Source organism: Rousettus aegyptiacus, unplaced genomic scaffold (assembly GCF_014176215.1).
Source record: "Rousettus aegyptiacus isolate mRouAeg1 unplaced genomic scaffold, mRouAeg1.p scaffold_m13_p_8, whole genome shotgun sequence".
Taxonomy (NCBI): Eukaryota; Metazoa; Chordata; class Mammalia; order Chiroptera; family Pteropodidae; genus Rousettus; species Rousettus aegyptiacus.
Window position 1 is genome coordinate 14598520 of NW_023416311.1, and position 121896 is coordinate 14720415.

General features: G+C 48.2%; 9 protein-coding genes, 3 long non-coding RNA genes, 1 other non-coding gene and 2 pseudogenes across 29 annotated transcripts in view; 7 read left to right on the top strand and 8 right to left on the bottom strand.

Annotated features, from left to right (window-relative positions):
• FLYWCH2 (FLYWCH family member 2) overlaps nucleotides 1-3097 on the bottom strand; it is a 10380-nt gene extending 7283 nt beyond the window's left edge. For 2 of the 4 annotated variants that reach the window (XM_016122291.2, XM_016122288.2), the window contains exon 1: nucleotides 1300-1503. The gene's annotated coding sequence lies outside the window, so the exon portion shown is untranslated. Of the gene's footprint in view, nucleotides 1-1299; nucleotides 1504-2963 lie in introns of those variants that run through there. The other 2 variants (XM_016122287.2, XM_016122290.2) reach the window with 2 other exon arrangements.
• Nucleotides 575-693, bottom strand: LOC118606996 (annotated as a pseudogene).
• Nucleotides 3098-13011: 9914 nt separating the features above from the next.
• On the bottom strand, nucleotides 13012-15914 carry LOC107498784. Its single transcript, XR_001594132.2, has 4 exons — nucleotides 15767-15914; nucleotides 14208-14271; nucleotides 13418-13537; nucleotides 13012-13186 (listed from the first exon to the last, which is right to left on the bottom strand). It is a non-coding gene; the product is annotated as an uncharacterized LOC107498784 (long non-coding RNA).
• A 6999-nt stretch (nucleotides 15915-22913) lies between these two features.
• LOC107498748 lies at nucleotides 22914-23550 on the top strand (annotated as a pseudogene).
• A 1279-nt stretch (nucleotides 23551-24829) lies between these two features.
• Nucleotides 24830-27135, bottom strand: LOC118606935. The gene is made up of 2 exons (XR_004952692.1): nucleotides 26593-27135; nucleotides 24830-26482 (listed from the first exon to the last, which is right to left on the bottom strand). It is a non-coding gene; the product is annotated as an uncharacterized LOC118606935 (long non-coding RNA).
• A 100-nt stretch (nucleotides 27136-27235) lies between these two features.
• On the top strand, nucleotides 27236-45887 carry SRRM2 (serine/arginine repetitive matrix 2). 13 transcript variants are annotated; one of them, XM_036226338.1, is made up of 15 exons: nucleotides 27236-27502; nucleotides 31244-31520; nucleotides 32402-32509; nucleotides 32696-32860; nucleotides 33040-33117; nucleotides 33596-33658; nucleotides 33751-33783; nucleotides 33983-34033; nucleotides 34208-34300; nucleotides 34935-35130; nucleotides 36108-42787; nucleotides 43529-43816; nucleotides 44400-45018; nucleotides 45154-45267; nucleotides 45352-45887. In XM_036226338.1, exons 2-13 carry the CDS (start codon nucleotides 31279-31281, stop codon nucleotides 44422-44424), a joined length of 8022 nt encoding a protein of 2673 aa, XP_036082231.1. In that variant the 5' UTR covers nucleotides 27236-27502; nucleotides 31244-31278; the 3' UTR covers nucleotides 44425-45018; nucleotides 45154-45267; nucleotides 45352-45887. The 13 variants fall into 13 exon arrangements, with proteins under 13 accessions (XP_036082231.1, XP_015977727.2, XP_036082226.1 ...); XM_016122241.2 differs by having other exon boundaries at nucleotides 44905-45018; XM_036226333.1 differs by having other exon boundaries at nucleotides 44905-45018; nucleotides 45157-45267.
• A 418-nt stretch (nucleotides 45888-46305) lies between these two features.
• Nucleotides 46306-57087, bottom strand: ELOB (elongin B). Its single transcript, XM_016122242.2, has 4 exons — nucleotides 56999-57087; nucleotides 56755-56889; nucleotides 55396-55501; nucleotides 46306-46482 (listed from the first exon to the last, which is right to left on the bottom strand). Exons 1-4 carry the CDS (start codon nucleotides 56999-57001, stop codon nucleotides 46370-46372), a joined length of 357 nt encoding a protein of 118 aa, XP_015977728.1. The 5' UTR covers nucleotides 57002-57087; the 3' UTR covers nucleotides 46306-46369.
• Nucleotides 53195-53313, top strand: LOC118607214. Its single transcript, XR_004952741.1, has one exon. It is a non-coding gene; the product is annotated as a 5S ribosomal RNA (ribosomal RNA).
• A 112-nt stretch (nucleotides 57088-57199) lies between the features above and the next one.
• On the top strand, nucleotides 57200-59035 carry LOC118606934. Its single transcript, XR_004952691.1, has 2 exons — nucleotides 57200-58743; nucleotides 58912-59035. It is a non-coding gene; the product is annotated as an uncharacterized LOC118606934 (long non-coding RNA).
• A 2178-nt stretch (nucleotides 59036-61213) lies between these two features.
• On the bottom strand, nucleotides 61214-63168 carry PRSS33 (serine protease 33). Its single transcript, XM_036225886.1, has 6 exons — nucleotides 63123-63168; nucleotides 62717-62743; nucleotides 62415-62577; nucleotides 61954-62225; nucleotides 61572-61741; nucleotides 61214-61372 (listed from the first exon to the last, which is right to left on the bottom strand). Exons 1-6 carry the CDS (start codon nucleotides 63166-63168, stop codon nucleotides 61214-61216), a joined length of 837 nt encoding a protein of 278 aa, XP_036081779.1.
• A 2075-nt stretch (nucleotides 63169-65243) lies between these two features.
• On the bottom strand, nucleotides 65244-74102 carry LOC107498746 (serine protease 41). Its single transcript, XM_016122221.2, has 6 exons — nucleotides 74036-74102; nucleotides 73908-73937; nucleotides 73424-73631; nucleotides 72378-72661; nucleotides 65869-66014; nucleotides 65244-65480 (listed from the first exon to the last, which is right to left on the bottom strand). The coding sequence occupies exons 1-6, from the start codon at nucleotides 74100-74102 to the stop codon at nucleotides 65244-65246; spliced, it is 972 nt and encodes a 323-aa protein (XP_015977707.2).
• Nucleotides 74103-78729: 4627 nt separating this feature from the next.
• Nucleotides 78730-85057, top strand: LOC107498754 (serine protease 33-like). 2 transcript variants are annotated; one of them, XR_001594130.2, is made up of 7 exons: nucleotides 78730-78855; nucleotides 79346-79508; nucleotides 80045-80322; nucleotides 81766-81932; nucleotides 82654-83390; nucleotides 83516-83626; nucleotides 84871-85057. XR_001594130.2 is itself a non-coding variant. In XM_016122226.2 (5 exons), the coding sequence occupies exons 1-5, from the start codon at nucleotides 78735-78737 to the stop codon at nucleotides 82921-82923; spliced, it is 999 nt and encodes a 332-aa protein (XP_015977712.2). In that variant the 5' UTR covers nucleotides 78730-78734; the 3' UTR covers nucleotides 82924-83458. The 2 variants fall into 2 exon arrangements, 1 of the variants encoding a protein (XP_015977712.2); XM_016122226.2 differs by lacking the exons at nucleotides 83516-83626; nucleotides 84871-85057 and having other exon boundaries at nucleotides 82654-83458.
• LOC107498745 (testisin-like) lies at nucleotides 84939-88857 on the top strand. Its single transcript, XM_016122219.2, has 7 exons — nucleotides 84939-85005; nucleotides 85104-85133; nucleotides 85223-85249; nucleotides 85457-85622; nucleotides 86432-86715; nucleotides 88161-88315; nucleotides 88618-88857. The coding sequence occupies exons 1-7, from the start codon at nucleotides 84939-84941 to the stop codon at nucleotides 88855-88857; spliced, it is 969 nt and encodes a 322-aa protein (XP_015977705.2).
• An 8900-nt stretch (nucleotides 88858-97757) lies between these two features.
• Nucleotides 97758-100264, top strand: ZG16B (zymogen granule protein 16B). The gene is made up of 4 exons (XM_016122234.2): nucleotides 97758-97787; nucleotides 97879-97961; nucleotides 98158-98263; nucleotides 99438-100264. The coding sequence occupies exons 2-4, from the start codon at nucleotides 97907-97909 to the stop codon at nucleotides 99769-99771; spliced, it is 495 nt and encodes a 164-aa protein (XP_015977720.1). The 5' UTR covers nucleotides 97758-97787; nucleotides 97879-97906; the 3' UTR covers nucleotides 99772-100264.
• Nucleotides 100265-117153: 16889 nt separating this feature from the next.
• On the bottom strand, nucleotides 117154-121581 carry LOC107498756 (brain-specific serine protease 4). The gene is made up of 6 exons (XM_016122232.2): nucleotides 121464-121581; nucleotides 120693-120719; nucleotides 120077-120239; nucleotides 119545-119822; nucleotides 118286-118443; nucleotides 117154-117644 (listed from the first exon to the last, which is right to left on the bottom strand). The coding sequence occupies exons 1-6, from the start codon at nucleotides 121543-121545 to the stop codon at nucleotides 117399-117401; spliced, it is 954 nt and encodes a 317-aa protein (XP_015977718.1). The 5' UTR covers nucleotides 121546-121581; the 3' UTR covers nucleotides 117154-117398.
• Between the last annotated feature and the right edge of the window lie 315 nt (nucleotides 121582-121896).

Below are 121896 nucleotides of genomic sequence, written 5' to 3' on the forward strand. Positions count from 1 at the left end.
ATCCATTGCTGGTGGGGATGTAAATAGTGCAGCCACTTTGGAAAACGGTCTGGGGTCTGGCAGTTCTTCAAAAGTTTAAACAGAGTTATCATATAATCCAGCAATTCCACCCTTAGGTATATGACCAAGAGAAAAGGAAACGTATGTCCATGTAAAAACTTGTGCATGAATGTTCATAGCAGCATTAATTACAGTTGCCAATAAGTGGAAACAGCCCAGATATCCATCAATGGATGAATGAATAAATAATGGAATATCTACACAATGGAATATCAGTTGGTAATCAAAAAATCCATGCTACGACATGGATGAACCTTGAAAAGATTATGTAAAGTGAAGAAAGCAATTCACAGAAGACTACATAGCATACAATTCTATTTATATGAAATTACCTGGAGTCAAGAAAAGCTATAGAATAGAAAAATCCATAAAGACATTAAACAGATTTGTAGTTGTATAGGGCTGGGGGTGGAAGGGATGGGGAAGAGGAGAAAGGAGTGATTGTTGATGGATATGGGTTTTCTGGGGTGACGAAAAGGTTTTATTTATTTACTTACTTACTTACTTATTTTTACGCCTACAGCACCTGGTATTCCTAGGTGGTCTCCCATCCAAGTACTAACCAGGCCCAAGCCTGTTTAGCTTCCAAGATCAGACAAGATTGGGCATATTCAGGGTGGCATGGCCATAGACTGAAAATGTTTTAAAACTGATTGTGGTGATAGTTGCATAAGTATGTGAATATATGAAAAGCCATTGATTTGTATAATGTGAGTGAATTTCAGGTATGTGAATTTACTCAATAAAACTGTTATAGTAAGAAAAAGGCAAATTAAGTCTACAACCAGTGATTCAACTTCAGCATACCTGGGATTCTTGTTAAAAACACACTGTCCCACACTATTCCACCCCTAGGCTTCTTAGAAGGTCAGGTGAGGGATCCCCAAATCTACATTTTTTTCCTAGTATCCCATGTGATTCTGATAATTTGAGAAACTGTGACCATGTCTTAGGCCCTCTACTCGATAAGTTTGTAATTTCTAGTTCATAGGTTAAATGTTCTTCACTCACTCCATGAACAGGAACAGGTCCTGGATCAATCTCTTTTCTGGATTCATCCTTAGCCTTCTAGCAATTTATTTTTTAGGTGTAAAGGGAAGAGTTAAAAGGCAGCTACTTTAAGCCAAATGTATATATTTTAAAAATTAAATTTTCACTCAATAAAAGTTCATTAAATGAACAGAATCTTTAAAAGTGAAGCAGAAATGAATTAAAAAGTTCACAAGACTTAACAGTTACCTTCGATCAGCTTACACCCTCCTTCTAACTCTGCAGTCTGGTGGTTTGATATTGCTATGGCCTCCAGTCACCCACTTATCTCAACCAGCTGTCATAACATTGCACAAAAGAGACTCAGAATGTAAAGATGGCTCACTGTAAGCCCCAAATCACACAATGTTAAGAACCGGCAGGAGCCTCTCAGACATCATCAGGTCTTTGAGAATAATGCAACCCCCTACCCCGCCCCACCCCACCCCCACGTTCCCCATGTACAGGTCCTAATCCCTGGAACCTGTGAATAGGTTACCTTACACCGCAAAGGGGAACTAAGGTTGCAGATGGAACAAAGTTACTAGATTAGTTTGGATTATCCAGGTGGGGCCAATCACAATCACGAGGGTCCTAAAAAGCAGAAGAGGGAGGCAGAAAAGAAAGAAAGATGTACTGATGGAAACAGGGTCAGAGAGATGCGATGCTGCTTACTGTAAAGATGGAGGTGGGGGGCCATGAGTCAAGGAATGCTGGAGGCCTCTAAAAGCTGGAAGACAGAGAGATTGCCTCTCCTAAAGCCCCCAGGAAGAAATATATTCAGTCCCTGCCCACACTTTGATTTTAACCTAGTGAGACCTATATTAGTGTCTGACCTCCAAAATTGTAAGATTGTTACAAATCTGTGTTGTTTTCAGTCCAGAGCTCTGCCTGGTGGCTGATGATGGGATCAGCAGAATTACCTTCATACTTATGAAAGAGAAATACCATCAACCTTCACCAACACCTGCGTCCTCAGCCCTGAGGGCAAACCCTGTACCCTATCTGGGTCCATTTGACCTGTGTAATGGGAATGGTGAATTTAGCAGGAGTTCTTAATAGCAGGTAGGTGAAGGGTAAAGTGGGTGATTTTAAAAGGTCACAGTGATACTGACAGCTGTCCCCACCCGCCAAAATCACTGTCCTATACGGTCAATGGAGGGCTATGATTAGCTCGCTAGTGAGATGTTAGGCCCACTTAGCTGTGCAGGTAGGTACACATCCTTACAGGGAGACTGTCAAAGCAACGGTGATCCAATGCTACTCTAAACTATGCATGGAAGAGCTTCTCCGAAGTGGGAATTTCATGCAATGGCACCTCGTTTCCCCTAATCACCATGGCTCATAATCTTAGTTACTTTTATTCTTCCTTACCTACTGCAATTTGTCATCAGACCTGTCTATGCTGCGCACAAATGGACACAGCTTCCCCGTCCCTATCCTCTCCCGTCATTACCATCGCTTCCTGACCAAGCCTCTCAGCCTCCCTCACCCCAGTATCTCACACTTCTCACCCAGCAATTCCCGCGAGGATCTCTAGATCCACAAGGGTGGGATGGGGCTGGGGATAGGTGTAAGGAAGGAGGCAGTACTGGGTGGGGTCAAGGAAAGGCAGGCCAGTGAGGGGATCCCTGATTCGGGGTGTCTTTCAGGGCTCAGTCCTGGGGTCTGATGGATTGGGGAAAGGAGGGGCGAAGATAAAGGAGGCGAATCTCTGATGAAGGACAAGGAGGCGGCCTGAGAGCCAGGGACGCAGAGCCGGAGAGAACCCCCAGCATCAGCAGCCCTTGGAACCCTTGGGAAAGCCCAGCCGGGGGGTGCGTCCACGCCATGGAACCTGGGACCCTCCCCGACCCGCTGGGGCCCGTCCTCACCGGGCACCAGCCGGGCGGCGACGGCAGCGGGGCCCTCCCTCTCCGGCGACCGAGGCGCGAAAGGTCCCTCGGCTTCTTTGCCTGGGGCCCCCGCCTCAGTTCCGGCCGTCACCTCAAGCTAGGGTCACGGAGCAAGCATGCGCAGTAGTGCCGCGAACGCCCATTCCTTGGGAATACTCCTTTCTCCAGGTCTTCCGCGCGCAGCCCGACCAATCGGCGCGCGGGGGCGGGGCGTCCGCGATTCTGAGGCCCGGAGTCCGTTCCCCCGCCGGGCTCTCGCAGCACAAGCGGGCGGGTTTTACTGCGGCCCCTGGGCCTCCCGCAGGGTCTGACCCCGACTCCTCGCGGAGGAAACCGAGGCATTTGTTTAAAGGTCTCGTTGGCCCGCAGTCTGTTCCCTGAGCGAGCGGAAGATCTCGCTTTCCACTCATTGAAGCCATTGGTCCAGCATTTTGACTGCGCAGTATCTTCACCATCGGCCCCGCCCTCGCCGTAGGTCCAGCCGTCGTCCATTAGTTCAGCCGTTGCCCGTCGATCCGGTCCGTATTTACAGAGCACCGCTACGGGACCCTTTTTATTCTCCGACCATTCTGTGCGGTGGTCAGGGAGCTGCGAGGCCTTGGCGCAGCTTTCCTGGACACTTGGGAGGTCGCGGCCGGAATGACCCCAGCATTATCTGAGCTGACGCCCGCGTCGCCCCTCAGGGGCCCCTCCGCTCACCATTCCTCCCCAGCCTGCAGGACTCCTTCATCCACATGCCCCCCTTTGCCCCGCTGAGCCCCGGGTCTTCTGGGTGCGCGTCCTTGGCGTTTGCAGAGTAAAGACACTGCTCTTCTGTAGGAGCACCATGTTCTCCTGACACCCCACCCCTCCTCCTCCGTCTGGTCTCTCTAAAGCTGCTGCTGGAAGAGTCCCCTGGCTCCCGACAGGTGCAGGTCCAACTCCTATGGGGCCCACCTATCTGGACCTCCGGCATTTCCCACGTTTTCCTCTGTATCCTCTGTGTCCTTAAGTTCTCACACGTCCTCTCACATTTTCCTCCTCATGTTCATATATCAACAGGGCTCGCACACACTTCCAGAAAGGCTCCCTGCTTCCTCCCGGCCCTTTCTCAGCTTATGTTCCTTACTACCCTAGATTCAGCTTCCATGTCCTCGATTGTCCCTGAGTATTTTCTCCTAAGGTCATGTCATTTCCCGGACATTCTCCAGTGTCTTTCAAAGGCCTTCATGAATGTATTTGCCATTATATCTATTCATCATCCACTGAGTACAGGTTGTTTCTAATTTTATTACGTTGTAAATATCTTTGTACTTATATTTCTGACATCTCTGTTCTCTTTTAAAAAAATTACTAAAAGTTTAAAGAAGGCGAATATTTTAAAGGCTTTTAAAACATGTTACCAAAAGAAATGCATGAGCTTGGGTTCAGATGCCTGGGCTCAAATCCCAGCTCTGGCATTTGCTAGCTGTATGACAAGCAATTACTTCCCCTCTCTTTTTTCATCTGGTAAATTAGGATAATAATAGCCCCCACCTACCAGAATCATTGTGAAAATTCAGAGTATTATCATGTGGATTTTGGGTTTTAACGTTATATTCCTCCATCCAGCAGTTCTCAAACTTTTTGGCCTCAGAACCCTTTACACTCTAAATTATTAAGCAGTTCAGGAGCTTTTGGTTCTGCGGGTTACATCTATCAGTATTTACCATTTTATAAATTTGAGAATTTAAAATAGCAATAATAAATTCACTGTATAACTATATCTTCAAACCAAAAAGTGAGTGAGGAGAGTGGCAGTGTTCTATATTTTTGAAAATCTCATTAATATGTGGTTTATGACAGCTGTATTCTCATATATGCCTCTGCCTTTGCTCCAATGCAATATGTTGTTTTGGTTGAAGTGTGTGAAGAAAATCCAGCCCCACATAGATAAGTAATTGGAAAAGAAGTATTTTAATATCCTTTAATTGTGAATATTCTTCTTTTATACTACACCAACACTCAACTAGTGGTACTTGCAATGTGAAGTTTGAAATGACATCAGTGCTCTTTTTATATTCTATTTCATTACAATCCATTGGTTTATTTGGACTTCGAAAGGATCTTGTACCCACATGTACTTTTGTAACATCATGTGTTGGTCTTCTGGAAAATATTGGTTCATTGACTTAAGCAGATCTTGAAAATGTTGATCCATTTTATTATACAATATAAAAATATAACATATTAGAATTGTTCCATCACAAAAGTCTTACAATATTGGGAAGCTGTGAAACTAAAGGCGGCAGATAGAAGTTTTCCAAATTTTTAGTTTTTGCTGGAAGGCGAGATAGAATTTTTATCATTGGCAACAAATCCTGCCAGTCGTTTTCCTTGCAGTAACATTTTGTTCATTTTTAAGAAAATGTTTGCCAATTACTACAGTCTGAATAACTACAGTTTGTCTATTGGTTATTTTTTCAAGTAAAAATAGTGTTCCATGAAAAAAGCAGCTAGTTCATCTTGCAACTCAAATAATTGCACACACCCTTTTCCTTGAGTAAACAATGGTATGCAGTGGAAGCACTTGATGAGTATGTCTCACCCCCACTTCGACTAACAGAATATTAAAAAGACGTATGCCGAAGGACAAACATTTAATAAAATTAATAATTTTTTACTGCTCATCAAGGATTTCTTAAGTGAGAATTGTTTTTCCTTCGGCTAGTGTGGGGTGGTGAAGAATACAATGACAACTAGTGAATTTGGTGTCACTGCCTTTATTCATACTAAGAAAGAGCCACCATTCCTTTTGCATCATAAGTTCAGTCAACACAGTTAAAGAAGCAAACTGGTGTTTTCTCAGCATTACTATGAAAATAATCACAGACCTCCTGAAAGGTGTTCGGGAACCCCCAAGGGTCACCAGGCCACATCCTGAGAACTGCTGTGCTATCCATTTTTCTATTGGGTTGTTGATCTTTTTCTTACCAATTTAAAAAATATTTTTTATTAACCTTAGATTAATTCTAGCATTCCACATATGATGGAAATAGCATTTGCATTTGTGGAGGGGCAGGGAAATAGGTATATTGTTGATAGAGTTGAATCTAATGGTATTTTCCAGTTCGAGTTTCCTCATTTTGAAAAAAAAAATTATTCTTAGGAAATTCTTCCCATACTGACTTGAATAAATACTTGATATTTTCTGTATTAGTTTTTCAGAGATGCCAAACAAGTTCCACAAACAGGGGGGCTTAAACAGTGGAAATGCATTGTCTTGCAGTGCTGGAGGCCAGAAGTCTGAGATCAAGGTGTCAACGGAGTTGGTTCCTTCTGAGAGCTCCATGCCTCTCTCATTGGCTTATATGCATCACCTCAATCTCTGCTTTTATGGTCACATGGCATTCTCCCTCTGTGAGTGCGTGCGTGTGTGTCCAAAGTTCACCTTTTAATAAGGATACCTGTCCTATTGGATTAGGATCTGCCCTGATGACCTCATCTTAACTTGATCATCTGCATAGATTTTGTTTCCAAGTAAGATCCCATTCGCAAGCACTGAGGAATCAAGACTTCATCTTTTGAGGGAAACACAATTAAACCCATAACATTTGTTTTTGCTTTTTTCTAGTGGTTTGATGATATCTCGTTTTCCATTTGATTGTCTCATGTTTTGGAATTTATTTAACAAGTGTATATCCAGTAGGTACTCAGCACCGTGAACTTAGGAACTTCAGCAAACAAAACAAAGATTCTGCCCTCTAGGTGTTTACATTCCAGGGCAGTTGTGGAAACCTAATAAAATAGATATAATAAGTAATTAAGTTGTATAGTTTGTTTAAAGGTGCTGAGAGAACTTCTTATATGATGGAAATATTCCTCATCTTGATTGCTGTGGTGGTTACATATGGCAAAACACATCCATCAAAATGTACACTTCAAAAGGGCAAATTTTATTCTATGTGAAATATATTTCAAGAAAGTTGATTTTGTGAAAAGTGTTATTTGAAAAAGAAAAGAAACAGGAAAGGAAATTGAATGGGAGCCTGCAATTAATATTGCAATTTACATCGGAAGTTGGGGTGGAGTAAAGATCTCACACCCTCCCAGTAGCGGGCCATCTGCCGGTCAATCGCTCCCTACCCTCCACAACGACAGAGGGCACCCTAGAGCTGGTGCGCGGCCCTCTAATGTCCTGGGTCTGCAGAGCAGGACAGACTGAGACAGAACCGCACTCCTGGCCGCCTTCACTGTGCGGTTATTGGGGAGGAGCCAAGGTCGCCGCTGAGTCCGCTCGCGCCCCCTCCCGGCTTCCAGGAGCATCAACAGAACATCAGTCACAAAGTCTCCGCTGGAGGGAGATATGAGTGAGACTACGACCTGCAATCCACCTTCACAAGGAAAAGCACAAAGGTCGCATGCACAAGGGTAAAACTTTGTTTTGTTTGCCTACTCCTCACCGTCCCCGTTTCCGAATAATTAAACCTCCTGTTTATCCTTCGACTTCGTTGTTTCATCACAATTTCACTCCTTGGCCTATCCTGAAGTGACAGAGATTTAGCCACAGGGCCTTTGGAATTATTTATAACAGTGAAACAAATAAGAAGGGACTCAAATAGCCATCTAATGATAAACAAATGTGGTCTATCTCTACAATGCAATATTATTCAGCCCTAATAAGGAACAAAGTACAGATACATGAATAAACCTGAGTTCATATAACATGCTTAATGGAAGAAGCTAGATATACAAAAAGGCCACATTTTATCTGAGTGCACTTATTTGAAATGTCCAGATTAGTCAAATTCATAGAGATAGAAAGGAGGTTGGTGGTTGCCAGGGGCCAGGGAGTCTGGGGGGAAATGGAGAGTGATTGTTGATGGGTGCAGGATTTCTGTTTGGGGTGATGAAAATATTGTGGAATTAGATAATGATAATGGTTGCATCACTTTGTAGATAATGGTAATGGTTGCATAACCTTGTAAGTATATTAAGAGCCACAGAATTGTACACTCTAAAATGTTGAATTTTATAGCATGTGAATTAAATCTCAATTCAAAAAAATGAAGGATCAAGTGACAGGTGTATTAGAACTGTTCCATCATAAATTGTATATCTATAATTTCATTTAAATACCCAAAGCAAAGCAAAAATATCTTTTGTTCCTTGATTCTAGACATGCATTTTCTGCATATTTCCGTAACCTCTTTCACACTAAAATCGCTAATTGTTTAAATAATACTTGTAAAGATCACTGAGATATATTTTGTGTTGATCCTGACCTCATTGGATTCAGGCTCCACTGTGTGCTCATTTTTCAATCAGATGGTGTAAGTGTTGAAAAGTTGTGACCTTTACATAGGTGAAGAAGGAATGCGCACTCCAGTGGGTGTGCCGTCAGAATCAGGTTACAAATATGCCTTTATTTCAGGCATATATATCCACATGAGATGGTTCTCATTCCTAAAGTACTCAGTTTCAGCCCTGAGTTAAAAATAGCTTGAATCTTTTTTTTTAATAGCTTGAAATTTAAGCCAAACTGTTGTTGATATGCAAGCTGGCAGATGAGGCCACACATCATCCAATTCCCTGGTTCATATTTTTAAAATAAAGTAGGACTGATGAAAATTTGGATCATACATACATTTTAAATTAGTAATGGTTAAAAATATTCTAGTTGGTTGTCACTGACTGGAGGAGGTTAAGGAGCCATTACAAATAAACACAATTGAGATTTTGGATTAGAAGAAGACATTAGAAAAATCTGGTGAGATTTGAACAAGTTTGGTATTTTAGGAGTATAGTTAATGGGATTATATTAATGTTCATTTCTGTGGTGAGTTATTACAGTTATATAAGGTGGTAACATTAGGGAAAGCTGGATGAAGAATATATTGGAAATCTCTACTTTTTAGGCAAATTTTCTGTAAATTTAAAATGATTTCAAAATAAAAAGTTTTAAAAATTCTAGTTTGTGGTTAGAGATTTCTTTTCTATACTTTGTCAGATAAATATACACATTTATAGTATGATTTCCTTTGTAGATAAGAAAATGTACCATTGTGTACATTTCCAGATGTATCTCAAGGAGATACATTTAAGTCCTAACCCCCAGTAGCTGTGAATGTGATCTTATTTGGAAGCAGAGTCTTTGTAGATGTAATTAGTTAGGGATCTCAAGATGAAATCATCATAGATTGAGGGTGGGCCCTCAATCCAATGACAGTTGTCTTTATAAGGAAGGAGAGATGGGGACTCAGACACAGAGACAGAGAAGAGGCCATGTGATGATAGAAGCAGAGATTGGAGTAATATGTAAGCTAAGGAACTCCAGGAGCCACCCAAAACTGGAAGACACAGGAAAAGATCCTCCCCAGATAGAGGCTTCTAGGGGAAAGACACCTTGATTTGGGACTTTTGAACTGCAGAACAGAGAGAATTTAAAATTCTGTTGTTTTGAACCACACAGTTGTGGTGATTTCTTACAAGAGCCCCAAGGGACTGATATACTTATTTGAATTGTCTTTGTACTGAAAACATCTGGAGGGACAAGGTCCAGTCCATAAGAAGTAAGGACTATAACTGGGGTGATGAGATAGATTGTGCTTTTACTTTACAGTTTACTTTGTAATTTTCTCTTCTGTGTGAAATGTTTACAGGATCTACTTTTCTGGCAAAAAGATGATTTCCTCTATTAAACTGCTAAGACCTACACACACAAAATTAAAGGGAGTCTTTTTGCTATTTTAACTATATTTAAGTGTATGATTCAGTGGCACTAATTACATTCACAAATGTTGTTCAGTTATCTCCAATGTCTCTCCAAAACTTTTTCACCACCCCAAACAGAAACTCTACCAAATAAGCAACCATTCCCATTCCTCCCGCCCCTCACCCATAGAACTGCAGGATAATAAATTTATATTGTCTCAAGCCACTAAGTTTTGTTGATTTGTTATGGCAGCAATAGGTAGCTAATTTAACCTCATTGATTCATCCACTGATTCATTCATTCCTAATATTTATGAAACTCCTGTCTTGGGAATAAACACAAATCCCTCCCCTCCTGGACAGTGAGATAGTGCCTCTGTAGTGTGATGGTAACAAGATTGTGGGGGTCAAGTTGCAAGGGAAGTCAGGGAAGGGTACAAGCAGTACTGTAGGATCTCATTACATTACCCCAACAGCCCATGAGAGAGCTGGATTGTGATTTTCACTATACAGACAGGCCCAGGGAGGTAGTAACTTGCCCAAGGTCATACAGTAAGTTGCAGAACTGGAACTTGAACCGGTGCTGTAATGCCTTCCTATGGCTGCCAGGCATCTACCTGCTTGTTTCTGCCCAGCCTGAGCAGTGGATGGCAAGGTGCCACCGCAGAGCTCTCATAGTTGTGGTCCCATTGCTATGTTTATGTAGATTCTTCTGTTGTCCTTGGGTGCCCAGCAGGCCTAGAGTTGCCATGACTGATAATCTGTTGTGGATTCACCTCTGGGAGTGGAGAGAAGAGGGTCATTGGGGGAGCTGGCAGGGCAGTGCCTGAGAGCCGGTGGGGTGAGCAGTGAGAGGTAGGGGACCTGGGCAGGTTGACCATTCTCACAGGTGCCCAGGTAGTATGCCCACCTTGGAGTGATGTCCCCAGGCGGCTCAGGGTCAGTCTTTGCTTAGGCAGAACGAGCCCCTCAGCTTCCTCAGGGACCCAGAGGGATGTGAGCTGTGAAGTAGCATAATCAGCAAACAGCGATAGAAAGATAAGTTCAAGGAGATACATGCTACAGAGCAGCTGGATGTTTAGCCTCTGTCCTCCAGGAACACCCAGCCTTGTCTCTCAGGCCTAGGTCTCCTCCTGCCTTCAACCCAGCCTTGGTCTCCATCTCCTCTCTCTTCCCCTACCCACCACAGGGTTCCATGTCCCCTTTTGGCTGCAGACTCCACTTCATGTCCCTTTCCTTGGTTGACCCTGGCCTAATCTTAGGCCGTTTTTATATTTTTGCTTTGTACTTTGAGTGCAATTCTTTATCAGTCTTATGGGCGATTGCTGCTGGGAGAGTTGAATGTTCTAGAAAATGACATAGCACAGCTGTTAGGGCCAGAACCTAGAGGTGACTTGGAAGCCTTGTGTTCAGAATTTTGGACCCTGGTGGACTCCCCTGGTCCCTGTGAGCCCCTACTACATGCTCAGGCCTGACCTGTCCCCTGGGAGGACAGCAGCAGGCCAGGGGAAGGGACTTCGGACATCCACATGCTAGGTTCACTATTGGCTGTTATGACTGGGATGGGGTGGCAACATGGGAAGGGAAAGTAGCTAGAACATATGGCAAGAGAATGCTGACCCCAATCCTTGCAAACGCTGTCCTAGGAAACCAGACCACAGCCTCTGCAGCAATGGCTCAGTTGGTCAGGTCTCTGCCAGTAACCACAGCTTCTCTATTTTTCTAACCCTGCTTCCAATTCAGGACCAACAGAGAAATTCCAAAGGGCTCCCCAAACCAATGACATAGAATGTACACTCGCTTCTAGTCAGCCTTTCAGCCTCCAGTCAGGGCAGACCCAAGCCAGCCCTGTTTTTCCACCGTAAAGTTTTCTCACTCTCCCAGATCCAAGTGATATGGCTGACCCTTTTTCTATAGCCCATCTGGGCAGAGGGGACAGAACTGTGGAGAGTACCACCAACCTAGGGCTGGAGCACTACCTGGCAGGCACAGAGAGCTAGAGACCACTGGATTAGCTGTGTCAGCATGTGGAAGGGCAGGTTTTATCCTGAGGACAGTGTGTTGGCGGGGGAGGGGAAGTGTCATAGGACTGAAAATAATGAAAGCTGTGACAACTGGAAAAGAGATCACCATGTAAAGGTGATGGTGGCCTTGACCATGCTGGAGGTCCCACTTCCCCCTTTCAGTTCAAGGGCTCTAGGAAGGGGAAACCTCAGGGACCCCATCTAGTCGTTATGCTAGTGGCTGTTTTTCCAGGCTGAGGGGGCCTGAGCTATGGGGCCCTATGACATAATAAGAAATATACATTTGGTTTCTGCTTGTGGTTGTTGACACAGAGCTCCTAAAATTCCTGTAATTTTCTGAGTGATAGGGGTGCTAGGAGCATCTTTTGTTCTAATACTTGGTCTTTGGCCCCAGATCTTGATCAGAGTTTCTAATTGTCTTGGAATTTCTTGAGTGACGGGAGTATCTTTTGTTCTAATGTGACAACGCTGGGCCAGCTCCTGAATGGAGGCTGGTCACCAGAAAAACCGTGGCTTGATTAGAAACTTGGAACTTTCAATCCTATCCTCTAGGGAGGGGAGAGGGGCTAGAGATTGAGTTAATGATTGATAGAGCCCATGTGACAAATCCTCCATAAAAATTCTTGAATTCATTTCTGTTGGTGAGCGCACCTGGAAAGGGCATGGGCGCTCCTTGCCCCTTCCCCCATACTTTGCCGTATGCATCTCTTCCTTCTGGTTGTTTCTGAGTAGTATCCTTTATAGTAAACTGGTGACTTAGTAAGTGAACTATTTTCCTAGGTTCTGTGAGCCCTTCCAGCAAACTACTGAACCCAAGGAGAGGTTATGGGAACCTCTGATCTGTAGCCAAGTTGGACAGAAGTTTGTGGGTAATCTGGGACCCACACCTGTGATTGGTGTCTGAATCACAATGGGGGCAGTCTTGTGGGACTGAGCTCTTAACCTGTGGGGTCTGTGATAACTCCTGTTAGTGTTAGAATTGAGTTAAATCAGAGGAAACCCAGTTGTTGTCCACAGAGAACTGGAGAATTGTTTGGTGTGGAAAATCCCACACGCCTGGTGTCAAAAGTGTTGGTGTGTGATTGCGAGTGTTGCAGAGGAGAACCAGAGTTGATTTTCTCTTTTTAGGCCTGGAGGAGGGTCCAGAAGAGCCACTCTGATCTGAGAGATAGACCAGGCCAAGCAGCCCTGGGGAAGAGCTGGGTGTGGGCTGGTTGGGGGTGGGGATGTCCCAAGGCTGGAGGCACTGGCACTAAGTCTCAAAGGACCCAGAATCCTGGGATTCAGAGTCCAGTTATTGAAAATTAGGCACACATTGTGCACTCGATAAATGTGTATTCGATTCATTTTTATTTTACCCAAAAGTTGACTTTGTTTACAAAATGTGAACACAGTGTGGCATGTTGCTTCACAACATTCCCTAGGAAGGTGGAGCCTCCCCTGTCTGCTAGGGGGACTAGAAAGGATTTCTGTCAATCCAATTTATCATTCTCAGTTCATTTTCCTCTGCAAGAGAAGGAGGGCAGGGTTAGGCAGTGTCCACAGCAGACATGACCATGACAGGAGGGTATGGGTGGCTGGTTGGGAGGGGCTGCCAGGCCTCCAGGCCAGTGGAGGGCCCCACTATCTTCTCCAACCATTCCCAGGCCTCCCTCTTACTCATGCATACTCCCTATCCCCCATCCAATCCCACCCAGCCCAGACCTCCCCAGGTACTAATCCCGGGTCTGCTCTGACCTTATTCAAGGCATATAACGTGATCCCTGAGACGGCAATGATGCCCATGCCCAAGAGCACAGCAGCAGGCAACACTGCAGACCCTGTGGCCAGTAAGTTCAGAGAATATTTAGCCGCTGTCTGTATAGAAGAAAAATGGGGCAGGGCGACCTCAGTGAATCCAGGCTTACACCACAGGATCGAGAGGGGCTCAAGATCCCAGGATGATGGGGGTGGCGACGGGGCAGGAACCAGAACAAATACAGGGACACTAGAGATGAGCTTAGCGGAAAGAATGGGCCCCAAGGCAGATGCTGGCCCCGCTCCAGCCTCAGGGTAGCCCCTTGGCTCTTCTAGGCCCTGCCTCCTCACAAGTCATGGGCACCTTCCACCCCGTGGGCTGGCGAGAGAAAGCAGATGGACATGTGGAGGCACCCGGAGCAGGATTGGCCAGTGGACCTGTTCACAGAGTGAGCTGGGCATGCTGCAGAGGGGCCTCCGGGCTCTGAGGGATGGGGTCTCTCTGCGTCCCCCAGCATGTCTCTGGCCAGGTCTCAGACCCCCAGGAGGGGATGAAGGCTGAGGGGTCCCTTGGGTTCCCGGAGGATTCCTGGCTTATAGCTTGTGATGTCCTGGGATTTCAGCTTGAGGGAAGCAGTGGGCCCCCCTCATAGACCTCTGAGGCCGTTAGCCGTGCTGGGTGTACCCTGTCAATGGGAGGAAATGACCAGGATCCTGTTCCTGTGCCAGTAGCCGGTGATTAGACATGGCCAGGCCTGGCTAATCGCAAGGGGGACAGATCTTGACTTACCGCAGTGAACAAGAGCACAGATGCTTTTTTTTCCACCATCTTCTCAAGGAATCAGAACTCAGCCCTGTGGAGGAAACATCCCGAGTCATCTTCCTTCACACTGCAATTCCCCTGGGGCCTCTGGGATCTGCTCTCCAAAGGCTGAGACCGGGTCTCAGCCTCACAGGGACCCTGCCTGGAGGGGTCGCCTGGACAAGAGACCTGAGTGTTGAATCCTCTGGGACCTGAATATATAGGTGACAGGTGGTGAGGTTGAGTGGCATTTTGTATGTATCAAGAACCCTGGCCTCTCCGGACCCTCCCCTGCCAGACCTGTTCCCAGGAGCCTTCAGGCCCCCTCCTGTTGGCCTTCCCCAGACTGCTCCTTGGTCACTGCCTTCCCAGGCTCAAGTGTCACTTGGCCCAGGAAGTCCCCCGGAACCTGCAAGGTTGCCTGATCCCATCCTCTGGGGGTCTGTAGAGTTCCCAGGACCCCACTCTGCCTGCGGCTAAGGATTTGTCTAGAGAAAGAGCTTGCTGTTCCCTTAGGACTCTGGGCTGAGGGCCCATTGACTCCAGGCTCCCTAGCCCTGCAGGCCACCTTCCCCAGCTCCTTGCCCACAGGGCCCCTTGCTGCCCTCAGGCCTGAAAACACCAGGGATCCTCACAGAGGCTGCTTTCCACCCACCCGCCCTGACATCCTTGCTCTGCCTGGCCTGGAGGGAAGGCGGCAGAAGATGGATAGGGTTGAGAGGAGGGAGCTCAGTCTGACCCACTTCATCCTGCTCAGCCAGTGGCTGTCCAGCTCCTGTCTTTGCCTCTTTTAGAATATAGCTGTGGCTAGACTCATCCCAGGGTCCCTTTGGGCCCATGGATGGAGACCACTTTCCATGGGGTCAGCCCTCATGGCTTACCCTGACCTACCTTGGGAAACTGTCCTCTGAGGGAGCTCCAGCTCAGCCCTCTCCCCTTTGGCCCTTCCTTCTGCCGATCCTCCTCAGCCCCCTCCAGCTGCCCCCCATACCTTGCATCCCCAAGCTTGACCCCTCTCCTCTGCATCCTGGGTCATATGGGGGCACTCACCAGCAGGCCCCTGCCTCCACTTCCTTGTCCACCAGGCTGTTTCATCTGGCTGTTCGGAATCCTGACATCCTACCCACCTACTCATCCAACTCACTGCTTTTAACAGAATCCTTGGGTCCCGAGAACCTGCTGTGGGACAAGCCTGGGGAGGACCTAAGGGGGATGGCCCTCTGGTCCTCTGGCAGGTGACAGTGGGGTGGCGGGATTGGGGCACCAAGGGATTTCTGGGTGCAGAGAAAGGGGTAACTGGGGCCCGCAACCCACTGACACTTCCTGCCCAATTCCCCCATCCCTCGGCCAATTCAAAGACACACATTCCAAGGCCAGAATGTCCTGACTGACCCTGGCCTTCAGCCTTTGTCTCCTGTTGCCCTTCTAGAAGGAAGGTCTGATTTCTGTATGTGAATCATTTCCCTATTCCACCTAGGCCCCCCTTGGCTGAGGACCCCATTATATAAGGCTAAGCCAGCTGTGCCTGCGATCCCAGATAAACGAACCTGTTATAATCCCGTATCTTGGAGCAGCTCTCCCACCCTGGTCTCCTGCTAGTCACCTTGGAAAAGAGGCCAAACTCTCTCCTCAATGCTTTCTTAGACTCTGGCTGTCCCAGATTTGGAAACAGACTTCGAGAGTTTGTTTCCTTGCTCCTCCCCAACACCACACCCAAAAATGGCTTCTTAGAAAGGAGCAGTTTCACTGAAATCACATGACATTTTTCTGATGTTATGGTGGTTTCATTTTCACTTTCTTGGAGGGCAAAACAAGTTTTGTGAGATGACTAAAGACAATGGGATGAGGGAGAGAGGGAGAAAAAGTGTTTGGGTCGGCTTCCCACATGGCTAGTAGAGAAAGAACATAGGTGAAGCCCCAGATAGCAGGGACAGTGCCAGGGCAGCAGCAAGTGGGGCACAAGACCCTGTAATTTCTGATCCATCTGTGTAAACATAGCTTCAGGTCTAGCCCCTGTGTCCAGTCCTTACCCCATAGTCTGCATAATCCCTTGAGCTAACATTTTTGGCAGAAGACTCATCGCCTGGGAGCTCGCAGCTAGAGACTTCAGTCTTGGGAGACTTCCTGGGCCAAGTGACACTTGAGCCTGGGAAGGCAGTGACCAAGGAGCAGTCTGGGGAAGGCCAACAGGAGGGGGCCTGAAGGCTCCTGGGAACAGGTCTGGCAGGGGAGGGTCCGGAGAGGCCAGGGTTCTTGATACATACAAAATGCCACTCAACCTCACCACCTGTCACCTATATATTCAGGTCCCAGAGGATTCAACACTCAGGTCTCTTGTCCAGGCGACCCCTCCAGGCAGGGTCCCTGTGAGGCTGAGACCCGGTCTCAGCCTTTGGAGAGCAGATCCCAGAGGCCCCAGGGGAATTGCAGTGTGAAGGAAGATGACTCGGGATGTTTCCTCCACAGGGCTGAGTTCTGATTCCTTGAGAAGATGGTGGAAAAAAAAGCATCTGTGCTCTTGTTCACTGCGGTAAGTCAAGATCTGTCCCCCTTGCGATTAGCCAGGCCTGGCCATGTCTAATCACCGGCTACTGGCACAGGAACAGGATCCTGGTCATTTCCTCCCATTGACAGGGTACACCCAGCACGGCTAACGGCCTCAGAGGTCTATGAGGGGGGCCCACTGCTTCCCTCAAGCTGAAATCCCAGGACATCACAAGCTATAAGCCAGGAATCCTCCGGGAACCCAAGGGACCCCTCAGCCTTCATCCCCTCCTGGGGGTCTGAGACCTGGCCAGAGACATGCTGGGGGACGCAGAGAGACCCCATTCCTCAGAGCCCGGAGGCCCCTCTGCAGCATGCCCAGCTCACTCTGTGAACAGGTCCACTGGCCAATCCTGCTCCGGGTGCCTCCACATGTCCATCTGCTTTCTCTCGCCAGCCCAGGGGGTGGAAGGTGCCCATGACCTGTGAGGAGGCAGGGCCTAGAAGAGCCAAGGGGCTACCCTGAGGCTGGAGCGGGGCCAGCATCTGCCTTGGGGCCCATTCTTTCCGCTAAGCTCATCTCTAGTGTCCCTGTATTTGTTCTGATTCCTGCCCCGTCGCCACCCCCATCATCCTGGGATCCTGAGCCCCTCTCGATCCTGTGGTGTAAGCCTGGATTCACTGAGGTCGCCCTGCCCCATTTTTCTTCTATACAGACAGCGGCTAAATATTCTCTGAACTTACTGGCCACAGGGTCTGCAGTGTTGCCTGCTGCTGTGCTCTTGGGCATGGGCATCATTGCCGTCTCAAGGATCACCTTATACGCCTTGAATGAAGTCAGAGCAGACCTGGGATTCGTACCTGGGGAGGTCTGGGCTGGCTGGGGATGGATGGGGATAGGGAGTATGCATGAGTAAGAGGGAGGCCTGGGAATGGTTGGAGAAGATAGTGGGGCCCTCCACTGGCCTGGAGGCCTGGCAGCTCCTCCCAACCAGCCACCCATACCCTCCTGTCATGGTCATGTCTGCTGTGGACACTGCCTGACCCTGCCCCCCTTCTCTTGCAGAGGAAAATGAACTGAGAATGATAAATTGGATTGACAGAAATCCTCCCCCTTGCAGCTCCAGAGGAATCTGCAGTGCAGGGCTGAAGGGTCCAGCTGTTTGGGAGAGTGCCGCTTCATATTTTATAATTTTATAATTTTTTAAGTGATGAGCCTTTGTTGATTGACCTTTTACTTTTCAGCAGCCTCCTCCTCCCTCTACCAGTATTTTTAAATAAAAGTGTCAAGCTTGGCAAACATAATTCATCTGAAACAAAACTTCAACTGCTAACCTCTCCAGAGACTAAGTAAATAATCCTAAGAAAATAAAGGTAGTGCTTTAAAAGCTTTAAAAGCCCTTCAATTACAGAGAGCATCCATACTGAGAAAGAAGGAGTTGGGAGGACAGTGCCAACCTTGGCCAGGGCTGCACAAAAGTCGCTGAGTGTGGCAAAGGAGACAATGCCCGCAAAGGCACAGACTGGGGACAGTCTGTTGCTTGGGCGAAGGCCTTTCCTTATTGGGCTCTTTCCTAGGCACAGGAACAGGGGCCACCTCCAGGAGCTCAATCTGAGGCTTCTTTGGGGGCAAATGCTCTGCTTTCCAGGTACCCTACTCCATCTGTACTGAGGCTGTCTGGTCCTGGCCAGGCCACTGAGGCCACAAAGGCCTGCCCAGGACTGTGTCTACAGGCCTGTGGGTGGAGGCAGGCTAGGGCTAGGCCTCCACATAAAAAGGTGACATTGGAAACCTTCGCAGGTGGTCAAGGGCACTACATCATCAGCCCTGGGAGCTGCCCTTCCACTGGGGTCTGGTCTTCTTCTAGGGGGCGGTGGGATCCTTTTCCAGACACCCCTTCTCCCCTTACAGTCCCCCTAGCTGCTTCCATGATTGGTAATTGCCTTTTGATTTTTATTTATTTTTATTTTTTTCTGGTCTGTCTTGCCTCAGTGGAATGGCAGCTTCAGGATTCCCAGGTCCAGGAATCAAAGGATGGAAATGAGAACAGCTGCACTTACCCCTACCCCAGGGGTCACTAGCACTAGTTCAGCTTTGCAGGCTCTGTTGGTCCAGAGGCTTCAGTTCCAGAGGAGAAGTGCTTCCACTGGAACAAGGCCACAGAACCCAAGTTTGAAGGCAGAGGCCAGGCCTGTATTTTTAAAAAACAAACAGTGGCAGGTGTGCACTTATATATTGAGTGTGGAAGGAAAAGTGACAACAAAAAAGCCATTTTCTAGGAGACCCAATTAAGGAGTTTTAGATTTTGAAGGATCTTGAAAGCATTTGGAAGAGTTTTAAACATTTAGGAGGTTCCATTTTAGAAATATTACACTAATGAGATAGACACTAAAATGTTAACAGTGGTTGTCTCTGGAATATAGAATTGCCTGTGTACATTTTTTTCAACCATTTTTTCCTTTTCTATCCACTTATCTGCATTTTCTCATGTTTTCCACAATGGACGTGGCTTACCTGAATGTATTAGTCTCCTGGGGCTGCCATAACAAAGGACCGCAAACTGGGTGATTCAAAACAACAGGAATTTATTCTCACCCAGTTCTGGAGGCCTGTGGTCCAAAATCAAGGTGTCTCAGGTTCATGCTCCCTCCCGAGGCTTGAGGAGAGGATCCTTCCTGCCTCTTCCAGTTTCTGGTAGCTCCTGGTGTTCCTTGGCTTGTGGCCAAATCACTCGTCTCTGCCTCCATCTTCACATGGTCATCTTCCCTGTGTGTTTCTGTGTCTCCTCTTCTTCTTTTTAAAAAAATTTTAATTAGTTTCAAGTATATAGTATATTGGCTAGACAACTATATAGTTAGTAAAATGATCCCCCCAATTGCTCCCACCTTCCCCTGACCCTCTACCTAGCCAACGTATTAATGCTAATTGCATTCCCTATGCCCTACTACCCATCCCCGTAACCATTCATCAGCTACTAATTTGTACTTCTTTAATCCTTCACCCCATTCTCCCAGCCCCCCAAACCCTTCTCCCCTCTGTCCATCATCAAATTTTCCACTATATTTGTGTCTGTTTTTGATTAGTTTGTTCTTTGTATTCCTTAGATTCCACATATAAGTGAAATCATATGTTTATCTTTCTCTGTCTGACTTAAATACCTTCTCGGTCCATCAAAGCAATATTTTTTTTCCATCCCCTTCCTTTTCATATGTAGGGGTCTTGTTTTTTCATCCTTTCAGCCATTCTATCTTTTGGTTGGAGCACTTAATTCTTTTACATTTAAGGTATTTATTGATAGGAATGTAGTTGTTACTATCTTTATTCCTGTTTTTGATATATGTTTTCTTCATAAAGAAGTTCCTCCAACATTTCCTGTAATACTGGCTTAGTGTTGATAAATTCCTTTAGCTTATTTTTGTTTGGGAAGCTCTTTATCTGTCCTTCCACTCTAAATGATAGCTTTGCTGGATAAAATATTCTTGGTTGTATATCCTGGGTCTTCATCCTGTTGAATATATATATACTTTTTGGCCAAGTCCTGCATAGTTTCTTTTAAGAAATCGACTGCCAGTCTTATGGGTATTCCCTTATATGTAATTATTTGTTTTTCTTTTGCTGCTTTTAAAATTCTTTCTTTGTATTTAACCTTTGGCATTTTAATTATGATGTGTCTTGGTGTGGGTCTCTTTGGATCCCTGATTTTTGGAATTCTCTGAGTTTCCTGGGGTTTTATGTCCATTTACTTCACCAAGTTAGGGAAGTTTTCCATCATTATTTCTTTGAACAGCTGTTCAACATCTTGATTTTCTTCTGTTACACTGAGCAGATGAATATTTGAAGCCTTAGTAGTGTCCCATGTCCTCCTTAAATTACTTTTATAGTCTTGGCATCTTTTTTTTCTTGACATTCTGATTGAGTGTCCTGATTGGCTTTCTTGTCCTCTAGATAGGGCATTTGATCCTCTTCTTTATTCACTTTGTTTATTCCTTTGTTTATTCCATTTAATACAGTTCTCATCTCAGATAATGTGTTCTCCATTTCAGACTGGTTCCCTTTTATAATTTCCAGTTCCATTTTTATTTATTTTTTTATCTCTTTGTTGAAGTTCTCATTGAATTTATCTACACTTCCCAAAAAGCCATTGAGCATCTTTATAACCAGTGTTTTGAACTCTGCATCTGTCAGATTACTCGACTCCTTTATATCTGGATCTCTGTTCCCGTTCTATCATATGGTTTCTGCTTCTTTATCTTCCCACTTTGGCTGCCTTTCTATGTCTGTTTCTATGTGCGTAGCAAAGTTCCTACGTCTCCCGGTCTTATTAGTGAGGATTTGTGAAGTAGGTGTCCAGTGACACTGTCCTGAGAGGGGTTCAGCTGCAGGCTAAATTTAGCCCAAGCCTCTACCCCTCGGGGCCACCTATTAAGATTCAGCAAGCAATCCACAGCTGCTGTGCTTACAGTTGCCTCAAAAGGCCACACCAGAAACCAAGGCCAGCTGCCTTCACCAGTATGAGTGTCAGCAAGGAGCACCAGACTCACCGAGGACACACCTGGATGTGGCTTGGGTGGGGCCCAAGTTGGGGTAGGTGGGTTTTCAGGGAATCCTCTGGGCGGAGCGACCTCTGTTATCCAATTGTCGTCACAGCTATGGCGGCGCTGTGTCCAGCACACTAGTAGGGGGAAGGGCTCAGCAGGGAATAATGGATACCACTGGCACTTCTGTACTGAGTGAGTCATGTCTTGTTCCTCACTCTGAAGATGTCTCCCTAGTAAGTCCCTGGTGACCCCTGTGCACAGCTGAATCAGTACTGGTGCTCAGAGTGAGTAGGTCTGACACCGTGAAAATTGGCTCGCAGATGCGGCCCCTTTAAGAAGCTTCTCTCTCTGCCACAGCCTCGGTCTCACTCAGCTGCTTGGGACCGGGCAGCCCCATGTCCTCGCCCAGTGCTACCTTCTGCCATTTGCAGGGTGCTTTCTTGGATTTCTCTGCCGTTGTATGGTTTGTTTATCTAGATTCCGGGCGATTTTTCCTTGCTGCTGCTCCTTGTTTCCCTCACAACTTTGATTTCGTTGCCAGAGGAATGAACAGAGCCCCTATCATCTACCTCATTTTTTTCTCCGTGTCTCCTCTTCTTTTAAGGGCACCAGTCATTGGATTTAGGGTCTACCCTAAATTCATGATGATCTCATCTCAGGATCCTTAACTAATCACATCTACAAAGTCCTTTGTTACAAATAAGGTCACATTCTGATGTTCTGAGTGGACAAGAAGTTTTGGGAAGCTACTGTTCAACCCACTACATTGTGGGATACAAATAAAGCATCAAAGGAAATTTTAGAAATTATTCTAGAGGTCCTATGAAGACTGAAAGGGAAGCCCAGAGGCCAGGAGCCTGGAGAGGAGGTTATTACTGGGGTCCAGGCCTGGGTTTGTACAGAAGAAGCTGGGAGGACAGAGAGCAGGGTGAGGGAGAGGCTCTGAAGGCCATGCCAGTAAGACTGCAGGGCTTAATTGGTTGTGGAAGCCAAGTAGAGCCAGCTGCCTCCTTTCTGGCTTGGACAACGGTACTACTTATCCAGAAGAGAATGACAGAACTTTTGAGAGGGCATCTGCTTGAGCCATGAGAAAACTCTCCACAAGCTAGTGGTATAGCCTCCAATAGTGACCAATATACGCTCTCTGAAGGAGGAGTCCTAAGACTAAAGAATCTAATGGAAAAGGTGTTCATGGTTTCCTATTAATGCCAAGGATAATTTTCTATTTATAATAGTCATGTGTGTCTAACTGCTCCACTTATCAGATAAAGAAACTGAAACCTAGCATATACCATTTAGAGTGCATGATTTTATCCATTCTGCTTAGTTTAACCAACTGTAAATTTTTGTAAATTGTAAGGGAAAATATATACCCCTTGTCCGACCTTACTGTGATAACCGAAATGCAAATTAAAACTACACTGAGATAGGTGTCTGAAGGGATGGAGCAGAGCTGGAGAGAGGAAAGCTTTGGAGGGTCTGAACCTGGTCTGTGGGAGCTTAATCTAATGGAGTTCAGAGATAGTGGCAGTGGCTGCAGAGCCATTAGGACAGGCCCTGCCCCATGATCTCATTTGTTCCCTTTAACCCCTCTTGATCCCCAGCTCTAGAATCCAGGCCCTGTCCTCTGAGCTCTGCCCTTGGATGGATATCCTACCACCCAGAACCTGCATGTTCCATGGGATGCACCAAGACCATACTGGTAGGTCCTGGGGCTCTTGTGCTGGAGTCCTGGGACACCCCTCCTCCCTTAGGACCTGTGTCCCAGTCCTCATCTTTCCTCTGGATCAAGTATTCAGTGTGGACCAACAGAATGGCCCCCCCCCCCCCCCGCAGCTGCTGACCTTCTATAACCCCAAGGGAGCTACATTTTGTGTCTGAATTCTGTGCGTGGCACCTGACAGTTACAATGTTTGATGCAGAAAGATACATTACACCTTAGTCCTGCATTAACATTGTGATTGCCACATGACCTCCATTCCCAGTCATTATATTGTCCAGGACTGATTTTGCATTGAGCTGTCCGACAAGGGAGCTGAGGGCTGAATGGGGGGGCATAAAGACATCATTTCAGTTCTGAGGGCCCTAGTGTACCCACCTTTAACTTCAGGGACAGCCCCACCCAAAGCTCCATCCAAACCCTCCTTCCTGGACAGCTCTACCCATGGCCAGAAACCTCCTGGAAAAATCCCACCTGAAACTTGCCACCAGCTCCTTCTTCCTCTTGTTGACGAGCATAGTCTTGGTAGCTCTTCTGAAGCTCCAGGATGAACGCAGCAGCCAGCTGCCCCAAATCCTGCTTTGAGGGTGTGTGTGTGTGTGAAAAATTCTGGAAATGAATAGTGCTGATGTTTGCACAACATTGTGGATGTACTTAATGCCACTGAATTATACACTTAAAAATAGTTAAATTGGTAAATTTTATGTTATATAAATTTTACCACACACACACACACACACACACACACACAAACTACACTGAACTACTATTTCTTACCTATCAGGTTAGTAAAATCAAAAAGTATAGCAACCCACTCTATTGTCGAGGCTGTGGCTTGACAGCAGGCCCTCTTGTATTTTGCTACTGGGAATGCAAATTGGTGTAATGCTGGAGGACAGGAATCTGTCAATAGTAACAAAGCTACTTATGTCTTTACCTTTTGTCTTAGCAATGGGTATACTCCCAGCAATATAAAAAAACACATGCAGTTGATTACTCACTGCATGATTTGTAATTGCAAAATATTGGAATCAATTTAGATGCTCATATGTCAGAGTTGTTGAATAAAAGTTCATTCACACAATTCTGTGAACTAAAGTGGGATAATTACCAGGATATAATACCAACCGAAAAAGGTAAAGTGAGAAAGAATATAGTGTGCTACCTTGTGTAAGAAAGATGGGGAATTAAAAAAAAAAAGAAGAGGAATTAAGAAAATATACATTTGCATCCTCACTTGAGCAAAAAGAATCCTAAGAAGGAAAAACAGAGAGGACTGAGATTGATTACAAGAAGGTAGTAGGCAGGAATTGCCTGGAGAGGATAGAAGAAATGGAGAAGACACGTTTCTGATATTCGGACCTTTTTGTACAGACCTGCCTTTTGGATCCATGTTATTGTTTTATATATTTGAAAAAAAAATCTCCAGGATGGGAGGAAAAAAATTCCTAACATTTAATACAAACAGAAACAAATGAACTAAAGACTATTTCAAATGAATAACATAAACACACTCAAGGGTGAAAAAAAAATAAAACCAACTAACTCAAGTAACTTTTCAAGATAGTATTTAGAGCACATGTCCTTAGGCTAGAGACCAAAAAAAAAAAAAAAAAATCTAAATAAAGATTGAACTCTAATTGGTAGGTTTCTTTTTTTCCAGAAGTATATATGAACAATTCTGAAGTTGCTTTTTGGAATTCTAGTATTGAGCAAATAAGTAAATATATTGGAGAAATGGAAGCCAAATTCTTCACAGTTGGAGAATGGAGGTACAAACATAGAGAGGGGAAGGGATAAAACAAACCCTGTAATGTTAGACTGGAACTGGAGATTTCAGCGTAAACTCAAGGACGTATGCATCTCATCCATTTCCCAGCTTTATTTTCCAAAAGGTGTCACAGTAACTATAAGTACACCTAGTACCCATAACTGGTTTCTAAATACATTTTCCACTAGACACTTTTTTGAACTGTGAAGGGTAAACTAGAAATTTTACAGCAGATGAACATGGTTGACGCCTTGTTAATCAAATGACCCAAGTCAGTATAGTCAGTAATGGAATTATTGGGCAGTATGTATCTCTTCATATCATACACTGAGAACACAGCATCGCTTCTGTAGTATCCCTGCCAGAAGCGTATAACCTAAATCTAAACACAAACTGAAATTGAGGGACATTCTATAAAATAAATGTCCTGTAATCTTCAAAATGGCAATGTCATGAATTACAAAGAAAGTCTCAGTAATTGTTTCAGAATTAAAGGAGTCTAAAAGAAGACATGGCAACTGAATGCAAAGTTTGCATGATTTTGAATTTTGCTATAAGGGTATTATCAGAATAACTGGCAATGTTACTGGCCTGATTTTGAAAACTGTACTGTAAATATATGAGGGAATTTATTGCTGGCCCCACAGAAAAGGAGACCATCACCTAGCCTGTGGGGTTGTCAAGAACATTAAGTGCATGGATTCACATAATTTAGGACAAAATATTCAGTAAATATAGTGAAGACTGTCATTGGGAATTTGGTTAAAAGAAAGGATCTCACTGGAGGTGGTGGGTTTCAAGACGCCACCACCCTATACTCTCAACCTCAGAAATACCAGCTCAGGGAAAGGGTTTGCCACTGTGGGCCTCAAGAAGGAACATATCTGCCAAGAAGGACTTGTGGTTACTAACTAGGCACAAACTGCCAACAGAGGTCTCTCACAAACACAAGCCTCTCAGGGAAAAACTACAAACTGTACCTTCAGCCTCCTGTACCTCCTGCCTGGCTGACCCTTATAAAGGGGTTCTTGGTATTGCCTTTCCACCAACGGGCTGAAAACTGCACAGCTACATCCACATTTGCTTCTTTACTGACCAGAGTAGTTCCATAATGACCAATCACAACATGCAACTCTGACCAATCAGATTGCACAAATTTAGATTTCTCATTTGCATAAAAATGGACTAAATAGTGACCAGACAGGGATTTCTTTCTAGGGCTTCTTTTCCAGGCTTTGCAAACTGTTCTCTTAAAGTTTCTTCTCTTATATGTCCAATTTGGGGTTTCGTGGTCATTAGGTGGGTGGCAGAGAACTTTTGCTAATACCACTTTGCCATATTAATCCAGAGGTATATCTAACTCATGGAAGCAGTATCCAAAGGTGCCCAAGTTAAAGGAGGCAGGCTTAGAATAACACATGGGCACTGTAAACTGAAATTATAGGTCCTGTACAAAAAGGTGGGTCTCTGTTTTAGCACCTAAGGTGAGTTTATCCATACACTAGCATGTTAACAAGAATCCTTGGTAATATCAAATACAGTCCCTCAAATTCAAACTAACAACAGCTCATTAAGTAGCTACCTTGTGCTGGGTCCTGCTGAAGACACCAGAACCCCCTCTCCCCAATAACCAGGACCTCTGAGTGAGTACAAGGTCGAGGGGGCAAGTGGGTGACATCAGGTTGAAACTTTGGCCTGGCTGAGAAGACACCTTCTTTCGTTTCTGCTTGAGACCAGACGGTTCCCAGTCTGGGGGACAAAAAAAAAAAAGACTTAAAAAAAATTAACAGGAGACATTCTGAGGAGGGGTAAACATTTTAAGGGTGTTTTTAACGTTTTTGCCCCGCCAAGTATATCACCTTCAAGGTTCTGTAGGAGAAAATTGCATTCCTGCCTGGCCCCCTCACCTGGAGGTAATAAAAAATTGTTCCCCAGGGGCAAGTGGCCCAGTTCAGTGCCGTGTGCAACGGTGGAGCTGTAAACACAAAGTTCCGCTGGATCGTCTTTTGCTTCTGCCCTAGGCCTTAAGTTGGGATCTGGGGTCTGAGAGGGCTTCTCACAGGTGCACAGGGCCGAGTGCTAGGCAGGCGAGGGGTCACCTCCCGGAGGTCCGAAGTCATTTGGAAACAGGAGTGTCCCCAGACTGAGACATCGCCTCTCAACATGGGGAGACAAAATGGCGGCCACGCTCCCAGATGAAACTACATACGGGTTCCGGGCCACACTATAACCACAACTCCCAGAATGCTCTGAGTCGAAGGCGTGAAGCAAAGGATCGCTATAGCGTCACTCGGTGTGGCGCTAGGCCTGTGCCCCTCCCCCCAAGTGGAGACCCTCCGGAATACGCAGCCAGGTCTGATCTTCTACCCAGCCCTTGCTCGCACTGGCTAACAGGACTCGTAGTTCTTTGGCAATAGACTTGAACGTCCCTTAGGCCTTAAAAAACTACACTTCCCGGTGGGGTTTCGGCGCCTGCGCACAAGATCGTGGTGCGTACTACGGTTCCCGGCGGGCCCTGCGACGCTCGCGATTGCGTGCTGACGCGCTTAGTTAGTTGTGCTGACGTGCAGCGCGGCCCAGGCGGGGTGCGAGTGGCGCAGTCGGAGCCCGCTGCGGCCGCTGAGGTAGCGAGGAGGCGTCAGTGTCGACTGAGACGAGCGGACCAGCGAGGCGAGGCGGCAGCTTCAGGCTCCGAGAGACTCGGGAACTCGAGCAGCGGCAGCACTTCTTTCCTTCGGAGGCGGCGAGCGGCGGCAGCGGCAGCGGCGGGTGAGAGGGTGAGGGAGCGCGCGAGCTGGGTGGGGGAGGGGTGGCGGCCCCGGCACGAGGCCAAAACGCGCGGAGAACGGCTTAGGCCGCCGCGCGCACGCGCGCTCGCCACCCCCAGCTCGCGCGGACGCCCTCGCTTGCCTGCCTCCCCTCCCCCTCTTGCTGTTCCGGTCGCGCGCGAGTTTTTACGTTCTCCCTTCCCCCATGGCAACGGCGCGCGCCGCCGACTGCACTAGGGCTCGCGCGCGCTCTCGGCGAGGAGAGAGGAGCGCGCGTCTCGGCTTCTCACCCTCCCCCACGCACGCGGCCGAGGAGGCTCTTCTGCAGCTGCCCCTTTCGGCATTCTCTCGACGGGGAGGGGTAGGCGGCGACTGGGGCCTACTCCCGGATCCTTTCCGCCGCACCACTCCGGTGTCCGGCTTCCCCATTAAGCCTGGGGGCCTGTGGTTCGGCTGCGAGCCTCCCAGACTACTGGGCGCCGCGCAGCCCCCTCCCCCATCGCCGAAGGCCGAAAATAGACCTTGGCGGCTCAGTCAGAGCGGAGAAGGCCTTGAACTAGATGCCCCAGAAATTTAGACCGTATGGATTCGTTACTGTTTGCTGTGAAGTATTAGGGAAGAGAAACCCCAAACCTTAAAAAAAAAAAAAATTCAGCCTTAAAAAAAAATAGAAATAAAAAAATTTCAACCTAAGTATGTAAAGGCAGACCATGTGCTCCCTTTTTTTTTTTTTTTTGGGTCTGGTACTTTTTCATCTCCACAGAAGTTATGTTAAAAGCTAGGGAGGAAGCTATTGGAGCCTTTGCTTGAGAAAACGCTGGAATCTGTTTTGGGCATTATTTGGCACGTACCCCTTCTGAGCCTGGGTTTCCTTTCACGTTTATATAAGATATTTTCTGGATCAAAAATTCGAAAAGTGTTTTGTTTTTTTTCAGTCATAAATATGTTGAGCTTAGGTCTCTTCGTGAGCTAATATGTATATTTTTTCATGGTACAAAAGTATTTAATAAACGCTACATCAGTACAGAAAATATATAGCCTATAGCTTGTCCTTTAAAGAGCTAGAATAACCAAGTGAAAAATCAGTACAATCTTAAAAAAAAAAACGAAAACAAAAACGACTAAGGTACACATTGGAAATTGAATTGCTATGTATTTTTTTTCTTTCTACAGATGTAACATCCATGTTTTCTGGTCAGTAATGTTCTATCAGACATTGTACTAAGCCATTGTACTAGATCAAAGTAGATGGATGACCAGTAAATTCATTTTCTGTCTCCTATTCCTGCTCAACTAGACCAGTAAAACACTGCCTTGATAGGAAGACTGACAGGAAGAGGGAATTGCAGAGCCCCTACCCCAACAGAAAGCCTGAGAAAGGGATTTATACAGAAAGGCGTTAAGCAAACCTGCACAAATTGTTAACATGCTTCAGAAAAAGGGTAAATTTTAGTCTACTTCCAGCATAAAAACATATTAGTGCTCAGTGAAGTAGGAGGAGCACCAACATAGCATTTTCGTTGAGCTAATATTTTTAAGTTTTACACAATGTCCACCAACTATGCATTCATTGCCCCAGTGTTGAGCTTTCTGTGCTTACCTGTGTCCATTTTCCTGCAACGCCTTCCCCTTCCCTTTTGGTGCATTTGTTTCTTGGCTATCTTGATATTGAATTTCAAGATTCCTTTCTACTTTGTTTGACTTCGTGATAATTTTCCAGTAGGAAAAATTGTTTTCTTTTGTAGCTTTTATTTTGTCTTTAGCTTGAGTATCCTTTGCACACCCACAGTCTGTGGACCTTTGTTTAAGAATTCCTGTTTCATAAGTTATCTGGTTTTGGTGATTTGTGTGTTGTGTTGTTGGTGTGCTTGCTACCTTGGTTTGGCCTTCCTTTTTAGTGTTTCCAGCACTGCCTTGGATGCTGTGGGACCCGTACACCGCCCCCCCCCCCCTTAATATTTGGCTTATTCCCTAGGTTCTCCAGTTCACTGTGACTTAATACTCTTTGCTTAGCAGCTACTGGTTTAACTTCCCTAGGGAGTGGTTGGATTATTGTGTGAGGTGGTTTGGAAGTGTGGGTGAATGGTTAAACTGAAGAATTAATTGTAGGTCACACACATTCTACAAGGTAAGCAGAAATTAGGTGAGGCAAAGAAGAATCTGGTTTTAGAGACAAAATGAAAGTCATTTGGAAGGTAGAGAAATTTTGTACTACAAAGAAGTTTTTCATTTCTTTGTGCATTTTCATTTGGCATTTCCTAGTTATTTCAGTCTTATCTGTCACTCCATTTACCCCAGTATGGTTATTCTTTTTTTGTTTTCAATTCTTGAATCTGCTACTAGGATTGGGCAGGGACCCAGCCTTAGAATTAGGGTTGGAGTGGGGGTCCAGACTGTTCTATATAGTTGGGTTATCTCCCTTCCATTCAACATCTCGCTATACTTTTTTTTTTTCTCTTTCCCTGGACATTTGTATGATGTTTGTTTATTCTGGGGTTTAAAAAATTTAGACTTTTCTTTTCCCTCTATTTTCTCTAATTCATTTTGTTCCGTGGGTTTTTTTCCTGGATAGTTTATTATACATTTATGCTCTGGAAGTAGCTTGTTGAGGATTAGTTGGAGAAAGAGAGTATATGTAGCATGAGTAAAAGGCACAGTATGTGTAGCCAAGAAATCTAACCAGAAAAACTGGGGCTTGAGAGCTTTTCAGAGTCATGCAGGGGTTGGGACAGTTTGAGAGGATAGAACTTGGTAGTAGGAGGCATGGAGATAACAATGTAAAAGGGATAAGGCAGTGCTGGAAGAGTGAGGTATAAAGAATAGGGGTTTTCATTAAAAGTTTAAGGGAAGGGAGGTAGAGAAGGTATGAGAACAGCTGGAACAGAGGAAACGATGTATTTAGAGCATTGAGATGAAAATGGGTGATTAATAGGTGCTAGGGAGACTTGGGTGAACTGTAAGTTATGTGGGAAATCCTATTGGAAGGAAATTGAAGGAATAAGTAATAAATTGAAGGGTAGGTGATAGGAGAGGAGCTATAAATACTTGGAATCAGGGGAGTGTACCCCCTTATGTGGGAAGTGAAGTATAAAATGATTATGTATCTAAGGTTCATAAGTTTCTCGTGTGCATGTTGGCCTTTAGTCTGATTGTAAGGTTGCACGGGTTACTTTTGGTTTATTTTAGGAACCAGTTGGTCTACTTGTTTGGATATCTAAGGGCTGTTTAGTACATGTGTTCATAAAAGAGTAGTCTGAAATCTTTGGGTCAGTTCTTGGAAGAGTGTTTGGACTTGGACTGCAGGCCCTAGGGTGCCACAGATCTATGGTGTTTGTTGTGCCCAGTTTAGAGGCTTTACAATAAGTTACCAGAGGTTATTAGAGTAGTTAGTGGAGACAACACTTCTGCATATTTGGGCCAAAGAAGGATAAAAGCACAATGGAGAAATTTCGAGAAATAGGATCTTTGCCTAGGTGGAAAAAAAAGATCTAGGTGCACGTAAGAATGACTCTTGCACGTTGAGGGAAAAGGCTGTAAGGCTCTGATTTAGTGGGAAAAAAAGCAGTGAGGGAAGGATGGAGGTTTTGTTAGAAGAAGATTGGGAGAACTTTGCAGCTAAAGTAGAGGTTTTAGTGTGGAGATACATGTTGAAATAGGGATGAAGGAAAGCAGGGATTTGGGTGGTGGTAAGTGGTTAGTTTGGAGCCAGGGGCCTGACCCGTGTCTCCCCGCTCCCCCTCAGGAGCGGTGGTGCCCCCTCCCCCCGGGCACGGGGCCATGTACAACGGGATCGGGCTGCCAACGCCCCGGGGCAGCGGCACCAACGGCTACGTCCAGCGCAACCTGTCCCTGGTGCGGGGCCGCCGGGGTGAGCGGCCTGACTACAAGGGAGAGGAGGAACTGCGGCGCCTGGAGGCTGCCCTGGTGAAGCGTCCTAATCCTGACATCCTGGACCACGAGCGCAAGCGGCGCGTGGAGCTGCGATGCCTCGAGCTGGAGGAGATGATGGAAGAGCAGGGGTGAGGGGAGGGCTGGGGGAGAGCCAAGCACTGGATGAGTGCAGAGCTGGGGGAGTTAGGTGAGGTGTAGGGAGCTTAGGTGAAAGAGGCCTGGAGAGGAGTTGTAGAAGGGGTGGAGGTAAAGGAGCTAGTAAATTGAAAGGAGTTAGGGGACAGTTCAAAGTGGGAGTTGAGGAAATTCTGTCTGGGACATACAAGGGAGCCTGAAAGAGTCTAAATTATTTAGATGGAGCACATGGGAAAAGAGAGGGGCCATTGGGAAACAAAAATGTGCTTTTAGTTAGAGGTAGGAAAGCAGAGACCAGGCAAGAGAAGAGCTAGGTAAGCTGACAGGTGTTGTCATTGGTAGAGAAGTGAAAAGTAAATGGATTTTAGGATTGAGGCCTTGGAAAGTAGCAAAGGCAGGAAAACAGAAACTGAAAGAATATGTGGATAAGAGGGGATTATGGGTTGGGTAAGGAAGTGAAATTTCAGAAGAGGAGTACATCCAGGCAGAAAACCTTTTAGAGCAGTGGTTTTCAAACTCCAGCAGTGGCGCCTCTTTTATGTAATGAACTTTGGAATCCTAGGAAATGAAAGACCTGTTTTTGTTGAAGTTGGGGAGGAGCACCTGGAACTGCCTGATTAACTTTCTTCTTTTGGCCCCTGAGTGTAGCATGTTTAAAATCCACTGTTCTAGAGGGTATAGTAAGTGGAAGGAAGAAAGATGACAGGAAAAGATCAGAAGGATTTAAGAGAAGAGTCCTTTGGGTGACAGTGAGTGAAAAGTTCTACGTGTGTATGGAGAGGGAAAGGACCCTGATGGGAATGAGGGGACTATAAATCTGGGACTAGGGAAAGTGTCTAGTCAAGCGCTAACCCTGAAGGGATTTGTTCTTCAGGTACGAGGAACAGCAAATTCAAGAAAAAGTGGCGACCTTTCGACTCATGTTGCTGGAGAAGGATGTGAACCCTGGGGGCAAGGAGGAGACCCCAGGGCAGAGGCCAATGTGAGTGTTTAACTCTCCCTTGATTTCCTGTGGACCCTGTATTGCAGCCTTTGCTGTCCTCTGTTACCTTGTCTTGTTCTTGTCTTCCTTTTCTCAGTTCTCTTTGGCTGCTGCCTACAGTTGTGTGAAAATGACTGTATCCTTTGCTCTCTGTGTCCTTCAGACTTGTGCTATTTTTTCCTCTAGGGTAACTGAAACTCATCAGTTGGCAGAATTGAATGAGAAGAAGAATGAGCGACTCCGTGCTGCTTTTGGCATCAGTGATTCCTATGTGGATGGCAGCTCTTTTGATCCTCAGCGTCGTACTCGAGAAGCCAAACAACCAGCTCCCGAGCCTCCCAAACCTTACAGGTACATAAGACTGAGAAATCAGTGTCAACTTATCTAATTTTAAGCTTTTTGCTCTTTTTTTTTTTTTTTTTTTTTGGTGGACTGTTTCTTCCCAAATTTTTTAGACTCTGTTCTTCTGAAGTTGAAATGTATGTGAAAATTTGTCTTAGCACTCATCTCTGCTTTTTATCTTTCCCTAGCCTTGTTCGGGAGTCTAGCAGTTCTCGCTCACCAACCCCAAAGCAAAAGAAAAAGAAAAAGAAGAAAGATAGAGGACGGTAAGTTCGTTGGAAAATTACTGTAGTAGTCAGAGGACCAATTCTGTCATGCATGTATTTTCTCTCTTCAGTCTCCCTTTACCTCCCCCACCACTGAAAAAGTAGATTCTTGTCTCCAGGAAGCAGAGAGTTGTCAAGAAAATTAGAGAAGAGGGAGTTATCATTTAGGTTTCAGTTGGGAAAATGTATGTATTGTTTAAGTGGGAATGGTTGATTTCTGCAGTTTATTCAATTAAGAACTAGCCAGCAGCATTTTAGATTTCTGGGATTTTTTTTTTTTTCATTTTGAGATTTATTGATTTGAGGAAGTGCCTGTGTTTTTAAAGAGTGAGTGAGTCCTAGGCTTCAGGCTGGGACATTGGTGCTATTGGAGTTCGGTGCTTTAGGAGCATTTGGCGGGGGTATGGGAGTGTATGGATAGTGGGAGGGCCAGGATAGGAGCTAAGTAGAATGACCTTGTTTCTGAACTCATCTTTAGGAGGTCAGAGAGCAGCTCTCCTCGACGAGAGAGGAAGAAGAGTTCTAAGAAGAAGAAGCACAGGTATGAGGTGGGAGTACGTGGAGTGATTGGAGAGGTTTGTTGAGTCTAGGTGTAGATACTGGTTTACGTTTTATCTTCTTTTCTTCCAACAGGTCAGAATCTGAATCCAAGAAACGGAAGCATAGGTAAGAACTCTTTAGGACATAGGGTATATGGTGGTATATGGAGTGGTGAGCCATTGCTTCATGGCCTCGTTTGCTCTCTGCAGGGGCTTCTATTTTTTAGAGTAAAGTTGAAATCCTTGATGTTTTTGTCAGTTGATTCTATTTCATGTTTGGTTTTATTCATTTTTTCAAAATGATTATTTTTAATCTTATTTTCTAGGTCTCCCACTCCAAAGAGCAAACGTAAATCTAAGGACAAGAAGCGGAAGCGGTGAGTGAATTTCTGTGAATTGGAGGGGAATTTGCTTAGCAAATAGGTAAATGTTATCTGGGGGAAAGGGTAGAATCAGTGATGTACCTGACTGGTTAAGAGTTGAGGGATAGATGAAGGGAATCCAGTACAGCTTTGACAGCATCCTGAACTGTGATGGTGGTCTTTCTTCAGGTCTCGAAGTACAACACCAGCTCCCAAGAGCCGCCGGGCCCACCGTTCAACTTCTGCTGATTCTGCTTCCTCTTCTGATACTTCCCGCAGTCGGTAAGGGGTGGTCCAGGAGGAAGGGCGGGAGAGGGACTTGTGGGCTAATCAATTTAATATTTATTGAGCGCCCACGGTGTGCTAGGCGCTGCACAGACCATTCGGAAGACACGGTCCCTGCCCTCTAGGAGCTGACAGGCTAAAGCAACAGGATGGACAGACATATACATTTCCCCTTCTCTTTTCTTTTTTGTTTTGTTTATTTTATTTTGTGTTTTGTTCTGATGTATATGGACTGCCAGAATAGGGGGGGTGGTGGTTTGTTCGTGGTGTCTGGGGGAGGAAGGAATCCTTACCCTGGCTTCCTTAATCGGGGAAGGCTTCCTGAAGGAGGTGGGCTCAGAGGTGAGTTGTGAATGAAGTGGGTAGGGCATGGCTGGGTGGAGGGTTTGGGGAGGTTTGGGGGAGGTAAAGGGTAGAGGGAGAACATTTTTGGGGATTATATTGGGAAGAGAAGGACCAAAGTGAATTGGACTTGAATTTTAGTGAGTGATTTGAGTCTGCAAATAAGAGAATGCTTTTTGGAAGAAGGGTGTGTATAGTATGAAAGGTGGATGGGAGCTGGGGAGGGGGTTTTCTGTTCTCCCCTGAACTGATTTCCTTTCTCTCCCCCATCCTCAATTACTTCTCTCAGGTCTCGAAGTGCTGCAACAAAAACCCATGTAACTACCTTGACTGGGCAGAGTTCTTCCCCTGCTTCAGGGCTTAGAGGGGATGGAGATGCACCTTCCAGGGAAGCAGGTACCACCAACACAGGGCAGCCTAGCAGTCCAGAGCCCTCTACAAAGCAACCTAGTAGCCCTTATGAAGACAAAGACAAAGACAAGGAGGTATGTTCTTGAGTCGATGGATGTTTACTGAGTTGCAAAGTTACGGGCTTAGGGTAGGTGTTTGAAATGAAGGAAAGAAGTAGCTTATTAAGAAAAATGAATTTAGGGGTTTTTTTCCCTAATATATTGCTCTTGGTTATTTATTAAATTTTTTTCTGTATCCGCAAATCTTGTAGAATTGTATTTTTCAGATTTCACTAGGTATAGGCTTTACAGCATTATCCTGTTTACGTACATATACAGATAAAACTCAAATGAAAGGATTTTTTTTATACTTGTTTTTATTTTGATGTCTCTAGTTTTTTAATTTCATTAAACATGGCTTGTGGCTAAAATGCCCACTGAGTAGCTCCTGCACTCTGAAAACACTACCCTGGAGTGGTCTTTTCAGCACCTCTTCTTTTGTACTTGGTATTCTAATTCAAGGCTCAGTGTTTTCTTGCTTTAGTTATTACAGTGTATTCTAATTGTTTTTTGCTAAATTCTTAACTCTCATCCATTTTTAATGTATTCCATATCTTCCTATGATACATCCTAGTCTTTTTTTATTCATACAAATCATGTTCTCAAACCTTTTGCTTTGTTTTTTACTTTAGTAGAGTTATTTTTTAAGGATAAAGTTGGATGCCACCCACTTGGAACTGTTTTATTTTTCCATTTAAAAATACCGTTTTTCCTGTTTTCACAGCATGTTGTAATGGTTATTGTAAAATGTAGTGTTATTATTTACATTTTTTTCTCTAGATTATAAGGTTGGTGAGGTTGTAGACTCTCCATATCTTCATGTTTTCCTTGTATTTTTTATGTTACATGATCTTTTGGAATGAATGTGATTGCTTGTCATGAGGAAAAGGGCCAGTTAGTATAATGTGTTATGTAGAGGAAAAGTTTGATTTGAGAGGGTGTTAGGATCTTATGGGTGATGGGAAGTTTTGGTGCTTACATATCCCTATCCCTACTTTCTTTTCCACTCTTAGAAATCTGCAATTCGACCTAGCCCTTCTCCGGAAAGGAGCAGCACAGGCCCAGAACCACCTGCTCCCACTCCGCTCCTTGCCGAGCAACATGACAGCTCCCCACAGCCCCTTGCAACAACCCCCTTAAGTCAGGAGCCAGCAAACCCCCCATCTGAGGTTCCCCCAAGTCGGGGTCATTTATCACCTAAGTCTCCTGAGAAACTTCCCCAGTCGTCATCTTCAGAGAGCTGCCCACCATCCCCTCAACCTACCAAAGTTTCTCGACATGGCAGCTCTTCCCCTGAAAGTCCTAAACCCACACCAGCTCCTGGGTCCCGCCGAGAGATTTCTTCTTCTCCCGCATCTAAGAGTCGCTCACATGGCCGAGCAAAGCGGGATAAGTCACATTCTCATAGTCCTCGTAGGGCGGGGAGGTCCCGTAGCCCTACCACTACTAAGAGGGGGCGATCGCGGTCTCGAAGCCCTACTAAGAGAGGTCATTCTCGTTCCCGGTCCCCTCAGTGGCGTAGGTCCCGGTCTGCACAGCGTTGGGGACGATCTAGAAGCCCCCAGAGACGTCGCTCTAGATCTCCTCAGCGACCAGGCTGGTCCAGGAGCAGAAATACCCAGAGAAGAGGCAGGTCTAGATCAGCAAGGCGAGGCAGGTCACACTCTAGATCCCCAGCTACTAGAGGCAGATCCCGTTCTAGAACACCAGCCCGGCGGGGCAGGTCGCGCTCTAGAACGCCCGCCAGGCGGAGGTCGCGATCCAGAACACCTACCAGGCGTAGGTCTCGGTCTAGAACACCAACCCGGCGGGGCAGGTCTCGGTCTAGAACACCTGCTAGGCGCAGATCTAGGACCCGTTCACCAGTACGACGGAGGTCTCGCAGTAGATCAGCAGCCAGGAGAAGTGGCAGGTCGCGCTCTAGAACCCCAGCGAGGCGAGGCAGGTCACGCTCTAGAACCCCAGCCAGGCGAGGGAGATCTCGGTCTAGGACGCCAGCCAGGCGAGGGAGATCTCGGTCTAGGACGCCAGCCAGGCGAGGGAGATCTCGGTCTAGGACACCAGCAAGACGAGGACGGTCCCGTAGTAGAAGTCTAGTTAGACGGGGAAGGTCTCATTCTAGAACACCACAAAGAAGAGGCAGGTCTGCCTCATCATCAGAGAGGAAGAACAAATCCAGAACATCTCAAAGAAGGAGCAGGTCTAACTCAAGTCCAGAAATGAAAAAATCTCGTGTCTCGTCAAGGCGGAGCAGGTCTCTCTCTTCCCCACGGTCCAAAGCAAAATCTCGTTTGTCTTTGAGGAGAAGCCTTTCTGGGTCTTCTCCATGCTCTAAACAAAAGTCTCAGACACCACCAAGGCATAGTCGCTCTGGATCATCTCAACCTAAAGATAAACCTAGAACATCACCAAGGCGAAGTCGCTCTGGTTCTTCTCCACCTCCTAATCAGAAATCTAAAACACCATTGAGACAAAGTCGTTCCAGTGCATCTCCTCAATCTAAAGTGAACTCTGGAACACCACCAAGGCAAGGGTCTGTATCAAGTCCCCAGGCAGATGAACAGTCTGTAACACCACAAAGACAAAGTTGTTCCGAAACCTCGCCTGACCCTGAGGTGAATATTAGGACCCCTTCGAGACATATCTGCTCTGGATCCTCTCCTCCCAGAGTGAAATCTAGCACACCTCCAAAACTGAGCCGATCTGGGTCGTCATCTCCACAACCCAAAGTGAAGACAATAACATCACCAATTCAGAGCCATTCTGGCTCTTCTCCAAGTCCTAGTAGGGTGACATCTAAAACACCGCCAAGGCAAAGCAGATCAGAGTCTCCTTCCTCCAAGGTGGAATCTGCATTGTTGCAAAGACACAGCCATTCTAGGTCCCCCTCACCAGATACCAAAGTGAAACCTGAAACACCACCAAGACAAAGTTACTCAGGGTCTGCTTCACCATGCCCTAAAGTAAAGCCTCAGACTCCACCAGGGCACAATTTTTCTGGATCAAAGTCACCATGTTCCCAAGAGAAGTCTAAAGACTCACCAGCACAAAGTTGCTCTGGATCCTTTTCCCTTTCTCCAGGAATAGACTCTAGCGCGTTACTAGGAGATAGCTATTTTGGCTCCTCCTCTCTGCAACAGGAAGGACAATCTCAAACTTCAGCAGACCCTAGATCTGATATTTCAAGTCCAAAAATGAGACAGAGTTACTATGAATCACCATCTCTGCAGAGCAAATCTCAAGCATCTCCTAAGGGTAGCCGATCCAGGTCCTCATCTCCAATCACTGAGCTGGCACACAAATCTCCAGCAACACAAGACAGAAACATATTGGCAGTAAGTCCTAGGGCGAAATCTGGAATGTCTCCTGAGCAAAACAGATTGCAGTCTGATGCTTCCCCATATCCTGCAATGGACTGTAAATCTCTTTTGGGCCAGAGTAAATTGGAGCCTTCTCCTGTGTCAGAAGAGAAAACAGGCTTATTTTTTCAGGAAGATGTTACTGCATCATCTCCTAGACTGAGAGACAAATTAAGTGCTCTTCCAGTGCAGGATAGGCCTGAGTCATCACCAGGACTCAAAGATACACCTAGATCCCCATTAAAGGAAAGATGTCTTAGGTCATCTCCAGATGCAAAAGACCAAAGTAGTGCATTAGGTAAACCAAGCCAAGATGAGGTATTAATGGAGGTGGTAGAGAAATCTGAAGAATTTTCAAACCAGATCCCATCCCATGTGTCTCCAGAACTTAAAGAAATGGCTGGAAGTAATTTTGAATCATCTCCTGAAATAGAAGAAAGGTCTGCCGTGTCTTTGGCTCTTGACCAGAGCCAGTCACAGGCTTCTTTAGAAGTTCCTACAGCGGTTTCAGCTTGGAGTGGGCCACATTTTTCTCCAGAACATAAAGAACTGTCTAACTCCCCACCCAGGGAGAATAGCTATGAATCACCTTTAGAATTTAGAAACTCAGGCCCCGTTGCAGAAATGAGTACTGGATTTTCTCCTGAGGTTAAAGATGTGAATATACCTTTTCTTAATCAGCTGGAGACAGACAGATCTCTGGACATGAAAGAACAATTAATAAAGTCCTCCAGACGTAGCAGTTCTGAGTTATCCCCAGATGCAGTGGAAAAAGCAGGAATGTCCTCAAATCAGAGTGTCTCTTCACCAGTACTTGATGCTATACCTAGAACACCCTCAAGGGAAAGTAATTCTGCATCTTCTCCTGAACTGAAAGATAGTTTTCCTAGAACTCCCTCAAGGAGAAGCCGGTCTGGGTCTTCCCCAGGACTTAGAGAGGGGTCTGGGACTCCGTCAAGGCACAGCTTATCTGGGTCTTCTCCTGGAATGAAAGATATACCCAGAACACCATCCAGGGGGAGAAGCGAATGTGATTCTTCCCCAGAGCCAAAAGCTTTGCCTCAGACTCCTAGGCCAAGGAGTCGTTCTCCATCATCCCCAGAGCTCAACAATAAGTGTCTTACCCCCCAGAGAGAGAGAAGTGCATCAGAATCGTCAGTGGAACAGAAGACTGTGGCTAGGACTCCTCTTGGGCAGAGAAGTCGATCTGGATCTTCTCAAGAACTTGATGGGAAACCCAGTGCATCCCCTCAGGAGAGAAGTGAATCAGACTCTTCTCCAGATTCTAAAGCTAAGACACGAATGCCACTTAGACAAAGGAGCCGCTCTAGATCATCTCCAGAGGTTGACAGCAAATCCCGACCTCGGCGTAGTAGGTCTGGCTCATCTCCTGAAGTTAAAGATAAACCGAGAGCATTACCCAGGGCACAGAGTGGTTCTGATTCCTCTCCTGAACCCAAGGCTCCTGCTCCTCGGGCCCTTCCTAGACGAAGCAGATCAGGTTCATCAAGCAAAGGCAGAGGCCCTTCTCCTGATGGAAGCAGTAGTTCTGAGTCCTCTCCAGAACACCCACCTAAATCCAGAATGGCTAGAAGAAGTTCTAGGTCATCACCGGAGCCCAAAACCAAGTCTCGTACTCCACCTCGCCGTCGCAGCTCTCGATCATCTCCTGAACTGACTAGGAAGGCCAGACTTTCCCGTAGAAGCCGCTCTGCATCATCTTCACCAGAGACCCGCTCTAGAACGCCTCCAAGACGGCGAAGAAGTCCCTCAGTGTCTTCCCCAGAGCCAGCTGAAAAGTCAAGGTCCTCACGCCGGCGACGTTCAGCTTCATCCCCACGCACTAAAACAACTTCAAGGAGAGGCCGTTCTCCTTCACCAAAGCCTCGTGGGCTCCAGAGGTCCCGTTCCCGCTCAAGGAGGGAGAAAACCAGAACAACCCGACGTCGAGATAGGTCTGGATCTTCTCAGTCAACCTCTCGGAGAAGACAGCGGAGCCGGTCAAGGTCTCGAGTTACTCGTAGGCGAAGGGGAGGCTCTGGTTACCACTCAAGATCTCCGGCCAGGCAGGAGAGTTCCCGTACCTCCTCTCGACGTCGAAGAGGCCGCTCTCGGACACCCCCAACCAGTCGGAAGCGTTCCCGCTCACGCACATCACCAGCCCCATGGAAACGTTCCAGGTCTCGGGCTTCTCCAGCCACTCACCGACGATCGAGGTCCAGAACACCTCTGGTCAGCCGACGCAGGTCCAGGTCTCGAACTTCACCAGTTAGTCGGAGACGGTCAAGGTCCAGGACGTCAGTGATTCGACGAAGATCTCGTTCAAGAGCTTCTCCAGTCAGTCGAAGGAGATCCAGGTCCAGAACACCACCAGTAACCCGCCGTCGTTCAAGGTCAAGAACACCAACTCGCCGCCGCTCCCGTTCTAGAACTCCACCAGTGACACGCAGAAGGTCCAGATCTAGGACTCCACCAGTTACAAGGAGGCGATCTCGAAGCAGAACCTCACCTATCACTCGCAGAAGGTCAAGATCCAGAACATCCCCAGTCACCCGCAGGAGATCTCGATCTCGTACATCTCCAGCAAATCGAAGAAGGTCTCGCTCTCGAACTTCGCCAGTGACACGCCGTCGATCTAGATCCCGAACACCTCCAGCTATTCGGCGCCGCTCTAGATCTCGAACCCCACTGTTGCCACGCAAACGTTCTCGCAGTCGCTCACCACTTGCTATCCGCCGCCGGTCTAGATCTCGTACTCCACGAATGACTCGGGGCAAACGGTCCTTAACAAGATCTCCTCCAGCTATCCGTAGGCGTTCTGTATCTGGAAGTAGTTCTGATCGTTCGCGTTCTGCTACTCCTCCAGCAACAAGGAATCATTCTGGTTCTCGGACACCTCCAGTGGCACTCAATAGCTCCAGAATGAGCTGCTTTAGTCGTCCTAGTATGTCGCCAACTCCACTTGACCGCTGTAGATCACCTGGAATGCTTGAACCCCTTGGCAGCTCTAGAACACCCATGTCTGTTCTGCAGCAAGCTGGTGGCTCCATGATGGATGGTCCGGGTCCCCGAATTCCTGATCATCCTAGAACATCTGTACCAGAAAATCATGCTCAGTCTAGAATTGCACTTGCCCTGACAGCCATCAGTCTTGGCACTGCTCGGCCTCCTCCTTCCATGTCTGCTGCTGGCCTTGCTGCGAGAATGTCCCAAGTTCCAGCTCCAGTGCCTCTCATGAGTCTCAGAACAGCTCCAGCTGCCAGCCTTGCCAGCAGGATTCCTGCAGCCTCTGCAGCAGCCATGAACCTGGCCAGTGCCAGGACACCTGCCATTCCAACAGCAGTGAATCTGGCTGACTCGAGAACACCAGCTGCAGCAGCAATGAACTTGGCCAGCCCCAGAACAGCAGTGGCACCTTCTGCCGTGAACCTTGCTGACCCTCGCACCCCTACAGCCCCAGCTGTGAACCTGACAGGAACCAGAACCCCAGCGGCTTTGGCAGCTTTGAGTCTCTCAGGCTCTGGCACACCCCCAAATACTGCAAACTATCCCTCTAGCTCTAGAACACCCCAGGCTCCAGCTCCTGCAAACCTGGTGGGCCCTAGATCTGCGCATGCCACAGCTCCTGTGAATATTGCAAGCTCAAGAACCCCTCCAGCCTTGGCTCCTGCCAGCCTCACCAGTGCTAGAATGGCTCCAGCCTTGTCTGGTGCAAACCTCACCAGCCCCAGGGTACCCCTCTCTGCCTATGAGCGTGTTAGTGGCAGAACTTCACCACCACTCCTTGACAGAGCTAGGTCTAGAACTCCACCAGGAGGCCCGGGCTCCAGAACCCCACCAGCTGCCCCAAGCCAGTCTAGAATGACCTCTGAGCGGGCTCCCTCTCCTGCCTCTAGAATGATCCAGGCTCCCTCACAGTCTGTTCTCCCTCCAGTTCAGGATCGGCCTAGGTCCCCTGTGCCATCTGCTTTTTCTGACCAGTCCCGATCTTTGCTTGGCCAGACCACCCCTGTAGCAGGGTCTCAGTCCCTTTCCAGTGGGACATTGGCAAAGACTACATCTGCTGGTGACCACAACATGTCCTCCGGCCCTGTCCCTGGGGTGTCCCACCCCGAGGGTGGGGAACAACCTGCCTCTACGGGGGCCCAGCAGCCTTCCGCATTGGCCACCTTGCAGATGGCAAAGGAGCGGCGGAGTTCTTCCTCCTCCTCATCTTCTAGCTCCTCCTCTTCATCGTCGTCGTCCTCATCGTCGTCGTCATCTTCCTCTGGCTCCAGTTCTAGTGACTCGGAGGGTTCTAGCCTTCCCATTCAACCCGAGGTAGCACTGAAGAGGTGAGGAGACCTGACTTACGGAACTTTTCCAGAGGGAATGTTTGGGGAATGGGTGGGGGTGGGGAAGGGAAAGCCCTGTCCAGAGGTTCTTGGCTTATTGAGGAGATATGGGGGACTTGACCATTAAGCTGGGGGTAGAAAAGAATGCTGGGATGGGGGTGCTGTTGGTGGGGAGGATTGGGACAGAAAAGTCTCCAAAGGTTAATTCTCTAGAGGATAATGATAAGTTTTCCGTCTCTACAGAGGACAGAACTAGAGGAAATGGACTTAATTTTACAGCAGGAGGGATGGCAGTTAGACCTCAAGAGGAACTCCCTGGGCTGGAAGGATCTTCAGAGGTCATCCCATCCCTCTCCCTGCCTCCAGGCAGGATGGCCCCTCCCCCAGCCAGCCTGCACACACAGGGGCTTCCCCAGGCTGGCTCTCCAAGGAAGGAGACCACCCAGCTTCGCTTCTACACCTGAGCCCAGGGGCCGTATTCCTCCTTCAGGGACATTCTTGAGGTTTAACCTTGATCCCTTGTGCTAAGGGCCCCGCCTGTTGCTTGTGTTAGCAGAGGTTGGGTCAGCTCTGGCCACTACTCTCCAGAGAATGCGATCACCCAGCTCTCTGGGCTCAGCTGGGAGAGCTCCCAGGGCCTTTCTCAGGCACCCCTCCCCCACTGCCCTTCCTCCAGGCCAAGGAAGGTAGGGTTGGGGCTGGGGCAGCTTGTCTCTTAGTGACACTCTACTCCTCCCACAGGGTCCCTAGCCCCGCCCCAGCCCCAAAAGAGGTTGTTCGAGAGGGCCGTCCTCAGGAGCCAACCCCAGCCAAGCGGAAGAGGCGCTCTAGCAGCTCTAGTTCCAGCTCCTCCTCTTCCTCCTCCTCTTCCTCTTCTTCCTCTTCCTCTTCTTCCTCCTCCTCCTCCTCTTCCTCTTCTTCCTCCTCTTCCTCTTCCTCCACTTCTTCCTCCCCCTCCCCTGCTAAGCCTGATCCTCAGGCCTTGCCCAAACCTGCAAGCCCCAAGAAGCCACCCCCTGGTGAGCGGAGGTGAGTGCTGCCTTGCTTGAGATGGAAGGGGTGGGGGTGTGGCCCTGGGGTGTGAGATCCCTTGCTGGATGTCTCCCAAGGTCTGTGGTGTCTGGTTGTATGGGAGGACTCAGGCTCTTCTCTCCCTACCTACTCTGTTGGGCCCTGTTTTGACGAAAGGGCTGCACCATCCAAGTGGGTGCCCCAGCCAAAATTGGGGATTCCTAGGTTCCTTGTTCTTCCTGCCCCTGATGTGCAGCCTGGTCCCTGGTCCTAGGTCCCAGAGAATCTAGCTTTTAAGCCTCCCCGTTGCTACTGCCAGGGCTCTGGTCTGGCCACCATCATATTCTCCCGACTCTGTCCACAGCCTCTTCCCTGTCTCCCTGCCTCCACGCCATTCTCTTCCACACGTAGCCAGAGGGATCTTTCTAAAACGCACATCTGGTTACTTCCCTCCACTCCACAAATCCTTCCGGGACGCCCTGTGGCCTGCAGGATAAAGCCCCACCTCTGCGGGAATGGCGTGTGAGGCTCTCCACCAACTGGCCTTGCCTGCCCTGTGTTCTCCTCTCCTGCCCGCCCCCACACATGCCCTCTGCTCCAGCCACACTCAGCGCCTTGCAGTCTAAGGAGAACCCCATGCCTTTGGACATGCTGTTCCTTCTGCCTGGAATTCCCTTGTCCGCCTGGTGAACTCCTCGTTCTGCAAGACTCCGCTCAAACAGCACCTTCGAGAAGACTACCCTGCCCCTTCCCTTCCCTGTGTCTCCCTTCCCTGGGTCCCCAGACCCACTTACATCGGTCCCCTTGGGGCTGCTTCCCACACATGGGGCTGAGCAAGCCTCCCTTGGCCTTCATCACCAGACTGAGCCCCTCCAAGGGCAGGGACTGTCTCTATCTTTGTACCCCACTGCCCACCCCCATGCCCTGCCCACTGGGGCACTCGGATGGTGTGCGGGCGGATGGGTGAGTGAGCAGACAAAGGTGGGTCTGAGGCTGGCCCCGTGTGGTATGAGGTTTGGTGGTTGAGACCTGGGGTGGGTGGTCCTGAGTGCTGGCTGGTGGGTTTGGAAGAGTATGGCACTATGGGGACCTGCTCTGCTCCCCAGGTCCCGTAGCCCCCGGAAACCTATAGACTCCCTCCGGGACTCACGGTCCCTCAGCTATTCGCCTGCTGAGCGCCGCCGCCCCTCGCCCCAGCCCTCACCACGGGACCAGCAGAGGTAGGGCTATGGGTGTGTTTTTGCCTCCTGCAAATAGCGAGCCAGGTTTGGCCATCAGCAACTTAGGCAGTTTTGTGGTTCAAAGATGCCAGTGGTTGGGGGAGTGTGTGGTCTGATGTCTGTCCTGTGTTGCAGCAGCAGCAGTGAGCGGGGTTCCCGGAGAGGCCAGCGTGGAGACAGCCGTTCCCCAGGCCACAAGCGCAGGAGGGATACACCTAGCCCCCGCTCCACACGGCACCGTTCCTCCAGGTGTGTTGTCATACTCCAAGACCTGGCTCCTTTCTGAGAGCTCTGGCTGGGACTCTGCATTGATGGCAGTCTTTTCTGTTGCAGGTCTCCATGAATGTTTTTTGGGGACTCCCACCATACCCCAAGTTTTGGAGCCACAGGGAGTACCCCCTTCTCCCCAACAGCTGCAGAAGGGGTGCTTGTCCACTCCCCCTTTGAACCCTGGCAGCATTTTGGGGGGAGGGCTCCCTCCTTTCCCACCTACCCTTTTTTCTTTGTTCCTGTGAAATGTTAATCTCTGTGAGTTTTTCCTGGTTCACATGTTTTGGGGGGTTGGGGTGGGTGGGAATGAGAATGGGAGTTGCTGGAGGGGAGGATATAGTTCAGGACTCCCCAGTCTTGAGTCAGAAAGGGCACTTTCCCCCATTTAAGTTCTGGGGGAAATGGTTTGGGACTTGGGAAGTTGTGTGAGGTGTTCCTAGAAAAAAGGGGCAGGAGTTGAAATTAGTTGGCCCTTACTGCCCCCCAGTGTGACCCTCCCCTCCCAACTTTTCTTCACGTTTCTTAAAGGCATTTTGGTTTTTTAAAATCTGTACAGCAAGAGCAACTTTTTCTGTCAAATAAAAATGAGAAATGCAAGAGTTGAGTCTCATTTCTATTATCTGTAGTTTATTAGGGGTGGAGGACAGGGAGAAGAGCTGCTCTTTTACTGACTGCAGTCCCAGGTGTAGGTCCCCTACAGAACCCCCTGCCCCTGCAAGAGCCAACACCCTGGCTCTGGCTTACACTTTTGTTCCAGGCAGGACAAGAGGCACCTGCTTGGGAGACTGTGTTGCGGGTAGGGAGCACTGTGAAAACAGCAGGCTGAACAGAAGGGTAACCTGGTGCTGTAGATTCCTCAGTCCTCTGCCCATGTCCTTTGAGGGGCAAGCTGGGATGGGGGTAGACTGCTGGGCCCCGTGACAAGCACGAGGTTGAGGAGCCTTGCAGGGACTGGGCCCCATCATGGTGAGCATGATGCCTGGAATCAGGAGAGGGTGCACAGAAAGAGGCAGCAACCAGGCAGACACCCAAATTTTTTATTGGCAGGAATGGGGCACTGAAGGGTGGGCCCTAGGCCCTCTCACTGTACAGCTTGTTCATTGGCGCTGCTTCCTGAGTCCTGTGGCTTCATCACGTCAGGCAGCTCTGGTGGGCTGGAAAAGGGCTCGATGCGCAGGGCCTCAAATGCATCATCTAGAGGAGAGAATAGGAAGAACTAGAGGGGACCACCACCTCTATGCAAACATCCACCCAGGCAAAGTGAGTCTTCTCCATAGCCCCGACCTCCCTGACATCCAACTGCCTGGGATCAGTCTCCCACCTCTACAGGGCCAACCTGACCCTGGCCATTTTTTCCCTCACCCTCGGGACCCATCTTGTTCCCTTCTCATCCCCTCTCTACCAAGCAGTGATTAAAAAAATAATCAGACCAGATTCTCTTTCATCTCTCCTTAAATCCTTCCAGTATGTTCTGAATAAAATATCAAGTCCTTGCCATTATGTTCTCACATCCTGCACAAGGCCTTTACATTTTGGTCCTCAGCCTGCAATGCAGTGACAGGGTTCAACTCACACATTACCTTAGAGAAACCTTTCCCAGCCACCGCATGTAAGCAAGCACTCAGCGTCCCAAAACCCTGGTCATTGCCTTGGGAGCACTTAACCACTAGCTCAAAGGACCCTGTTTCTTTTGAGCAGCTGCTTTCCCCACTAAAATAGTGGCTCCAAGAAGGCTTTCACTGTTTTGTTATGGCTGTCACCTCAGCCCCACTTTTCTCCTGTGCTTTCCTTCTGGGAGACTTCCCTCCACCTGGCTCAGGGTTTTCAATTGATTAGGTAGCCCAGGGAAAGTCAGCCAAGTCTGGCAACAGTTTGGGTTGTCATAACTTGGAGTGGAAGGCTGCAAACAGTATCTAGTGGGGGTATATGTCCATCTCTGGTAGTGGACAGGTATGCTGCTAAGCATCCTACAATGCACAAAACAATCCACACAGAATGCTCCAGCCCCAAATGTCAATAGTACTGAAGTTTAGACATCTGACCACCTTAATAACTTATTCTTTTAAGCCACAAATCCGCAGTGACAAAAATTATCTCCATCATCTTTCCCACTCTTGAAATAGTCTGGATGAGGACATTAACACGTGAACACTGTCATCTCCCTAACAAACCAGTTTGGGGTGTCTTGTCCTACAAGCTGCACAAGGAAACAACTACCCACACAGAAGTGCATTTTCGTCCGTGGGAGAAGCCAAGAGTAGCCAATCCACAGTCCACACTGTGGCCCCTACCATCTATCTGTTAAATAGGTCTATCGCCATCTTCCAAGAGATGCTGCAAGCCTATAAGGGTGCCTTTGTTCAAATGAGAAAGGGGCACATCCTCTAGGAGAATGCTGTCCAGCCCTGACTTAGGAAGCAAAATAGGAGATGAGCTTTTAGCCCTTACCTGTGCCCTTCAGAAGGGCATGCCTGTATAGGGTCTGATTTGTACAAAATCTGCCCCAGCTCTACACCTGCCTCGGCGTCACTATGATGGTCAGTGGGAACCCACATAAAGGCCCCCAAGGTTTCCATTTGCTGAGCACTCTTAAGGCTGGGGGCCGGGGTGTGTATGGGCTTAAGCTGCCTGGCTGTGAGGCTGGCCCTAGTGTCACATCTTTTTATGGAGATGGGAATGCCAAGCCAGGAGGGACCGGAGGGACAGGAGGGACGGGTTGTGTGAAGTAGCTGCCTGAGGACACAGCTGCTGAGGCTTAGCAGTTACCCTTATCAAACTAAAAAATGGCCAAAGTACACTCCCTCCTTAGTCTTTGCTATTTTTCTTCTAAAAAGCCAAAAAACAATTCCTTGTAACTTTATTCAAGTTTACCCAGCCATCCATCCATAAGGCCCCTGGGTCCACAGCTGTGAAAATATTTTAAGACTTCTGGTTAAATTTCCCAAGACAAAGAATAAAATTTAAATCTCTCTTTCCTGGGAGAAGATGGGGGTATATTGGAGGGCGGTACACCACCCCAACCACTAGGTTTCTAAACTCTGGGCAGGGTGGTGCATGGTTGATGAATACAGGCTCTGGGGCAGGCAGGAGGACCTGCATCTGAATCCTGGATCTGGCAGTCCTAGCAAGTGACCTACTTCCTAGGTGCAGTTTGCTCAGCCTTAAAATGAACATAATACAAGTCTGGCCTGTACAGAGATGCTGGGGAATTAAGTGATGCACTGCAAATACAATGCCTGGTGGTGTCTGGCTCAGGAAAGGTCCCAACAGCCTGCATCTGAACCATGGCTCCCTACAACTACTGGCAAGCCTCAAGTGTCCAAGTCTCCAAAATAGCAATGGCAGGGCTAAACTCCCAGGGCTATCAAGATCAGATGGTATATCCAAAATAAAATGCAGAGCGTAGAAACAGGTACTCAATAGGGCCTCTATGAGGTCCAAGATGATGGCAGTAAAGGTGGAGGCTGAACTCCCATGAACAAACTCAAATATACACATATAGAGAGCAATTACTCCTATGAGACAAATGAGGGCTGAATGAACAGCTAAGTAAGGGAAAGAGACCAAACAGAGAAAGCTGAGAAGCAATGCTGGAAAGCCAGAGGAGCCTTCTGAGAGTTGTGGGAACTCTTCTCGTCAGAGGAGCCAGTGAGCACTATCATTTACATTTCCTATACTTGATAGAGTGGGGAGCTCTATTCGCAGATGCTTTGGCCTACCTGTGGGATCACCACTTGGCTACACTACCCAGTCTTTTGCCTCCCAACAAGGAACAAGCAGGAACAGGGCATCACCACTAACAGCTGGCCTCCCTGCCAGGAGCCGCTCCAGCCCCTACGGGGCAGCACCCTAGGTGAAAGCCTACACATATTTCACTTCCGCACTAGACCACTTTCTGTACAACAAACAACAGAGAGGCTGTATAGAGAATGGTGGGGATCCACTGGAGCTCTCCAGATTTGGGAATTCTACAAGGTTGGAGGTACCACAGTTGTTTCCCTGAAGTTGTTTACATCACCCTCCACACTTCCACAGGGTGGGCAAGATGCTCTCGCCCACCTGCAAGGTCCCTGCAGTGTGTTCCCAGACACCACCTGAGCCCATTCCAACCCTGAACAAAAGGAGCAAGCAGGATCAACAGGTCATCACTATACGTACTACCCCACCAAAAACCACTCTGGCTCAGTGGGCCAGTGCCCCAGGCACTGCCTCCTACCAACCTGCCAAAACCACCCAGCTCACACAGCCTACTTAAGGCCACTTTTACAAGACTGGAAAAGTCAGCTATTTTATCTAATTCATATAAACAAACATAGAAAGTCAAACAAAATAAAAGGCTGAAGAATATCTCTTAAATGAATGAAGGGAAAAAAAGAAAACCTAAGGAAATGGAGAAAAGTAATTTGCCAGATAAAGAATTCAAATAAAGTCATAAGGATGCACCCCAAACTTGAGAGTGGAATAGAGGAACTCAGAACTTCAACAAACAGTTATAGAGTTACAAGATATAATAAACAAACAAACATGTAGACCTGAAAATATAATAACTGAAGTGAAAAACAGAAGGAATTAACAGATTAGCTAATAAAGAATGGATTAGCAACCTATAATACAAACTAGAAGTAATAAACCAATCAAAACAGCGGAAAGAATTAAAAAAACAAGGATGGTTTAAAGGACCTCTGGGATAACATCAAGTGCTCAAACATTCAAATTATATGGATCCCAGAAGGAGAAGAGAGAGAAAGGAACTGGCTGAAAACTTTCCTAACCTGGGAAAGGAAACAGACCCTGGTCCAGGAAAAAAATAGAGTTCCAAACAAGACTTCCAAAGAAACCCAAACTGAGACCTATTGTAATTAAAATGGCAAAAATTAAAGAGACACTCCTGAAGGAAGCAAGAGGAAAACAATTAATTACATACACCCTATTAGGCTATAAGCTGATTTCTCAGCGGCAACTTTACAGGACACAAGGGAGTGGCAGGACATCTTTAAAATGCTGAAAAAAAGGAAGCTACAATCTAAAATAATTTGCCCAGCAAGGTTATTCAGAATTGAAGTAGAAATAGAGTTTCTCAAACAAGCAACAACTAAAGGAGTCCATCACCATTATACCAGCTTTACAAGAAATATTAAAGGGTCTTCTTTAAGCAGAAAAGGAAAGTACATAACCAGAAATAAGAAAATATGAAGGAAAAAATATCTCACAGGTAAGCCAAATGTTAATAAATGCAGCAAAACAGACATATAAAAAGCTACCAAGAAGGTTAAAAAAAGGTTTCAAACTCAACGCAAACTACAATTAAGTAGAGGATGTACAACACAAAAATATCTAAACCATGACATCAATAACATAAAGCGTGGAGAAGTAAAAATATAGTCCTTATAGAATACATTTGGACTTAAACACCTTAAAATAGACTGCTGTGATATACATAAACCTCATGGTAACTGGAAACCAAAAACCTACAAAAAATACACAAAAGAACAAAGTGTAAGGAACCCAAACAAAACGCTGAAGAAAAACAGCAAACAATAAGGGAAGAGATCCAGAGAAGAACAGAACAGACAACTACAAAAACAAAAAACAACAAAATGGCAATAAGTACATACTTATCAATTACTTTAAATGGAAATGGAGTAAATGCTCCCATAAAAGTAGGGTGGCCACATGCATTAAAAACACGTGACCCATCTTTATGGTGCTTACAAGACTCACTTCAAATTGAAAAACACATACATCCTGAAAGTGAAGGAATAGAAAAAGGTATTCCACACATATAGTAACGAAAAGAAAGCTGGGTAGCAATACTCATATTGGACAAAAAGACCTTTAAACAAACAAACAAAAAAAAGGACATTATGTAATTATAATGAGGTCAATCCAAGAGGATTTAACAATCATAAATATCTATCTCTGCACCCCAAATAGTAGCACCTGAACATATAAAGCAATTTATTAATGGACATAAAGAGAAAACCTCATAATAATAAAATAATAGTACAGGATTTTAATACTCTACTCACATCAATACAGAGATCATCTAGACAGAAAACTAATAAGGCAATAATGTCACATTAGACCAGATCAACTTAATAGATATTATTAGAGCATTTCTCCCAAAACTGCAGAACACACATTTTTCCTGAAGTACCCATGTAACATTCTCCAGGACAGACAATATATTAGGCCACAAAGCAAGCCTCAATAAATTCAAGAAAACAAATCATATCAAGCATCTTTTTCAACCCAAATAGCATGAAACTAGAATCAACTACAGGAAGAAAACTGGAAAAAAACATAAATATGTGGAGGCTAAAGAACATGCTACTAAACTAAAGTATTAAAGAAGAAATCAAAGAAAAAAATTAAAAACTTTTGAAACAAATGATAATGAAAACACAACTCAAAATACTTAGCACGCAGCGAAAGCAGTTCTAAGAAAAAAATTTACAGCAATATAGGCCTAGCTAAAAAAAAAAAAAAAGAAAATTCCCAAATAAACAATTCCAAACATAAAAGAGCAACAAAACCCAAAGTAAACAAAAGGAAATAGTTAAGATCAGAGCAGAAATAAATTAGAAATTTAAAAAACAAAAAGATCAATAAAACTAAAAGCTGGTTCTTTGTAAAGATAAACCAAATTTACAAACCTTTAGCCAAACTCAGCAAGGAAAAAAGGACCCAAATAAATAAAATCATATATGAAATAGAACATACAACCAACACCACAGAAATACAAAGAATCATCAAAGAATACTGCAAACAATTATACACCAACAAACTCAATTTTGAAGGCATGGATACATTTCTAAAAGTATATACCCTTCTAATACTGAACCAGAAAGAAACACAAATCTAAACAGACTGATTTCTAGCAATGAAATTGAAGCAATAACCAACTCTCAGCAAATAAAAGTCCAGGACCAGATGGACTAACAGGTGGATTCTACCAAAGATTCAAATAATAATAAATACCTATCCTTCTTAAACTACTTGAAACAACTGAAAGGAAGGAATGGTTCTAAACTCATTCTACAAAGCCAGCATTACCCTGATTCCAAACCAGAGACATTACAAAAAAAATTACATGCCATTATTCTTGATAAACATAGATGTAAAAATTCTCAACAACATATTAGCAAACTAGATTCAACAATACATGAAAGGATTATACAATGACCAAGTAGGATTCATACCATGGATGCAAAGATGGTTCCACATCCATAAATCAATCAACCTATACATCACATTAGCAAAATAAAGCATAAAAACCATATTGTCATCTCAATAGATGCACAAAAAGCATTTTGACACAATTCAGTATCTTTCTATAACAAAAACTGTCAACGAAGTGGGTAAAGAAAAAACATCTCAACATAATAAAGTAATAAAGGCTATATATGACAAACCCACAGCTAATATCACACTTAATGGTGAAAAGCTTGTCAAAAATAAATTAAAATACAAGTAAATGGACCCACTGTAAGAAGGAGCCAAAGCTGCCATGCCAGGGGAACTGCCTTTCATGTCTTAAACTTCAAATCTTTGGAATGTTAAGGCAAAATAACCTTTGGAATGGACCCAAAGCAACACTGTACCCCAAAGAACTGTTTGAAAAGATAACCAGAAAGTAACTTATTACAACTACCGGACTGAAGATTAAAAACATTGTTTAGAATTAACATCAGTATGTTACCTGCACCAATAGAAATGTCTCCTATTGAATTAAGCGTTCTCCTTCCGTTTCTTATAAATACCCATTGCCTGTGTCTCCTAATCAGAACATTTGGATTTCTGTGAATCAAAGCTTCTCAAATAGGTACTCCTTTTTTTGATCTCAAATGTTTCTCGTCTCTTTGAAAGGCCTTCCTTTTTATTTTCAGGTTAAGAAGCTGAAAGCTTCTATGGCCATGCCACCCTGAACGCACCTGATCTCATCTGATCTCTGAAGCTAAGCAGAGTCGGGCCTGGTTAGTACCTGGATGGGAGACCACCTAGGAATACCAGGTGCCGTAGGCAACGAAAAAAAAAAAGCTGAAAGCTTTTCCTCTAAGATCAGGAATAAAACAAACAAGGATGTTGCCTATCACCACTTCTATTCAACCTACTGTAAAGCCTTGCCACAGCAATCACACAAGAAAAGTAAAAGACATCCAAATTGGAAAGGAATTAGTAAAATGCTCATTATCTGCAAATGATCTATTATATGAAGAAAACTCTGAGACCTTCACCAAAAAATTTACGATAGTCACAGAATACAGAATATACAAAAATTTGTTGAATTTCTATATACCAATAACTAACGATCAGAAGAAATTAAGAAAACAATCCTATTTACATCAAAAATGTAAATACTCAGGAATACATTTAACCAAAGAGGTGAAAGATCTGTACTTTGAGAACCAGAAGACATTGAAGAAATGAAAGATACAAACAAGTGGAAGGATATACCTTGCTTGTGGATTGGAAGGATATTGTTAAAATGTCCTTACTACCTAAGACTATATAGATTCAGTGCAATCCCTATTAAAATACCAATGGCATTCTTCTCAGAATTAGAACTAATTCTAAAATTTATACAGCACCACGAAAGACCCTGAATAGCCAAAGAAATCTTAAGAACAAAGTGGGAGGTATCATGTTTCCTGACATCAAACCATCCTACAAAGCTACAGTAATCAAAACAGTATGGTACAAGTATATAAATGGATACACAGATTAAGAAATAGAACAGAGAGCTCAGAAACAAATCCTCACATGGTCAATATATGACAAAGGAGGCAAGGGCATACAATGAGGTAAAGACGGTCTCTTCATTAAGTGATGTTGGGAAAACTGACAGATGCATGCAAAAAAATGAAACTGGCTTACTTACACCATATGCAAAAATAAACTCAAAAATAGATTATAAAGATCTAAATGTAAGATCTAAAACCATAAAAAAAACCTAGAAGAAAACATAGACATTAAATTTGGATGTTTCCCTGGGCAATGGAAACAACAGAAAAAAACAAATGGGACTACATCAAAATAAGGTTATGATCAGCAAAATGAACAAACAACCTACTGAATGGGAGAAGATATTTGCCAATGACATCTGATAAAGGGTTACTATCCAAAATATGTAAGGAACTCAAAACTTTATACAAAGAAACAACGATCTGAGTAAAAAATGAGCAGAAAACCTGAACAGACATTTCTCCAAAGAAGACATACAGATGACCAACAGACATATGAAAAGATGCTCAACATCATCAATCACTGGAGAAATGCAAATTAAAACCACAATTAGATATCACCTCACACCTGTCAGAATAGCTATCATCAATAAATCAACAAACAAGTGGTGAGGAGGATATGGAGAAAAAGAAACCCTTGTGCACTATTGGTAGGATTGTAAATTGGTGCAGCCACATGGAAAAGAGTACAGAGATTCCTCAAAAAATTAAAGAGCTGCCATACAAGGCAGCAATTCCACTTCTGGGTATTTACTCAAAGAAAACAAAAACACTAATTCGAAAAGATATACACATGTACTCCTATGTTTTTTGCAGTATTATCAGTGATAGCCAAGACATGGAAGTAACCTAGATGTCCATCAACAGAAGAATAGATAAAAATGATGTGGTCTATTTGCAACAACATGGATGGACCCAGAAAGTATTACACTAAGTGCAGAAGTCAGAGAAAAAATAAATACCAAGATTTCACTCATCCATGAATGCTTTAAAAACAAAAACAAACAAACAAAAAAACAAATGAATAAACAAAACAGAAAAGAACAATAGATCTAGAGAACAAGCTGATATTTGCCAGAGAGGAGGATGGGGTTATGGGAATAAAAGAAAAAACCCTCTGTAAAGGTAACCTGGTATTATGACTAGGGATCTTTGAATCCTTCATGAACTAGGCTTCCATTTCTACAAGCATCTTGTTTGCTTCTCTTTTTTTGTTTGTGAGGGAAATAAAATACACTGTCACAAGATATTGCCTCATGTTTGTACACTGGGAAGACACTGTCCTGGAGACTTGGAAAAACTGCAGGATCCCTGACAATCTCTTTCTTTGGCTGTTTCCACCCTGCCTGGCTGCCCCTCTCACCTGCTCGGAAGGCCAGCCCCACAGTGGCTGGGGCCTGTGGTCGCGCTGTCTGACTGGTGAATCCACACTCACCCAGTGTCTTGCCATCATCCAGAAGCTGGTCATCCTGAGGAAAGAGGCAGGCAAGGTCTCAGGAGAGGCCCCAGGAGGATCAAGCCCCAAAGACCTCTTTGGTCAGCAACTACACTGGAAGTCAGAAGAGGTAAGAGAGACAGCTCAAAGTGGGGCCCAGGCCCACTCTAGAGTTTATCAAACACAGTTTCCAGGGCTACACTCAAGATTTTCCAAATCAGAACTTCCCAGGATAGGGCTCTGGAATCTGTTTCTCCACGCTCCCCACCCCCCGCCCCCCCCCCCCAACGCCCAAACTCCAGGTGAAGAGCCAGTGAGTGACCAGACCTGGCTACAAGCAGACCTGGTTTGAATCCTAGCTTTGACCCTTGGACAGTTAACTTTTTGATGTGAAATTTCCTTAACTGTAAAATGAAAATTATTGGAACTCCCACCTCACAGGGCAGCCAGGTTGTTTCAGTGAGTGAAGGAATAACACAGCCAGTGGGAAGCATCCTTATCAGGAAAGCCCAAGTATGTATCAGGGAGAAAAGGCCTTTAGAGACCAAGGGAGTGTGGAGGTTCAGCCTGGAGTGAAAGACCAGTTTTCTAGTTTCCAGCCAAAAATTAAATCAATGCACTTAGGTGAGACCTCCCACTGCCAGAAACTTCAATCAAGGATTGACACACCGGATTCCCCAGTGAAAACACAAACCCCCAAGTTATCCTTGATGGGTAACTACAGCCAGTTCCTAAGCAGCGAACAGTGAGGCAAGCTTTTAGAGAACTGGCAGATTGGAGACTTATAAATAGTTGTTGGGTAAAGAACTGGTGAGAATTTGATTCTTTGTATCAAAGAGTGTTGGGGGGGGGCAGTGTGATTTTGATGGGTCTACAGAAGATTACAGGCACCGGGATCAAATCCTGGCTGTTAAGTGGCCACCTCGCGAGCCTGTTTCCTTAACTACAGAGCAACGATGTCAAGTGCCAGCACGTTGCAGGGGACCGTTGTAAGGCTCAGATGCGACGCTGGCCCTCCGCACTCAGCACAGGGCCTGGAGCGCGATTTTAATGCCATCCTTAGTCGATACCTCCCCGTGTAACGAGCGCTATCGGCGCTTCATCTTTCCGAGTCCCAACAACAGCTCCACGAGGGGGAATTCGACCCGCGGCGGCCGCCACTGTTTACATCAACGACGCGATCGCTGTGAGCCCATGGCCAGGCTCAGGTTCCGGGCAGCGCCCGCCCCCGGCCCCAGCCCAGGCCCTTGCCCGGCCCCCGCCCGCCTGAAACCGGCGGGGCCGCACCTTGTACAGCCGCTGCTCGTCAGGAGGCCGCTTAAGAATGCCCTCGACAATGCGCTTGAGCTCAAACACGGTACTCGACTCCTTGGCGTCCGTGAAAATGGTGGTCTTGTGGCGCCGGATCATAAGGAACACGTCCTGGGGGTGGTGGGCCGGCGTGAGCGCGAAGCCCAGTCCCCCCCGCGCGGCCCGCCACCCCCGCCGCCCCCGGCCCCGGACCAGCGCCCCTCCCCCCGCACCCGCTCACCATCTCAGCAGCTGCCTCTCCCACTCGACGCGCCGGCGCGGCCGCGCTCCGCCCCGTTCCCGGCGGACCGCGCGCTGCCCCCCAGCGTGCCCTGCGCCTGGCGGCCACGCCCCAGCGGCCTCCATTTTAAACGATTCGCAAGCGAGTCGCTCACTCCCAAGGTTCGGTCGCCATCTTGGCGCCTTGGCGCGGGGCATCTCGGGTTGGCAGGGTGGCGGAGGTGGTGGGAGTCGGGGCGGCAGGGCGGAGCTGGGGGTGGGGGGTACGCGGAGGTGGTGTGCTAACTTGGAAGTGGCAAAGGTGAGGTCCTCATGAGCGAGACGCGGGTGTAGGCCCAGCCTTCTTTTGAGAATATCCGGGACTACCTTCATCAGCGTAGGGTACCTCCACATCTCAGGGAGGGTAAATGAATGATGTGCATCTTGGTCACCGGGGAGGCAAGATGTTCGCATCTCAGTGAGACCTGGGCTGCCATATTGAAAGGTCTGACTCAGAATTCTGAAGCTTCCTGGCGGCCATTTTGAGGAGTGTAAGGAGTGTGCAGCCTTGGGTATAAGGATTGTTTCTAGTTCAGAGAGGCTTTATGGTCTGTAGGGAACTTTTGTTGGTGTTAGGGCGAATTTCCTGGGAAGACGCATTTGGCATGGCCGAAGTTGATGCTCTCCAAGGAGGAGGAAAGAGGAACCCCCTGGCCCTAGGGGTCTTGGGCACCCGCCCACCTCCCAGCCTTGTTCTACTTGGGCTCTGGAAAGGCATGTAGACTTGATTTCCCTGTTTAGCCACCTTTCTACGGGGGCATCCTTAGCCACAGTCTATTCCTCCCATTTTGGATGTTGGTCACTATCCTGTGTCACCCCCAAATTGCGGTTACGCTAGTGCGAGGAATGGAGGCCTTTCACTTAACCACTCCTTGGGAGAGGGAGAGCCTCAGCTGCCCGTTGCTGGTGTTTGTCAGGGGAGGCATGCTGTGGCACCCAGCAAGAGCTGAGCCAGTAGATGGCCCTGGACATCAAACAACTTTGCAGTTGTTGGGGCTGCAATTTGAGAATTCTTTAAGGTGAGCAGATTCTGAAGATGCTGCTGCCTTTGTTACGCGGGCAGGTGTCCTTGCCCTCTCAGGACAGAAATCAAGAGAGAGGGTGAAACAATTTTGCAGAGAAAAAGATTTTTTAAAGCAAGAGCTTGATGCAACAAGGAAATTCACTCTGAAAGAATGGATGTGGCTCCCCAAGGTTTATAGGTACAGCGGTTTTATAGGCTCTTGTGATTGGGGGCCATCCGTTTCTCTTTTCTTCCTCTACAGAGTATGTTGAGGCGGGTCCTGTGCAGTGTATCTGCATGCTACTTCATGTATGGCATATCTCATTAGCATCTTAAATCTCCATCCATCTAGAGGAGTGTTTTACTATGATAAGATAAGTTAATTATAGGACAGCCCTTTTTAACTTATTAAGTGCTTGCGTAACTTAAGAAACTTTTCTTGGGCCCACTTATCTCTCGCGTGATTATGGTTCTGTCCACTTATTGTTTCTTATTGGCTGAGGAATGTGGCTCACGGTGGTTTCCCCCAGCTGCAGGTTCCAGCTACGTGACTACCTTACATGACCACCGACCGCATCTTGACCCTCAACCAAGCTGGTGGCTAACCGCACAGGCTCTGGGCTCTGACCAGCTGGTATTCAAGTCCTTGCTGCTTGTGCAGCTTAGGGCAGTTAATCTCACCAAGGCCCAGTTTCCTCTTCCAGGTGGGAGAATTAACGTTTCTAAAGTTTATGAGTCTCTCCAAGAGTTAGTGCTCAATAAACATTTCCTAAACTTCAACTGTAGTTATTTTTGACCTCTACCCTCTGGTTCCTCAGGAGCCTTCTTAAGTCCCTTCCCCTCCTGTGACTCTTTCCTTCTTGCACCTCAAGGCAGGTCTGTTTCCCTGCTGGCAGGCCAACCCCTGGCTGACCTTCACCTGGGCTCTATCCCCTGAGTCAAGAGGCAGTGGACACATAATTGGTGGGGTAAGTCCTCGGCTTAAGGTTTCCTTATGAATCTCAGTATCTTTGTGTACAGAGAGTTGGAAGCTTTAGGTACTATGCTGCTGAGGAGGGAGAGGGAAGGGAGAGTGGGGTGTGGACAGTAAAGGCCAAGGAGGTTCTCAGAGACAGGCAACAGACCCCCCAGCCAAATTATGATCTCGGGCAAGGCACTGAGCCTCCACTTGTTTTTCCATCCATGAAGGAAAAATACACAGTTGGACCTCGCAGGGCATTTGGGAGTATTAACGAGCTGGCTAATGCACACAGAGCACAGTGTCAGGGTTCGGGGAATGACTGATTTCTGACTATAGCTGTCTCTGTTGTCTGAGGTCACCCAGCCTGGTGAGTCTTTCCTTTCAGAAGGCTTTTTGTGCACCCCCTGGTGCCATCCAGTTGGTAGATTGGTGGCAGGAGGTGACTACAAGCGTCCGTGTCATTTAGTGCAGTGATACCTACACAAGTGGGAATGGGGTGTGGGGAGGCGGTTTGAGGGGCAAGCAGGGGCTGAACCCCAGCCCCAGCCCTAAGCCCTGGTTTTGCTGGGTGTAGGCCCTCCCTTCTGGGGGCCATGATACACAGAATGGGAATCTCAAGATGGCTGGTGAGCTGGCTAGCCAGCTGCTCTTGGTTCTCTCCCCAGAAAGGCCTCCTGGGCCCTTTTTGCTTCAGTCACCTATTGTTCACGACAGGGACCTTCCAAACTAAGTCTGCATTGTCTCAGCTTGGTGGGCCTTCCCCTCCTATTTTTTTTTTTTTTTTAGCATTGATTAATAAATAGTAATCATCAATGACTACTGGTTATAGTGTGTCTCTCATTTGTGTTTTACAACTACTTCAATTTTATGAGGGAAGTGACACCTGTGGAATTTGAGTCGGTTGCCTGTGTTCAAATCTGTCTCCACCTCTTACCTGCTGTGGGCCTTAGGGCACCTCATTTAACCTCTCTGGGCCTGTTTTCCCACCTATGACAGGGGAAATGAGAACACCTCATGGGTGCTCTGAGATCACCCATTGCTGCTGTCAACTCCAAAGAGTAGGCTTTGGATTTTCCAGGGTTTTTTTTTTTTCTTCTTCCAGTTTCTTGTTCCTTCAGCAGTTCTAGAAACAGCTCTGTCTACAGGGATGGGTGATCCTTGGCCTAGAAATGAGAAGATGGCAGGCCCCAGGTACTTGAAGGTGGGTAGGGAGCTGCAAAGGGTCTAGGCTGATCTCCAGACACAGGTGTGTGCGGGGGTCTGGGTCTGGAGCTTCTGGCCAAGACTAGGATACAGCCCCAGACTTACTCCAGGAGTGATGGGGTAACAGAAACCGGAAAGCAGAAGCTCCAGCCAGGCCTGCCCAAGGAAGGGCTCCTTGCGCCTCCTGGGCAGAGGGTATGATGCCAAGTGGCCCTTACTCCTGAGCCTGGTGGAGGACACTCCATTCCCAGGTACCTCCATTGTAGTGGATAAAGTCTAGATTTCTCTTGCTGTGTGACCAGTGACTGCAAACATAGCAGCTTAACACAAGACAAATTTATTAAGTCACAACTTTGGGGACCGGAAGTCTGGGTGGACTCAGCTGGGTTGGTCTGATGGGCTCTCACCTGGATGCTGAGGGGAAAGTTTGCTTCCATGCTCTGTCGGGTGTTGGCCAAATTCAGTTCCTTGCAGTTGTAGCATTGAGGTTTCCATCTTCCTAAAGTCTGTCGGCCAGGGCTGCCCTCAGCTCCTGGAGGCTGCTTGCAATTTCTTACCACGAGAACACACCCTTGACACACCCTTCCCCTACCATCTTCAAAGCTAGTGAAAGAGAATCATCTCTTTGGCACTAAATCCCTCCACACTTTGAACCTCCCTGGCTTCCTCCAGAAAAAAAGGGGCACACAGGCCAGACCGGGCACTAGCTTACTTGCCTATATCTGGGTACCCAGCCCCAGCTCTGGCTGGAGCTGTAGAGGATAAATGAACAGGAAGGGGAAAGTGGGAGTTTGAGACCCTGACACATGGGAGGCTCCTGGATGGGGGCTGGCAGCTCTGGTTTGGTGATCCCCAAGGAGGAGGCAGCAGGGTATGGATAGATGGATGGAAAGATGGCCCATTAGCTTTGTCAGGCCTCTGAGTCTCAAGTCAGAAGTGGCAGGGTCGAGGGAATATGCAGGTCCCAAGATGTACCAGGTAGCATCCGATTCCAAGTCAGTGTCACCACATCAAAGGCTGAGGCAAGCCTGAATCCAAGGGCTGTAAATGGCCACATTGGTATAGACACCTGGACGGTTGGGCAGGGCACAACCTTTGCCCCAGCTCACCACGCCCACCAGGACCCAGCGCCCAGACTTCAAGCAGGTCAGGGGTCCCCCCGAGTCACCCTGTAGGAGAAAGGCAACCTTAGGTCCCCGCCCTCTGGAGACTATGGCAGTCCTAAGGCTCCAGTCCCCTAGGTGGTACATTTGGTTTGGGAGCCAGGACACTGAGCCTGGAAGGGGTACCTCCTGGGTCTTGGGTTCGAGGGAGGTAGGGTGCTGGACATGGGAGTGTGGACTTGAGGTTCCAGGCAGCTTCACGCACCTGGCAGGCATCCTTGTGGCCCTGGACGTAGCCAGCACACAGATTCCCCGGGAGCACTATGTGCTGAGCAAGGGGCACATTGGTGCCCACATGATAGAGGCGGTCACAGGTATGCGAATCCAACAATGGCACCCTTACTCCCTGCAGAGGTCGCCACTCTGGGAGTGGCACTGGGGGAAGAAATGGGATTTATGAAAGATGAGAGGGGGTCTGGGTAACCAGGGGTGGGTGGGAGGAGTTGCACCTGAGAAGGACTGGGAAGAGGTTTGAGTGACTAAGGGGTCCCAGGGTGAGGCAGTGGGGGGTGGGATTCCCTGGCAGGGAGTTGAAGGGGGAACTCCTGGTTCTCCCCCAGTGCCACTGTGCCCCACCTCTGCCTCACCTCCTGGGTGGAGGCTGCCCCAGCCAGTGACCCAGCACAGAGTACCGGGTGGCAGGTGGGCCCTGGGCTCAGGCAGGCACACGGGCTGGACTCGGGAGCTTAGGGGCACGGGTCGGTGCAGCTGTAGCAGCGCCAGGTCGCCGCGGGCCCTGTCTTCGGAGTAGTCCGGAGACAGCAGCATCCTCCGCACCGGCGCCAAGAGAGCGCGGGGTGAGGCAGGACCCAGGTGCAGCGCCCCGAGGCGCACGCGGTATTCAGAAAGCAGCACCCGCCTGTGTGACAACAGTGGGGCTACTTACAGCAGCCCCTCCAACAACCCCAGTAGTGCCCTGGTTCCCGCCGTCCCCGCGCCTCCCCGCGCAGTCTCAGCGCCTCTGCCAGGTGATTTCCTGCTTTCCCTGGGCCTTGTTCCCCCACACCCGTGTATCACCGTTGCTGGAGCCGGGCGCCGGCTCGCTGACCTCGGGAAGCAGTGCGCTGCCGTCAGCACCCACTGGGGGGCGATGAGCGAGCCGCCGCACACGTGCGCCCCGCGGTGCTGGATGCTCGCCTGCCACGGCCACTCTCCGGCCCGGGCGTCCTGGCCCCCCACAATCCGACTGGACACACGAGGCTGCCCACAGGCTGCGAGAGGATAAGGGGGATGGAAAGGGTAGGCGGAATACTGAGGGCCTGGGAGGTAGGTGGAATCTGAGAGACAAAGGGCCAAGGTCAGGGAGGAGTTGGCTCCCAGGGTGGAGTGGGGACCCTAAGGCTTCCTGACCTGCAGACTCCAGCGTCTTAGCAGCTCCTGGAGGAGGAAGCAGGGAAAAGACTGGTTATGGATTTGGTGTCAGGTAAGGGGGTGAGGGGAAGGGAGGTCAGAGATTAGAAGGAGGGTGGAACATTTATGGCACTGACCTGGTGCCAGGATTTTGTGCAATCCGTTACCTGATTTAACCCTCCCCAGAGCACTGTGAGGTGGGGACTTATACCCATTTTGCAAATTAGCACATCAGGGTTTGGAGAGCCAAAGGTTAGCGACAGAAAACTTGAATCCCTGAAGCCAAGATTAGGATGCCCTGGAGTGCTCTAGGGGAACCAGGCCAGAAGGGGGTGAGATGGGACTTCTAGCCAAGGTCCCTGTAGTCAACGCTCATATCCCCCCCACCCCCTGCACCTCTACTCACCCAGGAGCAGTAGGAGCAGGACCTGGAGACAAGAAGACTCCCTCATTCTGTCTTTAGGACTGGCCCAGGGGTTAGACTGTAGTGAGAGTCTGCAGAGAGAGGAGGGGAAGGTCCTAACCCAGAGCACTAGGCACCCCCAGAGGCCCTTCTTTCTTTACTCAGACCCTAGTTGACCCCAGACCTATCATGGCACAGGTTCTATCTCCTTCCCTCTGCCCAGAACCAAAGGACCACCCCTGCCCCCCATCTCCCTGAGAGATTTGGGCACCCCAGGCCTCCAGGAGGGCCTTGGAGCCTGGCCCCTTTCCCACTCTATTGCCCAACAGCTACCCCCACCTGTCCTGGAAGCCCCTGGTCCCTGCTGTCACCTTCACAGCCTGGTACCCTCCTTACTGACTGGGCTGGGGGAGGATGTAGGGGCTTAAAGGGCCAGGAGGGGTAGGGGCCTGGCGAGGGGGTAATTAAGGAGGCCAGGGCGGGGCTTCAGCTTCACCTGTCCTGCCTCAAACAAAGATGCTTTGAGTAGTGCTTTCGAGGTGGCAGGAAAAGGATACCTGCATTTCTTAAAAGCCTGGTTTGGGCCAAGGTGCTGAGAACTGGGGCCAGGAGCCTGGGCCCAACTGAGCTAGGGTGGTGGTGTGGGGAGGGGGCCTGTGGTCAGGCCAGGAAGCTCCAGAGGATCCTTGGCAGCTCACCTCCAAACCTGACCCTGGCTCCTGGCTTCTTGCAGTCGCTGGGGCATCTGAGCACTATTGTTCTGTGCAGAAATTCCGGCTTGGCTGGCCCCACATGGAACCCAGACCTCAGGCCTGGGCCAAGTGTTCTCTGGACAGGAGCCTTTGTGAGCTGCATGACCCCAGCAGTCCTGTCACCTCACTGAACATCAGTTTCCTCATTGTAACCGGAGGAAGAGAAGCTCCAGCCTCACAGGGCTGCCTGAGGGTGTGAAGCCCAAGTGCAGTGCCCCTACACACCTGCACTGCTGTCAGGGGTGGCTGTAGGGGCAAGGCAGAAGCCAGGAGGGCACCCCTTCTGACAAGTCCCCCACCTGCCTCTCCATAGGAGGGAGCTGTGAGCCAGGGAACAGAAGGGAGAAATCTACAGCAACCAGAGCTCCTTGCTCATCTTGAGCTCACAGCACTTTGGGATCTTATAAAATTTCAGATCTGCATGAACAAGTGCTCTTGAATCTGCCCAGCTGGCCTGTTTCCTTGGCCATGCTGAATTTGGGTTCTGGGAGCCCAATGAGGGGCCAGAGGCACACTTAATGCCATCTTCTGCCACTAAGCTACATTATGATGCTGCAGCAGCTCCCTAGGCACTGACATTCTCACGGGGGCCTGCTCCAGCTTGGAGCACCCACGCCCTCAGGACACCCTCAACCCATGGGAGTCAAGAGAGAAGTGTCCACACCCAGCATCCTTGTCTTTCAGGGGCCCGATGCAGGGCTGCATTCCCCATGGGTTTTCAGAGGGCCCCCATGGGACTGCACCTCACTCAGTTGCCCACAACAGTAACCTCCTCATAGAGGCAAATATCATCAGGTTCTTCCCTGCCTCAGTTTCCCTCCTCATCAGGGCTTCTTGGTATCACCTCACAAATAAAATACACCCTTGTCCTGGTCCCAGGTTGGCCTTTGGGGGACTGGAGTAAGACCAGGAGCCCCTGACATCTGTGTGATGGGGACACCAGCATGAGAAGTGGGATGTTCGCGGGTTTTTCCTCCACTGTACCCCCATTCCAGCCTTCCTAGCCTCCAGGGACCCTGGCGCTACTAACGTCCTTTCATAAATTATCTTTCTAGTTGAACGAATCTGACAGGGTTCTGCTGTTTGCAAACCAAACCTGTGTAGTGCAGATGGGTGGGAAAAGATTTAGGAGTTAGGGAGTGGTCTTGGAGTGAATGGAACAGGTGACCATGAGGGTGTCCTGGAAATCACCTGAGTCCACGGAATGCTCTGCAAGGCATCAATTTGAACATGCTCATGTTTATTAGCAAATGACACTGAAGGGGACCAGAGCCTGATCCAGCAGAGTGTCCTGCCACTGGAGTGCCCACAGCCCTGGGTGAATGTGCCCAATGTTGTAGTAACTACGGTACCCTCACAGGCTCAGCTGTGCTCAGGCCAGCTGCAAAAGGAGAGCAGCCCAGAGCAGAGCAAGGAGCAGCAGCAGTGGGCGGAGGTCTGGCCTGGGTGTACTGTGGGCCATGACCATCCGGATCCAGTTGAAGTACCTACTGACATTGGTGTAGACACCAGGCCGGTTGGGCCTACCACAGCCTATTCCCCAGCTCACGATTCCAATCTGATGCCACAGCCCATTCTCTTCACAGGTCAAGGGTCCGCCTGAGTCACCCTGGGGAGAAGAATGGGTAAGCCTGGCCTGGGGTGGAGCAGGAGGGACCAGTGGAGAGGCTGGAAGAACACGAGGGGTTTTGGAGCTGGGCAGGTTGGATGCAAACTCTACTCCTCCCTGCAGAAGTGACCAGACCTCAGTTTCTGTGTCTGCAAAGTGGGACAATAGTCTTTACCCCTCGGGTTTCACATGAGATTCAAAGGAGGTGCAATTAGTGCAAAATGAGAAGCTTATTTTACAGGCAGGATAAGTAAGGGCTGCAATGATTTTCTCATGAATAAACTCTGAGGGTGGATTGGTGGGGGTCATGGGGGTTGCTCTCAGGCTCAAGGTTGAGAGAGGTGGTGCTTGGTTCCAGCAAGGCTCTGGTTGGGGCAGGGGCACTCACTCTGCAGGTGTCGCGGCTGCCATTCTCAAAGCCAGCACAAATCATGTCATCCAAGATTTTAATGGGCGGTCGAAACAATTGGTTACATCTGGAGTTGTTTATGATGGAGACCTGCACTTCCTGGAGGATGTAGGGAGCTGGCAGCTCTGCATGGGAGTGGAGAGGACAGAGAAAGACGGCATCCTGAGCCTCTCCTCTGCCATCTGGTTGGGAGAAATGATATGAGTTATAGGGATGGGGGTCCCTGGGGCACCCACAGTGGTTGGGCCATTGTTCTTGATGAGTCTGCTGCTCTAGCCCAGCACATCATAGATGTGACCAATATCACAGAATGACCCCAATGGCTGGACAGGTTGTTACAGTACCCTCCTGAGACTCGGTTTCTCTATCTGTAGCATGCAGATAACAGTCCCTGTCCAAGCCGGTGGAGAGAGACCTTAGCATGCACAGGAGGAAAGATTAACACAGCTGAAATTGTTTATGATTAATATACTGCAGCTGCAAGATCCAGGCAGAAAACTTCCCAAATTTGATGAAAGATGTGAATCTATACACTTAAGAATCTGAACAAACTCAAGTAGAATAAACACAAGGAGATGCATACCAAAACACATTTTCATCAAAATATCTAAAGACAAAGACAAAGGGAGAATTCTTGTACACAGCAAGAGAGAAGCTACACTTGTTGTTAATCAACAAGATTAACAACCTAACTCTTTTCAAATACTCTAGAGGCCAGAAGGCAGTGGGAAGACATATTTAAATGAAAGAATAAAACAGTTAATGAAGACTTTTATATCAGGCAAAACTACCCTTCAAAAAATTAAGGAGACTTAGGAAGACCAGGTGTAAAAAAAAAAAAAGGATTGTAAGCTGACAAGGTCCTTGCAATCCGTGAGGTCAACCAAGGGTTGCTTGCCTAAAAAAAATTGAGGTGAGATTAAGACATTCCTAGATGAACAAATGTTGAGAGGTTCATCATTAGTAGACCTGCCCTATGAGAAATGGGAAAGGAAGCCCTTTAGGCTGAAATGAAAGGACACTAAACAGTAACAAAAACATAGGAAGAAACAAAGAACAGTAGTACAGGTAACCACACAGGTAAATAGAAAAGCTAGTATCATTATAGTTTTGGTTTATAACTTTTTTCCTATATAATTAAAAAGACATGTATAAACAACAATTATAAATCTTTGTTAATGGTCATACAATTGATAAAGATTTAAATTGTGATGATAATAACTTAAAGGGGGAGAATACGGCTGTATAGGAACAGTTTTTGTATGCTATTGAAGCTAGCTGGGTATTCAAAATAGATTGTTATAAGTTTAAATTGTTAATTGTAATCCCCAGGACGGCCTCTAAGAAAATAACTAAGAAATATACAGAACAGGAAATGAGAAGGGAATCAATACAGCACACTGATAAAAATCACAAAATACAAAAGGATGAAATAAGAAGCAAAAATATATAAGGCACAGATATAGATATACAAAGATGTGACAAGATATAGAAAACAAATAGAACAATGGTAGAATTAAGTCTTTCCTTATTGGTAATTAATATAAATGGATTAAGCACTCCAATTAAAAGGGAGAGATTGGCAGACTAGATTAGAAAACATAGGCTCCAATTATATACATCTACAAAACAATAATTTTTTTTGATCCAATGGCACACATAGGTTGAAAGTGAAAGGTTGTAGAAAGAAATTCCACACAAATAGTAACCAAAAAAGAGCTGAGTTTGCTATAATAATGTCAGAAAAAGATTTTCAGTCAAAACTTGTTACAAGAGTTGAAAGACATATTGATGAAAGTGTCAAATGTCAAGAAGATATAATTACAGACATCTATACACCTAAAAACAAAGCCCCAAAGTATATTAAGCAAAACTGACAAAACTGGTGGGAAAATACACAGTTCTACAATAACAGCTCGAGACTTTAATACTTCGCTTTTATAATGGATACAACAATCAGAGAGAACAATTAGAAAATAGAGAACTTGAGAAACAGTATAAATTACCTATACCTAACAGATATATACAGAACAGTCCACCCAAATAACAGCAGAATACACATCCCTCTCAAATGCACATGGAACTCCTTCCAGGATAGATGATATGTTCGGCCACAAATAAGCTGCAACAAACTAGAAAAAATTGAAATGATTCAAAACATATTTTCCAACTATAATGGATTAAGGCTAGAAATGAATAACAAAAGGAAAATTGAAAATTTCACAAATATGTAGAAATTAAAAAACATATTCTTAACCAATGGATCAAAGAAGAAATTACAAGGACAATTAGAAAACACGTTGAGATGAATAAAATGAAAACATTACATGGCAAAAGTTATGACATGCAGCAAAAGCAGTTCTCAGAAGGAAATTTATAGCTGGAAATGCCTATATTAAAAAAGAAGAAAGATCTCAAATAGCCTAACTTACATCTTATGGAACTAGAAAAAGAAGAGCAAACTAAACCCAAAGGGAATAAAAGGAAGGATATAATACACAGAGGAATAGAGAAAATCAAACTAAGGAATAGAAAAACAATAGAGAAAATCAACAAAACCAAAGTTGGTTCTTTGAAAGATCAACAAAATTGACAGTGAAAGTGGGACATTACTACTGATCCTATAGAAATAAGGACTATAAGGGAATACTATGAACAATTGTATGTCAACAAATTATATAACCTAAAGGAAATGTACAAATTCTTGAAAACAAAAACTAACTCAATAAAAAATAGAAAATCTGAACAGTCCCATAATAAGTAAAGAGATTTGAATCAGTAGTCAGAAACCTTCCAACGAAGAAAATCCATGGACCATATGGCTTCAATGATGAATTTTACCAAACACCTGAAGATATTAACACCAATCCTCCGGAACTCTTCCAAAAAAAGAACAAGGAACACTTCCTAACTCATTCCATGAAACTAGCATTACCATGATACCAAAAAAAAAGAAACTATAGACCAATATCTTTTTATGAATATATATGCAAAAATCCTCAACAAAATATTAGCAAACCTATTCCAGCCGCATATTAAAAGAATTATACACTATGACCAAGTAAGAGTTATCCCATGAGTGCAAGGGTGGTTCAACATAAGAAAATCAATCAATATAACATATTATACACTACATTAATAGAATAAAGGGAAAAAACACATGATCATCTTAATTGATGCAGGAAAAGCACTTGGCAAAATCTAATACATTTTCATTATAAAAACACTCAATAAACTAAGAATAGAGGGAACTTCCTCAACCTGATAAAGGTAATATGTGAAAAACCCACAGTTAACATTACACTAAATAGTAAAGGACTGAAAGCTTTTGCCCTAAGAACAGGAGCAATAGAAGGATGCCAATTTTTGCCACTTGTACTTAACATTTTACTGGAAGTTCTAGTCAAGGAAATTAGTCAAGAAAAAGAAAAAAATATCCAAATCAGAAAGGAAGAGGTAAAACTATCTCTATCCACAAATGACATAATCTTATATGTAGAAAATCATAATACACAAAAAAGAACTAGAGTTAATAAACTAATTCAGCAAATTTGCAGGATCCAAGACACAAAAGTCAGTTATATTTCTATATAGTACCAATGAACAATTCAAAAAGAAAATATAAAAAGAAATTTCATTGACAACAGCATCAAAAAAATAGTTAGGAACAAATTTAACTGATAAGATACTTGTACTGAAAAACTACACAACATTGCTGAAAGAAACTGAAGACCTAAATAAATGAAAACATATGTAGTATTCATGGATTGCAAACTTGTTAAGATAGCAATACTCCAAAACAGTGAAGGAATTAAGCAGTACAAATTGATAGTTACAAAATAGTCACAGGGATGTGAAGTACAATATAGGGAATATAGTCAATAATATTGTAATAACTATGTATAGTGCCAGGTGGGTACAAGAGTAATCACAGGGATCACTTCTTAAGTTACATAAATGTCTAAGCATTATGCTGTACACAGGAAACTAATATAAAATAACTTCGAACATTAACTCTAATTGAAAAATAAAACTTAAAAAAAGATGGCAATACTCCCCCAAAGCAATGTACAGATTAATGTAATCCCTATCCACATTCCAATGGATTTTTTTTTTAGGAAAAATTGACAAGCTAATACTAAAATTCATATGAAATATTAAGAGATTCCAAATAATCTAAACAATATTTAAAAAGTAGAACAAAGTTGGAGGACTCACATTTCCCAATTTCAAAATACAAAGCTACAGAGATCAAACAATGAGGTCCTGGCATAAGCATACACACATGGACCGATGGAATAGAATTGTGAGTCTAGAAATAAATCTATACATCTACGGTAAATCCATTTTTGACAAAGGTGCCAAGACAGTTCAATGGAGGAAAGAATAGTCCCTTCAACAAATGATGTTTGGACAACTGGAAGTTCAAATGCAAAAGAATGAAGTTGGCTCCTTTCCTCATACCATATACAAAACTCAACTCAAGATGGATCAAAGACATAAATATAACCACTAAAATAATAAAGCTCTTCGAGAAAACTTAGACATAAATCTTTATGACCTTGAATTTGGCAATAATTTCTTAGATATGACATCAAAAGCACAGGTAACAAAAGGAAAATATATAATTTGGACTTTAAAATTTAAGAAAATTAAGCATCAAAGGACACTGCCAAAAAAAGTGAAAAGAAACCTAAAGAATGGTAGAAAATGTTTGCAAATCATATACCTGATATATATTCTAGTATCCAGAATATGTAAAAACCATGACCATTCAACAACAATGACAAGTCAATTTAAAAATAGGTAAAGGACTTGAATAGGCTTTCCTCCAAGGAAGACACACAAATGACCAACATGCACATGAAAAGATATTCAACATAACTAGTCATTAGAGAAAAGCAAATCAAAACCACAGTGAGAGATCACTTCACACACACTAGGATGGCCATAAAATAAAATAAAATTAAATTAAATTAAAATAAAATAAAATAAAATAAATAAATAAAATAAATAAAATAAAATAAATAAAATAAAATTAAAAAATAAAATAAATAAAAAATAAAATAAAATATAAAATAAAATAAAATATAAAATAAAATAAAGGAAAATAACAAGTGTTGAGGAGAACGGGGAGAAATTATAATCCTCATTCATTATTAATAGGAGGTGCAGTTGCTGTGGAACACTGTTGGTTCCTCAAAAAGTTAAACATAGAATTACCATGTAATCCACCAATCACCCTCCTAGATATATATGCAGAAAAATTGGAAAAAGGTATTCAAACAATAAGTTGTATATTAATGTTCACAGTGGCTCTATCCACAATACCCCAAAGGAAGAAATAACACAAATGTCCACTAGTGAATAAAATATGATCTATCCACACAATGGAATATTATTCAGCCATAAAAAAGAATGATGTTCTGATTCATACTATAATGTGGATGAACCTTGAAAACATTATGCTCAGTGACAAAAGCCAGACACAAAAGGTCACATATTGTATGATTCCATTTCTATGAAATATCCAGAATAGGTAGATCCATAGAGGCAAAATCTTGTTAGTGGTTGCCAAGGGCTAGAGGGAGAAGATAATGGGCAATGATGGTTATAGGATTTCTTTTTGGAGTGATGAAAATGTTTCAGAGCTTGATAAGACTCGTGGTTATACATTGTGAATGTACTAACTGCTATTGAACTGTATACTCTAAAATGGTTAATTGATGTTATGTGAAATCTCAAAAAAAGAAAAAGGTGAAATCCCCTTCCATACACACACACAAAAGGATAAAGTACAAACACATACTACAATGTGAATGAACCTTGAAATTATTACACTGAGTGAGCGAAACCAGGCACAAAAAACCACATATTTTATGACTGCATTTATATGAAGTGTCAGAAATAGGTAAGTCCACAGAGACAGAAAGCAGAATAGAGGTTGCCAGGGGCTATGGCCCTAGGGCAATGGGAATTGGGGAATAATGGCTAATAAGTATGGGATTTCATTTTAGAGTTGATGAAATGTTCTGCAATTAGATAGATAGTGGTGATGGTCCACAACTCTGTGAATATACTAAAAACCACTAAATTGTATATGCTTTAAAATGGTAAAATTTATGGTTTGTGAATTAAATCTTAATTTAGGAAAACAAATGCCTAAGGTCTTTCTGAAAAATCCACCCCCAAAACTCCCAGACACCTGTAGGTTGGGGGGCATGGCCTGGAGGAAGCTGGCCCCTTCTTAACTCTGGCTTCTGGGTCACAGCCTCTGGGTGGAAGACAGAACTGAGTGTAGGCACAGAAAATCCTACCCTCTCAGGGGAAGAAGGAGTGGACAGCAGATGGGGGTATAATGTTGAGCAGGGACCACAAAGAGGCCAAGATAGGGACTACACAGACCTAGGTAGCGGCTGGTACAACTGGAAAGGGAGAATAATGCCTCCATCTTTCTATCTTTCCCTCTTATCTGTCCCCATCCTCACCTTCATCCTCATGGATTTGCCCCCAGCCGGTCACCCAGCAGTCAGTCCGGTTCTGGAAGTCGACGGAAGAGTCCAGAACACAAATGGGCTTGATGTACTTATTGTAGGTGACAGAGGAGGACAGCCTCAGCAGAGCAATGTCATTGAGTAAAACTCCCCTGAAATAGGGGTACACAAAAATGTCCTGCACTTTGTAACGATGGTAGAAGGCCCGCAAATTCCAGAAAGGTGGCTTGGCAGACAGCTCACCCAATTGGACCGTCCACTCCGAGGGATCCTTGTTCCTGGCAGAAAAGGAGAGAGTACACCTGCGGCCCACTCCCTGAGTGGAGACTGCCCTGGATGCTACTAGGGCTCATCCTGGACGCCATGAGCTTCATTCTTCTTAAAGGACAAAGTGTACAGTGAAGAAAAGTGAGAACCCAGATAGGCTGAAACAAAAGCCCCAGAATCTAGAGACGAGGATGAGGATGGGACAAGAGGGTGTCTCCCCCACCGGTCTGATCTGGCCAGCCACTCAATCAGCCTGTCAATCTTCAAAACAAAACGAAACAAAACAAACAAACAAACAAACAAAACCGAATGAGCATCTAGATGCACAGGCGCCAAAAAGGGACACTCAGCAGGGTGCAGTCAAATCAGCTTCAGGGGCCACTGGCTCCACAGGCCAGGCTCTGTGCCCAGCCCTCACTCACCTCAGCTCATCCCCCCCCACCCCCCCTTACCCCCCCCCCCTCGCACCTCCGCTGCCAGGTGGGATGAGGAAGGCTGGTGGTGCCATTCAGGGAGAAGAGAACAGAAAAGAGAAAAAAGAAAAGGACAAGACACCAATGTGCATGGGAATGTTCTGGAAGACCTTTCTGGAAAACACTGAACAGGGTTCCCTGCAGGGGCACCATCAGGAACTCGCATGGGCGTGACCAGCTGCAGCAGGAGTCCTGAGGCTCAGGAGAACAGGAGGGTCACAACCGTGTACGACGCACGTGCTTGGTGCAGACCCAGGGAACCAGGCAGCAGCAGCCACTGCTCCCAGTTCCCAGACTCACTTTTCAAAGCAGTGTGCAGCGGAGAGCACCCAGCGATGGTTGAGCAGGCTCCCTCCGCAAGCGTGGCCTGTAGAAAGGCGCAGGCTGGCCTGCCACGGCCAGCGCCCGCGAAGAGAGTCTTTTCCGCCTATTACGAGCGGGCGGATGTTTGGGTGGCCACACGGTGCTGGGATGGACAGAGGACACCGCTCAGCTGCAGGAAACAGGCCTCTTGCCCGCCATCACTAACCAGAAAGTGCGAAGGGAAGGGGCTCCCCGGGAAACTGCACAAGTCCAGGGGTCATGCAGGCGAGGAAGAAGGGAATGTTGGGGACCCTCCCCACGTGGTCCACAGACGCCCACCCCTCCCCCCTGGGGCCCATCAGTTACATGTGAGCAATGATGAGTTCTGGAAACCTGGGGTGAGAGAGATGGAAAGATGAGGCACCTGGGCACTCTGGCCCAGGTGCCCTACGCAGGGAAGCGCGCGTCCTGGACGCCTTACCTGAAAACAGCTGGTCCTCATCCGGCATGTCTGGGGGGAGGTGAGAAGGTGAGCTCCCTTCTGTGTCCATGCGCCCCACCCTACCCCCATCTCCCCGAGGTCAGCCGGCAGCTCCAGCCTGAGCTTACCCTGCGTCTCTAGTTCAGCTCGCACCAACAGCTGCCCCAGCAGCAGCACCCCAACCCAAGCGCCCATAGTCTGCTTCCTAGCCGCTTGGCGCCCCCTCTGCTTCCGCCTGCTCCAGGGCCTGGCTGGGGCGCCCCCTGCGGGCGGGAGAAGGGAGAGACGGGAACCCTGGCTGCCATCTTCTCCCAGCTCGACTGACCTCTCTGAGTCTAAGGATTTCGGGAGGAACATCAGGCCTCACAGGGCCCCAGCTTTGAGCTTCTCCTGGAGCTGGGTCCCCAGTCACGCCAGGAACTGGTGCACCCAACAATCCCCTTCTCATCTGCCACCTTGGGATTCTGGCTGCCTCCTTGCTGCCCCTTTTCTACCCACTTCTCTTTCCAGGAAGGACAAGGACCTGGCCCCCAGTCAGGACTCCCGTGAAAGCACACTAGCAAGTCCTCACTGAGTGCCCATTGGAGCCCTAGCTATGTGTCACTTCTGTTAAAAGTGATGATCCTTTATGGGACCCACAGAATAAAAGCTGGCCTGAGTTTGACCACCTAGAGCGTTCTTGGCCTGCCTGTGTGCCTGCTGTTCCTGAATAAGCCCCATTTAACTCCACAGGCTACTTTCCTTTCTTGTGGGCAGTGTTGCAGGACACCAAAGTCAACAAGCTGGCTCTTTAGTCATAGATGTGAACCGACGACTGAGCCGGGTGCACAGGACCACCCTCAGAGTCAATGGTTCACTAGAAGGATTCACAGAATGCAAGGAAACTGTTATACTCATGGTTATAGTTCCTTACAGTGAAAGGTGCAGAGGACAGAATCCAGGAGAGACCAGGTACAAGCTTCCAGCCATCCTCTCAGTAGAGTCAGATAGACAGTGCTGAATTCTCCCAGCCAATGATGTATGACAGCATACGTTAAGTATTGCCAACCAGGGATGTTCGCCTGAGCCTTGGTGTTTGACGTTTTTATTGGGGTTCCATCACATAAGCATGGAGTGTCCATGTGACTGACCTTATTCTCAGACTCCAGTCCCTCCAGAGGTCCAAGTGATACAGTGTCACTCAAGGTCCCACCATAAATCACATTGTTGGCATCAACTATCTGTAGTGGCACAAGGCTCTAGGTCTACAAAGATACCCTTTTCAGGCGGGATATTTCAAGGGCTCAGAAGTCATTTCCTAAGAGATGGTCAAGGGCCAGTCCTTTCTTTAGACTGAGGAGGGTTTGAACACCCAAGGCCTGTTCAGTTAACCTTTTACTGCACAGCAACCAAAGATGAAGAAATGTTTGAGGAAAATCTACACATACACCAGAAGGATCTATTTGAATAAACTGAACTGACTCTAGAGAAAACTGAGATAATACAGTAAACATCAGACAACTTGGAAAATTCTAACTGGTATCCTCAGAAAGCTTTGAGAAGTGTTTACAAGCATTGAACAAAAATATCTGGGGAAAGAGCAATCAGAGACCAAGAAAGAGTGGAAATTTAAAATATTGCTGAAGCAAAACATTTTAGCCAGGGGGCAGAATGATAAAATGGACATTGCTAAATGATAAATTGGCAAACTTGGCAATAGAGAAACATGTTCAGAACTTAAAGCAAAAATTTAACAGGCACGGATTCCACGAGAGAAAAATGTAAAGACGCAGAAGGATCTAAAGATTTGCTTTATATCGATAATTGTTTAAGCCGAGTGACAAATGTTGAATATTCTTTGTACTCATCTACATCTGTGTATATTTTTAAATTTCCACAATAAAAAATAGTTTAAGTAAAATACAATAAAAGGTTGAGAAAATACACAGGCCAGACCTAGAATTCCCATCAGCAGACCGGTAGAAAGGCAGGTATGTACTTGGTGTTGATTTCATATACTCCAGGTATCGGTCTATAGCTATGTGAAATGTCCTAGATGGTGAAGTCTGAAGATAAAGATCTATCTCCTCCACTTTGTATATTCCTAATGTAAGATCAGCAGGAACAGGGAATGTATTGAACACGAATGGGAAAGCATTTCTGAGTCAAAAGCTTTGCTCAGTGTCCTAGTCCATGTTATCCAGTGGTTGCTATAACAGAATACCACTAAGTGGGTAGCTTATCGACCACAAACATTTATTTCTCACAGTTCCTGGGCTGAAATTCTGAGGTTAGAGTGCCAACAGAGTCAATGTCTGGTGATGGCCGTCTTCTTTGTTCATAGCTATTGCCTTCTTGCTTTGTCTTCCCAAGGCAAAAGGCGAGCGGGGCTCTCTGAGGTCTCTTTTATAAGGTCATTAATCCCATTCATGAAGGCTCTGCTCTCATAAGCATTTCCAAAAGGCCCCACATTTGAACAGCATCACTCTGGGGGCTAGGATTTCAACATGTGAATTGGGAGGCTAGGATTTCAACAAACATTCAGACCATAGCACCTGGGATGTGAATATTTTACTTCCTCAGTAGCACACTCAGCAGGTGACCTGATATCTGTGAGCACAAAAAAAGCATTACTGAATGGGGGTGAGTTCTAAGAAACATTCATTGATGATGAATGTAAGAACTGTTGTGATGTCTTTAAATCAGATTTACTGTGAAATGCACTGGCTCTTACATAATTCTGATAATCTAGGAGTTTTAAACATAATCTCAAGCAGGCAGGATGTGCCTTAATCCCCATAAGATATCAGTGAATCATATAAAACTTTTTTGCAGTCACAAAAATTTATAATACTGTTAATGGTATTAGTTTACTATCTTGCAAGTATTCCAGCAAGTATATTCCAACGAGGGCAAGTAGGTTAAGAAATTTAATTTTTTTGTGATTTGTTTCTAAATGTTTTCTTTTCATTTTGTCTCTGTTTAAAAATATATATAGGTGAAGAAATTGCAAACAATATGAAAGTGGCTGTGGACTATGACATTTCAGAGAACCTCAGGTAAAATAGAACCCAAGGCTAACCCAATGAAATATAGGGATATTTTACACTGATAAAAGTTACAAGCCACTGAAAAGATGTAAGAGGCATGAGCCTTTATGCCCCCTGTCAACATAGCTTTGAAATAATGTAAAGCAAAAAAATGTTCTAAATACTTGAGAAATGAATAAATCCACAATTTTTTTTTCAGAAATCAAAATATCAGGTAGAGAAAAAAAGCAATAACACTGGAATATTCACCGAGCATGATTTTGGTTTAAATCAAGCATTTGGGGCTGCTGAGACCCACCATGACCCCCAAGGGGTAATACGCTCCTTGGAGGCGATCTGCCTGGAGGCTGAGTTAATTGGGGAGGACATCAAAAGAATGGATTTTTTTTTTCTTTTTTGAGAAGTGGAACAAACTTAAGAATCAGGAGAAGTCTCCCGCATCTTTTTCTGTCAGACACGACCTCGTAAGATCCCTGGCTCAGAGGGCCAGGGCCATAGCTGCAGCAGGGCAGGGCAGGGCAGGGCAGGGGCGGTGGACATCAAGGTGCCTGCTGTTTGTGGTCAAAGGAGGATATGAAGGTGAGACAGCACCGGGACTTGAACCCAGGGCAAAAGGAATGCCAGATGGACAGGAAGATCACAGATAAGCTGACCACAAGAATGCGACCACCTCATCACTTCCTATGCAAAAAAAAAAAAAAAAAAGGAAAAGTAGCTGATTATTATCCCCTCTAACCATTTGCTTTCTTGCAAATGTCACCATTGTTCTGCATTAGCAGTTGGTCAAGATTTGACTACTTACTATACGACCTTGGATGGTGATAATGAACAGTCTGCCATCTTGCCCCCACAGTGCAGGCACGAATATAGTTTCCAAGCAACACAGATAGAAAAGAAAGCCGCCATTTTCAAAAGGCCCGTCTTTTTGCATAAGCCCGCTTTGTCCCCAGCTTATAAAAGTGGTCAAGCAGAGCCAGCCCCTGAGTCTGTTCCGAGGACCTTCCTTTCCTCTGTGCTGCCTCCCTTGTGCTCATGTATAAGCTTAATAAAATTTGTCTGGAAATTTTTCTGGGGTTTCCTCTCAATTTCTATATTGGGAAACCCAAGAACCCCAATGCAAGTAACAAGTGGGAATCATTTTCGAGAACTGCGCTTCTCCTCCGGGTGCTCCACCTCTTTGAATAATGGGTCCCCTCTCAGGGCCCAGGCATCCCAGCTCCACCTCAGGCCCTCCAGAGCCCCATGTTGAAAATGAATGGTTGAAGGGGCAGAGTGGGATGTGCCCCAGGGTCTACAGTTCCACTCCCCTACCCCTCGCCTTCTCCCAGGGGAGCTGGACATGGCACACAGAGTGCTGAGTAGATTTATCTGGCTTTGCCACCTGTAGGGTTTTGGGCAAGTCATTCAACAATCAGTGTGTTGATTCCTCTGCTGTAAGATGGTTATTGTAATGGCTCCTGGGAAATCAGGCAAGAGGAATCGGCATGGTTGGCAGAGTGCCAGCACATAGTAAGTGTTTCGTAGGTGGTGGGGGAAATTGTTGCTGTGATTCCAGGGCCAAGGCAGAGGAGGGAAGGCCCTAGGGTCTTGCCAAGGACATGGAAGAGACCAGGGTCCCTGTTTTCCAGGAGCAATGTAAGGGCCCAAGGCCTGACAACATAGAGTGGAGAGGTCAGCCCTACCCCGGGGCGAGCCCAGAAACGAGCTGGAGCTGCAATTATCTCCCCCCCCCACCCCTGAGTGTGTCTGAGGACTCTGAACCCAAGAGCCAGCCCGGAAGTGGCTGCCAGAAGACACCATGGAGCTGGCCCTAACTGCCGTCCTGTTCTCTCTCCTCGCAAAAGCCTTTCATGGAAGCCCCCCAGTTCTCCCATTCAACCTCTCCTCAACAAACGTCAGAGCGATAAACCTGGACTCAGGTAGGAAAAATATTGGGGTGGAGGAGAGAGGTATTGCAGGAGAGAAAGCCTGGGTTTGAGGGGCAGATAAAGAGAGGTATGTAATCTCAGCCTCACCCCTGATAGCCTTGTTCTTGGGCAGGTCCTCTAAAGAGCCCAGACATTGGGGACTGGCACCCACTCCCCCAGATTCAGCACCTTCATGGCTTCCACTAAAACCGAATTACACACACTGTGCTACATTCGGACCCTCCCCAGGAGCCCCAAGCTAAGTGCTACAATTTTCTCTCTCCCCAGTAAGCTTGGCCCAGCTATCCAGGTCCCCAACTCCCACTTCCCTCAACTCAGCTGCTGTGAGAATTCCACTCCCCCACCCAGGCCACAGGGTCATAAGTCCTAATATGAGGAGAGGGTCCTGCATCGCAGGGGACAAGCGCCAGCCCATGCGGGGCAGGGTGAGGGGAGGGCAGAGAGGACCTCGTCTACCACCACCCACCGCCCCACCCTGCAGTGTGTGGACGCCCACAGGCAACAGGTCGCATCATGTTGGGGCAGGATGCCCAGCTGGGCGAATGGCCATGGCAGGTCAGCCTGAGGGAATATGAAGAGCATGTGTGTGGAGGCTCATTGATAACTGAAGACTGGGTGCTGACTGCAGCCCACTGCTTCGACAGGTGAGGATCTTCCGAGAGTGTGAGTCAGGGGCAGCTGGGACCTGCCCTTCACTCCTTCCCGATACCCTACGTTCCACATTTGAACAGGAGTTTCCTCCCCACCTGGGCAAAGGACAGGTTGGGAATATGTCTCATTTATCCATGCAGGGTGCCCCCAATCACAGGGCTAGCTAGGCACAGGAAAGAGTTGGGGAGGAGACAAATCCAGCGCAGGCCCTCCCATTGTCCATCTCCCAAGAAATTATTCATTTCCCAGAAACCAAAAGCTCCTACATCAGGATGTTCCTTGAGAACCCAAGGCCTCAAGTCCACTGCTCAATGGCTGGGTGGCCTTCGAACAGGCGACTTCACCTTCCTCCGAACAGAAGAAGAATTGGGCACCTTGCAGGGTTGCTTATGGATTAAACAGGGTGCTTGTCATTACTGGCATGTGCTCCACTCACAAAAAGTAATCTCTTCATAATGTTAGGACCCTCAAATCAAAATTGTCTTTAGCCCTTGCACAGTCTCACAACCTCCTTAACTTCTGGCCCCAGGGAACAGCCACTGTCCGCCTACTTTGTGCTACTGGGCAGCATCTCCTCCTATCCCACGGCCAGTGAGCCCCAGGAGCTCCAGGCGGTGGCCCAGTTCATCACCCACCCAAGCTACCAAGAGGAGTACGGCAGTGGGGACATCGCCCTAGTGCAGCTGGCTTCCCCCGTCAACTTCAGTGACCTCATCCTTCCAGTCTGTCTCCCCAAACCTGGAGACCCGCTGGGTCATGGCACCCTGTGCTGGGTCACTGGCTGGGGGAACATTGACATGAATCTACGTAAGGAGGCCCAGAACTGGTGGTGGGGCGGGGTCGAGGGGGTGATTCATTGAAGGTTGGTCCTGACACCCTCCCTAGGGCCAGCGATACTTGCCACCATCCTTACTCAGGCTGGATGTAGAGCCTGCGCACACTGGTATAGCCCTAGGGCGGGGGGCACTGAAATATTGCCATGCCACCCCAGACCCCACCTTGGGCTCCCCGATTCATCCTTTCAGCATCCGATAAGGATTGATTGGAGGTCTCTGGAATGCTGGCACAACCTGGGCCCAGATCATTCCAAAGGGTTAGTGCCTGTGCCATCCATGCCTTTACAGAAACCACCCATTATCCCTGTCTACTCAGGGCTAGGTCAGAGCCCGACTGCCTGGCCTCATCCTGGCTGGGTGATCTCTACCAGCCATGCCGGGTTGTGGTTCCCTCCTCTGGTAAGTAGAGATCTCAAGAGCACCAACCTCATGAGGTCGATGTAAGGGTTACATGGTATGATGTATTTCAGGCACCTCCAGCAGGGCCGGGCAAGAGTGAGTTCTCAGTATTGATCAGCAGCTATCACCATTGTCATTGTTGTCATTGTCGTCGTCATCATCATCATCATCATCATCATCATCTGCATGATGTTTGTAATATCACCTCAGATTAGTGTTTTGGGGCTGCCGTAACAAATGATCACTAACTGGGTGGCTTCAAACAACAAGAACCCATTCTTTCTCAGTTTGGAAGGCCAGAAATCCAAAATCAGGGCTCTAGAGGAGGCGCCTTCCTGCCTCTTCCAGCTTTGGTGGCTCCTTGGCTGGTGGCTGCATCACTCCACTCTCTGCCTCTGTCTTCACGTGGCCATCTTCCTGTGTCTCCTCATTTCCTCTCATGAGGATACTCTCGCCCTAATCCAATCTGACCTCATCCTAACTAATCGCATCTGCAAAGCTTCCATTTCCAAATAAGCTCACATTCTGAGGTTCCAGGTGGATACAAAGTTTTGAGGGGCACCATTTGACCCACTTTTGACCCTACCCTTGGAAAGCCAAGGAGAGTAAGGTCATTTTGTAGAAGTAACTTGATCACAGTCCACGGCCAGAGACGGGCCCTGAAACCAGGTCTCAGTTCTTGCCCAGCCCCAAACTGTGTGTCCATCCCACCACCCTTGCCCAGGCACTGAGAGGGAGACCAAGGCCAAGGGGCTCTACATACCTCTGTGCATGCCCCGCCGCAGGGAGGAAGAGAACAGGTCTTCTCGGTGTTTTGAGTGTTAAACACAGGCTCACTTTGCCACCATGTTGTGTTCATTGGGGTTCCATAAGCCCAAATGCAAGCCCCTGTTCCTTGGGGAGCAGAGGAGCAACACACAGAAAGGTCGTGCCAGCATTCCAACACACAGCAAGCCAGCTGAGAGCCAGGAGGCCGTCGCGTCCTCTGAGCTCTGCTCTCTGGTCTCTGCCCCAGCGCTCCCTCCACCCTTCACCCTGAAGGAGCTAGAGCTGCCCCTCATTGACACCCAGACCTGTGACACCTACTACCACGAGAACTCCTACATCCCCAGCCAGGAGCCCATCATCCTGGAGGACATGCTGTGTGCTGGCTTCGAGAGTGGCCAGAAGGACGCCTGCGGGGTGAGCAAGCACTTCCGGTGGGGGCCTCAAGGCAGACGAGTGCAATATTTTTTTAAATACAGGGTTAATTAAAAAGAAGAAAAATGTTCCTGAACCTTATCTCCCTTTGAAATATCATATAAATAGTATCAAAACATGTGTGCTTAAGCAAACTGTGACATATCTCTTTCCCTAAAGCTTTTCCTTTGCGACCAGAAATTTCTTTTTTCTTCCCAAAAAATAACACCCAGTCTTTAACAAGTTTTCCTAAGGAGCAAGTAACTTCTGAGCAGGTCACTTCTGAGCTGGGCTGGTCTTGTCTTTCCTTGTCCACGTTTATAAGCAAAACACACTTTATCTCCCATTACCTCTTAGTGTTGTTTTGTCTCGATCAAAATTTTCATGAAAAATGAAAGAAACAGCACTCTTAGTAAGACAGATGTGCTCCTCAGAGCTCCTCCTCTGAAAAACTGTTTTATTCAGAGAATAGAGTGTTCCCATCACGTTGCTTGTCCCACCTACCAGATATTTCATCCCTAATTCCCAGAGCAGCCAACCCTGATGTCTTCCAGGAACATTTAAGCCACCAATGCCTTGTTCACTAGACCTGGCCAGCAGTGCTGAAGGGAGGTTGGTGGGACTTGGGGGGGGGGGCGGGTCTTGTAAACTTCGATTTCCCCCGGTGTAAGGAGGGTAGCCAGCCCTCCAGCCTTACACTTCTGGACTCCTTCTTTCTCCCCAGGGTGACTCCGGAGGGCCTCTGGTCTGTGATATTGGCGGTGTCTGGACCCAGACAGGAATAGTGAGCTGGGGGTCTGAATGTGGAAAGCCCAAGAGGCCGGGTGTTTACACTAACGTCAGCGCCTACACCACATGGATTCTCAGCACAATCCAGAGTTCCGCCCCAGAAGACAGAAGCTTCTCTCCAAGCCTTGCTGTGATCGTTTTTCTCTGCCTTGTTTTTGCTTCTGGGACCACTGGAGGCACCCCTGTCTCCCTGGGGCTTGCCTAATTGTGCAGCCCAGCCTTGAGACCTCAGCCCCCACATTTCAAACTCATGTCCTCTCTACTCCCTGCCAGGAATATAGTAGGCAGCTTCTCCAGCCCTCTTTAAGCCCTCTCCAGAAAGCTGCCTTTCACCATCCATTGAATCCTTTGTCCCCCAGGGATCTTCTCTGGCCCCTCCCCCTGAGAAAGCCCTCCACTCTGATACCCCCACATCTCTCCCTCTTCACACCTTTCATGTGTCCCCTATGGGCCTTAAGCTGCCCTCTTACCCTCCCTGCCAGCCTGTGGACGCCCTCCAGGGACAGAGCCTAGTGTTCCCTGCTCCTCACCCGCCATCCAAGGCTGAGTTCCAGCATACACCCAGGCTCAAGGATTCCTTTGGCGGTTTCTGAGACTCTTGGAACTGAGGTTTCCAGTGCCCAGTGCTGGCCTGGTCCCCTTGCAGGCATCTCTGTCTGAAAGGAAATAAAGGTGAGCTGGCCGAGGGCCATTCCTCCTGTGGGTGTCTTCCCATGCGTTGGGGGCTGGAAGGGTGTATGAAAAAGAATCTTCCAGAAGCCTTTTGAAGTGCACATTATTATTACTTCATTTTTCAGACAAGAAACATAAGGGCTGCCAATATCAGAGTTCGCCTGAGCCCACTCTCCCCGGTAGCCCTGTTCCTAGACTCCGTGTGTGGCAGAACAAAACATCTGGGAGGTCCTGGGGTAATGACAAGACTGAGGTCAATCCCAGGGTCATGGGCAGACCTGGGGTTCCTGGGGTCATGGATGAGGCTGGGAGAGAATCCACAACACCCTGTGCATGAATGGCAAAGGCTCAAGCCAGACCGAGCTCGCTCTCCACTCCTCTGTCTCTTTTCCCAACTCGTCTCTCCAAGGGAGTCTGGGAACTGGCTGAGATATGCCCACTGGCAGCTGGAGGAGAGAGTACGGGGCTGGGACCTCAGGCAGAAGCAAGGCGGGTGTGTGAATGGGAGACTTTATGGGCTACTGCTCAGAACAGAGGAAACAGGAGGAGGGAAGGTTGAACCCCTTTGGGTGGGAGCCTCAGCTTCTGTCCCAGGACACTCACCCTAAGCCTGGCTCTCCTACCTATGTCTGAGCCAAGTGATCAATACCCTTGAACAACTCTCAACACGCCCCCCCACCCCCTGGCAGCATGCCAAGGATCCCCAACCCTCTGCATTCTCCACCTACAATTCCAGACTGGCTTCCCTGCCTAGAGGGACCCCCAGAAGTCAGTGCTGGGTCACTCATCACTGTGAATTCTGCAATATCCCTAGTGGTGTTCAAGACACAGGGAAGGCCACCAAGCAGGCACAACCCTCCCGGGACCCTTCTTCAGAGAGTCTTTAGTCACAGGGACAGTCACACTGGGATAGACAACCTGGCAGTGTCTCTCCCTTTTGGTGATTTCCTTTCCGCCCTCACCCCTAGGACCTCTGATAGGAACATTCACAAAAAATGGTTTCAACTTTCGGGATTTAATCAGGATGGTGATTAGAGGGGCTGAGGCAACTAGTCTAGCTGCCAACTGAGGAAGGGACAAGACTCAAGGCCGTCATTTCCTAAAGAAACGTGTGAGAGATTTTTTCCTTCCTGGATCAGCTCAACGGGCACTCAGAGAGGACTTGCTAGTGTGCTTTTCACGGGAGTCCTGACTGGGGCCCAGGTCCTTGTCCTTCCCGGAAGGAGAGAAATGGGTAGAAAAGGGGACAGCGAGAGGGCAGCCAGGATCCCAAGGTTGCAGATGAGAAGTGGATTGCTGGGTGCACGGGTTCCTAGGTCATAATAAGTGGCGTGGTTAGGGACCCAGCTCCAGGAGAAGCTCAAAGCTGGGGCCCTGTGAGGTCTCGCGTTCCCCTCGAAGCCCTTAGACTCAGAGAGGTCAGTGGAGCTGGGAAAAGATGGCAACCAGGGTTCTCGTCTCTCCCTTCTCCCGCCCGCAGGGGGCGCCCCAGCCAGGCCCTGGAGCAGGCAGAAGCAGAAGGGGCGTCAAGCGTCTGGAAGGCAGGCCATGGGCACTTGGGTCGGGGTGCTGCTGCTGGGGCAGCTGTTGGTGCGAGCTGAACTAGAGACGCAGGGTGAGCTCAGGCTGGAGCTGCCGGCTGACCTCGGGGAGATGGGGGTAGGGTGGGGCGCATGGACACAGAAGGGAGCTCACCTTCTCACCTCCCCACAGACATGCAGGATGAGGACCACCTGTTTCCAGGTAAGGCGTCCAGGACGCGCGCTTCCCTGCGTAGGGCACCTGGGCCAGAGTGCCCAGGGTGCCTCATCTTTCCATCTCTCTCACCCCAGGTTTCCAGAACTCATCATTGCTCACATGTAACTGATGGGCCCCAGGGGGGAGGGGCGGGCGTCTGTGGACCACGTGGGGAGGGTCCCCAACATTCCCTTCTTCCTCGCCTGCATGACCCCAGGATGCGTGCAGTTTCCCAGGGAGCCACTTCTCTTCCCACACCCGGTGGGCCAGGGCGGGCAGGTGGGCCTGTCTCTTGGATCTCAACTGTGTGTCTCCTCTGTCCATCCTAGGGCCATGTGGCCAAAGGGCTGTCCCGACGCGTGTGGTGGGTGGAACGAATGCGGAGCTTGGGCGCTGGCCGTGGCAGGGCAGCGTGCGCCTATGGGGTTACCACATGTGCGGAGCGAGCCTGCTCAACCGTCGCTGGGCGCTCTCCGCTGCACACTGCTTTGAAAAGTGAGTCTGGGAACTGGGGGCGGTGGCCCGCTGCCCGGGTCTCTGGGTCTGCACTACCCACGCGGCATGCGTCGTACACGGTTGTGACCCTCCTGTTCTCCTGGGCCTCAGGACTCCTGCTGCAGCTGGTAACACCCATGCGAGTTCCTGATGGTGCCCCTGTAGGGAACCCTGTTCAGTGTTTTCCAGAAAGGCCTTCCAGAACATTCTCGTGCACGTTTGTGTCTTGTCCTTTTCTTTTTTTCTCTTTTCTGTTCTCTTCTCCCTGAATGGCACCACCAGCCTTCCTCATCCCACCTGGCAGCAGAGGTGGGGTGGGGGTGGGGGGGATGAGCTGAGGTGAGTGAGGGCTGGGCACAGAGCCTGGCCTGTGGAGCCAGTGGCCCCTGAAGCTGATTTGACTGCACCCTGCTGAGTGTCCCTTTTTGGCGCCTGTGCATCTAGATGCTCATTCGGTTTTGTTTTGTTTTGTTTTGTTTTTGTTTGTTTGTTTGTTTTTGTTTGTTTTTTAGGATGTAACAGGCTGGTTGAGTGGCTGGCCAGATCAGACCATGCGGGGTGGGGGCGGGGAGACACCCTCCTGTCCCACCCCCATTCCCATCTCCAGGTTCTGGGGCTTTTGCTTCAACCTCTCTGGGCTCTCACCATTTCTACACCCGATGCTTTGTCCTGTAAGAAGATCGAAGCTCATGGCGTCCAGGATGAGCCCTAGTAGCATCCCAGGCAGCCTCCACTCAGGGAGTGGGCCGCAGGTGTGCTCAGGTGGCCCATCCACTAAGGACCCCTGACTGCTCTCTCCTCCCTGCCAGGAACAATAACCCCTTTGAATGGTCAGTCCAGTTTGGTGAGCTGTCTTCCAAGCCATCTATCTGGAACCTGGAAGCCTATCACAACCGTTACCAGGTGGAGGAGATCATTATGAGCCCCATGTATCTTGGGGCTTCAGCCTATGACATTGCCCTGCTGAAGCTGTCCTCCGCTGTCACCTACAATAAGTACATCAAGCCCATCTGTGTTCTGGACTCTTTTCGCAACTTCCAGAACCGGACTGACTGCTGGGTGACCGGCTGGGGGGACATTCGAGAAGATATGGGTGAGGCTGGGGACAAGAGGCAGGTCTGGGGCTGGGAAACAGGGGCATGATCCTCCACCCCCCGTTCCAGTTGCACCAGCCCCCACCCTCGTCTGTGTATAGCTGGGCCCCTACTTCGGCCTGCTCAGCATTCTTTCCCCTCCTGCTTTTCTTTTCTTTCCTGTTCAGAAAGGTCAGAACTTTCTATACCCACACTCGGTCCCCCTCCTCGAAGACAGAGATCCAGAAGCCAGAGGTGAAAGAGAGGCCAGCTTGGCCCAGGCTGCACTCCCAGCCTACAGGGGTATTGGAGGGGTGGGGGTGGCCATGTCAGAAAGGTCTCAGCATGGTGGTCACCCCACCCTCAGCTGTGTCTCCTCCTCACTCTGGCTCCTCCATATTTCCTTTATCTATCCACGCTGGGGTCTTTTCCTTTCCCCTAGAAAGGGCTGGATAAAGTGTCCCTGCTGTAGAACTCCCTAGGCCCAAAGGGCTGCATGGGTGTGAGCCAGGGGGCCCAGCCAGGCAGACTCTGTTCCTTCCCTTTCTGACCCAAGACTGACAAGTGGTCACATCCAGCCAGGCTCCATGGTCATTCTCACAGGTGGTAGGTGACCTCTGGAATTCCCTTCCTGATGTAAACTTTAGCTCTGCCATGTGCTAGCTGGCAGACTTGGGCAAACACTTCACCTAACTGTGCCTCAACTTCCTCACCTGTACAATGTGAGAATAACAGTTCCCACCTCATAGGGTTTAAAACCCCTGAGGTTTTAAAAGCATTCATACATAGGTCTTAGCAGAGTGCCTGGCAAACAGGAGGCTCTACTGACATGTCAGCTTTTAGTGTTAATATGGTCACCAATCTCTGCAGGATAAGGCGGTGATCTGGGCCCAGACTTAGGAATTGGACAAACCTAGGTTCATTTCTCCAGATACTTTTCTGGGGGAGGACTGTCCCCTGGCACCTTTCCTTACCTGAAAGTGGGTTATGATTGTGCTGCATTTGGAGGGTGCTGCGGGAGCCCAAGAGCATGTAGGAAAGGTCCTGGGATTGCCCAAATGCATGAGGAGAGCAAGCCCCATGGGCTGTCCCACCTGCTCAGGCACATGGGTGCTATAGCTGGATTGTATTAATCCTGTAACATCTCAGCTGCATTAGCCCCTCCCCCATGCAAGCTAAGGTCTCCCCCAGCTGGCTCAGGCAGAGGCTGTCATCTGCGTGGGGAACCAAGAGAAACCAAGTCTCAGGGAGGAGCTGTAACAATCGTCCAGCCGTTGGGTCCTTCTGTGATATTGGTCATTACCCATGATGTGCTAGGCTAGAGCAGAAAACTTATCAAGGCACTGTGAGTGTCCAGGGGACCTCCCACCACCCCTGCCCCATAGCCTATGCCATTCCTCCCAACCAGATGGCAGAGGAGAGGCTCAGGATGCCGTCTTTCTCTGTCTCTTCCACTCCCATGCAGAGCTGCCACCTCCCTACATCCTCCAGGAAGTGCAGGTTGGCATCATAGACACCTCCATCTGCAACTACCTCTACTCACGGCCTTCTTTCCGCCATGACATCTGGGGAGACATGGTTTGTGCTGGCTATGCACACGGTGGCAAAGATGCCTGCTTCGTGAGTGTCCCTCCTGACTCCAACTAGGACCTTATGGGTCCTAACCTCCTACCACTCCATCCCAAGGCCTGAGAGCCACCTGTATCCTTGTGCCTTATTTGGTCATCATGGCAACCCGGGATGGGGCAGTAGAGACTATTGTCCCACTTCACAGACCAAGAAACTGAGGCTTGGTTGCTGCTAGGGGGAGAAGTAGGATTTGCACCCGGTTTGCTTAGCTTCATGGCCTCTCCTGCTCTCCCAGCCTTCCTGCAAACCCCTCCTGCCCATCCCAGGCCGAGCTCACCCATGCTGCTCCCCAGGGTGACTCAGGTGGACCCTTGGCCTGTGAAGAGAAAGGTCGGTGGTATCAGATTGGAATCGTGAGCTGGGGAATAGGCTGTGGAAGGCCCAACCGGCCTGGTGTCTACACCAACGTCAGTAGGCACTACAACTGGATCCGGACGGTGATGGCCCACAGCTACATTCACAGGCCAGACCCCTGGCTTCTGCTGCTGCCTCTCCCCCTGCTCTGGACTGCCCCATTCCTGCTGTTACCCTGAGCCCAACAGAGGCCCTGAGAGTCAGGGCCATCTATTGTGTCAGGCCCAGGTCCTCTTCTGTCTTATTTTTAATAAACACATTTGCATGCTTGAGCTGATGCCTTGCAGAGCATTCTGTGGACTCAGGTGACTTCCTGGACACCCTCATGATCACCCGTGTTCCGTCTACCCCAAGACCACTCCCTAACTCTTAAATCTTTCTCCACCCATCTGCACTATACAGGTTTGGGTTGCAAACAACAGAACCCTCTCAGGTTCGTTCAATCAGAAGATAATTTATGGAAGGACATTAGTAGCATCAGAGTACCTGGAGGCTAGGAAGACTGGAATGGGGATACTGTGGAGGAAAAACCCCTGAACACCCAGTTCTCATGCGGTGTCCCCATCACACAGGTGCTCCTGGTCTTACTCTGGTCCTCCAAAGGCCAACCTGGGACCAGGACTGAGGTGTGAGTATTTTATTTGGGAGGCAATACCAAGAAGCCCCGGTGAGGAGTGAGGAAACTGAGGCAGGGAAGGAAGAACCCGATGACATTTGCCTGAACGAGGAGGTTACTGTTGTGGGCAACTGAGGCACAGTCCTGCTGGGGTCCCTTGAGAAACCACCAGCCTGGTGTCCACATCAACATCGGTCGGCACTTCAACTGAATCTGGTTGCTGGTGACTCACAGAGATGTTCACAGGCCAGACTCCTGGCTGCTACTGCTGGTCCTCCCCCTGCTGTAAACTTCCCCACTCCTGCAGTCAGCCTGAAGCCAACAGAGCCCCTCAGAGTTGAGGCCATCTGCATCGGGCTCCTGGAAGACAAAGATGCTGGGTGTGGGCATGTCTCTCCTGACACCTCCAAGATTCTGCAGATGCGATTAACTTACAGACATGAGATAGGGAAATTTTCCTGGATAATCACAAGAGTCCTTAAAACTGGAAGAAGGAATCAGAAGAGGAAGTCAGAGTGATGTGATATGAGAAGGATGTGACCCATGATTGCTGGCTTTGAAGACAAAGGGCCACAAGCCAAGGACTGTGAGTGACTTCTAGAAGCTGGAAAAGGTAAGGTACTGGATTCTCCTCTAGAGCAGGGGTCCCCAACACCCGGGATGCAGATTAGTACTGGTCTGTGGCTTATCAGGAACCAAGCTGCGCAGCAGGAGGTGAGCAGCGTGTGAGTGAGCAAAGCTTCATCTGTGTTTGTAGCTGCTCCCCAGCGCTAGCATCACCGCCTCAGCTCCATCTCAGATCATCAGGCATTACATTCTCTTAGGAGAACCAGTCCCTGGTGCCAAAAAAGTTGGGGACCGCTGCTCTAGAGCCTCTAGAAAAGAATTTAGCCCTGCTGACACCTTGATTTTAGTTCAAGTGAGGTACTTGTCAGAATTCAGGCCTACAAACTGTAAGGCAATAAACTTATGTTGTTTTAGGCCATTAAGTGTGTGATAATTTGTTACAGCAGCATTAGAAGAATAATGTGTTACGTGACCCTGCATTCCTGCAAGTCCAGGGTGAAAGCTCAGAAAAGGAAGATGCATAATATAAAAACAGTGGAATATATCGAGTGAGACCTGAAATGAAATTCAAAGGTGACAGTGTGGCAGGACCAGAAAGCAACCAGAACAGTAAGTCAGCAGGCTTCAGGTTGTGAAATGGAATGGATTTAAGAAATAGAGTAAATAAGAAATTTCAGAATGGTAGAAATAAGGTGTAGCAGTCATCCAAAAAAACAAAAACAAAAACAAAAAACCCAAAACACTGAGGGTGAAGAAGTCAGGACTATGCAACAGCCTCGAGATCCAAAATGAAACAGCCTCTAGCCATGAAATAGCCAGGTTCACCAGCCCTGACCTGGAGAGCAAGGTCCATCCCATCAGATCTGCCAGGCGCCAGGGACCTAAGATGAGGCAGAAATAGGAGAGGGGCTGGGGTTCAGAGGTCAACTAAGGACAGGAGAAGGTGGGGAGAGGAAGCCCCCTAGTGGCATCCACCTGACTGTACAGCTCCCTGGTGTGTCAGAATAGGAATCTGACTAGGGCAGATGTTCTGGGTGACCGTACTCACCCCAGCTGGCTGGGGAGGCCCGTGTCAGAGATCCTCAATGTCCTGGGGAAGCTTCCCCATGGGGCCCCCAAGATGAGAAGCAGGAGGGAGGAGGGTGGTTATGGGAGATGGGCAGCAGGGTCCAGTCATATCACCAGATCCATTTGCTCAGGCCCAGCCTTCAGGCATATTGGGCGTCCAGGAGGGGATGAGGACGCTACACTGGTCCCTTCCTAGAGGCCTGGGGACCTGGCCCCTGGCCTGGCTGGAAGCCTGCGGAGCCAGCAGAGGCTCGGCGCAGGAGCTCCTGAGTCAACATCAGGAAGACAGGCCCAGCCTGGTGGCTGCATTAGGTAACAACATCCAAGACATGGTAGGGGGTGGGCAGAGGAGAAGAGGACAGCTGAAGGCCCACCTAGGCCCTGAGAGGACACAGGACCCAAACTTCGGAGCTCTAGGCCCAACACAGCCTCTACTGTGGGGGTAGGGTGGGGTGGGGAGAGCAATCTCTTCCTGGAACTAGTGATTCATGAGTAACCCAACAGACCTGGGCCTGCCCTCAGGAACACCACCTCCTCATTGGGACAACATCCAGTCAACAAATAAATGAAAATAAATGAACAAGACCAAGACATATTTATATCTTGACCTTTTTTTTCTGGGTGCCTGGGGCAGACCGGCCCTAGGGCTGGCCCCAACCAGGAGAGGGGAGATGACCTGGGTGGGTGGGCCCTCCAGGCCCCTCTGCTGAGCAGAGTAGAGACTGGTTCTCTTCTCACAGGGGTTCCTGGGCTGCCTCCTGGACAAAATCTGTATAGCATCTGAAGGCCTCATCTCTCCTAACCCTCCTAGTGTGTTGGGGGAGGTCTCCTAGACACCTGGGGGAACAGCCCCACTCAGGCTGCTCTACAGTTTGGAACAGCGCTCCTTCTGGCCCTGGGAAGAAATCCCAAATCAACACCGAGGTGCACCTGGGGACAGAGCCAAAAAAATGAGTCACCACCTGTTACAAAGAGAATGAGGACAGCTTTGCCTTTGGCCCAGCTGCCTCCTGCTGCAGGCAGGATCCCCTGGACCCTGAGGCTGTGCTCCACCGAAGGAGAAGCAGGCTGCAGCCAGCAATCCTGCTGTCCCCAGCCCGCCCTGTCCTTCCTACCTTCACATCTGATCCCCCTCATTGTCTGCCTCTGGAGGCCCTTAGAGACAGGCGAGTTATCCTTTGATCTTCTAGGGACACCTTCTCTTACCTGAAGAAACAGCCGCCTCTTAGGCCATTGGAAGACACTGTGGGTCGCCCTGTGGGCATTATTTGGATTTATATGTGTCCCAAACTATACATTTTTGTGGCCCCACCAGCAACGAGAGTGTAACTCCATTTTTCACATATAAAATATTGTACCTACCCTATAGACTGTTGTGAGAATGAAATTAGTTAATACATCAAGTGCTTAGAACCATATCTGGCATATAGTGAGCACCACGCATATGCTCGCTGCTACCATCATTATTATCATCATCATCCGAGACTAACTGGCAGGACTTTGAGAGGAAGAAAGCCTCAAACTCTTGAGGCCCCAGCATGAGAACTGAGCCAAGATGACCAGACTGATCCTGGGATGGCCCAGCCTTCCTCCTTACCTACGGCTCCTCTTTGGCAGTGGTTTCAATGGAACGTTATTTCCAAGAGATGTTAGTGGACTTTATTTGTAAAGGGATTCGATAATCGCAGACTTTTAGGAAAGTGAAATTGGTTTATTTGTTGCAGGACTTTTTAATGACTTTGATATGCTAAAACGCATCAGGAATCTGTAAAAGGAAATATACTGGGCAATATTCCTCAAACTTATGTAACAATGGGACTCTGGTTTTGGGAGAATTTCATAAGGGACTTGTGAGATGCTGCCCCATGGTCTCTAGTGCCAGGCGGAGGCCTCCATACATCCTCCATCTTCTCAGGTGGATTCTTCTTTAGTAAAGTCACATTCCTATCATCACTTGTCCCTGCCATGTTCCCTATCTGACACAAGTGGGCGCTGGTGAGCTGAGACCATGCCGCCCAAGTGGTCCAGGTTAAGAAATGGCACAAAGACCAGGATTACCTTGGAAACATCCAATGAGGATGTTTACTTAAAGCGAGTATGTGAAAATGCAAGTAACTTAAAGTGACTGAAACAATGCTTATTTCCAGTCGATGTCATGAAGACCCCCTCCTCTCTTTTCCTATCACCTCCATTCTCAGTCACCAGGCTGAGCAGACTCTATCCACAGAGTTCTTCACTGGTGTCTCCCTTTCTCTCCACCCCCAGGAGGATTCTCTCCTTCTGGGTTTGTGGCCAGGTGCAAAGCTATGTATCCGGATCATCCGCCTACTAAGAAGGCTTGTTTTCCTTTTAATACGAGCAGTGGATCATGACTTGGAGAAGAATTTGCACACTCCCCATCTTTTTCAGTCTGATCATGCCACTGCCCTGGAGACTTGTTTAAGATAGCTGGAGAAATGGTTCTGTCATTTCTGAACCAGACTTCACTCCAAAGTAAAAATAGCTTTACAATGATTATAAAATTAATGCATCCTCATTAGAAAGGAGAAAACTTTTGAAAATCACCAGAACCAAACTTTTAACCCTCCTCCTGGATTTGGACATTTGAATTGTTGACAAATATCATTAAAAACAATAGCTTTGTGTAAATCTTTATTTAAAAATCTTGGCTCACCTTCCTAACCATTCCTTAGAATAATTTATCTATGGGTGAGATGTTTTAGTTAAATGGGCTTCATGTTCTTAAGGGTTTTAAACCATGATCCTAAGTACATTCCCTCAGCAAAGGAAGAGGGACCCATTTCCCAAAGTGTTCCTGACACTGAGGGCTTCTACTTTTATTTCCTTTGTAAACTCGTAGGTTAAAAAAATGCATCTCAGTTTTTAAAGGAGTGATCACTTTGTTTTTGTAAAATTGGTAGTCTTATAAAAAATTGAAATGATACAAAAAAGAAACAAAGAAAATAGTAGAAAAATATCCTAAATCCCATCACCTGGAAATAACCATAGTTTCATTTGAACATTGTTCCAAAAATCCATTTGGAAAAGCAGGTTCGAGGACAGGTAGATGGAAGGATGGCTGGGGTGTGGGTCAGGACGGAGGTCTGGACCCATATACCTGCTTCTCCAGGACACCCCCAAACTCTAGAAAGCAACAATGAGATATTTACAAAAATAATAATTCCCAAAGAATGCTGGGCCTCAGAGATGTGGTGGAGTCTCTCAAAGGAGGGAGGCAGATGGGGTTGAGTTAATGGCGACAGGGGCCTCAGCAAGGCTAGGGGTAGGGCTTCTGGGGAACTTCAGGTCGGATATAGTCTCTCGGTTAAGCCCTCCGGTCTATTGTATTTGCTACAGTAGCCCAAGCTGACTAATATACCAGGTAACAAATATACTCACCAGGGAAGCCTTGGGGGAATTGGAACCTGGATCTCCCACCTCCCTCCATTTGACATATGGGTAGAGTTCATTTTATTTTCAACGCTTGCCCTAATGGAATTTGAATTACATAAAAAGTTAGACAAAATATGTGGTTGGGGTGTCCCGGTTTTCCAAGAAAAGTATTGAGTTTCTCTGGGGAAAAGTAGAGATAAATGCTTAGCTTAGAGCTTGCTAGCCAATAAAGAATGAGTGAGTGAGTAAATAAGTGGGAGAGCCTTGAGTTTCAGAAATGCAAAGACAAATTGCTCCCCTTGGGCTGGGCCTCCTGCCTGGACTCTCCAAGGGGATTTACTCAAGGACAAGACACTCAAGGACAAGCCATAAAAGCAAGCAAAGGCCACAAACATTCCCCCTCCCCCATACAGCAGGCTCTTCCTTCTGATTTCTGGGGCCCCAGGGATCAGATGAGACCACATGAAGGAGTCGCCTCCTCCACTTTGTCCCAGGAATCTTAGCCAGGTCAGGCTTACCCTAGAAACCCAAGCCAGAGACACAGGTTCCAGCCTCCGAGGGGCGGTGGGGCTAGAGGCTTCTCAAATAGGATGGCAGGGAGGTCCCGCCAGCTGAGTGGGCAGGGGATGGAGCCCCTCTTGTCTGCTGTGCCTTAGGCTGCCCAAGCCCACACCCAGAGGGCAGGAAAACCAGGGGAGCCAACCCTAACCCACCCACCCCCAAAAAACAAGTCAGCCAAGCTGGGCACTGCCTCTGCTGGGAGAAAGCCCCATTGTCCAGGGCTCCTGGCAGAGTGAGGTCTGGTACACACCCAAGGAGGGGATTATGGCCTTGTAAATGTTCAGTAAATCCCCTTGGAGAGCCCTGATCCCAAGGGACAAAGGGCCTGTGTTGAGTCTCCCTTGGGCTCAAGGCCAGCACTGGGCCAGGATGAATGAGGAGGCAGGTCTCCTCCTCCCAGATCAGGGCCTTCTATGCAAGTGGACACGAGTATATGCACGTGTGTGCAGGGAGTGTGCAAGCTTCTGTGCATGGGGGAGCAGGCAAGTGTGTTTGAGGGTGCATTCGTGAGTGCGCTTGCGTGTTTGTGTGCACATCCATTATATCCATGCTCATATCTCTGTGAAAATGTGCTTCGCGAGTGCTTTCAGGCAAGTTCCTTCATCGCCTCTTTGTTCCGGCCAGAAACTGTCTCTTCCTCCACCTCCCATCCCAGGTAGTTCTTCCTGGAGTCCAGGCCCACCCTCCTCTGAAAGCCAAATCCTGCCAGCCTGGAGCTGGAAGGACAACTGAATTGGCAGCAAAACTCACAAAAGTGACCTTAGGCTAGGCTGGGACAGAAACACAAGCCCCTTTGTGCAGCCTCTGGGCTCCTGAGCTGTGCTCATGAGGTCCGAGGCCTCTTTCACCTCTTCTCAGCAGGAGGTTCCTGGGGCCTGGGGGTGAGAGGCCTGAGCCCCAAGGAGTCTCTCCAGGGAGACCGATGCAGGGCCAGAGGAAAGGGCGCAGTTTTCAAGATAGAGCGCCTCTCTATTGTGGTTGTCAAATGGAATCCCCCTCCTCTCTTTCCTGGCCCCTTGTGGCTAGCACCATGGACAGTGCTGTGACTGGTCCAACGACTCTCATCATCAGGGGGTCTGTTGACATTGTGGGTGAAGGACCAGAGAGTACATGATTTAGGTGTTCCAGGATTTAAAGTCTCTGTCACAAGGACTAAGCTCTGCTTGTAGCTGAAAACAGCCCCAGACGATACGCAAATGAGTGAGCGGGGCTGTGTGCGGGAAAACACTTTATTTATGGTTGAGGGCACTGGGATTTTATAGAATCTTCATGTGTCACAAAATGCTATTTTTTAAAACTTTTCCTAACCATTTTAAAAAATGTAAAAATTGTTCTTAGTTCACAGGCTGTGCAGAAACGGGCAGAGGACTGGACTCAGTGTCCCTAGGCGTCTGGCGTAGCTCTCAGTACCTGGAGGTGCCGGTTAAACAGGGCCACCACCCTATCCCCTGTCCTCCCAGCACTGCTATCCCGATGAAACCACTGTTTCCAGTCCTGGTGAGCCAGCACTCCCAGAGTAAGTCTGTGCACACACAAGGCCATTCTCTGCGCTCTTTCTTCTTATAACCAAATGGGGGACATTCTAAACCCTTGAGTCTCCACTGGCCTGTGTCCTTGGGCAATATGTCAGTGCAGCAAGAGTGTGCCATTCCTTCTTCACACCTGTGTAGTATTCTGTTGTGTGGATGACACCATCATTTACGTAACGGGTCACCTCTAGATAAACAAGTCTTATTGTTTCTGAAATCTGTGATTTCAAAGGATGCTCCAAAGAAAAACCTTGTATAACTGCCCACAAGGTATAAAGTTTTTGGTGTTCAAGCCCATAGCTAGAGAAGCATTTTGTTGAATTCTCGTAACACCCAGCGAGTAGATTCTACCATTATCCACATGTATCAGATGAAACAATCGAGGCACACAGACTAGAAAGCAGGGAAGAAGGATTTGAGCCTTATCTGGCTCCAGCACCCACACCCACAATCAGCCCCTATCTTGATGACTGTGATCTTGTGGTTCTTACCAAAGGTTGGGGTGGCCCTGCAGACAGCCATAGCTCAAGCCCCTCACAGAAAGCCTGGACTTGCCATACCAGCAGGATCCCCAGAACCCTTGAGAAGCACCCTGTTACCTCTCAAATAAAATCTGACCCCTCAGCCTTGTCCCAGTTACTCTTGGAAGGTCTGGCCTAAAGACTTGCTTGTCCCCAACCCCGTGTGCCTCCTGCCCCATGGCATCTTTGCTGTTGGTCATCCCACAGCCCATTAAGATTGGTTCATCCCCAGTTATTTCCAGACCTGGCACAGAGAAAAGATCACAGACATCTTCCAAGTAACAGACCCTGGAAGGCCAGCGCCTGGGGTATCTCTTCCATCTCATACCAGACACTCCAACTCACTGAGGGTTAGTGGGGAGCTTGACCTGGACTCCTGAAAGCCCGTAGGACACAGGGCTCTGCCCAGGCCTAAATGAGGTCCCTGGACCCCATGGACCTTCTGTGGACATCAGACCTACAGCCCACTGTGGGGCTGAAACCTGTCTGGCCAACCTGAGAAGGGCTCTCAGCAAACATCCTCCCACCTCTAAAGTTAAGATCTAGTTCTGGTGCTGGGAGAGAGACCCAGAGGTGACAGTGAAATTCCTGTCACTGTCCCATTTTGTTTGTATAGGCTCTGGGGCCAAAATAACAAACACAGCGTGTCCGGGAGCCTCCCCCAGAATGGCTCTGGGGATTCCCCTGGGAAGAGCCCCCGCCGACCAGCTCCTTCCTGTCTCCCTGGTGGCCCCCACTCCTTCCTTCTGGACAGGGGCCCACATGGCCTGGGAAGGTATAAAAAGCTAGGTGGAGGGCATTCGGGTGCAAGACTTCCCAGTGTCAGGACTAGGTGACAAGACTTTGCTGGTCAGGTAAGGTGGTGCTCCGCTTGCATGGATGGGGCCTGGCGAGGTCCGTCAGGGACCCTCTCCGAGACTTAGGTGGCCTGCCCCTTCCCACCAGGAGCCTTAGGACTCACCGGCCAGAAGCCATGCTGCTGTGGCTGACCCTCACCCTCCTGTGGAGCACCACCTGCTGGACACAGCGTAAGTCTGCCTGGGTCTGCCTCCCTCCAGTCCAGCCCCCTGATGGTTACCCTTACCTCCTCTGACACAGATTAACTCTAGTCTCAGGACGTCCTATCTGCCTGGAGGGGCTGTGTCCAGTTCTGAGCAAAGATAAACTATGTTTTACTGTTTTTTTTTTCTCCCTCTCCCCAACCTGGTTCTTTTGTCCATCTAGAGATGTATGGGCCTGGAGGAGGAACATATTTCAGTACCTCTACAGATTATGAAAATGATATAACTGGGATTCGGGTGTCTATAGGTCCTTTAGGCATATTTAAGAGGTGAGTGGAAAGCAGGACGTGAAGCCCTATTGCTATGTCCCAATTCATGCCACAGTCTCAGGAACTTAGAAAGGGTGGCTTAGCGCCTCTTCTCCAATATCTTCACTGGGCTACTGATGATTCTTTGAGGCAGTGAGTTTTTAGAGTCATGGAGCCACCAGCCGTCACCTTCCTATCTGTCCCTTTTCTTCAGCCACCTCGTCTACTGCACATCAACCCCACTTCTTTCTGTCTCTACCTGAAAGCCCAGACATTGTTTCCTAGGTTGATCTAAAAAAAAGGAGTAGATGATGTTTCCCCCTGTTTTCTCTTTTCAACCCTAACTCAACTCAACTAAAAATGGCCTCTCAGTATGAGAATGGCTGATGGGAAAATCAGGGGAAAAGTTAGGGTCAAAGAGGAAAGGAAGTGAGGGTCAGTGGAATCCTAATTGAACACAAGTCGCCAGAAGTGTGTAGAGGCAGAAAAACCAGAGCTGTTCCCCTGATGCTGGGGTGGTGTGCTTGCTCAACGCCTAGGGCAAATCTTCGCCCTGCACTTAAGGGGGCCCAGGGGCCTGGGAGCAGGACTAGAGCAGAGCAGCCAGCACCAAAGGGGACAGAGTATGGGCAGGGCGAGGCAGAGGGAGGGGCTCTAGGATAGGTACCAAGGTGGGAGGAAAGACACAGATAAGCCCAGGACAGGTGGAGCTAGCGGAACTCCCCGAATGAGTGTGGGATTTAACCTACTTCTCAGGCCTGCCGCTTTATCTAGTTGGAGTGATTCAGGCTCAGAAAGCCAAAGCTTAGCCGGGGAACAGCTCCCTACTCTGAGCAATGATGGCAGCCGGCACCACCTGAAAACCATGGTGACTGGGCACTGTGCAAAGATAATCCTTATGGATTATCTCAGTGCCCGCTCCCAACAATCACCCCTACTTTGCAGTTGAAGGAACTGAGGCCCAGAGAGGCTGGGTAATAAGCCCAAGACCACGGAGCTAGAAAGTGGTAGAGCAGGGCTTTGAGACCAGCATGTCTCAAGAACCCAAAGCCATGTGCACAGGAACTTATACTGCAGTGACAGGGCTGCTCTCCTTGCCAGGGGCTGGGGGGAGGGGTGGTGCCGGGGATAGAGGACCTGGGGACTGGTGAGTCACCCTGGATCTAGAGTGTTCAAAGCTCCCCCTTTCTCCTAGTATCCAGGTGAGATATGGATCCTCCTGGAATGAAAGATATGGTGTCTCAGGTGGACAGACCCAGGAATTCATCCTGGCGCCGGGTGAACACATTGCAGCCATATATGGCTCGCACAAGGCTTTCCTCCGGTACCTGATCATATACACTGATGCCGACCGCTGGGCTTCATTTGGGAAAGAAGATGGCATCAGCTTTGTTGCCTACCCCGACCAGCCTGACAAGGTGCTCTCAGGAATCTTTGGCCAGTATCAGCTCCTTGGCATCAAGGGTATTGGTTTTAGGTGGGATTATCCTCTAGTAGAGTACACCACTTCACAACCAGAGACCACATAAGTGCTCTTGGGTCCAGGGATGGGGCAGGGGTCACCCTGAGGCCATGAGGCCATCTGGCTGGTGGTGGTCTGATGGCACTGGGTATCCAAGTCGGGATCCTGAATTAGAATCCAATAAACAAAACTTCTGCAGGAACAGTGCGTCTAGGCATGGTTCTTGGTCTGGAGTACGACCAAAGCCCTCTGAGTTTGTGAGGGATGAGGCCTCTGGGGTGGAGCTCAGTGAACCGAGATGCAGGATGAGACAGGAGGTGAGGCTCACACTCCAAGCCCTGGTAATTCTGCTGAGCATGTAGGACCTGCCCTTGCAGACCTTGGATAGACCCCACAATCGTTGAAGATTCCTGGCTCCAAGGATGCTCTGCCCCCCTCTCCCTACCCCAAGCCCAGCCAGCTGGTCTCTGCTGGCCCAGGCTCAGTTCCAAACTTCTCTGATTGTGAAAGAGGCCTTGGAGAAGTCACTCATTCACTCACTCATTCATTCATTCACTCACTCGCTCATCACACATTTGACAAGACCTCTCTCATGCCAGGCTCTCCTGAGCATGGGGGTATAAAAAAGAAGCTAGGTGTCCAGCTGAAGGACACCTTGTGGAGGACGATTGCAGAAGCTGATGGTGGCACTTGGTTGTGGCATCTGCGTTGACAGGGATACATGCAAGGTGTTGTGCCTGGGCACCTTCCCAGAGGTGGGGTGGTGGTGGGTATGCTTCAAAGAAGCCTTTCTGGAGGAGGCAATGTCTGAATTAAGTCCTAAAGGCTGAGTGAGGACTAGCCAGTTGGAGATAAGGGGAAGAGGCCACTCCAAGCATGGGGATTGACATCTGCAAAGGTGAGAGAGCCAAAGATAAGCAAGGACAGTGCTCCTTAAAGTGTGGTAAATTGTTACAGCAGCAATGGGAAGCCAATACAGACCTCAGACTTCGCACATTCTTTGCTTCCCCTGTCCTCAGCCTGGAATCCCACATGAGCACTTGTCAAGGTCTGAGCCCCAGAATCCTTTATGAACGAGGCTTCCAAACATTTTGGACCATGACCCTCAGGAAGAAACACATTCTATGTTGCGACACAGAGCACACACACATCTATCAAACTGCAAAAGACAAACTGATCACCTGCTCACAGCATCCCTATAAGGGACAGGACTTCCATTACTGCCATTTGCAGAAAGGGAAAAATGAGGCACGCAGAGCACAGTGGCTTGGTTTAAGCCACACAGCAGTATGTGGCAGAGTTGGGGTGCAACTTCAGATGGTCTGGCTGCAAAGTCTGGGCTCAGAACCCCAGACCAAGGCAAAGATATCCCAGTGGATCCTCATCTTTCTGTGTGAGATACAAGCTGGCATCTTTTTATCTACCCTAATTTTAATGTTAAATCCTAGTTGAGAACCACTTTGTGGTTCTTAACCTGGAGTCTGTGGGGAAAATTCAGGGAATCCATGAACTTGGATGGGGAACAATTACTTCTTTATTTCTATTGTTTTCTACTGGAAATTGTTTTTTTCCTTCAAATATAAATGTGACCTTGTACACCTCATCAACAGTCCCTATGATCTTGTCATATCAATTAGAGCTGTTCCAGATGTCTTGAAATATACACTCCTCACTACTTCAAAATTATGGCCATTTTCAGATTTGTCTTTTAACGCATCAATAACAAAAACACAAGCATTTATAGAACACGCATAAGAAATACTCTGACAAGTGTATTCGAAGTTGCTTTGCAGGACCCCTTTTTCTTCCTGCAGCAGGGAGAAGCCTCCGGGGTGGGCTGGGGACTTCCCATCCTAACTTTACATCTGCTCTGTGATGCCAGAGAGCCCGTGCTGTTGAGTAATTTATTTCTTGCCCCTGGGTTGCTAAAAGGGAAATCTGTTTTCAGTATTAAAGGGATTCTTGACACCTTTCATTGGCACCCACCTTTCTTGGGGCTGAAAACTGCAAGGGAGGACCCTGCCTCCCCATACCTTCTGGCATAGTAACATGGATAGTCAGAAATGGGACATTTACTTGAAAAGTGACAGCACTGATCCACATAGCAATCATTGCCTTGTGACGGGGTCAGATAGGATGAGAGGAGGAGGGCGAAGACAGTGGGAAGAGGAGGAGGAAGAGAAAGGGGGGAGGAGGAGGAGGAGCAGACAATGACACCAGTTGTTGTGTGGACTGAAAGGCACAGTTGGTGGCACAGTCAATACTTATTTGTGAGACAGTTCTCGAGAATTCCTCCATCGTCCTGTAGCAAACATAGCACGTCCTCCCACGCGAGCCAAGCCTGACACCTTGGTGGTTGATACACCTCACCTATTCTCAGGACCTGGGGGTCATCCTGATGCAATCCTCCCACAGTGTACAGGCCCAGGGTCAGACCCGGGGTGCGGGAGCTTGGGGGCGTCCGGGCCCACTCCCTTCGGTGACAAAAACCACGCAGGCTCACGTGTATGGGAAACCGTTATTCAACACGGGTATTTAGGGTCGCTCTGGCTGTCAGGTGGTACCCTCCGAGTCACCTCGTGTCCTAGGTCTTCTGGCTGTGAGGATGAGCTCACGGTGGGACCCAGGACCGGCTCAGGACTGCACAGGGGACCTCTGAGACCCCCTTCCCCTCGCCGGTTGTCTACTCCTGGGTTACCGCAGCGGACCCTTGGGTGACGGCTTCTCCGGGGCAGATCTCCACTTGAAGCTGTTCCGTGAAAGGCAGAAGAGCCTGTGCTGGCCGGTGGCAGACAAAAGCTGCTGACCTGCAGCAGGAGGATGGGCGCTGAACCCCAGGCCCACCGGGCACCCAAAGGTGGCCTGGCGCCCCCTGCTGGTGCTCCAGCTCAAGTGCCGGTTACAGGCGCGCGCTGCAGGCCCCCGCGATAACGCGCTCGCGGGTCCACAGGAGGAGCTCCCGCGCGCGGCCGCCACGGGCTCCGGTGTTTCCCAAACCTCAACCGGGTGCCGAAGAGGAGACGGACTCACCCGCCGGGCCCCGCCTGCCCGAGGTCTCCGTGACCAACTCGGCCAGCCCCGCACCTAGGAAGTCCTTCCCGCTGTTTGCCCAGTTCTTGGCCGGGACTGGCAGCCCGCTTCATCCCGCGGGAGTGGCCAGTTCTTTCCTTTCTGTAACAACCCCCCATCCCCGAGGCTGCTGGCTGGGCTGCTCCCGATTCGTTACATGCACTTCTGTCTCCTGGATAGGTGCTTTGCTCCCCTGTTCTCAACCCAGTGGTCACAGCCACTTTCTCCAAAAAGGGGCAGAGGCCTCCCTGGGAAATATCCCTCCTCCTCAGTCCCTAAAGAGTCTGGCCCCAGGTGTGAGTATGAGACCCATAGCAGAGGTCCTGGGCCCTCTGGCTGCCTTCGAGTCTGTTTCTCCATGTTCTAGTGGGCCCAGTGGACAGCTGTGTGCTGGCTGGGGCAGAGGACATCGCCTTGGAAACTGTGGCCAGGACCTCCGTCTGCTCCAACGTGAAAGACTGACTCTGTGCGCGGCAGCTTTCTCACTGCGGCCCTCCCGCTACAGCTGCATCTTGTACAGAATCTGCCTAGCTCACAATTTACCCTCTCTGGGCCCCCTCTCGCAATCCACCTGGAGTGAGACTAAGGCAGCCACACTGAGCCCTTTGGCCCATCCCCTCATCTAAGCCCAATGGACCACAGGTGGATCTTAACCCAAGTCATTCTCAGGGCCAGAGGTGGGCAAGTCAGGCTTTAGGTGTGCCTGGCAGTGTCAGATTTGAATTGGGGTCTGTGGGGGCAGCTGTGTCCACCAAACAGATGCTTTTTCCTGCTCACATTTCAAGACATGTCCCAAATAGGAAGCCAGATAAAATACAGGACCCTCAGTTAAATTTGAATTTCAGATACACAACCAATAATTTTTTAATGTAAGTATATATCAAACTGCAGTTTTTAAAAGCATAACGAAGTTCCAAATATAGCTTTTTTCTTCTTTTTTTTCTTTCTTTCTTTTTTAGTATAGATATATCCCAAATACTTCATGGGGCATACTTCTACCAAAAAATTATTTGTTGTGTTTCTGAAATTCAAATTTAATGGGGTGTGCTGCTTTTTCTATTTGCTGAATTTGGCAACTCTAACCCAAGACACTTTGGGTGCTGCAGGAGGAGCGGTCCCAAGAGGCAGAAGCTGGTGGGAGCAGTCAGGACTGGGCCTGTCTGGGGGTCCGTCCCTCTAGGACAGAGCAAAGGACCAGTGGCGAAGACAGAATTGTATATGACTAAGCAGGCTTCTGTCATTTACTACCAAGAGGCCCTACCAGGAAAACCCCAGAGAAGGACTCCTTCAGGTGATCCCATCCTGACACGCGTGTATGTGAGCACTTCTGAGCTTTAAGCTCTTTCAACAGTGCTCATTTAGGACTTGCCCCTCCCCCACTCAAGCTTGTATCATTCCCATCTCCCTCTAACAGCTCGGGCCCTGAGTGGGACCCAAAGGTGGGGGTGGAAAGGCGAGACTGAGGATGTGCTGAGTGGAGTCAGCAGGAAGCAGAGATGAAAGGGCAAGGCCTGTTTTAGAGAAGCAGCATAGAGTCAGCACATTGGGGGACTATCGGGGGAGCCAGCCTGGGGGCCCTGAGGCTTACCCTTTGATGAAGCCCATTATTCCCATGAGGATCTGGATGCCCTGGCTCTCTCCTTGCTCTTCCCCCCTGATGTAGAAATAGGAGCTGCTGCCTGGCCCTGCATCTCTGCAGGCAGATACGTGTCAGAGAGAGTGGGGCAGAAAGTGAGACGGCGGAACAGCTCCTGAGGCTGAGAACCGCATCTTCGAACAACTGGTCCACACTGTGTTCAGCTGGTATGGAGGCCAGGGCTGCGTCCTGGGCAGGGCCTTAGCAGGATGGACACTGCAGGCAGGACTGGAGAAGAGCACGAGGAGCAACAGCATGGCTTTGAGGTCACGACTTGGGTTAAAACATTTCAGGAGGACTTTGGGGAGAAGTTAGGTGGGAAGGGTCCTGCAGCCCTTGGAGGTGGGGTAAGGGAAACTGAGGGGAACCTTCTTTTCCTACAGATTTCAGGACTTAGTGAGAAGACAGTGTCCAGGACTGTTTCATGGGTGTGCCACCTGCATAGTCACTAGATGTCCTCTGCCCATTGGATGCTCTAACGTCACCGTCCTGAAATTTTTAATTAGTTTTGATCAAGGGTCGCCATGTTTTCATTTTATACTGGACCCCCCCCCCCCAAAGTATGCAGCCAGTCCTGGAAGAGACTCCGTTCCCAAGGGCCTTGCTCGGCCATGCTCTATATTCAGTCTCCAGGTGAGTGAACTCCTGCGTTCCCTTCCCATCTTTCCCCCAGCCCCCGCTCTGTGGTCTGAGCCCCTTAGCCTGCCCATTTATGCCCAGGTGCTTCCCGGCCACTTCTACCACCAGTAGGACCTCGAAGGCTCTGCCCTTGGCAAGGGCTCTGTCTGGAGTGTCCTGGAAGGGTGCTGGCTGCTCAGTGTTTGTGTTCCTGTCCATAGTCCCAGGACAAGTGAGCTCCACAGCCCAGGCCAAGTACATGGGACACAAGAAAAGCCAACGAGGGTTGAGGAGAACAGTCACCCTCCACGATCAACCAAGGCGAAGGACGGTCCAAAGCTAAGGAACGTTTTCTCTGAGTGCCCAAGACACGCAGAGCCCTGGGCACATGGGGAGGAAGAAAGCAGAGAGGTCCTCCCTGAGATGACCTGCAAGGGATCGGACACACAGAAGTAACAGCCTGAAGCAGAAGGCCAGCCACAGAGAATGCGGGAGACAAGCCTCCTGCCCTTTCCTCATTCGGATGGATTTTCCTGAGTTCCTCATAGCCTCCTCTATCGCCCGATCTAAGGACCCACAATAACACCCACCGAGGGAGCACTCACAGATGTCTCGACATCACTTCACAGCTTTATTCCTGTTGTACAGCTGAAGAAACTGAGTCTTGGAGAGGTTCAGCACCCTGTCTGAGGTCATTCTAGGAGAGCGCGACCAAGTTCAAGCTTGGTCATAGGACATGTCCTGAACCCTACCCTCATTGCCATGCCCCATGGCTCCTACACCACAGAGATACCAAGGGAAGAATGCCCACTGCTTGGCTCTGGGTACCCCCTTGCTCCTTGTCTCTTCTAACCAACTACTTCCCAGGGGCACCACATGGAAGGATGGGCTGTCACCCATTAGACATGTGGGGAGCTCACCTGCTGAGCTGGAAGGCAGTGAGGGAGAGGCTTGTAGTGGAACCTCCAGCTGCTAAACCCTCAACAAATAGCCCGGGGGGAAGGGCACCCGGGAGAAGCAGGAGAGGCAGAAAGGGCTGGTGGTTCTACTCAGCCAAGCCTGAGGCTGGGGAAGGTTTTGTGTGGGCTTTGCTGCCCTTTCAGTTCTTTACTTCTGCCTCCCCAAGGCCACTTCCTGGATTCCTGGGAGGAGGGAGGGCTGAGAGTCCAGGGGCTTCCCTGGAGGACCAGGAGGCATGAGTTTTCCTTATTATCACCAGGTATTAGTCACATGGCCAACCACTGGGCAGCCATCTCGTTTGATCCTACAGCAAATTCAGAGTAGGCAATGTTCACTTGGTCTTAGAAATGAGCAAAATGGACCTGAGAAGGAGAAGTAAAGGGATCAGGGCTTGCACACGGTGGAGTGGGGATCCCTGCAGGAGCCTGGCACCTGCCTTCACACGTGAGAGAGGCAGAAACCCATAGCCACCTTGTCCCCACCAGCTAGGGGTTAGCATCCCCAGCATCAGTGGAGCTCGTCGAGTGTCTCTAGGGCCTCGCCTCCATCAGAAGGCTGGAGAAGGCTGCCCAAGGGAACTCACTGAGCAGAGGAATTTCTCTGTTGATGGTGGCTGATTTGGTAAGAAAGCCTGTCGCTTTCCTTCATAGAATAGCCAGCTCCTCTAGTCTGGACAAGCAGCAGGCAGGGCTGGTCTCTAACCCTGAGGAGACTCTTCGGCATGGGGAAACTCAGTTTTATTGAGGGAGTCACAGACTTTCCCAAGGGTGGGACCATTCCCGTTGGCTTAGAGCAATGGTTATCAACTGGAGTTGACGGTGTTCCCAAAGGCCCTTTGGCAGTGTCTGGACATTTTGGGTTGTCACAACTGGGTGAGTATTACTAGCATCTAGTGGGTAGAGGTGTAGGGTGCTGCTAAATATCCTACAATGCACAAGATGACCCATATACACACATGCAACAAAGAATTGTCTGGCCCAAAACTTCAGTAGGCTAAGGGTGAGAACCATGGACGGGTTGCTTTGGCCTGATCTATACCCCTCTTCCTGAAGGGTGCACCTCTCCCTCTCACCCCACACGAGTCTGGTGGGAGTGCCAGAGCGGGATCTCTCTCTTCAGAGCTCCAAAACTGAGAGCCAGGGCATCTGTACCCCATTCCACCATGCCTTTGGGCATCTGAGCTCCCTTCCTCTCTTATCCTGGTGCCCATCTCTGGGGTTTTCCAGCTAAGGAGGGGTCCTATGATATTTTCTTCATCAATTCATACATTGTAAGAGGTTGGCAAATACTTTTATTGTGATAAAATATACATAACAAAATTTATCATTTAAACAATTTTAAAGTGCATAATTCAGTGACATTAAGAATATTCACAATATTGTACAATATTACCAGTATCTGGCTCCAGAAGTTTGTCATTACCCAAAAGGAACCACATATTCCCTACCCACTAAGGAATCACTTCCAGTATTTTATTTCATCTATTTTATTGACCTTAAAAATGTTTTTAAGTATAGAAGTTTTCTATTTCATGCTGTCTAATCTGTTCACATTTCTCTTTATGGTTTTGTCCAATTCTTCCAAAGTTAGATCATGCGACCCTCTACAGAGTTCTGATATTCAACTGTATTCTCTCTTAGTTTTCCTGTTTTGTTTTTCTAATCAGCTTTATTGAGATATAATTTACATATAATTAAACCATCTGCATTAACAGTACAGGTTGATGAGTTTTGACAAATGTATACACCTATGTAACTACCACCATACCCAAAATGTAGAAAGTTTCTGTCACCCCAAAAAGGTCCCCTGGTTCCACTTGGCCCTCAATCCCTTCCAAAACTCAGTTCCAGGTAATTGATGACCTGCTTTTTGTCACTATAAACTAGTTTTGCCTTTTCTAAAATTTCTTATAAATGAAATCATATGCTATGTACTCTTTTGTGTCTGCCTTCTTTCATTCAACGTGATTTTGAGACTTGCTGGTATTGTTTGTATTTCAGTAGTTTGTTCCTTTTCCATTGCTAAGTAGCATTTCATTTTACTCATACTTCATTTAATCTACTTATTTATCAGCTGATGAACTTTTGGGCGGATTGTTTTGGGGCATTATGAACCAAGCTTTTACAAACACTTGTATATGAACCTTTGTGTAGTCATAAGTTTTCATTCCTCTTAGATAAATATATAGGGGTGGGATTGATGACTCATAGGGTAAGTGTCTGTTGAAGCTGATAAGGAATTGCCAAACCGATTTCCAAAGTGCCATGTTGCATTCCCACCAGCAGTGTATGAGTGTTCCAGTGGCTCTACATTCTTACCGACACTTGACATTGTTAATCTGTTACATTTGGGCCATCCTAGAACTAATGATGAGCATTCTTCTGTGTGCATGTTGTCCACACGTACAGCTTCCTTTTGAAGTCTCACCCCTAATTTTTGCCTAGCTGTTTGATTATATATATATATATATATATATATATATATATATATATATATATATATATATATAACTCCTTCTTCCTCCTGGTCGCTATCTTAAAGCATGAGGTGAAGAAAAGATCTAGTGACTCACCAACAATGTAGCCGTGGGCTCCTTCACATTTCGACTCCATCTGCTTCTGCCTGGGCTCACCCACTGGCCTCAAGACCACAGAGAAATGCGAGCTGTGCGGTTAGGGGCACGGTTGTCTTTTGTTCTGGAGAAGATGGATGTTCTCTAAGGTCTTTATTTTCTCATTTGAAGTTTGGAATGTCCCTGCTACCTTGACATAAAAGTCCTTTGATGAACAAACTAAAAACATTTTTGGTGTTTCAAAGCTGGTAAAATAGGAAAATATATTTTGGCAGCAGAGGGAGAGGGAATAGAAATTGAAATAAACTCACATAAAATGTAGTTTTTAAATATTCTTTTTCCTATTAAAAAGTCATACATGTATATTGCAGAAATGAAAAATATAGCTAAATTGAAAAGAAGTCCCACTACCCAGAGGTACTCACTGTTAACATTTTAACATATCTACTTCCAGTATTTTTAGAATGCATTTAGGCATACAAAAGGGTTTTGATTTTATAAATAGGACACCAAGCCATTAAAGCTGGCTTTAGGGAAGAAAGAATCTCTCTGAGGACAAGAGGAGGTACCCAGAAAGAAAAATTGCCCAGGACGGCTTGAAATACAAAAGAGACAAGAGAATCCAGATGTTGGTATTTTTAGACAATCCTGTTTGAAGCTGAGGATTGAGAGTGCTGGGGAGGAGGGGAACAGACAGGTTTAGATAATATTGAGAAATTCTGTGATGAAAGAGACTGCTTCCCAAGTGCTGCTTTGGGAACTGATTTCTGCTGAAGAGTTTTGTGATGTGTGCTAACAAGTCTCTATGATTTAGATCTTTTTCCTGGAATGAGGGGGTGGATGGATGGACGGATGGATGGATGGATGGATGGATGGAGCAAGGGAGGGAACACTAGTATTCATCATGCACCTATGTGGGGCCAGGCTTGATGCCAAATGGTTTCACAATTGCTATCTCATTTAATCCTCACAAACACCTGTGGAGTGGGTCTGAATTTCCCATTTTTACAGATGAGGAAGCCCAGGCTGAGAGAGATAAAGTTATTTACCCAGTGAGTTGTGAAATTTAAATCCAAATCCCACGATCTCTCTGCCACTCTCTGCTCAGTGGTCGGCCCATCATGGAGGGAGAAATGTCCTTTTCTGAGTGCCCCTGCACCCCAAGAACCCAATCACTTTAGCACTTGCCTAGCACTAGGACTTCCTACGGGCCTATTTCCATTTCTCAGGAACTCAGGGGACCAGGCTCACTCAAGCACCTTTGGCAGAGCTGCCATGTCCCCATGAATTCATTCTCAGTGACTCATTACACATTCAGAGAGAAGGCCTGTGTCAGACATGAGCCCAGGGTCCAGGCTGAGGAGAGGACTGTTCTCCCGTGTTTGGTTCCTGTTCCTTATCCTTGGCCAAACAGACTGGACTTTGGATGGTAATGAGCCTATCAGCCTTCTGGAACATCTGAATAAATTATAGTCACTTCCTTATCCATGTACTGGCTAAGCCCTACAAGGGACAATTTGTGTGTTAGCGATGAATTGTTTCTTCTTACACAACGCTGAACTGAACCATGCAGCTCCTGACCATGCAGCTCCCGACCACAGACCTGTCCCTGGGAGGGTCACTAGTCCCAGGGCCTCCCAGAGAGGCCCACAGGGAGCATAGATTGGCCAGTTTGGTTGCCCTTGAAAGACATTCCCCTGGGCAGTAGAAATGGACTGGGCAGCTAGATGATGAGAGGCGCTGCTGGAGGTGGTGCAGGGCCCCCTCCGCGTCTACCCCCACCCCGCCTCCCAGGCGCCAGGACCCATAGCTACTCCCTGTACCCAGGCACCAAGAGAACCCTCTTTGTCTGTTGCAATCAGCCCTGGCTAGGGGTGGAGTTTTATAAGCAAAACTGTCAGTCTTCTAAATCCTCTACAAACACCGCGCAGAAAAAGAGAAGACAAATGAGGCTTGTGTTTATACTGCAGTCAAGGTCAGGCTGAAAAGGACCTTTCTTTGGGTTTTACTGTTAGTTTAGGCTATTTCCTTCTAACTCACTGTTGGCAGAAGTGGGAAGCATGAGGGAGAGGGGAGAAGTGGCTTGGGAGGCATCTCCTGGGGGGCCAGTGGAGTGGTTTGTGCTATCTACCTGTAGAGAAATATGAGTGGGCTCTGAGGAACACACACACACATGCGCACGTGTGCGCGCACACACACACACACGCGCACAGGCACACACGGCCTAGGCAGGCACATCTGAACAGGCGTGGGTCCTGGCACAGGGTCGAGTGACGTGGAGGCCCAGGTCGTTTGAGGATTTGAAGAGATGAGAAGCTGCCGTCCAACACTGGAAGGGTTGGGGTTTCTGAGGTGCTTTGGGCTTATGCAAAAGAAGCTTGCCAACTATAATTTTTTAGGCAAAAAAGCAAAAGTATTGAAGGTTCGATTTTGGTTTTATCCATCACCATCCCCTCCTCACTGCTTTCTGGAATAGGGTTATTATGAAGAAGAAACAGCCGGAGAATGTATTAGCTACACAGCACAGGAAGGTTATTAGCGAGATAAAGTTATTAGACAAGACAAGGAATCTGAAAGGCCAGAAACCTCCACCCAGACCCAGACGCAGAGCTTCTGAGGGTCCAGTGAAGCCCATCCAGGAAGCGGGCAGCCCTCCTCATGAAGGCAGAGGGGCAGGGAGGAGGCGGGGCACAGGCGAGTAGGAGGGAAAGCCAAGGACAAGGCCCTGAAGGCGACTCCGTGGGGGAAAAGGAACAACTATTTCAGAACATCTTGGGTGTGTAGCTAAGAGAGAGCAAGCCTTCTCAGGCAGTGGGCTGATCCCAGTCCTCCCAGGCTGCCCGGGCTTGTCTGGCCCTTGAAAGGGCAGGGGCCGCAGGGCTGACAAGTCCACTACCCACCCACATCCTTTCCCTCTGTCCAAGGCTGACAACTCCAGTCAGTCCTGAGCTCTTGGCTTTGAACCTGGACAGGCCTTGTGACCCTCCTCAGTGAAATATTCTAGACATCCACCTCCAGGGAAAGGACATAGCTTAAGTCAGTCCTCCCCCATAGCCCTTATGGGCTAACTGGAATAAAAGCAGGACCACCGTGTCTCACAAAGGCGGTGGGAGTTTATTATGATGAGTTCCCAAAGTGTTTCTCCTAGAGAAGGTGCTGAACTGGCTCTGACAGGCATAGCTTTGTCCTTGCTTCTCAGAAACCATCAAAAGGCACTGGCTACCAAGTTGGTGGCAGTTCTCAGGGCCTCTGTGGACTGCCCCTACATCACCGGCAGGGAGGGTAGGAGGTGGTGGGTGCACCACTGGCCAGAGCTGGGAGATCAAGGCCTAACATGACCAGTTAGTGGGAAAATACTAAAAATCACAGGGCTTCGAGGAGCTGGGGCCCTTGGATTAGCTGAGTCTATTGAGGCGACAGACTATCAACCAACTTTTGGGATATTTATGAGAGTATTTATAATTACACTAGGACAGGCATCACCCATCACCCAAGACTGTCCCAAGTAAGACAGAACACACAGCGTAGTGATTATAACTATGAACATACGCAGAAGAAATGCCAGGCCAAACTGCCCAGGGCAGCACTTCTTAAAATTTCTGTGATTAAGAACTATTTTTTCCCAATCTGCTAAGGTTGGATACCGTATTAATCTGTTCAGGCTGTCATAACAAATACCACAGATGGGGTGGCTTAAACAATAGAAACTAATTTTCTCACAGTCCTGCCTGGCAGCTGGTAGTTGAAGATCATGTCAGCAGGCTGGTTTCCCAGAGGCCTCTCTCCTTGGTTTGTAAATGACCATCTTCTCCCACGTCCTTATATGGTCTTTCTTGTGTGCAGGGCACAGGTCTGTGTCCAAATTTCCTCTTTTTGTAAGGACACCAATCCTATAGGATTAGGGCCCACCCATATGGCCTCATTCTACCTTAATTTGGGGTGGAATCATGTGAGGACAACCCCCGGAGTTGTGCTAATATTAGTCTAGTGAGCACTACTGTAGTGGGGAAAAGAGGTGATAGGACTTTTTGTTTGTGTACCTTTAAGGTCGGAGCTGACATTCTGAGACCCTTTGATATGCAAATCTGATGATGGTATGAGTAAATTTGTATAGGGCCTAGTAACAATTTTAAAAGGAACTCTGTCCTTACAGCCTTTATGGGGTACCCAGCGAAATGGCCACTACTTCCTGGTAGGTGGATTAAATGCAGTATCTCTTGGCTGCACACCATGATACACAAGCTAGGTAGGTAAATATCAGTAGCATTTCCTGGAGCTTATATCATCACAAAACAGGAAATTTGAAAAATATTTCTCAGATGTGGGAAACTTAAAGCGACTAAAAACACTGAATGCAAAATCCAGCAATAGGGGAAAAATACAAAAAGTGGGAGAAATTCAATAGTGAATGAAGCATAAAATAACTAAATTAAATAGTTAGAAGACCAGTTCAATTTAGTGAGGTTTGATATTATCGGAATTTCTCTGATGAATTGAGAGCCCCAACTGGTCCTGTGAGGAAGAAGTAATTAATCCCAAGTGATCCAGCGTCAGCACAAGTATCTAAGGGCTTGAGTACAGCATGTGGCTGAGGCTAGAAGCCCTTTGACATGGCCACTTAGGCTCTCTGTCCTGGGCAATGATGACTAGGACTCTGAGTATGACCTTCAAGACCTGCAACCTTAGGTCCCACATATAGAACACCAGAGCGTGGCCAGCAGTGAGCTAGATGAGCAAGAGTGTCACCAAGGCATGGAGTGGGATGGAGGGTGGTCTGTCAGACTGTGGGGGGCCCTGTTCATCATCACTACTTGACCTTGACCCAAACAATGGAACTTAATTGAAGGAGTAATGACCTTCCCGTTCTTGTAAGACTAGTCCCTTTGGACCAAGTAAACCCCTAGGACTCTCGGACAGAGTAGGGGCAGTCTCAAGAGAGAATAGACCTCTGCTAATGAGAGAATGTGGCACTTGAGTGATTCATTAGAGAAACAAAAGAGATATGTCAACATTATTCACCAAACTGATGAAATAGATGATACTCCTTACCATTGACTCACGAAACATTTATAACATCTGCTGTTTTGCCAGGACCTTTTTCTGGGCACTGACTATACCAAGGTGAATAAGGTAAAGATCTAACTCCTAATCAGCTCAGAATATTTCTTGGGAACGATAGTCTAGTAAACTAGACTATTCTGTCTAGTAAACTAGACAGTAAACAGAATATGATAGATACAGGGACAGAGGCTTACCTTCTAGTTGTGTGTGTTTGGGAAGGGACGATCAACAAAGAACAAGAAAAAAAAATACAATATGTTACGTGTAATCAACGTCCTCAAAAAAGAGAAAGCAAAGGAAGAAGCACGAGGGGAGGGGGAGGACACTGCTCTTGTAAACAGGATGGTAGTGTGGTGACATTTGAGCAGATATCTATAGGAAGTGAGGGAGTGAGCCATGCAGTCATGTGGGGGAAGAGGAAATGGCAAGTGCCAAGGTCCTGAGGCAGGAGCATGCCTGTTGTGTTCCAGAACAACAGCTGGGAGCCAGTGGGGCCTGAGAGCAGGGAATGAGGAGGCGAGAGGTGAGAAGGAGGCCAGAAAGATTATGTCATTTCCTCTGAGTAAAGTGAGGAACCATCAGAGGGTTTCGAACAGAAGAATGACAAGATACGACTTAGGTTTTAAGAGAATCACTCTGTCTGCTATGCTGAGAGTAGACAGGTGGGAGCAACAGCAGAAGCAGGGGGACCAGTTCGGAGTCTATTATAGAAATCCAGGATAAAGAGGAGAGTGGCTCGGGCCAGCTTGGGAAGAAGGGGCCAGATTTGGACATACGTCGAAGATAGAATAGAACCAACAGAATTTGCTGATGGCTTGAATTTAGAGAATGAGAGAAAGAGAGGAGTCAAGGAGGACTTTATATTTTCATGTTGTTGGTTTTTTAAAATCAGGTTTATGGAGTTATAGTTTATAGATAGTAAAATTCACCATTTTTAATTTATAGTCCTGTAAGCTCGATAAAGGTATCCAGTCATGTAACTGCCACCTCAGTGGAGATACAGAGCCAGTTCTGTCACTACAGAATACCCTCCATACCCTTTTGTGATCAATCCATCCACCATCCCAGCCTCTGCAACACCCGATCTGCAATCTGTCCCTATAGTTTTACCTTCTCCACATATCATATAAATGGAATCATACAATATATAACCTCTTGAGTTTGGTTTCTTCCCCTGCATCCAAGACTAGAAGAGGGGGAAAGGTAGAAAGGATAATGCCAGCTGAATATGTCCCTTGTATCAGGAAGAAACAGTCTTCCCAAGAAACTATCCATCAGATATCCACTTCAACCTCATTGGCCAACACTCAGTCCCACAGGCATTTGTGACCATGCTGGAGACTGTGAAAATGAGCAGTTAGCTTTCCAGTCTCTAAGGTGGAGGAAACAAGCGATGGGGGTTGGAATGGGTGTTGGCTTAGCCAACAGAAGGAGTCTGCCACCTCAAGGAAGTTGGCGGTTAAATGTGTATTATTTTTATACTTGTTCTGGACACAGAGTGGAGAAGAGTGGGGAGGTCCCAGGTGTGGGAGGGAAAGTCTCCTCAAGGGTTAAAGGTTTGAAGAAGGAGCGTGTGAAGGAGCAATAATCAGACCTCACATCCTGCAGCTAAAGCAGTTCCTGCTGGTCACAACTGTCACTGTGACCAGATGGTCTCCACCCCTTCCCTTGGGGAGGTAAGGAGGACTCTACAAAGGACTCTACGAGGTCAGAAGGTGAGTGGAGACATCTGCCTGAGAGCTCAGGATGGAACTGGGCCCCATGGGACTTCCCCTGGAAGAGACAACTGGCAGGCCCGAGGGTCTCCAGAGGCAGGTTGTATTAGTGGAGCCAAAGCAGTGAGGCCTTCCCACCCAGAGTGGTTCAGATTTGGGTGTGTTCCTGGGCCCGCCTCCAGCCGAGGAACAAAGTAACACCTCTGTGACCCTGGAGTGGACTCTGCTGGGGCTGGGCTGACCTCCTGGACCCCCCTCTCCCGATTGGGGAAGAGGATTTTTGGAAATCCTGTTGCACTTCGGAGCCCAATGTCCACTCTCCACCCCAGGCTTAGCATGTCCCTCAGGCTCCTGAGGAGGATGGGGGGGGGGGTACCCTCAGGATCAGGGGCTCCCTGGAGGCTGATCTCCCAACTCAGAGAAAATCCACCTCCCCCAGGAGTGTTCTGCCATTGATGGCGTGACTTTTCTCTGCCAGAGAATGTTTCTAGGCATTGCGTTCTCAGGGGCTTCTGTCAGGACCACTTGAAGGGGCTCTTCCGTTTATCGAAGGGGAGGGATAGGATGGGATGGTAGACACACAGGAATGGGAGAAACTGTGAGGCAGAGAGGACAAAAGGATGGAGACAGGGAGGAGAACGAATGAGGGACAGGGTGCTCAAAGATAGCAGGTGGGGGTGTGAGGAGCAGAGAGCGAGCCTGCAGGACAGGGGAAAATTGAGGGAGGGGCAGGGGTAACGAATGAGGTGGGGGGATTGAAGGCAAGAGAGGAAGGTAGGATGACAAGAGAGGTAGAATGGGGACTAGGTCACAAAGGAGAGGCCCCAGGATTTGTTTCTCACCCGAGCCACCCACTGACTCCCCAGGCTGGTTCCTAGGTGAGCAGGAGGCCAGTTTAGTGTTTGCTTTTTAATAAAACCAATCCCACAGCACTGCTGCACTCTGGTAATAATAACCTAAGGGCAATGAAGACAACATGAACAAATGTTTTAAAACAGTATTCCCAATAAAGGGTACCAAAAAACAAACAAGAACCTGCACTGCCTTCTCCAAAACTGACTTCACTGACCAGTTCTGGTTGGAGACTTCTCTCTTTTAAGAATGACTGGACCTACTTGTTTTTTTGACTTTGCTTTAGAATAAATCTCCTTTGCATGAACTATTTCCGGAACACCCACGTGGGCTAGGACAGGGTTCCTGATGTGGGGGGCAGGCGTGGGGAAGAGGGCAGGGCAGGTCCCGGGCAGACCTGCAGGAGAGTGGGCAGTGGGAACGGCCGTCCTCGGGAACTGGAGTGTTTGCTGGGTCTTCCGCAGCGCAGGCAGCCAGGCGACCCCTTGTGGCCTGGGATATGGCTCTTGCCTCAGCTGGCCTGTGAGCGTGCACAGGCAGGTGACTCAGGCCGGGATGAGGCAGGCCCTAGAGCCCTGCTGTCTCATTGTTATGCTCCTTCCTCCGCAGGGAGGATTCACAAAATCAGAAGTTGAGTCACTGGTGAGTCAGCTCCTCGGGCTGCGGAGGCACGGCCGCCTCAGCCCAAATCCAGGAGATGAGGCTCCGTGCGCAGGGCGGGGGGAGGAGCCACCCACTCTCACAGGGATGGTTTCTCCCAGCCGGCCCTGCTCGAAACCCAGCAGGCAGGGCACTGCAGCTCCCACTCCCCGCGCCTCCCAGGCGCCTTTCATGTGGCAGGGCCTCCTGCCTCCTCTCTGGGACAGTGCGAAGGTCAGGGACAGGATGTTAAACCCCAGGTGGTCAGGACGCCTGCCTGCCCCCGTTTTAACCCCAAGTGGTTCTCTGCTTCTCAGTATCTCCATACAGTGAAAAAATAGAAACTGGGGTATAAATAATTTATTGAAATTGGGGGAATAAATAAACTATGCGAGGAGGATTACAAATAACTGTAAAAATCATTAACATGTATATACACAAAGGCGTTTCCGGCCCCGGGGTGGAGCCTGAACGCGAGTGGGGGGCGACGGCGGCAGCTAAGGTGACCCTGTACCGGCACTCGGCGCCCCCCAGAGGTAGATGGCTTTTTTGCAACGCAGAAAACCACGTGGTCAGGCTGCTGGGGCTCCTCGGGCCGCTGTTTGTCTGCGGATCCTTAACCCGCGCCGTTGGCTTCCCTGCGAGTGTCCGTGGAGCTGCACCCCTTGCACGATCCTCTGCACCCAGGCGCGGTGCGCGGCCAGGCTGATGTAGACCCCGGGCCGGTAGCGCTCTGCACAGCCCTCGCCCCAGCTGATGATCCCCGCCAGCAGCCAGGTGTCCTCAACTTGGCACATCAGGGGGCCTCCGGAGTCACCCTGCGGAGGAGGGCAGGTTAGGGACTCACGTGGGGCAGGGAGTGGGGAGAGTCCAGGACCTGACACGGCGGGTGGCGGTCAGTTCCCTTTGGGGGAGTCATTTCCCTGCCCCAGAGAAGGCCGTGGCACCCAGACTCCACCCAGGCCAGAACAGCAGGGAAAGACATGCCTCCAGGGCTCACTTCTGATGACAAGCACACTGGGAGACCTCCTCCCTCACAGGTGAGGCGGGGAGAATTGTTATTTGAGGAAACTGAGGCTCAGAAAGAAGAAATGACTTGCCCAAGTGGCAACCATGGACAGCAGAGTAGGTATTGTAAACAAGGCTCACAACATCCAAGCCCAGGTGTTGACCATCACACTACCCTGCTATCCTCCATCACGGTGACGGAGTTGTAGCCCGCCCTGGGGACCAGGACATGGGGCCCCCTCAGGAGAATGCAGGCTCCCCAGGAGTGGGGTCTGGACACCTGACAAGCTCAGTATACACTAGATGTATGAACAGATGGATGAGTGGCTGAGCTCAAGCCAGTTCCGAAGGCACCTATGGGGGCTGCTGGTCACAGCTGATTCTGGGAGAAGCCCAGCAGTCAGTGACCGAGCTCAGTGGAGCAGGGATGGAAAGAAGGTAGGATGCTCACCTGACAGGCATCCCGCTCCCCTTCCAGGTAGCCAGCACACAGCATGTCCTCAGTGATAGCTCCCTGCCCAGCTCCCCGCCAATACAGGCGGCCACAGATTTCTGAGTCGATGATGGAAACCTTTAGCTTCTGTAAGGTCTGAGGGCGGGGCAGGGGTACTGGGAGCAGAGAAGAGAGAGTCAGGCTTGGGAAGCTCTCCTGGTTGCCTTCTCTCATTTCCCTCCTCCATTTCCCTCAGCCGCATTTCTCAAAGGATACTAGGTCAACTGTCAGGTTCTCCCAAGATGCTTGTGAAAAACCCAAATTCCACGGTTTCACCTCTGGACCTATTAAATCCAAGCATGAATTTGCAGCCTGAAGCTCTGAATTGTTAACAAGCTCTCTGACGCCTACAAAATGTTTAGAACCGACAGTGTAGGCTTGTCCTGTCTCAGGCACTACTTTATTTAGCATGGAGACTGTGGCAGGTTAAGTGTTCGATAAATAACCATTCAGTGTTGAATGTCATCAGGACTCGAGGAAACCCACACGCATACACACACAGCCCGGAGGGATTGTAGACCCTCATCAGTCCACAATTCTAGTTCTCACAGGAGACCCAAGAGAGGACCATGGGGAGGCTGGATGCAACCTCAGCATCAGTGAAGTCCTCAGACACCTGAACTGGTGCCATTTCTCTTAAGCCTTCTAGAATCTAGTTCGAGTCCCATTTTTCTTATAAACTTTGTCCTTCTTGTGTGTCTCTCTCGTCGCTCTATTTATTTACCTATCTATATTTTTCTGTTCCACTGCCCCTTACTTTATCTAATCTGCTTTGCATTTCTAGATGGTGTTTTCCAAACCTCCATACTTAGTCTGACAATTATATCTATCTTACAGTTACAGAGACTGTATTTCTTCCTGGGAATTTTGCCTGCAATTACGGCATGCTGGCACCAGGGGTCCCTATTCCCATTTCTCAGGGCCGTTTTTGTATTGATGCTATTTACCGTGGCCTCACACATGCCTCCTTTCAGCCATCCCTAGATCGCTTAATAGCTTCTGTTGCCTCAGAACAAGAAATGACCTAAAATTGTCCACCTAGGCTTCTATGATGTCACATCTCTGGATTGCAGCCCATCTTTTTGTCTGTCTCTGGCATATATTGCCTCTGGCCTCTATGTTTTGGTACCATGACACTTGCGTCTCTGAGTGTCTGCCACACTCTGTCCCCATCTGTTCCCATCTGTCCCCAACCACCTGGTGGGGAAGAAACGCACCTCCATCATAGATACTCCCCCAGCCTGCAATCCAGCAGTCGGTGTTCGGAGGGAAGTGGACGGAGTAATCAGGCAGACAGATGGGCAGGATTCGCTCGGAAAATTGGATGGGATGCTCGAGGCGCACCAGGGCAATGTCCGCACGAGAGCTCTCCTTCCAGGAGTACACAGGGTGGGGCTGCACCCAGGCAATACCCACTTCTTGGGATCGCAGGCCAGGGTTCCCCAGCTTCCAGGCGCCCAGCAGCACGGAGAATTGGGATGGCTTGTTCAGAGTGCTAGAAGAAAGAGAGAAGGGGACAGAGTCAGCCAGGAAGCATAGGTGGCCAGAAAGGGTCTGGGGGTGGGGGAGGCGTCTGGAGAATTGCATACACAAGAAGGCCCATGAAAGAAAAAGAGGCTTTGGGGTAGAAGCAGAGTCCCTCCTAAGGGGTCTCAGACTGGACCAGGGCCTGGAAGCTGGAGCTATGCGAGGAGCCAGGGTCTGGGATAGGAAGCTGGGGACTCGAGTGGAAGAAACTGGCTGTCATACTCCTTGAAGCAGTGGGCGGCGGTCACCACCCAGCGGTTGGTAAGCAGGGAGCCTGCACAGTGGTGGGTTCCGTTCTTCTGGATGCTCACAACCCAGGGCCACTCAGCATCGGCGCTGTCCTCGCCGCCCACGATCCGGTCCAGCTGCTGGGGCTTCCCACAGGCTGGAGGAAGATCACATTTTCTGTCATTCTCTCAGCACAGTCCTCTTCCCCTTCACCCTCCGCGAATACTTAGGCCTGCGCTCCACCGCCTCTCCCTCTGCCCTCCTGCTCTCCATGTACCCCCTCCTTGGCTATTTTTTCCCCGCCCTGCCCTTCCTCTGACTAGCCTTTCCCCCTTCACTTGGTTCTCAGCCTTGCTCACAACTCTATTCCTTTCGCCTTCCGCCATCCCAGCCACTCGCCCTCCTGGACTCCAGCCGCACTCAGGCCTCTCTTCCATGTCCCAGTCTCTGCTCTGCCCTCTGGTTCCCATTTCCTGCCTTCTCTCCAGCTCAACGCCCTCTCTTGCCCCACTGCCCCCTCTGGCATGCTTCCTACAGACAGACACACAGACACTGCCCTCCCCTTCAGGCTTCCTCCATTTCCCCTCCCCTCGGGGCAGTTCCTACTCACCAGGAGTCTTGGCAGCATTGATGGTGGCTGAGGACAAGAGGAAGAAAAGGTCAGGCCAGTGGAGAGGCCCCGTTGTCCAGGGAAGAGGCGCCCCCCGGCCCGCCAATGTCCGGTGGAGAGAAGCACCCCTCTCCTTGCCCAGTAATCCTATCTAGTCTCTCATTCCTAGGCCTCTAGGCCTTCCTAGGAGAGGCATTTCCTGGAGCCTGGATAAGGCAGACAGAATCTTCTTGCCCTCACTCTAAGTTGAGCCTTACCCCTCCCACCAGCTTCCTGTCCAGCTTGTGGCCAGGATCCAAAGCACCTGCTGATGGACCAGGAACCAGCTCCTGGAGCGTCTCTCACTGAAAGTAAGGGGCACACATACCTGACCCTTTCAGGCCTCCCCCAGACCTTGAGTCAATGACCCAGACCTCTCCCTCACTGCCCCACTGCCGCAAGTTCAAGGCCTGGATACTACCGTCATAGGAGACCAGACAGACAGGAGGGAGGGAGATGATTACAACGATGAATTTGTTCAATAAAAACTAACTGAGCTGAAGCGTATGAGCCCTCTTAATGCCTGCCTTCAGTGTTTCATTTAATCCTCACAGCCATGAAGAAAAGTGATGCACAATCAAAACAAGAGAGTGAGAGGAGAGGAGAGAGAATGAATACAAGCAAAGGAGGATTCGGGAGGCAGGATCAGGAGAGAAGGTGGCAGAGAGGGAAGAGGAAGGGCAGAGAAGGAATGAAGATAAGAGGGAGGGGCAGCAGGTCCCTGGGACTCACCAGTAATCGCCAGAAGCAGCAGGGAGGTTAAGATCCTAAGACAGCCCCGACCCCGGGCTGGAGGGGTTCTGGAAAGGAGCATGGTAGTTGGGGTGGGGTCACAGCTGGGCAAGCTGTGCTGGCTGCCAGGAGTGTGCCAGTTCTCTACAGGTCACCCCAGGTTTTATCCTGGGAGGTGGAATGCTGTCAGACCAGTCCCCCCAGTGAGTGGCTCAGTCCCTGCCACCAGGGGCTGTAGGTCATTGGAGGGGGTGGGGCTGCTGGGAGGAAATGAGCCGTTAGAGGAACTGGGGGCTCTAGCTGAGACCACTGCCTCAGGTCTGGCCTGACAAACTCAGACTCTGGATCTGGGGCTCAAGACACCCCTGGCTCCAGCTGTGGGCCCAGGATCTGGCCTCTGGAGAAGCAGGTGAGGGGACCTAGGCTGTGGCCT

What these genes read in the sequence shown, in the direction of transcription:
- SRRM2 (XM_016122241.2), top strand. Translation starts at nt 31,279, where the DNA reads ATGTACAACGGGATCGGGCTGCCAACGCCCCGGGGCAGCGGCACCAAC. An exon ending in ACCCCAGGGCAGAGGCCAAT is followed by an intron (nt 32,510 to 32,695) that starts GTGAGTGTTTAA and finishes TTTTTCCTCTAG; the next exon opens with GGTAACTGAAACTCATCAGT. An exon ending in AAGGACAAGAAGCGGAAGCG is followed by an intron (nt 34,034 to 34,207) that starts GTGAGTGAATTT and finishes GTCTTTCTTCAG; the next exon opens with GTCTCGAAGTACAACACCAG.
- ELOB (XM_016122242.2), bottom strand. An exon ending in ACGAGCAGCGGCTGTACAAG is followed by an intron (nt 55,502 to 56,754) that starts GTGCGGCCCCGC and finishes CTCTTTCCTCAG; the next exon opens with GATGACCAGCTTCTGGATGA. An exon ending in GGGGCTGGCCTTCCGAGCAG is followed by an intron (nt 46,483 to 55,395) that starts GTGAGAGGGGCA and finishes TCTCTCCTCTAG; the next exon opens with ATGATGCATTTGAGGCCCTG.
- PRSS33 (XM_036225886.1), bottom strand. Translation starts at nt 63,168, where the DNA reads ATGAGGGAGTCTTCTTGTCTCCAGGTCCTGCTCCTACTGCTCCTGG. An exon ending in CCTGCTCCTACTGCTCCTGG is followed by an intron (nt 62,744 to 63,122) that starts GTGAGTAGAGGT and finishes TTCCTCCTCCAG; the next exon opens with GAGCTGCTAAGACGCTGGAG. An exon ending in GCAGCGCACTGCTTCCCGAG is followed by an intron (nt 62,226 to 62,414) that starts GTCAGCGAGCCG and finishes GTTGTCACACAG; the next exon opens with GCGGGTGCTGCTTTCTGAAT.
- LOC107498746 (XM_016122221.2), bottom strand. Translation starts at nt 74,102, where the DNA reads ATGGGCGCTTGGGTTGGGGTGCTGCTGCTGGGGCAGCTGTTGGTGCGA. An exon ending in AGCTGAACTAGAGACGCAGG is followed by an intron (nt 73,938 to 74,035) that starts GTAAGCTCAGGC and finishes ACCTCCCCCCAG; the next exon opens with ACATGCCGGATGAGGACCAG. An exon ending in TGAGGACCAGCTGTTTTCAG is followed by an intron (nt 73,632 to 73,907) that starts GTAAGGCGTCCA and finishes GGCGGGCAAGAG; the next exon opens with GCCTGTTTCCTGCAGCTGAG.
- LOC107498754 (XM_016122226.2), top strand. Translation starts at nt 78,735, where the DNA reads ATGGAGCTGGCCCTAACTGCCGTCCTGTTCTCTCTCCTCGCAAAAGCC. An exon ending in AGCGATAAACCTGGACTCAG is followed by an intron (nt 78,856 to 79,345) that starts GTAGGAAAAATA and finishes CCCACCCTGCAG; the next exon opens with TGTGTGGACGCCCACAGGCA. An exon ending in GAACATTGACATGAATCTAC is followed by an intron (nt 80,323 to 81,765) that starts GTAAGGAGGCCC and finishes TCTCTGCCCCAG; the next exon opens with CGCTCCCTCCACCCTTCACC.
- LOC107498745 (XM_016122219.2), top strand. Translation starts at nt 84,939, where the DNA reads ATGGGCACTTGGGTCGGGGTGCTGCTGCTGGGGCAGCTGTTGGTGCGA. An exon ending in TGAGGACCACCTGTTTCCAG is followed by an intron (nt 85,134 to 85,222) that starts GTAAGGCGTCCA and finishes CTCTCACCCCAG; the next exon opens with GTTTCCAGAACTCATCATTG. An exon ending in GGACATTCGAGAAGATATGG is followed by an intron (nt 86,716 to 88,160) that starts GTGAGGCTGGGG and finishes ACTCCCATGCAG; the next exon opens with AGCTGCCACCTCCCTACATC.
- ZG16B (XM_016122234.2), top strand. Translation starts at nt 97,907, where the DNA reads ATGCTGCTGTGGCTGACCCTCACCCTCCTGTGGAGCACCACCTGCTGG. An exon ending in CACCACCTGCTGGACACAGC is followed by an intron (nt 97,962 to 98,157) that starts GTAAGTCTGCCT and finishes TTGTCCATCTAG; the next exon opens with AGATGTATGGGCCTGGAGGA. An exon ending in CCTTTAGGCATATTTAAGAG is followed by an intron (nt 98,264 to 99,437) that starts GTGAGTGGAAAG and finishes CCTTTCTCCTAG; the next exon opens with TATCCAGGTGAGATATGGAT.
- LOC107498756 (XM_016122232.2), bottom strand. Translation starts at nt 121,545, where the DNA reads ATGCTCCTTTCCAGAACCCCTCCAGCCCGGGGTCGGGGCTGTCTTAGG. An exon ending in CAATGCTGCCAAGACTCCTG is followed by an intron (nt 120,240 to 120,692) that starts GTGAGTAGGAAC and finishes ATCTTCCTCCAG; the next exon opens with CCTGTGGGAAGCCCCAGCAG. An exon ending in GCCGCCCACTGCTTCAAGGA is followed by an intron (nt 119,823 to 120,076) that starts GTATGACAGCCA and finishes TCTTTCTTCTAG; the next exon opens with CACTCTGAACAAGCCATCCC.